Here is a 144179-nt window from a genome sequence, read left to right as displayed (position 1 = left end):
GTTAGTTCTAACTGTGATAGGAGTGTTAAAGAAGGCCAGTTAATTATGTTGAGAAATACGTGTATAAAGCCATGTACAACTGTTGAAATATTCATTGAGAAAATTCCCAAAACTTAGTGCATAACTGACTGCTTCATTTCCTCTCTCTGAAACTAGCTCCCTTTCGATCTGCATGTGTTAGGACTCACAGAGATTGTGAGCCATGAGCTGAGAATTGATTTTCTTCACATGGTATCAGAGCCCCAGCGTACATTAATGTGGACGAATTCTTCAATTGAAGCTTGATTACACATAGAGTTTGTGAGAAACATGGCGACGGAGATAGACAATGAAGTACCGGAGAAATTGAGCCATAATCATCCTCTTTTCCGCAATTCTATCGACAATTCAGGGACGGTGTTGATATCTCTACAACTGACAGGATCAAAAAACTACTCAGTGTGGAGCTGTGCGATGAGAATTGCAATCCTAGGTCGTAACAAGCTAGGATTCATCGACGGAACATGCAGGAAGGAGAAGTTTGCTCTGAATCTGACTGATCTTTGGGAGAGATGCAATGCAATTGTGTTGTCGTGGATAATAAATTGTGTTTCAAGTCAATTGCTCAGTGGAATAGTGTATTCATCAAGAGTGCAATTTGGAGTGATTTGAAGGAGAGATTCGACAAAATTGATGGACCTTGAATATTCCAGTTTCATAAACAAATTGCGAATGTGACTCAAGAACCAGTAGTGTTGCTGCTTATTTTTTAAAATTAAGCTTGTTGTTGGATGAGTTTGATGCCCTAGCTCCATCTCCATGCGATTGCCCTAGATCTCGTGCTTATGTGGAGTTCATGAAGAGGCAGAATTTACTGCAATTTCTAATGGGATTGAATGAATCGTATGAGTAAGCTCGTAGCCAAATCTTGATGATGGTGTTGGCTCCAAGGTTTCACGTATTAATTTTGATGATAACAAACCAAAATAATTATTAATCAAAGAACATTTACTTGTGGTAATCTTATTCTTGTACAGGAAACAAAATGCTGGTAAAGATCCAAGCAAATATGGAAAAGAAAATATCTTGTGAAGAATTTATCAAGGAAGATTATTTTCAGAGATTTAATCTAGAAGGAATAATATTTGAAAGTAAAATTTCAAATATTGAATGGCTTACTACAATATCAAAAGAAGAATCTATGGAAATTATGGATGGAACGTTTTTCAATATCTTGAAAGGAAAGTTGCTAAAATCATGAAGAAGATCTATTATTTTGTGGAAGACAAATTCTATATGGAAAAGATACTACAAGGACAAGGAAGAAAATATTTTCTATGGAACGAAAATATATGATGGATGTAGTACAATTTATATTATGGAAAGATATTATTTTCCAAGACCAAGAAAGGAATATTTTCAATATAATGGGAGAAGAATATATTTTCTATGGAAAGAAAATATATTATGGGTATAATACAATCTATTTTATGAAAAGAGATTATTTTTCAATACCTACTAAAGGAACATTGGAGAATTATGGAAGAATGCTTCCTAAAGTGTTGGACAAGATCTACTACGTATGGAATGTTCTTACTATAATATTATAGTAAGAAATTATATCTCCAAGAACAAGGAAGAGAATCACCAAGCTCTTTCAAGGAAGAAAAATTCAATATATACTGGTGCATGGTTGACAACACTTCAAATGGAAAGATCTCATTTTATGGATACACAATAATATTGTCTACTTCACAAGGAAGAAATCGAATGAGCTTAAGACATGGAGTCCAGAATATCAGCAAACTAGAAATATATTTTGAGTCCATTAGCAAGACACATCATCAATTAATAGGTACAAGATATAAGGAATAAATTCCAATAAATTAGTGATTGGTGGAAGGATTTCAAATCAGTTTGAAGGTGCAAATGAAATTGAGAAAAGGAATTAATAGGAAGCCACTCAATCAACGGAGAAAATATTCTGATTGAATATTATCGAAATCAAGGGGTCAGCAAAATCAAGCCCAACGGTCAGAAGCTATTGAAGACTATAAAAACGAGAGACTGGAAAGAAGAAAGCACATAGCCTTCTATACAATTGTCGATCCAACTACAAGTTCTTTATTCTACTCTTAACAAGCATTGTAATTCACTTTAGTAGATTTACTGTGTACCCAAAAGAGAGAAGAGAGACAGAAAAATATTGGAGAGGCAGTGTGTCCTAGAGGTTGTGTCATTGTTCATTTCTTTGGTGAGCGAGTAAAAACCAAAGAGTCGTTGTTGGTGAGCGAGTGAAAACCAACCCTGTCAACATTGGTGGTGATCGCTGAAAATTACAAAGGCTGTACTCAATTCAATTTACAAAGATCTCTAAAAGACAACACTCTTGCAACCCAAGAAGACTGGATTAGGATACCACATTGGTTCCGAACCAGTATAAAATTCCTGGTGTCATTTACTTTATCGATCTCATATTATATTCTGTTCCCTTACTATTTATTGTGATTAACACTTGTTTAAATCGAAAGGACTAATAGTTCTGTGCAGTCTATTTCCGCATAAGTCGACTATATCTAAAGAGTAGTCGACTAGAAATTTAAAAAGGCTACAATTCACCCCCCTCTTGTACTTTCAATTGGTATCAGAGCAGGTCTCACATCTTTATTTTTTTTGCTTAACACATCAAGTGAGAAAAGATCCATTGCAGGTCATCAAATTATTGGAACAGTACTCAAGAGGGATACTCAACAAGAAGGCTACCGTACTTCAATAGTCAATACTATGACCATTGGAAAGAAAGAATGAAGGTTTATGTCCAATCGATAGATTATCGAGCCTGGCTAGTTATTCAGAATGGACCAAGGCCTATTCCGAATAACAATGATGGAAAGAAGCTTGTAAAAAAGGAATCCATATTTGACTACACAAAAAACAGTTGGATATTATGCAAACAAATGCTAGAGCAATCAACATGCTCTATTGTGCGATTAGTGAAGAAGAATATGAGAAAATATCTACCTGTGAGAATGCTAAAGATATATGGGACAGATTGGAAAATATCTACGGGGAGGCCAATAAAGTTAAGGAAATTGAATCCACCTCAACTCTTGAAGAATCCGAAAATGGTGAAAAGCGAGAAGACTTGGCCGTGATACCTAGGACGAAAAAAAGGAAGAGTAGAAAGAAGCAGAATAGAAAATCTCAATCCATCCAGAATCATCAGAAGAATCATAAGAATAGGTTCAACAACAAGAAAATATATGCTGCTATAGATGTGGTAAACTTGGACATATGAAATTAAAATGTCCCAGCCCCAAGAAGAAAAATCATAGAATCTCAACTTGGAGCGACGAGGATGATCGAGAAGAAATGACAAACATATGTCTCAAGAAAAGAGAAGAAATTGACGAGGCGTGCTTTAATGCTATTTTGGATTGTGATCTCAAGAAAAAGAATCACAAATCTTGGAGCGACGAGGATGAATCTGAAGAAGAAAACAATCACGAAAGAATGGAGAATCAATGTTTTATGGCAATGGTATAAATTAACTAGGTATGCCCCACTCCTATTACGTATTGCGATAAATATGATGAATTGCAGGCTGATATCGAATTGGTTCTCAATGACTTTAAAAAATTTCTAAATGAATATACTAAGTTGAGGAAAGAGAAGAAGAATTGGGAGATCCAACTTGAAGAATATAAGAAGTTGACGCATGAGAAGAAAGATTGGGAGATCCAACTCGAAAAATATAACAAGTTGAGAAATGAAAAAGAACGAGTGGGATACTCAACTTAAAGATTATCTGGTGGAGAACAACTTGCTTCAAGAAGAAAATTTTGAACTTCGCAAACAAATAAGCAGCTTGTACAAATCCCCCAGTCACTATTTTGATCGATCAAAGTCGTCTCCTTGGCTTAACAGCTATAAGTCGACTGAAAAGGGATCTACTGGTAAACGTCCTACTTTGAACAAGTTGACTGAGGAAAGCTCCAAGTCAACTAATAAGGAAACTGCAGGTAAACACTCTTCTTCTCATATTACATGCCACTATTATGACAATTGTGGACATAAAGTATTTGCATGTAATTATGCCAAAAGTTATGTTAGATCAAAATATATTTGGAGACCAAAACAATTACATGCATCTCGAATTATTAAATCTACTAACCATGAAGGACCCAAAAAGATTTGGGTACCAAAAATAAATTAATCTGTTTTGCAGGAATTCTAAGTCCAGCCATAAAAAGGGATAAATGAAATTTGCATAATGACTGGTCAAGGCACATATTTAAAGATGCTTCAAAGTTCATACATTCTCTATAAATGAGGAAGGAACTATTACACATGATGGTAAAGCTTAAGTGATTGATATGACTAAAGGTTATTCAAGTTCCTTCGGATGCTTTATAAGGTGATACGTATCTAGTAATATTTTTTGGTTAAATATAATATGATATGTACAACTACATATTGCTTGAGTCGACTTGCTGCAACATTCTACTATTATGTTTGATGTTAATATTTTCCTTGACCTAGAGATTTTGAATGAACGAATTTATATTTTGCATGAACCATACATTTTGTATAAGCATTAGGATAAGCAAGCATTCATGCATACATTCCTTTCATGTAGTTGTGAGCTTAAGATAATTTGTGAAGAGAATTAATTCTTATATCCATCTCTTAGTGAAAGTTTCAATATTTCACTCAAATCTGAGAAGGTTGTTTAACCTTGATGCCTCGATAACTTGTGCATGTGGAGATACTCTACTGTTTCTAAGACTCAAAATTTTGGGAGGTACATATATATATATATATGCTTCTATTGATGATTATACTTACTTTTGCATATGTCATATTTTTTAATAAGAAAATAACGCATTTGCAGTGATCATCGATGTGTGTCTTAATAGTATCTATTTGACATTTTCTTGCAACAAACAGGATCTTTCACATTTTTAGTTTGGCGCCTCAATTGAAAGCAGACTTGAAAAGAAAGCATCAGTTTTGCATAAATTGTCATCATTAGCTTATATGTGCTTTAATATTTACATTGGATCGTATCTTGAATGAAATTTTGTCTGAGCTATAGGAAGGAAGAAAAATCAATTTTTTTGGTTATCTTATTTCCTTTGGTTGCAACTGTCTTGGTAATACTATTGGCATATTTCTTATTCATTAGTTGTAGAGAAATCTCATCATGCGCGTTTTTCTTATACTAATATTTTTCTAAGCAATTTGTGAATAAGGATGGAGAATTACAGTGGATAACTTGAAATAAATTGCTAGTGACACATCTATACTAGTTGAACTAAACAGTCATGAAAAAGCATTAAACGATGAATGCTAGATTCTAGTAATACAAGATTTGTTGAGTGAAGCTGAAAGAATCAACAGTATGGAAATCCACCAAGCAAATGAGCTGCAATCATGGATATCTAAAGCGGATAAGACTGGTAAGGTTGTAAAAATTATGTGTAGCCCAAGGTTTCACAACAAGAAGGTCTGTTTCGTCCTTGAGAGTTTTGTTAGAATAACATTTTTCATGTGCTTATTACATTAAAGTATTTTTATGGATGTTGAAATATTTTTTAAATGGTTTAAAAACTCCATAACATTATTCTCTTGCCTCTCTCTGGAATTGAAAGTTTTTTTAATATCATTCATGTGACTAAGACTAGTTACCATTGGAAACAAATTCATGTTTATCATCTGACGATTATTCTTTCCAAAGATGTATTTACAATAGCATATTTTTTTTTAATACTAACCGAAAACATGTCAAGCATTTTTAAGCCTCTGGTAGATGATCGAGTTGGAAATGAGTATAATGGAGAATTTACCTTATCTTCACATTCCAAATAATGGGAAGCAAGGAGAAAATTAGTAGGTCCAACGATCGATTAAAGTACCAAGGTATGGCCGGTTCTCTATTGCATTTTTATGACAAATATTTTGGTATACCTAATCCCATAATATCTCTTTATAATGCCACAAAATATCTTTGGTTGATTCTAAATTATGGATTACTATATGCAAGAACTAATTGCTTTGATCGAGTAAAATATTTTCAGATGCAAACCTTGCAGGCAACAAAGTGGAATGAAATAAAAATGGGATGAAGATTTTTAATATTCTCATGTCATAAAAAGGATAACGACTTTCATGAGAATGATCCCATATCCTTCTTTTTTGGTGATATGAATATATGACTATTTCTTGACTCTTGTATGCATTAATATATTGTAATCTTTCTAAGAGTCTTAAGTCTTTGCTCAAATTTTTCTTGAAAGTTTATCATGTGAGTATATCAAAAGTTTCTTAATCTTTTTAATTCATCGAGCGTTTTTCAAGTGACTATGTGCGATTACACCGTCTTATATGCTAAATGATGTTTTGGAAAAATCAAGTATTCTGTGAGTTTTTTTTCTCTGCTAAACTTTCAATCATGTGAAACGATGTTCTTCTGTGGTCTAGAATTCTTTTTGTCGACCTACAATGATAGTTCATATTTTTTTAGCTTTGGGTTAATACTTTGGATATTTTGGTCAGATTAAAAGCTGTTAACTAGCTTAAAATTTTGATAGATTTTTCTTTCTGCTTACGGCTCTTAAAGGGAATTATTACTATATGTTTTTTATAACTCCCTGGATGATTATAAGTTATAGTTATACTTTACTTGCATATTCCCTACAAGTTACTTCACCCTTTTGATGATTCCAAAAGGGGGAGAAAATAATGTGTACAAAAGTTCGAAAAAGGTAGAATATACGGAGACATGGGGAGCATGACGAAGGAACGCTTAGAGTAAGGGGGAGCCTTTACGTGGCATGACGTCTATGAATACAAGAGAAAGCTCACATTTCAGGGAAGTAATCTAATGGGTTTTCAATGTCTTAGCCTTATGCTTCCTATGTTTTAATGATCTAACAAACTTATTGTAAAGAATCAGATAGAAAATCTGTTCCACATGATACATTTCATATGAACTTGTCAACAAATGGACGAACAACCACAGAGAGAAACAAAATAGAGACCTGGTGACCTGGTCCCTTAGGGTTCTCTGATAGAAGTATAGGTCAAGTGCACAGCTGGAACGTAGCAGAAGAAAGTGACCATCGGGCAACTATTACAGAAGAGGAACACAACCAGGACCTGGTCCGTTGGTGTGTCCTGAAAGAAGTACAAAGTCCACTATCCAGCTGGAACGAACTGCTCAGAAGTGGATGTGCAGACAGTGCAACAGTCACTTCTCACTGGGAAGAAGTACACCAAGAGTTGACATCACTATATATTGTGATATCTTTTATGATAAAACAACCTTGTGCAAGACACACCATCACTTGTGCATTCAGTGATATTCTCTCAAGAAGAAAAAACATTCATCCGGCATTGAAGTCACTGGTGTGTCAAGAACAAGAAGATAACTCCACTAAGGATCAGTTTCTAAACAAGTCTTATGTACATCCATAGTTGAGTTGTAATCTTGTTAATTGTTCTACATTGTAATTCCTAGTTTGCTTTCTCAGAAGCGCTGTCTTAGGGACAAAATAAATTAGTAAACTTTAGAGTTTATGTTGTGACTAGGAATAGTCATAAGTTAAATCCTCTGTAACTAGGAGAGTTAGAGAGTAGCTTGTGGTGGTTGCATCATAAGTTAGTTTGAAGTCTTTGCAATAGGGTGTTTGCAAAGTGGCTTGTAATAGGTAGATTATAAGTTAGTTGAGTTAAAAGCCTACAAGAGTAGGTCGTGGTTTTTTGATCCCATTGTGTGGGATTTTTCCACGTAGAAAATCTCTTGCCTTCTTTACATTCAGTCTTTATTGCATTCTACGTATCAGTCTCATAGAGGACCAGATACTCTATAGTTTGGTGGACTCATATAAGCTATCAATTGGTATCAGAGCGGGTTCCTCCTATCAGGCTAACACCTAGGAAAGATCCTAAATGGCTGCTCCACCAAACCTTGAAGAAGGACAATCAACCTATAGACCTCCCAAATTCAATGGTCAATACTACGGTTGGTGGAAGACTCCGATGCATGATTTCATGATTGCCGAAGATTCAGAGCCGTGGGACATTATTTGTGATGATCCTCATGTTCCCATGCAGAAACCTGAAGAAACAGGACCATTGGTGCCCAAAGGGAGAAGAGAGTACAGTGACATTGACAGAAAAGCTGTAGAAAAGAACTATCGTGCCAAGAAAATCTTGATGTGTGGCATAGGACCTGATGAGTACAACAGAGTATCAGCTTGTGATACTGCCAAAGAAATATGGGAAGCCTTATAAACTGCACACGAAGGAACCACTCAGGTCAAACAATCCAAGATAGATATGCTCACCACTGAATATGAGCTCTTCAGGATGAAGGATGATGAGTCCATACAAGATATGCACACCAAATTCACCTCCATCATAAATGAGCTTCACTCACTTGGAGATGTCATTCCTAGAAACAAGCTTGTAAGGAAAATTCTCAATGTTCTACCTGGGTCTTGGAAAAGTAAGGTAAATGCCATCACTGAAGCTAAAAATCTACAGACTCTGACCATGGATGAGTTGATTGGTAATCTGAAAACATACGAGATGAAAAGAAAGAAAGATAGTGAAAGAAGAGAGCCTAAGAAGGAAAAGAACCTGGTGCTTAAGGCTGAAAGGAGTGATTCAAGTGATGAACATAGTGGCATGGCCTATCTTACTAAGATATTTCAAAAAATGGTTCGAAGAAATGGTGGCATACCAAAGTGGGGCAGTTCAAGTAAAACAAGGAACAACGATCTCTGTCACAGATGTGGAAAGTCAGGGCATTTCATCAACGCGCGAAACAGGAGCAGTACAAGCAAAATCCTGACAAATCAGGAAAAAAGAACCTGGTTCCAGATAAAAGGTTCAATCGAAAAAGTGCTGCAGACAATATCGTTAAGCAGGCTCTTGCTACTTGGGGAGACTCCTCAAGTGAATCTGAAAGGGAATCAGATGCAGAAAATAGCTCCATGATGGCAGTAGAAACTGAAGCAATGAAGTACGATTCATTGTTCACGCTGATGGCTCAGTCAGATGGTGATGATGATGAAGAAGATGAAGACGATGAGGGAAACTTCAGGGATGTTTAATGAAATCTGAAATCCTATTCTTCTAAGAAGCTAAGATCTTTATCAAATGTCCTAATTGATGCTTATTATAGTCTCGTAAATAATAAGGAGATCCTGACCATAGAACTAGGAGAGGCCGAACAATCTAGAGATGATCTAATGGTCTGTGTAGTGGACTTAAATGAGACCATAACTAATCTTGAACAAGAGAAGGAGGCCCTGAATGAAAAAATAACTAGTGTGAAAAATGAGAGAGACGATCTAATGGTAGTAGTTGTTGATCTAAAATAAACAATACAAGGTCTTAACAATGAGAAACACACTTTAGAAGAAAAAGTTGCATCTACTGAAGAGGAAAGGGATGACCTACTAGTTATATGCACTGATCTAGAGGAAACCATTGAGGGACTCAATAGAGAACATAGGAATGTAAGTCTTGGGAAAGGGAAAGAAGTATCCAGTGAGTCACACATCTTGCTCGAAAAAGAGTTAACTGTTGTAAAAACCAGTCTCTGCAGTGAACTCGAGAGGAATCAACAACTCCAAACTGAATCGGAAAAAGTAAGAAATGATCTTGAGAAATCCCTGAAGTGGACCTGGTCCTCAGATGTCGTCACTGCCATGTATCTCAACAATAGTGGGAACAAACAGGGCATCAGGTTCCAAAGGGAGAAAACTCCCTACAACCCACACAACAAGTATGTCACTGTACCTGATAACTGGCTATGTACCCACTGTGGAAATAGCGGACATTTAAAGAAAATTACCAGGCCAGGGTTCAGTCTGATCAAAAGAACAAAGCGTTTGCTGATACAGTGACTACTCGCAAAGGACCAGGTACCACTCACAAAAAGCGGATGCTGCCTACGTGGACTAGGATATCCCTCATTCATCCTTTTTATAGTAACAAAGGACCCAAACTAGTTTAGGTTCCTAAATCTAACCCTTGATGTGCATGTGCAGGGAGCAGTGAGAGGAAGTAGGCTACGATGGACTATGGATAGTGGATGCCTAAAGCATACAACTGAAAACATCATGAATTGCTTCTCACTGAAAGCCCTGCTGGAAGGGAATGTATCCTTGAGAAGAAAGTAAAGGGTACATTCTCAGTGAATAAAAAGGCAGAAAGGTTCCTTTGGCACTCGAGTGGAATGAGCACTATGTGAATGGCCTAAAAAGGGTGCAGTCACCAATCTGATAACTCTCCAAGTAGTCTCAGTGAACGAGGGTAACAAGAATAGTCACTCCTGCTAGTCATTAATCTCTACAAGCTGGCGGTATGAGATGAGTGAAGTCACAACCATGGCATGAAGGATTAGTATATGCAAACTTCTCACCTGCAAGACCTGGTCATCGGTCTGCCAAACTCAAGCCTCACCTGGACATGAGTTCACAAAAATGATGAAGGAGGGGGAGAAGGGATCACTCATAATTACACCAAGGACTCCACAACAACATGGCGTAGCTGAAGGAAAGAACGGAATTGGAAAATACTGCATGGATTGTGCTCATCGCCTATGGAATCACCAAGAAATTCTGGGCAAAAGGAATGAATACTGCTCTCTACTTTGAGAATATGTGTCGAACCAGGTCCCTCCCAAATTAATAAAAAACTCACCAGGAACTGCCAATTGGAAAAAAATGCCTTGTTCCTGACAGCAGGAATGATAAACTTGGGAAACGCAATGCAAAAAGGTGAGTGAAGGAATCCTTCTGGGGAACAACCCACAAAAGAAGGCCACAAGATCTCCAACAAAGGAAGCACTAAATGGCAGGAGATGCTCATGGGGTATTCAACAAGACACTCTCCCTTGCCAAGAAAGAAACCGTGAGGACTAATATGATGAACCAATCCTATCTCTGGGAAATATCTGAGGCTTCAAATCAAGAGGATGATAAAGTAAGCAAGATGAAGGAAACTGGCAAAAGACAACACAACGTCATCCTCCATTTCTCACAAAGAACCGGGTGTGTCACTTGCTACCATTGAAGCTGAAGGAAGAAGTAAAGATGCAGCTCATGGCACTACACAAGCAGCAGAACACAAAGTGTGAGGAAATCAAATTAACCTCCATATTTCTCTCTTCAACCAACTTCTGTCTCAAATTGGAAAACCAAAGTGCACCTATCATGATGCATACCTCATCTTTCGGGAGACAATGAAGCAAAACGAAATGACCTCATCAACACCTGGAGAGAAATTGCAAACATATTGAAGGGTGAGATCTTCTTCTGAGGGCCAATATGAAGAAGGGATTTATTGGTGGAAAGGATTGCAGAACAGAAGACCAAACTCCAGATATCTGCATCAAAGCCTAAAGTAGAGAATATTTTGGATAAATCAAGGTGAAGACGGGGACACAAGAAACTAATGAAGAACCTGATCCTCCATCTGTTGACTGTGTAAGACACCATCAAGTAAAGGTAGCTAAAGTGTTTTCTGACCAAGCCTAACTCACATCAATACCGTTGTAGGTAAACACGCATGACGATCATAGAAGCTAAAGGTACAGTTATGAACTACAAGAGGGGATTTGCTAAAACTTTGTTCAAAAGATTGCTCTAGCATCAGGTTACTGCATCTCAGGTTAGTAGTAATGTGCTTAATTTTGTATGCCATTTCTAAACAAAAAAGATATAAATACTTTGTAATTCAGCTGCCACTTCATCCTACTTTTCAACGTCTGTGTGTCATGTCTTGTCCGTCAAATCCTTTCATCCCCTCTGCACGGTAACACTTTCCCACAAACCTACCACCGTTTTCAGAACTATTCAGAACCTGTTTCGCTCTCCACTCATCATTAGTTCTTCTTCCAATAAAACTTTCTTTCTCTCTCATGGCAAGTCATGAACCTTCATCTCCCGTGTATAGCTAGGATCCTCTTCCTATTTATCTCTTTCTCTTTCTACTCGTCTACTAAGTACTCATCTAATGGAGATCGAATAATATTCTCATTCCCTCGCCATTAACACTGTTCCCACTTCTTCATTATCCTTGAAATCATTCCCTCAACATCATTATTTCACACCTTCTACCACCGTACACACTTCTGGTTCCTCCTCTACCCCTACAGTTTTTCCATTTCTGATAAACCCTGTTTATCACTATTTTGAGAATCATATGTCTAGTCAATCCTACGATCTCATCAAAGACCACACAGGAGGTCTTACTCCTCGAGTATTAGAAGCCCCTGAGGATGATCTTGACTAGTACCTTAACACCTCCATGTTGAATTCAGTGATTCTCAAGGAGTCACCAGAAAAGGAAGCAACTCATAACATTATGGCTATATCTGCTAAGAGTCTGATGAATGAATGAGCATATCTCTCTTTTGAGTATCAGGGGAAGACATGCCATTCCTAGGGGATGTAAGAACCACAACACTCTTCGAGTCCTTGGTTCATGAGATATTCTCAGAAAAACCTTCTGATGAACCTAATTCACTTCCATGCAAACTCACTGCTGCACCTCCTGTTCATTCCAAGCTCTTGGAGTCTTCTTCTAAATCACCCATCACCAGGTCCCTACAGCAAGAGAATTTTGAATCCTCATTGCAGAAAAGTAAGAGAAGTGTCAAGACAAGGAGAAAGAGGAAAATGAATCCAGAGGATTTAATCAAGAGTGTGTCAGTAAACCAGATAGACAAAGATGCTTCTAGGGAACCTGGTTCCTTAGTGCAACAGTTTATGACAATTAAGGAAACTGTTGAGGAACAGAAAGGGTCATCCATGAAGTACAACAACAAGTCTAAACGGAGTAAAGCAGAGCTAACCGTGTCTGAGAACAATACTGTAGGGGTAGCAAGCTAGAAAGGAAAGTCTGCCGAAGGGACTAACAAACAAAAAGGGGAAACTATTAAGGAACCTGGTTCAACAAGGTCCTTGACCTGTGATGGTGTTCTATGGCAGCAGAGATTAAGAACTCAAAAAGTGTTGTGGGGACGGATATTTGATCCAGCAATTTCGGAGATGGCAGGCATGAGACAAATTCTGGATATTATGAAATTTCAACAATGGGAACACCTGTTTGAAGGGAGCATGCCTCTGGTGTACGAAGATGCAGTGCAAACCTTCTACGCATCTCTCTTCACTGTTGAGGGGGATCACATCTGTGCGCTTGTAAATGGGGTGGATATCGTACTCGACGCTTCAACATTGGGAAAAATTCTTAGAATTCCGTGTGAAGGTGTGTCCTCAGTCAAGGACGTCTATGGAATAAACTTTCGGAGAGCCGTCATGAAAGAGCAAACTATTTAATAAGGGGAACAGGTCCATAAGAAGGTATTGTTTCCTGATACCAGCTTCTCTTTGAATTGGTTAATAAAGTACTCTTACCCCGCTCTGAGAGACATTCCATTGCTACAAAATCAGATTTGGTCCTAATGGAAGCGCTTGATGAGTTTGTACCAATCAATTTGCCTGCAATCATGATAGATCATATGCAGAAGGTGACAAATTTTAAGGGTGGAAATCATGGGTTACCTTATGGCTTTCTCCTCACTCAAGTGTTCAGATTCTATAAGGTTCCCTTGGGAAATCCCAGAGTGGGCACACGTAAACAGACCTTCTCTAATACCACTCTAGAAGAATGTGAATGTATAAATAAAGTTGGTGGAAGCATCTCGACCATTTCTCAGCTGATAAACGCTCAAAATATAGCATTTGAGGAAATAAGAAAGCTGAGGGCTCGAAATGCCATACTGGAAACTCAACTTAGCCAAGTAGCTAAGGGACCTGATTCTGTACATGAGGAGGTTGCCCGACTAAGAAAGGAAAACGAGAGACTTCGAGGTCAACTACTTGAAGAACAACTGGCTGCAAATGCTAGACTGGACCTGGTTCTCAAAACCATTGGTGTCTCTTCCTCCAAACCTCCTTCCTTTAGTGCTCCCTAGGATCCTCCCTAATGTCAAGCTATTTTTGCTCCAACTTCCTGTGGTTGTTGTTTTACTTGTGTTTACTTGTTTTTGTGATGGAGCTTAACTATTACTGCTCCTGTATTGCTCAGTCCAATGTAAACATTAATAAAACAGCTCCCCTTTCTTTGCGTGTACAATATTGTGCTCCTTCGGCTTCTCTTTTCTGTCATGTTGTGTGTACATATGTGGCATGAGCTAGCTATGTTAGACTTCTTTATGCTTATTATCTACTTGTGCACTTCGACACACTTGTTCTTTTTAATGATGACAAAAGGGGAAAAAAGAAGTGAATGCTATTGTTGGGGGGTAATATTATGCCTGTGATAAAAAAAAGGGGGGTCTGAGATTGAGGGGGAACTAAAAATGACAAGGAGGGAGATCTAAGATTAAGGGGGAACTGGTATCTCACCTGGTTAATTCTGATCCAAACAACTGCTTTCCATGCCTAAGTTTGTCATCATCAAGAAGGGGGAAATTGATGGGTTTTCAATGTCTTAGCCTTATGCTTCCTATATTTTGATGATCTAAAAAACTTATTCTGAAGAACCAGATAGAGAATATGTTCCACAGGATACATTTCATATGAACTTGTCAGCAAATGGACGAACGACCATAGAGAGAAACACAACAAGGACCTATTGACCTGGTCCCTTAGGGTTCTCTGACAGAAGTACAGGTCAAGTGCACAGCTAGAACGTAGCAGAAGAAAGCGACCATCTGGCAACTGTTACAGAAGAGGAACACAACTAAGACCTGGTCAGTTGGTGTGTCCTAACAGAAGTACAAAGTCCACTATCCAGCTGGAACGCAACTGCCCAGAAGTGGCTGTGCAGACAGTGCAACAGTCACTTCTCACTGGGAAGAAGTACACCAAGAGTTGGCATCACTATCTATTGTGATATCTTTTGTGATAAATCAACCTGGTGCAAGACACACCATCACTTGTGTATTCAGTGATATTCTCTCAAGAAGAAAAAGCATTCATCCGCCATTGAAGTCACTGGTGTATCAAGAACAAGAAGATAACTCCACTAAGGATCAGTTTCTAAACAAGGCTTATGTACATCCATAGTTGAGTTGTAATCTTGTTAATTGTTCTACATTGTAATTCCTAGTTTGCTTTCTCAGAAGCGCTGTCTTAGGAACAAACCAAATTCGTAAACTTTAGAGTCTATGTTGTGACTAGGAATAGTCATAAGTTAAATCTTCTATAACTAGGAGAGTTAGAGAGTGGCTTGTGGTAGTTGCATCATAAGTTAGTTTGAAGTCTTTGCAATAGGGTATTTGCAAAGTGGCTTGTAATAAGTAGATTACAAGTTAGTTGAGTTAAAAGCCTACAAGAGTAGGTCGTGATTTTTTGATCCCCTTGTGTGGGATTTTTCCACATAGAAAATCTCTTTCCTTCTTTACATTCAGTTTTTACTGCATTCTACGTATCAGTTTCATAGAGGACCAAGTACTCTACTGTTTGGTGGACTCATATAAGCTATCATAATCTTTACTGTACTTCAATTAAGTCTTTGATTAAATTTTCTTATTTTGTACTCAAAGGTTTGCCATCATCAAAAATGGGGAGATTGTTAGCTCCAAGGTTTCACGTATTAATTTTGATGATAACAAACCAAAATAATTGTTAATCAAAGAACATTTACTTGTGTTAATCTTATTCTTGTACATGAAAGAAAATGCTGGTAAAGATCCAAACAAATATGAGAAAGAAAATATCTTGTGAAGAATTTATCAAGGAAGACTATTTTCAGAGATTTAATCTAGAAGGAATAATATTTGAAAGTGAAATTTCAAATACTGAATGACTTACTACAATATCAAAAGAAGAATCTATGGAAATTATGGATGGAAAGTTTTTCAACATCTTGTAAGGAAAGTTAAAATTATGGAGAAGATCTATTATTTTGTGGAAGGAAGATACTATATGGAAAAGATACTACAAGGACAAGGAAGAATATATTTTCTATGGAAAGAAAATATATTATGGATGTAGTAAAATTTATATTATGGAAAGATATTTTTTTCCAAGATCAAGAAAAGAACATTTTCAATATAATGGGAGAAGAATATATTTTCTATGGAAAGAAAATAAATTATGGGTATAGCACAATCTATTTTATGGAAAGAGATTATTTTTCAAGACCTACTAAAGGAACATTGGAGAATTATGGAAGAATGCTTCCTAAAGTGCTGGACAAGATCTACTACGTATGGAATATTCTTACTAAAATATTATAGTAAGAAATTATATCTCCAAGAACAAGGCAGAGAATCACCAAGCTCTTTCAAGGAAGGAAAATTCAATATATACTGGTGCATGGTTGACAACACTTCAAATGGAGAGATCTCATTTTATGGATACACAATAATATTGTCTACTTCACAAGGAAAGAAATCGAATGAGCTTAAGACATGGAGTCCAAGATATCAGCAAACTGGAGGTATATTTTGATCCATTAGCAAGACACATCATCAATCAATAGGTACAAGATATAAGGAATAGGAGAAAATCTTCTGATTGAATATTATCGAAATCAAGGGGTCAGTAAAATCAAGCCCAATGGTCAGAAGCTATTGAAGACTATAAAAACGAGAGACTGGAAAGAATAAAGCACGCAACCTTCTATACAATTGTTTATCCAACTACAAGTACTTTATTCTACTCTTAACAAGCATTCTAATTCACTTTAGTAGATTTACTGTGCACCCAAAAGAGAGAAGAGAGACAGAAAAATATTGTAGAGGCAGAGTGTCCTAGAGGTTGTATCATTGTTCGTTTCTTTGGTGAGTGAGTGAAAATCAAAGGGTCTTTATTGGTGAGCGAGTGAAAACCAACCATGTCAGCGTTGGTGGTGATTGCTGAAAATCACAAAGGATGCACTCAATTCAATTTACAAAGATCTCTAAAAGACAACACTCTTATAACCCAAGAGGACTGTATTAGGATACCACATTGGTTCCGAACTAGTATAAAATTCCTGGTGTCATTTACTTTATCACTTTCATATTATATTCTGTTCCCTTACTATTTATTGTGATTAACACTTGTTTAAATCAAAAGGACTAACAGTTCTGTGCAGGCTGTTTCCGTATAAGTTGACTAGATCTAAAGAGTAGTCGACTAGAAATTTAAAAAGGCTACAATTCACCCCCTCTTGTACTTCCAAATGATTCCCATACAAACAGTGAACAAGGCTTACTCGATGCTGATTGAGAGAGAGAGAGAGAGAGAGAGAGAGAGAGATAGCCAGCAGAGCGTGACAAACACCATGGTAGCAATAGATAATGTAGAAATGAATGCATTGATGATAACTAAGTGAAGGAATATGAAACAGGGCAAGAGGAACTACAATGTTCAATTTGACTTTTGCAAGATGAAAGGACATACTCGTGTCGAATTCTACAAAATAATTGGATATCTTGTTGAATTTAAACCTAAGAAAAGGTATGGAGGAACTACAACTAACAATGTGTTATGAATGATAATGGGAATCAAGATGTACAGGGCAGCTATTATGCTAATACAACAGAAAAGAGTATGAACTCTGAAGGTATTAGAGCAGGTAATGATGCTAGATGCCCTACTTTACACCAGAGCAGTATGATCAAATTCTGAAGCTGCTTGGCATGAAAATGTAGAAAACTCATTCAATTCAATCAACATGGCAGGTAATGATGCTATTACCGTTTTCTTAGTAGAATCAGAAAACAAAGAATGAATTGTAGACATTGGAGCGATAAATCATATAACCTTTGACTTGAGTCTGTTGGAAAACATAGTTAAAGTAGGAAATTCAAAAGAAAAAAAAGTTAATCCACCTAATGGAACCTTCACGCATGTGATTCATTTAGGGACTTGTAGATTGATAGATAAGGAAGTAGTGAGCAAGGTACTGTACATCCCTGATTTTAAGTATAATCTACTATCACTGTCAAAGCTCACAAGAGAATTAAGACGCTCAACTTTGTTTTTTCCTGAATTCTATGTGTTCCAGGACCTTTGCAGTGGGAAGGTCAGGGGGATTGGTAAGGAAAGAGGAGAACTATATCTGCTTACACAAGCGCCTACTAAAGATAGTTCAAATCAGTTAGTTATCTTGGTTGCAAGCAAGGAAAAACAAGATGTTAAGCTTTGGCATAATAGATTAGGTCTTTCCTCTTTGAAGTCATTGAGTCAAATTTTTTATTTTTCTCAATATAATTGTAGAAGTCAGTTGAAAAAAAGTTACACCCCAAGTTTTCATACGTGAGAGTACGTCGTAAGTCATTGATGTAAGGTCGGAAATGAGATTATATTTGGAAGAAAATAAAGTAAGTTAATCATGTTACCTTGGAGGTTACAAATATTTAAGATCATGAATAACGAGTACCAAGAGGATTGGAAATCTTAGAAGCTAAACCAATTGAAGAAAATAAGTTTCGTCGAAAGTTGACAAGTTTCGAATGTTATAACATGTACTTTGGGGTGAGACTAGGGTTATTAACATGATAAGGAGGTTATTCTATGAGTTATTTTAGTCGTATGATATTCATTTTCTACATTTTGAAGGCAAGCAAGTTGTGGAACAAGAGTTGGCAAAGGTCATCACAAGTTACATTCATAAATTTGCTGAAATTTAGGTCAAATGTATCTGAGAATTTCTCCAAATATACTTGGAATAATGGGGTGTTCTACCTACCAAATTGAAGGTCTACGAGTCTAGTTTCTAACGCATTAAACCGTTTGTCAATACGACATCGGAGTAGAGAGATATTCGTATTTTCGCGAGACCGCGCAAGCAGATCCCAATGGGACCCACTTAGGCGGTGGTTGACCTACTTCAATTTATAAACGATTTGGACGCCTATTTTTGCTCATTTTTCAACTAATATTCGTCTCCAAACTTCTCCTAACCCTCCTAAACATATACCACAAGGGTTTGAAGTGATTCCAAAGTGATTACACCATATTTCAACATCAAAACTTAGTTCTAGTGAAGAACAACACCTCTTTGAGGTTGTGTTGTCATTGAGGATTGTTGTGGGCTGTATTTGGATGAAATTCCAAGTTGTTGCTGCTGTCTAAGGTGAGTATAACAGCCTACTAATTGTGCTTAATCTTGCTTGTATGTTGGTTAAGTTGTTAGGATGATAAACTACAAGATAATACTTGGATTAGCTTAAGTCACTTCTATGGTGTTGTATTGCTATTAAGGGTTGTTGTAAAATGAATATAACTTGGATTTTGACTTGAAGTTACTGTAGGAGGTATGTATATTGTGTTCTTGCTTGTGCCTAAGGTTATCTTGATATTGATTAAGTTAAATGGATGGGCTAGACATGAACTAGTGAATAAAGTTGCTAGTTGGGGATAGTTGAAGTTGTGGATTATTTTCGTTGTTATAAATATATGGTATAAGGCTGGAATCATTGATTAATGACTTCATTATCATGTTAATGATACTTTTATGTTGAAGTAAGAAGTCTATAAGGATTGATAAGGGGTATACGGATTCCAATCGGAGCTTGCCGCTCGTCGTAATGTAGTTGTGACTTGTTGTTGTTATATGGTGTCTTGATATTGATAATTATGTATTGATGGATTGCTCTGGTAATTGTTGTTGGTATATGGTATTGGAGGAGGCCCTTGTTACAAGGGAGATGCTGCCCAAATTTACGTAAACGAGCTACTAGCTTAAGTTATAGACTTAGCCTTTGCTCAGCACTGATTTTGAATCTCCTTATACTATGATAGATTGAGTTGACTTGTTTGAAGAGTTGCTTGGAAGTGATTAGGGACTCAGCAGGTTTAAGGTATGTTAAGGCACTTTCTTCTTTCTTTTGGCATGATCTAAAATGAAATGAACATAAACGATACGCTATTTCATAATGACTCTACTCCTAGCAACTAAGGTTGTCCATGTTGTTCTTTCCTTATAAAATTATTCTAAACAAGTGTGTATGATCCTTAAATCCTACTAAGGTTCATATTGATGGTAGGGATGTCCATAATGTTCTTAAGTCACTCCAAAAGGTTTAGAAGATGATTCCATGAGTCTAGCATGCATTATATATAGTATCTATTTTACTCTACCGAGCCGCGCTATAGTCGGCCGGGTACGGCACCTATTGTGCAACCACTGATCAGTTGGGTTTACCGAGCTCCACGTGGCCGGGTACGATTCTACCGAACCTTATGATGGTCGGGTACGCTTTTACCGAGTCCTCTTTGAGGCCGGGTACGATATGATGATGATGATGCCCACAGAGGCGAATGTTTTAAAAAGTTTATGTATATATATGTATTATGCATTTCATATCAGTAACCCCCAGAGGCACTCTGATGTTACAGGTTGTATCTCCTCTATCTCTCTCTTTACATTACTGTTCTTGTTTATGCTTTCCTGCCTAACATACTCGGTACTTTATTCGTACTGACGTCCCTTTTGCCTGGGGACGCTGCATTTCATGCCCGCAGGTCCCGATTGATAGGTTGACAGTCCTCCTAGTAGGCTATCAGCTCAGCGAAGGTGTTGGTGCACTCCACTTGCTCCGGAGTTGCCTATTTGGTCAGTATGCTTTGGATATGTATTGATTGATATGGCGGGGCCCTGTCCCGACCTTTATGATTTTATGTACTCTTAGAGGCTTGTAGACATATGTCAGGTGTATGGATAATTGTATGGCCTTGTCGGCCTATGTTTCGAGTTTACTAATGGTCATGTCGGCCTTATAGGCCCGTATGTCACATATATTAGTTTGTATATCATGTTGGGTCTTCATATGTTGAGTATTACCTTATGTTTTATTCTTGTTATCTCATGACGGGTTTTCTAGCTCATTTACTCATGATAACAGGATAAGAAAGATATGTTACGTTGGTACTCGGTTGAGTAAGGCACCGGGTGCCCGTCGCGACCCTTCGGTTTGGGTCGTGACAGAAAATGTGTTGTGTACCCGTTAGCTAGACACACTAAATTGCCTTTCCCAGACAGTACAAGTAGAACTTGTGAAGTTTTCAACTTGTTGCACATTGATATATGAGGGCCTTACAGTGTACAAACCTTTGATGTCAATAAACTCTTTCTTACTATAGTAGATGATCACTCTAGAATGACTTAGTTGTACTTGTTAAAACTGAAAAGTGATGTGGTGGTTGTGCTGAGAAACTTCATTAAATTGATACTAAATAAGTTTAACATGATAATCAAGGTAATTAGATCATATAATGGAGGAGAATTCTTAAATAATGAGTGTAGTGTTCTCCTACAGCTACATGGAATTGTGCATCAGAAGACTTGTGTCTATACTCCTCAGCTGTATGGAATAGCTGAGAGGAAGCATAGACACATATTAGAAGTAGCAAGAGCCTTGGGATTTTAAGGAGGAATTCCCTTGAGGTACTGGGGCACTATGTTCTGACTGCACTTTACATCATTAATAGACTGTCATTAGTCGCTATGAATGGTAAAAGTCCATATGAAATGTTCAATAAACACAAAGCCAACTTGCAGTATTTAAGGACATTTGGATGTCTTTGCTATGCCAAGAAATTGAACAACCATGATAAGTTTGATACAAAAGCTATAGCATCTGTTCTAATGGGGAATTCCGAAGTGACTAAAAGCTATGTGTTACTTGATTTAACTAATCAGAAGTTCATTGTAAATAGGGATGTTATTTTCAAGGAAACAGTCTTTCCTTTCAAAAACAGGAGGCAATCACAATACCATCCATTTCTTGAACCAAATGACTCTTATCATGATGCATTTCTTGGTGTAGAAACTCCTGTTGCAACAGAATCAGATGAGGAATCTTCTCCTCTTGAGGATGTGAAAGTGACAGATCAACCTGCTACCCCACATGTGTAGAATATTGACATTTGCCACGAGGACCAGCTGAATCAACTCCCTACTTTAAATGAATAGGACATTAGTTATGAGAACCACCTCAACCATGAGTTTAGGAGTCCATAGTGCCTTCATCTACACAACCTGTTGTTCCATATGTGGAGCCTTTGAGAAGATCGGATAGAGATAAAAGGAATCCTGCATAGATAAGTGACTACATTACAGCTACAACAATACTGGACCCCAACATCCCACATGCTATGCAGAACTATATTAGTTATGCTAAGCTGAAGTCACCCTATCAACACTACCTCATAGATTTAACATCAATCACTGAGCCAAGAACTTAGTCAGAAGTTTCACAAGACCCACGCTAGGTGGAAGCAATGAAGGTAGAGATTTAGGCCCTTGAAGAGAACAAAACATGAGAGATTGTTCAACCGCCACCAGGGAAGTCTCCTATAGGTTGCAAATGGGTCTTCAAGGTTAAGTATCAAGCCAATGGTGCTGTAGAAACAGTTAAAGCAAGGCTAGTGGCAAAAGGGTACAATCAACAGGAAGGACTTGACTATTAAGAAACCTTCTCACCAGTGGTGAAAATAGTAACTGTTAGAGCACTGATTTCCATGGCAGCTGCTCAAGGTTGGCATCTTCAGCAAATGGATGTTTACAATGCCTTTCTCCTAGGTGACCTCTATGAAGAGGTTTACATGTAGCTCCAAGAAGGTTTTGCAAGCTAGGTGGAGAATAAAGGAGCACTTTGTAGGCTTGTCAAATCCTTATATGGACTCAATCAAGGTAACATGCAGTGGAATGTGAAGCTAACTGAAGCACTGATAAAGCAAGGTTTTGTACAAAGTAATTTGGACTATTCCTTATTCACAAAGAAGTACGAGAGCAACATTGTGATCATCCTAGTATATGTGGACGATATGTTAGTGACAGAAAACAACTTAGCGCTAATTCTTGCTACAAAAAGGAATTTACAGGAAACCTTCAAAATAAAAGACCTTGATGAGCTAAACAAGGAATCTTGATGAATTAGAGAAAATATTCTTTAGAACTCATTTAAGATGTGGGATTGAGTGCCTCCAAAGCAGTAAACACACCTCTTGACAGTAATCAGAAATTCACCAGCAAAGAATCAGATGATGTTGTAAGTGAAAACACTGATGAGCGGTTTGAAGATAGAGAGCAATACCAAAGGCTAATTGGTAAACTGTTGTACCTGATATTAACCATGCTTGATAATTCTTTTGATGTGCAGACACTTAGCCAATTCATGCAACAACCTAAAAGGTCTCATTGGGAGGCATCATTAAGAATTGTAAAGTACATTAAAAAGGAACCTGGAATGGGAGTATTGATGGGTAGCAGAAAGTGTAACAAAATTACTGCATATTTTGATGCAGACTGGGCATCATGACCAAATACCAAAACGTTAGTCGCATGATTTATAGTGAAGCATGGTGATTCACTTATTTCTTGGTAATCAAAGAAACAAAACATTGTGTCAAGGAGCTCAACAGAGTCTGAGTATAGAAGTATGACTTCTACTATGTCAGAATTAGTTTGGGTGATTGGATTGGTCAAGGAACTTGGAGCTGAAATTGAAATGCATGTTGAGTTATATTGTGACAGCAAGGCAGCACTACAGATAGCTGCAAATCCAATGTATCATGAAAGAGCAAAGCATATCGAGATAGACTGCCACTTTATTTGAGAAAAGATTCAACAAGGAATGATAAAACTGTTCATATCTGTACAAGGGATCAGCTGGCATAAATTCTTACAAAGTCTTTAGGAAGACCACAACACGAGTACCTGATGTCCAAGCTGGGAGTGCTCAATGTTTTTGTACTTACCAGCTTGAGGGGGAGTATTGAGAGTGGGATTGGTGAAGTAACTATGGTGCAGTAACTGTAGTTAGTAGCACTAACAGATTAACTGTAGTTAGTACTATTAACTGAGGTTAGATAGTTAGCTATAACTATAATTAGAAGTGCTAAAGAAGTTCGGTTAGTTATGTTGAGAAACACATGTATAAAGCCATGTACAACTGTTGAAATATTCATTGAGAAAATTCCCAAAACTTAGTGCATAACTGACTGCTTCATTTCCTCTCTCTGAAACTAGCTCCCTTCCGATCTGCATGTGTTAGGACTCACAGAGATTATGAGCCATGAGCTGAGAATTGATTTTTTTCCACATGGTATCAGAGCCCTAGCGTCCATTAATGTGGACGAATTCTTCAATTGAAGCTTGATTACACACATAGTTTATGAGAAACATGGTGACAGAGATAGACAATGAAGTACCGGAGAAATTGAGCCATAATCATCCTTTTTTTCGCAATTCTATCGACAACTCAGGGACTGTGTTGATCTCTCTACAACTAACATGATCAGAAAACTACTCAGTGTGGAGTTGTGTAATGAGAATTGCAATCCTAGGTCGTAACAAGCTAGGGTTCATCGACGGAACATGCAAGAAGGAGAAGTTTGCTATGAATCTGACTGATCTTTGGGAGAAATGCAATGCGATTGTATTGTCGTGGATAATAAATTGCATTTCAAGTTAATTGCTCAGTGGAATAGTATATTCATCAAGAGTGCAGTTTGGAGTGATTTGAAGGAGAGATTCGACAAAATTGATAGACCTTGAATATTCCAGTTTCACAAACAAATTGCGAATGTGACTCAGGGAACCAGTAGTGTTGCTGCTTATTTTTCAAAATTACGCTTGTCGTGGGATGAGTTTGATGCCCTAGCTCCATATCCATGTGATTGACCTAGATCTCTTGATTATGTCGAATTCATGAAGAGGAAGAATTTACTGCAATTTCTAATGGGATTGAATGAATCATATGAGCAAGCTCGTAGCCAAATCCTGATGATAGTTCCCATACTAACTGTGAACAAGGCTTACTCGATGCTGATTGAGAGAGAGAGAGCCAGCAGAGCATGGCAAACACCATGGCAGTAGTAGATAATGTAGAAATGAATGCATTGATGATCATTAAGGGAAGGAATATGCAATAAGGCAAGAGGAACTACACTGTTCAATTTGACTTTTGCAAGATGAAAGGATATACTCGTGCCGAATTCTAAAAAATAATTGGATATCCTGCTGACTTTAAACCTAAGAAAAGGTATGGAGGAACTACGACTAACAATGTTGTTATGAATGATAATAGGAATCAAGATGTACAGGGCTGCTATTATGCTAATACATCAGAAAAGAGTATGAACTCTGAAGGCATTAGAGCAAGTAATGATGCTAGAGGCCCTACTTTACACCAGAGCAATATGATCAAATTCTTAAGCTGCTTGACATGGAAATGTAGTAGAAAACTCATTCAATTCAGTCAACATGGCAGGTAATGATGCTATTACTGTTTTCATAGTAGAATAAGAAAACAAAGAGTGAATTGTAGACACTGGAGCGACAAATCATATAACCTTTGACTTGAGTCTGTTGGAAAGCACAGTTAAAGTAGGAAATTCAAAAGAAAAAAGAGTTAATCCACCTAATGGATCCTTCACGCATGTGATTCATTCAGGGACATGTAGATTGATAGATAAGGAAGTAGGAGAAAGGTACTGTACATCCCTGATTTTAAGTATAATCTACTATCACAGTCAAAGCTCACAAGAGAATTAAGACGCTCAGCTTTGTTTTTTCCTGAATTCTGTGTGTTCCAGGACCTTTGCAGTGGGAAGGTCAGGGGGATTGGTAAGGAAAGAGGAGGACTGTATCTGCTTACACAAGCGCCTACTAAAGATAGTTCAAATCAGTTGGTTAGCTTGGTTGCAAGCAAGGAAAAACAAGATGTTAAGCTTTTGCATAATAGATTAGGTCATTCCTCTTTGAAGTCATTGAGTCAAAATTTTTATTTTTCTCAAAATAATTGTATAAGTCAGTTGAAAAAATGTGTTGTGTGCCCGTTGGCTAGACACACTAGATTGCCTTTCCCAGACAATACTAGTAGAGCTTGTGAAGTTTTCAACTTGTTGCACATTGATGTATGAGGGCCTTACAATGTGTTGATACCCAATTTTTTCCTATAAATTTTTAATATGCAAAATACTTTTAAAATAGCATATATATGTATGTATAAGTATGTTCAAAATATTTTATCATTTTTTCTTAATTTTTTAAAGATTTTTAAACCAATATATTTCCCTATTTTATTCATAAATACCAATAATAGTTCCCAAATTTATCATTTTGGCGATTCATTTATTAGATTCTCAAATTTATACTAAAATATAGCTAAGATATTATTTGCATATTTTTATAAATTGATTTAGTATTTTTAAAGCTAAATTGCATATAATTGCAATTTTAGTCTCTTTTAGATTTAATTGTGTTTATATCTATAAAAATTAAGTACTATATTTTTAATTTGATAGCTATATACTATAAATCATTTTAGTACATTTAATTTATTTACAGAAATTATTTTATAATTTTTATAAATAAAAGAGAAAATATTGGCTATTTAAATGTTAGCTCCATTTTATTTCAAATATAGCCTGATTTGAACCCCAAATAAACCCAATTTGAAGCCCAATTACTCCGACCCAATTGCAATATGAACCGACCCAAACCCTATTCTATTAAACTGCCCCACTTACCCGTTCAATCCAGGTCGTTGATCAAAATGATCAACAGCCACCAGACCCCCTTACCTTAATTAATCCAAACGACCCCCTAAACCCTATCATTCCTCACAACACGCCGCCTCTGAATCCCCCTCCTCTTTCAAATCCTCTCTACAACACCCTCAAACCCTAGCTGCCGCCACCCTAATCCGCCCTAACCCATGGCCTTCCAAGGTCATCAGAGACTTGTATCAGCCTCCCATGGCTTCTACGTGTTTGTTTCTATGGTCTCATGACCAGATCATGAATGGGGCTTGGTCCAGACTTTGCTCGATGACTGTTCTCCGGTCGTCTCTGATCTTTCTCTGACCAGTCATGGCCATTCAAGTCGGACCTTTGACTCTCCTTCTTAGATCAATGGCTTTTGAGGCCTTCCTCGTCACTTGGGGTTCTTCTGAAACCCTAATTTCTAAGGTTCTTTCGATTTCTTTTAGATCTGCTTCAGATCTATATTTGCTCTGAACTTCTAAGCATTTTTCTCAAAGTTTCTTTTAAAACTCTGCTTCCAAAAGTCTTTATCTTTTTCGATAATGGTTTTCTTGTTAAGTTATTTCAAAACTTTCTCTGATTTTGACATGTTTTACTATGTTTGCTTGTATTGTTCTCCTCTCTGAGTTTGCATGATAAAACCCCTAATTTCTTCTGAGGTTTCTGGGTCTATTTGTTAGTTTTGTTTGATTTACTTATTTATCATCTCTAGACTCGATTGGTGTTGAAAACCCTAATTTTTGGGTCTATTCGAGTTCCTGAGATATTTGTTTGTTTGATTTATTTGTTTATCATCTCTAGACTCGATTGGTGTTGAAAAATCCTAATTTCTTTTGGGTTCATGTGAGTCTCTAAGTATTTGTGTAATCTGTTTGCTCATCATCTTTAAACTCGATTGGTTTCAAAACCCTAATTTCTTTGGGGTCTATTCGAGTTTCTGAAATTACTTGTGCAATACATCTGTTTGAAGTTGCTCGACTTAATTTGAAATTCCTTTGTTTCAGCATCTCTTTTCTTTATGTGATTCTGGGTTCTTACTATCTTTGAAAATCGACTATGTCTTTAGAAGGGTTTTTCACTTGACCCTTTACATGCTTCTGATATTCTATCTTTTTCTCTACCACTAAGTCACTGAAGCTTGACCTACGCGACTATCATGTTTCGAATGTTTGATATCTACTATTATTCGTACTGTTTCCTTTTGCCAATAGTTTGGCCTCGCATGTCCAGTGTTTGTGCACTCTATTTATATGCTGAGTTTCTTTCTTTGATTGATCTTCAATTGTGTAACTGATTTCAAACTTTTCTTTTGTGAAGATCTGATTTCACTTGCCTGTTAAGGTTAATTGATTTCTTTCCTTGTTTTCACTTACTGAATCCTTTCCAAAACAAGTATATTCTTGTACTTAGACTTAATCACTTACTCAATTGTTTTACTACTTCTTTTATGGCAATAATTAGTCTGCCTATAAATTGATTTCTTTCCTTATTTTGAATCTGTCACTGCCTGTTAAGCAAGTGATCCCTTAATTAAAGGCAATCATGTGTGTAATTGATTCTGAAAGTGATTGTTTCCATGTTTGTGGCTTATTACTTCTCTTTCATTCATTTTCAAAAGCTATAAATACTTTGTACTTCTCTTCTTTCAAACACACGAACACAAGACATAAATACTTGAATTCAGACACACGCTCCACTAAGAATCTCTCTCTTTTCTCTGTTGCTACTTGTACTGCTGCCTTACCTAGCTGGCTGAAAGCCAAGGCTAGGTTGTGGGAAGCTTGCTTATTTTTCTCTGCATTCGCATCTTTACTGGTATGTTCTAATTTAGCATCTGCATCAACAACAACATGATTCTTTACTGTTTCTTGCATCCTTGTTTGTCTCCTGTTTGTATCTAACTAAGTTCTATTATTAAGCATGCTGTAATCTGCCCTTTCCCGATTCTGAATTAATGTTTTGCCATTACTTATCATGACTTGTGAATCCTAAATCCCCACCCCAATGTGTTCAATACATATGGTTGGTTTGGGGCATGACAATATTGGACATTGCTGTGCATGACCAAGCCTGATTCCCCTGGGGTCATAACCTCAATGTTTCTCCTAGATATTGTGTATTCTGATTGGTTTGTAAGCATGCCATCACCTTCTATTGATGGGCATGCCCAAAACTGATTCATGCTTAAGTGCATGGGCTCCTTGCAATGGATTCCCAACCCTTGACCCCCTGTATATGAAGTTATTAACTCTATGTGTTAATTACTGTCCCCCTATCACCCTTTCCCCTCTCCTTTATTCCCTCAGTTTTAAAACTTTGTTCCTGCACTTTCACTATCTTCTTAGAACTTAAGTTTTGTCCCCCATGTGTGAGCCTTGCCTTGGGACCCATGAGCTCCCTCTGAACTTGGACACATAAGAGCTGGCACTCCCACACTGCACTCATCTCTATTCTGGTTATGAAACTTGGGTGTGAGCAATGCCCGGGATCCTATTGAGACCCTTAGGGAACTTTGACACACTCAAGTCTGAGAAAGGCTTGGAATCAATGGCATTTGAGGTGGTTTATTCCATAACTCAGAGAGGAAGTCAAGAATCAGGATTCCACTGGTTGTAACTTTTCTTTGTACTTTTCTGATGTAATTCATTACTTCTGGTCTGTTATAATTTGTAATAAACACTTGGGGCTGGCTAGTGAAGGGGTTGGCTAATCATGTATGCTTATGGGTAGAAATCATGCCTATAGGACTGTTTTTTTTTATTCTGCGTGTTCAATTCTGCATTTTAGACACCATGTCTATAGGGTTTATCTTAATCTCTTCATGATCAATTTCACATCTAGATAACCTGCCTATAGGATTTATTTAAAATTCTGCATGCCACTTAGATATCTTACTTTAGGTTCTAAACGGCTATAAGTAAGTATCATGTTCAAAATTTTGAAATCAGTAATACATATTAGATATCATGCCTATAGGGATTAAAATCAGCAATATTAGATATCATCGCCTAGAGAATCTGGAGTTAGTCTAACTTAAATCAGTCTATTCTGAACCGGTTTTAAATAACCTAATTCCCTTATTTAACGAGGTTTAGCAAGCATGCCTATAGGATTTCAAACCATTCGTCTTGAGTTATTACTGTTTCGCCACATTCTGAATCAATTAGATATCATGTCTATAGGACCTCATCTAAACACTTAGGCAAGCCTTAGAGTAATAACCATAAAACTGAATTCGCTTTGTTAATTGCTACAACCAGCAGGTAGGCCTGATTTGGACTTCTTATCTGAGTTATGTAATAAACTGATCTGCCTCGATAATTAACTCCCCTCGTCTTTAGTATTTTAATTATACCTAAGAAGTATGTGCAAGTCATGTTATTTATGTGTTTTCGTTTGAGGGGGTGTACGCGGGCCTTTATCTGTTTATATGCTTCCCCTAACATGCAGTATATGTGTTTTGTATGTCGCTTTAGATTTTTACCTTTTGAAACCAAAATCAGCCTAATATCCTCCCCTTTAGGAATAGTAGTTCTAAGTTCCTCCAGGACTGATAGGAATGGGACGGGTAATAGCATGCAATAGTGATCGAGACCAATCTGTGCTTTAAATACCTTAACGGGGTGGGAAGGATAGATATGGATATGATGAACTGTGCGCTAATACCACGTGTATCCCCTCTTCCGAGGAGTGTCATACCGGGTATCGCCTTGATATGATCCATATTAAATATAAACCTAGGACCCCTTTCCCTTTATTTGCAAACTTCTTTTTAAAAAACTCTTTTAATTATCCTGTCGCATATGTGTTTAATCTAAATCCCCTAATATTTGATCCTATACTTGCCTACTTGCTAATTGCACAAATTCACAATAAACTGTCTGGCCGGGAACCATACTAGTGGATCCTGAGGGGTGCCTAACACCTTCCCCTTAGGATAATTTCAAGCCTTTACCCAATCTATGGTTATTCAAATGAACTTAGAAACCCTATTGGTGTCCTAATGCACCCTAAATCATTAGGTGACGACTCTTCAAAAATGCAAAACCCTGTTCCCAAAAGGAATGAGTTGTCCCAACCAAATGTCATAAACTAGATTTCGTGAGAAAAAGGGGGCGCGACAGCATGGCGACTCTACTGGGATATTTAGGCTTTTACCATTTCAGACTGTTATTGTGAATTCATACCTCTTTATGTGCAATTACTTGTTTAATTCCTTTAAGCATTCAATTTTCTTTTCAATAGCAAAACTGACTTGTCTCTTTGTCTCTTTCCTTTATTAATGCTTTAAAGTAGGAAACTGTTGTGTTTACTACTTTCTTAACGTGCAAATATGTGCCAGCATGCTTTTAATTATTGCATAATCATACTCAACATCATACTTCACTTTTGCCAAACAAATGCCATAACAATGCTTATAATGAGTGGTTGCGCTCTTCCTATATTATTACCCCTAAATTCGGAAAGACATATTTGCGGTAAAACCAGTCGATCAATGGTGTTGTTGACGGTTCCATGCCTTCCCCCTTGAGTTGTCCGCTCAAGGGTACCAGTCTAAAACCCCATAGAAACTTTACTCTGTTCAAGTTGTGCATGCATCATGGTCAAACCTAGTCGGGTCAGTTATGTTGTCTACATAATGACTCTTTAAGATAGCCTTGACCAAAGTCCACTAAGTTTTCTAAACCCAAACGGACACTACCACGTTCTGTGCATTTATGTGGAGAACTAAATGCTTCATGCTAATTGTTGATATTAAATAGTCGAGTCCAGTGGGGGTATGGTCTTAACCCTTTTGTTTTGCAGAAAAATAAAGAATGAGGTCCCTAGCTTCGGTATGGTTAGCACACCCTCGCTCTTGCTAGACTGGTGGAAGAGTCTTCCATAGAATGACCAAATCAATGATGGGGAAGGAAAGGGCCGCCAAAGCTAGCGAAAAATTGGAATATCTGGAATACAGTCTGCTGGAGTTGGACGGAAAAGTGAGGAAGAGAGTCACTGACTGCCAAAACACTGATGGAAATGAAGGAGAACACCTGGCAAAGGCATTTTTACTGGTGAACCTACGGGAACTGGAGGATTTGATTAACGAGGGAATTCAATCTAAGGAAGGTACTTCTGGGACCAAATAGATAGGAGTTTATCTTTTCACTTTATAAATTGTAATAAGGCCAATGGCCATTAATGATTTTCATTTCCTGTTTATTTAGGGTCAATTTGGGATTCGTCTACTTTTTACCAATGAAATGAGGCATTTAGCATCCTAAGTTCTCCAAATCAATTTGTCGCTAGGCCTACCTTGGGCACAAAGAGGTTCCCAAATTAGGACACGATTTACATTCCTGCACTATGTGTTTAAATATCGCAACACTTTTTATAATCCTCACTAACTTGTTACCTTTTTGTTTTTTCTTTTGTTCATTACTCCCCTCCCCAAAGGTTAGTTCGTGCACTCTGACAACATCATCCTATTCCACGAGATGCAGGGGCCCTCCACCCACTCCTCCTCTTAGTCCTGTCAAAAACAAGAACAAAGGGAAGATGGAAGATTTGAATAACGTCAGAAAAGAGAACTCAACCGAACGGGTAGAGGTCACTCATGGTCATGGTACTCAGGTTCCTAAAGAAAATGCATCCCAACTCGAACAAAAGCTACTGAAATTCCAAGAAGAACTTAATCAGGTTTGGAATCTGGCAAATCTGTCATTTTCCCTCACCACTCCGGATATCAATTTCCCAAATGCTCAGAACCCTACACCCCCACAGAATATCCCAAAGAATCATAACTATCCCGCTCCTCACCACCACTACAACACCTGCCATACCTCAAACAACACCCCGCTGCTCATTCCAGAACTCCAAAACTCCACAAATGACAACTTTCACACCCACCATAATACCCCCATTTACGTGGAGACTGTGCCACACTTCACCTAACCCATCTCAAGCACACCCGAGTCTAATGATAAAGACTTGCTCATCAGGAATCTGGCTGAAGAACTTAAGAAATTGACTAGCCGGATTCAAGGCATATAAGAAGCAAGGGAATTGAGGGGCTGAACTATGAAAATCTTTGCATACAGCCCGATGTCGAGCTGCCCAAAGGGTACAAACCTCCTAAGTGAGAGTTGTTTGATGGTAAAGGGGATCCAAGGGTCCATTTGAGAATGTACTGCGACAAGCTGGTCGGAGTAGGGAAAGACAAGAGAATCCGTATGAAGCTTTTCATGAGGAGCTTGAAGGGAGATGCTTTGTCTTGGTACATTAGCCAAGGTCCGAAGAAGTGGTCAAACTGGGTAGGCATGGCGTTCGACTTTATGGGAAGGTTCAGGTTTAATACAGAGAATGCACCAGATGTGTTCTATATTCAGAATCTAAAGAACAAGCCTATGGAAACATTCCTCGAGTATGCTACTCGTTGGAGGTCTGAAGCTGCTAAGGTCAGACCTACCTTAGAGGAGGAATAAATGAACAAATTCTTTGTCCGGGCTCAAGACCCGTAGTATTATGAACAACTAATGATGATCGATAGCCACAAATGTTTCGACATTATCAAACTGGGTGAAAGGATTGAAGAAGGTATCAAAAGCAGTATGGTTACGAACTTCGAGGTCTTGCAAACTACAAATAAGGCTTTACAATCAGGTGGAGTGTCCAAGAAAAGGGACGTAGGAGCCGTCATGGTTGCACAGAGTTCCAAATCCCCCATCAAATACCAAACCTACCCAATGCCTACACTCACATATCATCCTACTCCGAACTACCAAACACCCTCACCCTCTTACCAAACTCCACCACCCACTTATCAATCACATCCACCTCCCACATATCAGCCTACTTCACCCAGATATTCCCAACCTGCACATGTCTACCGAGCCTACAACACTCAACCATCCCACTATCAATCACCTCCTGCATGCCAAAACTTCTCTAGACCTCGGCTGAATTTTGATCGCAGACCTCCGAAACAATATACAGCCATTGCTGAACCTATTGACCAGTTGTACGAGAGACTCAAAGCTACTGGATATGTCACCCACATCCCTGCTGCAACTCTTGAGAACCCTTCTTAGTGGGTTAACCCAAACAAATCCTGTGCATACCATTCCGGCATGAAGGGACACACCATCGACGAATGTCGTTCTCTGAAAGACAAGATCCTGACGTTAATTGATAACAAGATTATTGTGGCAAAGGAACCTACTCCAAATGTCTGCAACAACCCTCTACCAGACCATAAGGGTGGACGTATCCACGTGATTGAAATAGAGGATGATTGGGATCCCGAGGGATCAATCGGGTTGATCGCAGAAGGTGATGACCCAAAGAAGCCAACAGTTATTCTCAATCCGATCGTAGTCTAGATTCATCCCTCTGGGAAGGTTAACATGTCTGTGCCACTTGAGTTTAAAGCAACGTCATCTGCAAAAACACCAGAGCCAATTGAGGTCAAATTCGTGTCTCCAGCAAACGCACCCACACCATTTGAAGTTGCAGTTTTACCACCCAAAGCACATGCTCCGTTCAGAGTAAGGACAACCACGCCAATCCCAGTGGCGATGTCGACCATGACATCGTTCTATACAAAGGCTATACCATGGGACTACACGGCTGAGGCAAGGAGGAAAGGCAAGGTTAGGTTCGAAGAAAACATAGGGTATGACAAGAACTGGTAGAGTCTATACCCCTGAACATCTAGCTGAGTCAAGCAAGCAGGCCTCCAATCAATCACCCATCATTAAGACAGGTCCAGATGATATTTGGAGAAAGATATAGGCCAAGGAATACTCCGTCATCGACCAGCTGAACAAAACAATGGCACAAATCTCCATACTTGCTTTGCTACAAAATTTTGAGGCGCACAAGAACGCTCTATTGAAGGTGTTAAGTGAAGCATACGTGCCAAGCAACATAACTGGCAGGGAAATGGCTAACATGGTAGGACAGGTATTTGGAAAGTCATAAATTACATTTCATAAGGATGAGCTGCCACTTGAAGGGTTGGGTCACAACAAGGCACTACACATTACCGTGTAATGCGAGGACTATTTTATCACCAGAATCCTGATTGATGGGGGTTCCAGTCTCAACATCTATCCACTGGTAACACTCAAGAAGTTGGGTAAAGGACAACACGAGATAAAGGACGAAGCTATCAATGCGAAAGCCTTCGACGGCTCCCAGAGGTCCACTATTGGGGAAATTAGTCTATGCTTGCATATGGGGCCAACCTAGTTCGATGTTGATTTCCAGGTAATAGATATGCCAGCATCTTACAATCTGCTATTGGGACGGCCATGGATCCATTCCACTAGAGCCGTAGAATCAACACTGCATCAGGTTTAAAATTCGAATGGAATCATCAAGAGGTGATCATTCATGGCGACAGGAGCAACCCTATATACAGTCGCCAGACCATTCCGTCAATCAAAGGAAGGAGGAAGCTGGGTGGAGAGACTTACCATTACATTGAACGGGTAAATGCTGTGGACAAAGACAAATGGTGGGATAACAAGATCGAGTGTATACTGAATTGGAGTGGGTACGAACCTGGCAAGGGACTCGGAAAGAACCTTCAAGGAATCACTAAGCCCATAAAGCTTAAGAAACATGGCACCACTTTCGGTCTGGGATATGAGTACACCTGGTAAGAATTCAACAACTCGTAGCCACCACGGTGCGGTCCTTACTATCCGCTGGAGAAGCCAATACCATATTTGGAGCAGACTTTCCAACCGGCCGATATTATTTATGGGTCAGATGAAGAAGAAGCACTGGCAGTGGCGAAAAACTTGTTCTTAGAAGATAATGACATGGACTGATGTGTTGTTCTCAAGGAGGAGGGGGAGGATGACCCTTCCATACAAGCTGTAAGTGGAGGGGCACGCCTCAATAACTGGACCAACAGGACAACCAGAGCCCGATGAGCCTCGGGGTAGTAAGGCTAAAACAAGCATCATGCACTATTTTATTTACTAAATGATTTTCTTATTGCATTTTAATTCCCGCAATAAGATCTCTAATGTTCCAAAACAGTTGTGTAATTTATCAAAGCATTTTAACTTTTCTTATGATTCGACGCTCATTATTATTTTTCTCTCATTACTTTACTTATACAACATTACTATTACTTATCTTGATGAACCAATGACTGTGACATGCAACGAGACAACATAACAAACGGACATAGATTCAGAGGAAGATGACATACCAGAAGAGATTGTTAAAGAAGTTGAGAATTTTGAAAACAGACCGAAGTCCAACCAGGACGAGACTGAGATTGTCAACCTGGGAGATGCAGAAAACGTCAAAGAAACCTGGGAGATTCGTCTGGTCGTATGATGACATAACTTGTTTGAGTACATCTACTGTCGCTCACAAACTACCAAGCGATCCAACATGTCCACCGGTATAGCAAAAGCTCAAAAATTTCAAGCTTGCTATGAGTATGAAAATCAAGGAGGAACTCACTAAGCAGGTCAAAGCTAAAGTTCTTAGGGTATTAGAATACCCGACATGGTTAGCCAACATCGTGCTTGTATCGAAGAAAGACGGGAAGGTCAGAGTTTGTGTCGACAACCGGGATCTCAACCGGGCCAGTTCGAAAGACGAATTCCCTTTGCCAAACATGCACATCCTGATTTACAATTGCGCCAAGCACGAGGTGCAATCATTTATAGATTGTTTTGCTGGTTATCATCAGATCTGGATGGACAAAGAAGATGTTGAGAAAACGGCTTTCATTACGCCGTAGGGAGTGTACTATTACAAGATGATGTTGTTTGGGCTAAAGAATGTTGGGGCCACCTACATGAGGGCCATGACTACCATTTTCCATGATATGATACACAAGGAGATAGATATGTACGTAGATGATGTTATCATCAAGTCCAAGAAGTCCACTGATCACATGGAAGATTTGAGGAAGTTCTTCAATAAACTGCGAAGGTACAACTTGAAACTGAATTCCGCGAAGTGTGCATTTGGGGTTCCTGCTGGAAAATTACTTGGGTTTATTGTGAGTCACCGAGGAATAGAACCGGATCCATCAAAAGTCAAAGCTATTCAAGAATTGCCACCGCCAAAGAACAAGAAGGAAGTGATGAGTTTCTTGGGAAGGCTTAACTACATCAGTTGGTTCAAAGCATAGTCTACAGTCATCTATGAGCCAATCTTTAAGATGTTGAAGAAGGACGTTGCTACCAAATGGACTGATGACTGCCAAAAGGCCTTCGACATAATCAAGGAATACCTGTCAACACCACCAGTCTTAGTCCCACCTGATCCAGGTAGACCTTTATTACTCTACCTTGCAGTATTGGATGGAGCTTTCGGTTGCGTTCTGGGGCAGCATGATGAAACGGGGAGGAAGGAGCAGGCCATTTATTACCTCAGTAAGAAGTTCACCCCATACGAGGCTCGGTATTCTCTGTGAGCACACCTGTTGTGCTTTGACTTGGGTAGCTCAGAAGTTGAGGAACTACTTCTATGCATATACTACATATCTTATATCAAGGATGGATCGTTTGAAGTACATCTTCCAGAAGCCCATGCCCACTGGCAAGCTAGCCGAGTGGAAAATCCTGTTGAGTGAGTTTGACATTGTCTACGTGACTCAGAAAACAATCAAGAGACAGGAACTATCAAATCACCTTGCTGAAAATCCCGTAGATGAAAAATACGAACCCCTGAAAACGTATTTTCTTGACGAAGAGGTATATCATTCATAGGAGAAGACATCGCAGAATCCTACGATGGTTGGAGAATGTTTTTCGATGTAGCAAAAAAATTTAAAGGAGTTGGTATAGGAGCAGTCCTAGTAACTGAAACCGGTCTGTATTATCCGGTGTCTGCCAAACTCAGGTTCCTATGCACCAACAACATGGCTGAATATGAAGTTTGCATCTTAGGGCTTAAAATGGCCATCGACATGAACATTCAAGAGTTGCTAGTGATAGGAGATTCAGACTTGCTTATACATCAGGTATGAGAAGAATGGGCAACAAATAACTCAAAGATACTCCCGTATCTGCATCATGTACAAGAATTAAGGAAAAGGTTCACGAAGACGGAGTTCCAACACGTTCCTAAAGTCCAGAATGAGTTCGCCGATGCATTGGCCACCCTATCATCTATGATGCAGCACCCAGACAAGAATTTCATTGACCCCATTCTAGTGAAAATCCATGATCAACCAGCTTATTGTGCCCATGTTGAAGAAGAAGCAGACAGAAAGCCTTGGTTTCATGACATCAAGGAATATTTGGCAAAAGAAGAATACCCAGAGCTTGCAAATCCTACTCAGAAATGCACACTTCGAAGGTTGTCCAATAATTTCTTTCACAATGGAGGAATCCTGTATAGGAGGACTCCTGATTTGGGATTATTAAGGTGTGTTGTCGACGCAAAGGAAGCATCCAGGATACTAGAGGAAATTCACGCCGGGACCTGCGGTTCACATATGAACGGTTTTGTCTTAGCAAAGAAGATACTCTGAGCTAGTTACTTTTGGATGACTATGGAAACAGACTGCATCCAGTATGTCCGAAAATGCCACCGTTGTCAGATACATACAGACATGATAAAGGTACCTCCAAATGTGCTTAATGCAACAAGCTCACTATGGCCGTTCGCCGCTTGAGGGATGGATGTTATTGGACCAATCGAGCCCGCCGCCTCTAATGGACACAGGTTTATCCTAGTAGCAATTGATTATTTCACCAAATGGGTCGAAGCAGCATCTTTCAGAGCAATAACCAAGAAAGTTGTGGTGGACTTTGTCCGCGACCGTATCATTTGTCGATTCAGGATTCCAGAGTCAATCATTACTGATAATGGCTCCAACCTCAACAGTGACTTGATGAAAGCTATGTGTGAAACTTTCAAGATCAAACACAAGAATTCTACAGCCTACAGACCTCAGATGACCGGAACCATAGAAGCCGCCAACAAGAATATCAAGAAGATATTGAGGAAAATGATAGAGAAGCATAAGCAGTGGCACGAGAAGTTATCATTTGCTTTACTGGGATATCGCACCTCAGTCCTCATGTCAACAGGGGCAATCCCCTACATGTTGGTTTATGGTACAGAAGCCGTCATTCCCGCTGAGGTAGAAATTCCTTCCTTAAGGATCATACAAAAAGCTGAGCTCGACGACGCAAAATGGGTGAAAAGTCGTTATGAACAACTAGCCCTTATAGACGGAAAAAGAATGAATGCAGTTTGTCATGGTCAATTTTATCAGAACAGAATGTCCAGAGCTTTCAACAAAAGAGTCAAGCCGAGACAGTTCACACCAGGGCAGCTGGCAGGAGGAGCCCTCACTTGCAGAAATGGACGGAGAAGTCTGTCCAAAACCTATCAACTCAGATGCAGTCAAGTGTTACTATGTGTAATCTTTATGCTTTCTTATATGATGTAAATTGAACTATGTCTGACCTAATTCCCGTTTAAGAGGGGATACATAGGCAGCCCTATGGTTTCGGTCATAATTCAATAAAATTTTCATTTCCCCTGCAATTGGAAACTGGAACAGAATTTTGAGGAGGACCCTCAAAATTCCAAAGTGATTTCAGCCAATCATCACAAGCAATGGTCAGAAACATCAACCCATTAAACTGGGGCAGAATTTTGAGGAGGACCCTCAAAATTCTGTAGCAAGAAAGGTTGCAATGTCTTGAACCACGTCGTAGTCGTCGGTTCACCTAAAAGTTGTTTTTTAATTATATATACTTATGATATTTTTTTACGAAATCATGCATGTTTATTACTAAAATTTCCTTGTTTAGCAACGGTACCCCAATGATGCAAATAGTATCACCAGATCAAAGCCGAGCAGGTCAAGTAGAGCCAGCAGGGATACGAATTAACCTTCCCTTCTTACAAAACTCACGATTTTTCTTTGAACGCAGGCACTTGGATTACGAAAGCATCAGACGTACTATACACCCACGAGACAAACATCTTTCAAGAATACAACTCTCAGAACTGTCACACTTATTCACATTTTCCATCCATACACACCGGTGACGTTCTGTGTGACACAATGTTCCCGGTAGTCACAATATCGCAATCTACTATCAGCTAAGAAAGCTCTGTTACCACTTGCCACTTTATTTCTTGCATAAGGGTACCATTCTATCTTTCGAGACTAAATGTTGTCTTCATCTACATTTCTGCATTTCATAAGGCTACCATTCTGCCTTCCGAGACTAAACATTGTCTCCATTTGCATTTCTGCATTGCATAAGGCTTTCATTCTGCCTTCCGAGACTAAACGCTATCTCTATCTGCATTTTTGCATTGCATAAGGCTACCATTCTGCCTTCTGAGACTAAACGATGCCTCCATCTGCATTTTTTTGCATTGCACAAGGCTACCATTCTGCCTTCCGAGGTTAAGCTCTACCTCCATCTACATTTGCATGGCTGAAAGATCGCAACCTACTATATTTGCATGGCTAAAAGATCGCCACCTTATCTACATTTGCATGGCTGAAAGATCACCACCTACTGCATTGCATGGCTGAAAGATCGCCACTTCATCTACATTTGCCTAGCTAGAAGATCGCCACCTACAACATTTTGCATGGCTGAAAGATCGCCACCTTATCTATATTTTCCTGGCTGAAAGATCGCCACCTACTGCATTTGCATGGCTAAAAGATCGCCACCTACTACATTGCATGGCTGAAAGATCGCCACTTCATCTACATTTGCATGGTTAAAAGATCGCCACCTTATCACATGGTTGAAAGATCGCCACCTACTGCATTTGCATGGGCTGAAAGATTGCCAAACACTGCACCTCATGGGCTGAAAGATCGCCAAATTATCCAAAGGCATCATAGTTCGGAGGCATCATCCTCATATCCCGAGAATACCATGTCATGGCCTGAGGACCTCTTTTAATATTTTGCATATCATTATTCAAAGGCATCATGGTTCGGAGGCATCATCCTCATAGCCCGAGAGCATCATTTCATGGCCGGCGAATCCTTTATTATACGCTTCATGGCCCAGGACATCATGGTCTAAGGACGTCATGCTAACCGTCCAAAGAAAATCTTCATGGTCCGATGGGAAATTGCATCATGTTTAAATTTACGCACAATATATGCTTGTATTGCTTATTTGTAGGTAAACCGGCGAGCAACGGCCATCTCGGCAGGAGCGATCTCGCTCCAGTTCCCGCAGCCCTATCAGACCTTAACCATTTCCCCGTCCTGGATATTGCGTCCGTTGTCGAGAGTCTCCGCGGTCTAAACCTCTTCGAACCATTTCGCTCGGTCAAAATTGGCCATCATATCTTTACCCGACAACTCTTTCATCCTTCCCAGGTAAAAAGGGGCAGCTGTTGATACACATTTTTTTCCTATATATTTTTAATATGAAAAATACTTTCAAAATAGCATATATATATATATATATATATATGTATGTATGTATAAGTATTTTCAAATGTTTATCATTTTTCTTAATTTTTTAAAGATTTTTAAACCAATATATTCCCCTATTTTATTCATAAAAACCAATAATAATTCCCAAAGTTATCATTTTAGTGATTCATTTATTGGATTCTCGTATTTATACTAAAATATAGCTAAGATATTTTTTGCATATTTTTATAAACTGATTTAGTATTTTTATAGCTAAATTGCATATAATTGCAATTTTAGCATCTTTTAGATTTAATTGCGTTTATATCTATAAAACTTAAGTCCAGTATTTTTAATTTGATAGATATATACTATAAATAAATTTGGTACCTTTAATTTATTTACAGAAATTATTTTATTACTTTTTATAAATCAAATAGGAAAAATTGGCTATTTAAATGTTAGCCCCATTTTATTTCAATCATGGCCTGATTTTGAACCCCAATTTGAAGCCCAATTACTCCTACCCAATTGCAATCTGAACCGACCCAAACCTTATTCTATTAAACCGCCCCACTTACCCGTTCAATCCAGGCCGTTGATCAAAATGATCAACGACCACCAGACCCTCTTACCTTAATTAATCCCAAACAACCCCCTAAACCCGATCATTCCTCACAACACGCAGCCTCTGAATCCCCCTCCTCTTTCAAATCCTCTCTACAACACCCTCAAACCCTAGTCGTCGCCACCTTAATCCGCCCTAACCCATGGCCTTCTAAGGTCATCGGAGACCTGTATCAGCCTCTCATGGCTTCTACGTATTTGTTTCTATGGTCTCATGACCGGATCATGAATGGGGCTTGGTCCAGACTTTGCTCGATGACTGTTCTCCGGTCGTCTCTGATCTTTCTCTGACCAGTCATGGCCATTCAAGTCGGACCTTTGACTCTCCTTCTTAGATCAATGGCTTTCGAGGTCTTCCTCGTCACTTGGGGTTCTTCTGAAACCCCAATTTTTAAGGTTCTTTCGATTTCTTTTAGATTTGCTTCAGATCTATATTTGCTCTGAACTTCTAAGTGTTTTTCTCAAAGTTTCTTTTAAAACTCTGCTTCCAAAACTCTTTATCTTTTCCGATTAGGGTTTTCTTGTTAAGTTATTTCAAAACTTTCTCTAATTTTTGACATGTTTTGCTATGTTTGCTCGTATTGTTCTCCTCTCTAAGTTTTCATGATAAAAACCCTAATTTCTTCTGAGGTTTCTGGGTCTATTTGCGAGTTTTGTTTGATTTACTTGTTTATCATCTCTAGACTCGATTGGTGTTGAAAACCCTAAATTTTGGGTCTATTCGAGTTCTTGAGATATTTGTTTGTTTAATTTACTTGTTTATCATCTCTAGACTCAATTGGTGATGAAAACCCCTAATTTCTTTTGGGTTCATTCGAGTCTCTAAGTATTTGTATAATCTGTTTGCTCATCATCTTTAAACTCGATTAGTTTCAAAACCCTAATTTCGTTGGGGTCTATTCATGTTTCTAATACTGCTTGTGAAATACATCTGTTTGAAGTTGCTCGACTTAATTTGAAATTCCTTTGTTTCAGCATCTCTTTTCTTTATGTGATTATGGGTTCTTACTATCTTTAAAAATCGACTATGTCTTTAGAAGGGTTTTTCACTTGACCCTTTACATGCTTCTGATATTCTATGTTTTTCTCTACCACTAAGTCACTGAAACTTGACCTACGTGACTATCATGTTTCGAATGTTTGATATCTATTATTATTGCATACTGTTTCCTTTTGCCAATAGTTTGGCCTCGCATGTCCAGTGTTTGTGCACTCAATTTATATGTTGAGTTTCTTTCTTTGATTGATCTTCAATTGTGTAACTGATTTCAAACTTTTCTTTTGTGAAAATCTGATTTCACTTGCCTGTTAAGGTTAATTGATTTCTTTCCTTGTTTTCACTTACTGAATCCTTTCCAAAACAAGTATATTCTTGTACTTAGACTTAATCACTTACTCAATTGTTTTACTACTTCTTTTATGGCAATAATTAGTCTGCCTATAAATTGATTTCTTTCCTTATTTTGAATCTGTCACTGCCTGTTAAGCAAGTGATCCCTTAATTAAAGGCAATCATGTGTGTAATTGATTCTGAAAGTGATTGTTTCCATGTTTGTGGCTTATTACTTCTCTTTCATTCATTTTCAAAAGCTATAAATACTTTGTACTTCTCTTCTTTCAAACACACGAACACAAGACATAAATACTTGAATTCAGACACACGCTCCACTAAGAATCTCTCTCTTTTCTCTGTTGCTACTTGTACTGCTGCCTTACCTAGCTGGCTGAAAGCCAAGGCTAGGTTGTGGGAAGCTTGCTTATTTTTCTCTGCATTCGCATCTTTACTGGTATGTTCTAATTTAGCATCTGCATCAACAACAACATGCTTCTTTACTGTTTCTTGCATCCTTGTTTGTCTCCTGTTTGTATCTAACTAAGTTCCATTATTAAGCATGCTGTAATCTGCCCTTTCCCGATTCTGAATTAATGTTTTGCCATTACTTATCATGACTTGTGAATCCTAAATCCCCACCCCAATGTGTTCAATACACATGGTTGGTTTGGGGCATGACAATATTGGACATTGCTGTGCATGACCCAAGCCTGATTCCCCTGGGGTCATAACCTCAATATTTCTCCTAGATATTGTGTATTCTGATTGGTTTGTAAGCATGCCAGCACCTTCTATTGATGGGCATGCCCAAAACTGATTCATGCCTAAGTGCATGGGCTCCTTGCAATGGATTCCCAACCCTTGACCCCCTGTATATGAAGTTATTAACTTTATGTGTTAATTACTGTCCCCCTATCACCCTTTCCCCTCTCCTTTATTCCCTTAGTTTAAAACTCTGTTCCTGCACTTTCACTATCTTCTTAGAACTTAAGTTCTACCCCCCTTGTGTGAGCCTTGCCTTGGGACCCATGAGCTCCCTCTGAACTTGGACACATAAGGGCTGGCACTCCCACACTGCACTCATCTCTATTCTGGTTATGAAACTTGGGTGTGAGCAATGTCCGGGATCCTATTGAGACCCTTAGGGAACTTTAACACACTCAAGTCTGAGAAAGGCTTGGAATCAATGACATTTGAGGTGGTTTATTCCATAACTCAGAGAGGAAGTCAAGAATTAGGCTTCCTCCAGTTGTAACTTTTCTTTATACTTTTCTTATGTAATTCATTACTTCTGGTCTGTGATAATTTGTAATAAACACTTGGGGCTAGCTAGTGAAGGGGTTGGGTAATCATGTACGCTCAAGGGTAGAAAGCATGCCTATAGAACTGTTTTTTTTATTATGTGTGTTCAATTCTACATTTTAGACACCATGTCTATAGGGTATCTTAATCTCTTCATGATCAATTTCACATCTAGATAACCTGCCTATAGGATTTATTAAAAAATTTCATGCCACTTAGATATCATGCTTTAGGTTCTAAACGGCTATAAGTAAGTATCATGTTCAAAATGTTGAAATCAGTAATACATATTAGATATCATGCCTATAGGGATTAAAATCAGCAATATTAGATACCATCGCCTAGAGAATCAGGAGTTAGTCTAACTTAAATTAGTCTATTCTAAACCGGTTTTAAATAACTTAATTCCCTTATTTAACGAGGTTTAGCAAGCATGCCTATAGGATTTCAAACCATTCGTTTAAAGTTATTATTGTTTCGCCATATTCTGAATCAATTAGATATCATGTCTATAGGACCTCATCTAAACACTTAGGCAAGCCTTAAAGTAATAACCATAAAACTGAATCCGCTTTGTTAATTGCTACAACCAGCACGCAGGCCTGATTCGGACTTCTTATCCGAGTTATGTAATAAACTGATCTGCCTCGATAACTAACTCCCCTCGTCTTTAGTATTTTAATCAGACCTAAGAAGTATGTGCAAGTCATGCTATTTATGTGTTTTCGTTTGAGGGGGTGTACGTGAGCCTTTATTTGTTTATATGCTTCCCCCAACACACAGTATATGTTTTTTGTATGTCGCTTTAGATTTTTACCTTTTGAAACCAAAATCAACCAAATATCCCTCCCCTTTAGGAATAGTAGTCCTAAGCTCCTCCAGGACTGATAGGAATGAGACGAGTAATAGCATGCAATAGTGATCGAGACCAATCCGTGCTTTAAATACCTTAACGGGGTAGGAAGGGTAGATATGGATATAATGACCGGTGCGCTAATAATACGTGTATCCCCTCTTCCTAGGAGTGTTATACCGAGTATCGCATTGATGTGATCCATATTAAATATAAACCTAGGACCCCTTTCCCTTTATTTGCAAACTTCTTTTTAAAAAATTCTTCTTTTAATTATCCCTTCTCTTATGTGTTTAATCTAAATCCCCTAATATTTGAGCTCATACTTGCCTACTTGCTAATTGCACAAATTCACAATAAACTGTCTAGCCGGGAACCACACTAGTGGATCTTGAGGGGTGCCTAACACCTTCCCCTTAGGATAATTTCAAGCCCTTACCCAATCTCTGGTTATTCAAATGAACTTAGAATTGAACCCTATTGGTGTCCTAATGCACCCTAAATCATTAGGTGGCGACTCTTCAAAAATGCAAAATTCAGTTCCCATAAGGAACGAGTTGTCCCAACCAAATGTCATAAACTCGATTTCGCGAGAAAAAAGGGGGCGCGACACAATGTACAAACCTTTGATGGAAATAAACTCTTTCTTACTATAGTAGATGATCACTCTAGAATGACTTGGTTGTACTTGTTAAAACTGAAAAGTGATGTGGTGGTTGTGCTGAGAAATTTCATTAAATTGATACTGAATCAGTTTAACAGGATAATCAAGGTAATTAGATCAGATAATGAAGGATAATTCTTAAACAATGAGTGTAGTGATCTCTTACAACATCATGGAATTATGCATCAGAAGACTTGTGTCTATACTCCTCAACTGGATGGAATAGCTGAGAGGAAACATAGACACATATTAGAAGTAGCAAGAGCCTTGAGATTTTAAGGAGGAATTCCCTTGAGGTACTGGGGCTAAGAGTGTATTCTGGGCCGGGCCCGGGCCTTCGTGGGCCAAACGGGCCGGGCTTCGTGGGCCTGGGCTCTGGCAGTCCCGAGCTTGGTGGTCCCGGGCTTCGTGGGCTCACTGGGTGGAACAGGCCCGTGACGGGCCTAAGCTCATGTGGTCCTGGGCTAAACGGGCCGGGCTCGTGGGCTTCGCAGACCTAGCGGTTTTTTTTTTTTGTAAGGAAATTTATTGTAGTATCATGGCTATATTAAAAATATATATGTAGTATATATGTAGAAATATAATTATTAAAGTGCTTGACGAAAAAAAATAACAAAACAATAATAAAACACTAAATTGTCATGCATAATAAATTAATAACAAAGTACAACATGAAGCATATTAATATATATATATATATATATATATATATATATAGTATACTAGTATAGAATGTTATGTATATATATTTCATTGTATATTGTCTTGTAGTATATATTGTATGTTATGTATATATATATCCCCTTATATATTTTCTTGTAGTATATATTGTATGATATGTATATATATTCTCTTATATATTTTCTTGTAGTATATATATATTGTATCTTATGTATATATATTATAACTTATTACTTATATATTTTGTTGTAGTATATATTGTATGTTATGTATATATATTCTCTTGTATATTGTCTTGTAGTATATATTGTATGTTATGTATATATATATATCCTCTTATATATTTTCTTGTAGTATATATTGTATGTTATGTGTATATATATTCTCTTGTATATTGTCTTGTAGTATATATATTGTATCTTATGTATATATATTATAACTTATTACTTATGTGTATATATTACCTTATATATTTTCTTGTAGTATATATATTGTATCTTATAAATATATATATTTTAACTTATTACTTATATATTTTGTTGTAGTATATATTGTATGTTATGTATATATATTCTCTTGTATATTGTCTTGTAGTATATATTGTATGTTATGTATATATATATCCTCTTATATATTTTCTTGTAGTATATATTGTATGTTATGTGTATATATATTCTCTTGGATATTGTCTTGTAGTATATATTGTACGTTATGTATATATATATCCTCTTATGTTATGTGTATATATTACCTTATATATTTTCTTGTAGTATATATTGTATGTTATGTGTATATATTATAGCTTATAAATAATTGCAAGTTAAAGACCCAAAAAATATTGCATAAATATATTCAAGGGCATGTCTTATAATTTTTATTACCAAAAATGGCATATCTTTCTTAGTCTTCCTCCCCCCAATGGAATGATCACAACAAGGTACTAATACCACCATTAAAAGGAAAAAAAAACTAAAAGAAGATATGCCAAAGTACAAGGTACACCATAATCTACATTGTATCTCTAACAAATTTCATAAATCCTTCAAGGTTCGGAGGAGGTTGCGTTGGTGGTGGTGGAAAAGAAGCTTGTTCATCACCACTTCCGGGCGAAGCAGCATCCTCCGCAATTTCCGCCATCATTTCTTCATAAGCTTCATCTATCGCCGGTTGTGATTCTGCAATTCCAAAGTTCCTTCTTTCCGAGCGGATCCAATCTCTAAACAGTACAGATTTTTCCAAGCTCTCCCTTATTGACGCTCTATGATCACTTATTTGCAGTCTTGATTGACTGAAAGCGCTCTCTGATGCAACAGTTGAAGCTTGAATTGATAAAATATCCCGAGCCATCCTTGCAAGAACCGGAAAATGCTTTTCCCTTGCCTTCCACCATTCCAAAAGATCAAAAGAGTCGTTTGGATTCTCCTTTTCAAGTCCCTGAGACAAATAAACTTGAAGCTCATTTAGATGTGAAGTTTCATCATAATTATCACCTTGAGAACCCCTGAACTCCGTCCAAGATTTAAGAGCTTTTAAGCCCGCAGCTCTTTTAGACAATTGTGAGCTAGACGAAGTAGGGGTTGGAATAGTTGGCCTAGCATGCTCTAAGGCAAGTTGATAAGCATTATAAACTGTTTGAGCATTAATTTTAATTGAGGCTTTTGCATCTGCAAGTGTAGCAACTTCCTCATTTGAAAGATCTAAAGCCTTATAAATATTTGAATACCAAAAATGAGGACCTCCCAATTTCATTGTAGGATTTAACATTGCAGCAAGACCATAAATAGGAGGGATAAGAAAAAAATATTTTTTAAACTTTTGTTTCATTTCATTTATAGCAAGTTCATAAATGTCCCCACCCTCACCAAATTCAACAAACAAATCAGATAGTGCTGCAATATAAACTAAACAGTTTGAAATAGTAGGATAATATTGCCCAGAAAATGCATTTGTAGCAATTTGAAAATGTTCTAAAAAATCTAAAAGAATTTTAACATTCGTCCAATCTTGAGTAGTAAGCATTTCATCATCATCCTCACCACCTACCCGAGAATTAAACGTTGCATTAATTGGGTTTCTATATTCATATGCAACTACTAAACTTTCGTACATACAATTCCATCTAGTCGGGCAAGGTTTAGGAACCTTTCTTTCTCTAAGGCCATATTCATCACATTTTTTAAAATACTCTCTAAGTCTACTTCTACGGTTTGAATAAAAAAGCCAATTAAGAGCCATTCTAACCTTTTCAATTTCTATGTTTAAAATTCGCATACCATCACCGACAATTAAATGATAAATATGACAAATACATCTAACATGGAAAATATTAGTAAATGCAGGATTTAGTGTTGTTGTAAGCATGCCTATAGCACTAGTGTTACTAGAAGCATTATCCATAGAAATTGCCATTATTTTATCGCTAAAGCAAAAATATCTACAAATATCTGCAACAGTGTTAGCTATAAACTTACCTGTGTGACGCGAATTAATTATTCTATATGCAATTATGCGTTTTTGCATTGTCCATTCCTCATCTATCCAATGACTTGTAACAGTTAGATAATCACAATCATTACCACTTCTACCAATATCAGTAGTAATAGAAATCCGATTAGGTATATGAGTAAATAAATACCGCAAATATTGTTCATATTCATGTTTGAATTTATAAATATCACTCTTAACTGTTGCGCGAGGCCAACCTTTATAAGTAGGATTAAAAACTCTTCTAATATAATGAACCCAATTAGGATTAGAAGCAAAAGTATAAGGTAAGCACATAACAGTAATCATCTTTGCTAATTCTTCACGATCTCTATTTGGATCGTAATATAAAATACCTCCGGTGACAGTGTTAATTCCTGGTTGAACTAGATTTGAACCTGTACTAGGGTTAACCGCAGAATCTACACTTGTCCCCTCTAGTTGCGCTTTCATTTGAAAAAATCTAGCCTTATCTCTAGGGTGTGTTTTTATGTGCCTAGTCAAACTACCCGTGCCGCTACGGTCTCCAGTATATTTATGCACCATTAATTTCCCACAAGTTTTACACTTAGCCTTATTTTGTTCTCTTACTTGAGTAAAACAATTCCAAACTAATGATGTTTCTAGGCGTTTAGCAGGTTCTCTATTAAAAGTAGGAGTTTCTACAGGTAGGTCGGCCGGTGCATCAGTTGGGTTATTAAGAGGACTAGTAGGTGTATCATCTAAATCCGGTGCTTGGGTTTCATCATCATCCTCATTTTCCTCATTATTTTCTAAAATAGTTTCATTAGGATAAAGAGCATTCATAATTTCATCATCTAATCTTTCACCTGGTGCAACATTATGGTAAAATTCACTATCGGTAAATTGAAAACAAGGGTGATCACTATCAAGAATTACGGAAGGAGGAGGACGTCTAGGTTGGCGACTACTTTCAACTTGCTTATCTTTTCTAGGTCGGGGAGCCGGGGGAAGGGTAGTTGGTTGGCCACTACTTTCACCGGTTTTATCTTTTCCTTTACCAAACATTTTTTTCAAAGTAAATGCCATATTAATTATAATTATGCAAACTAAACCACACAAAAATATATTCTTAAAACGTAAGAGTTGAAACGAGTTTACCGGATTGCCGAACAACTTCTTGAAAATTGAAAATCGTTGAACACTTGAAAACTTCAATTCAACAACTTCACAATTTTTCACGAAATTTCAACAATAAATTAAGTAATTGTAGTAGAGAGATTGAGAGATATTGATGAATTGGTGAATAAAAATGAAAGAATGAGGGGGTATTTATAGTTGAGAAATGGGGAAAAGTGTAATTATATAAAGTTTTGGGGCCAAATGGCCATTTTCTAAACTACCAAACGGTCAAAAAAAGCCCCAAACGGCTACTTTTTAAATATGGCCGTTGGGCTGTTTTTTTTAAAAAAAAATTAAAAATTATAGCCGTTAGGCCCGCTAGGCCCGCTGGTCCCGGACCAGGCCCGCCAGCCGGTCCCGGGCTAAACGGTCCCGGGCTCATGGGCTTACCAAAGAAGACCAGCCCACCTCTGGCTTTAAGAGACCGCTAGGACCGGCCCACCAGGCCCGTGAGGCCCGTTAAGACCGCGGGCCCGGTCCGGTTCGGGACCGGCCCACAGTGCAGCATTAACTGGGGCACTATGTTCTCACTACAGTTTACATCATTAATAGACTGCCATTAGTGGCTATGAATGGTAAAAGTCCATATGAAATGTTCAATAAACACAAAGCCAACTTGCAACATTTAAGGACATTTGGATGTCTTTGCTATGCCAAGAAACTGAACAACCATGATAAGTTTGATTTAAGAGCTATAACAGCTATTCTAATGGGGTATTCAGAAGTGACTAAAAGCTATGTGTTACTTGATTTAACTAATCAAAAGTTCATTGTAAATAGGGATGTTATTTTCAAGGAAACAGTCTTTCCTTTCAAAACCAGGAGGCAATCACAATACCATCTATTTCTTGAACCAGATGACTCTTATCATGATGCATTTCTTGGTGTAGAAACTCTTGTTGCAGCAGAATCAAATGAGGAATCTTCTCCTCTTGAGGATGTGCAAGTGACAGATCAACCAGCTTCCCCACATGTGCTGAATATTGATATTAGCCATGAGGACCAGCTGAATCAACTCCCTACTTTAAATGAACAGGACATTAGTTATGAGAACCACCTCAACCATGAGTTTAGGAGTCCATAGTGCCTTCCTCTACACAACCTGTTGTTCCAGATGTGGAGCCTTTGAGAAGATCGGATAGAGATAAAAGGAATCCTGCATAGATGACTGACTACATTACAACTACAACAATACTGGACCCCAACATCCCACATGCTATGCAGAACTATATTAGTTATGCTAAGCTGAAGTCACCCTATCAACACTACCTCATAGCTTTAACATCAATCACTGAGCCAAGAACTTAGTCAGAAGCTTTACAAGACCCACGCTAGGTGGAAGCAATGAAGGTAGAGATTCAGGCCCTTGAAGAGAACAAAACATGGGAGATTGTTCAACCGCTACCAAGGAAGTCTACTATAGGTTGCAAATGGGTCTTCAAGGTTAAGTATCAATCCAATGATGTTGTAGAAAGAGTTAAAGCAAGGCTCGTGGAAAAAGGGTACAATCAACAAGAAGGACTTGACTATTAAGAAACCTTCTCACCAGTGGTGAAAATAGTAACTGTTAGAGCACTTATTTCCATGGAAGCTGCTCAAGGTTGGCATCTACATCAAATGGATGTTTACAATGCTTTTCTCCTATGCAACCTCTATGAAGAGGTTTACATGTAGCTCCCAGAAGGTTTTGCAAGCTAGGGAGAGAATAAAGGAGCACTTTGTAGGCTTGTCAAATCCTTGTATGGACTCAATCAAGGTAACAGACAGTGGAATGTGAAGCTAACTGAAGCACTAATAAAGCAAGGTTTTGTACAAAGTAATTTGGACTATTCCTTGTTCACAAAGAAGTAGGGGAGCAACATTGTGATCATCCTAGTATATGTGGACGATATGTTAGTGACAGAAAACAACTTAGCGCTAATTCTTTCTACAAAAAGGGGTTTACAGGAAGCCTTCAAAATAAAAGACCTTGGTGAGCTAAAGTACTTATTGGGGATTGAATTCAACAGGTCACAACAAGGAATCTTGATGAATCAGAGAAAATATTCGTTAGAACTCATTTCAGATGTGGGATTGAGTGCCTCCAAAGCAGTAAACACACCTCTTGACAGTAATCAGAAATTCACCAGCAAAGAATCAGATGATGTTGCAGGGGAAAACACTGACGAGCAGTTTGAAGATAGAGAGCAATACCAAAGGCTGATTGGTAAACTGTTGTGCCTGATATTAACCAGGCTTGATAATTCTTTTGATGTGCAGACACTTAGCCAATTCATGCAACAGCCTAAAATGTTTCATTGGGAGGTAGCATTAAGAATTGTAAAGCACATTAAAAAGGAACCAGGAATGGGAGTATTGATGGGTAGCAGAAAGTGTAACAAAATTACTGCATATTCTGATGCAGACTGGGCATCATGTCCAAATACCAGAAAGCCAGTCACAGGATTTATAGTGAAGCATGGTGATTCACTTATTTCTTGGAAATCAAAGAAACAAAACATTGTGTCAAGGAGCTCAATAGAGTCTGAGTATAGAAGTATGGCTTCTACTGTGTCAGAATTAGTTTGGGTGATTGGATTGTTCCGGGAAATTGGAGCTGAAATTGAAATGCATATGGAGCTATATTGTGACAGCAAAGCAGCACTACAGATAGCTGCAAATCCAGTGTATCACGAAAGAACAAAGCATATCGAGATAGACTGCCACTTCATTTGAGAAAAGATTCAACAAGGAATGATAAAGACTATTCATATCAGTACAAGGAATGATCAGCTGGCATATATTCTTACAAAGGATTTAGGAAGACCACAACACGAGTACCTGATGTCCAAGCTAGGAGTGCTCAATATTTTTGCACTTACCAGCTTGAGGGGGAGTATTGAGAGTGGGATTGGTTAAGTAACTATGGTGCAGTAACTGTAGTTAGTAGCACTAACAAATTAACTATAGTTAGTAGTGTTAACTGAGGTTAGATAGTTAGTTATAACTATAATTAGGAGTGTTAAAGAAGTTCGGTTAATTATGTTGAGAAACACATGTATAAATGTTGAAATATTTATTGAGAAAATTCCCAAAACTTAGTGCATAGCTGACTGCTTCATTTCCTTTCTCTAAAACTAGCTCCCTTTCGATCTGCATGTGTTAGGACTCACAGAGATTGTGAGCCATGAGCTGAGAATTGATTTTCTTCACACATAGATGAGCATCGTAATTGTGTTTGTAAGGTCCATATGCTATATTGGTTACCTAATGGGAAAGAAAGAAAACATGGTAAGAATTTTTTGAAACAAGTGATAGTTACAGACTTACAGTAGAAAAAGAGACAAAGAAAGAACTACTGGCAAGTTTGCATATTTCTACCTTAATTGATAAAGGATTCTTCAATTAAATTCAAAAAGGTTGCATACTTGTCCAACGAAAAGTTAACTAGCCTATAGAACGATCATATCATGTTGGAAATACATAGATTTGGATTTTCATACATTCTGTAAAAGTAATGTCCTCATTATTATTCACCGCATACAAATCCTGCATTATAATTTCTGCATAACTATAACATGAACCAAATGACCCTAAAGAGTATATCTCTCTGTTAAATGGCTTCTGTGTTAGTGTGGGGAGGACGATGAGAGTGTTTTGCTGGTTGGCCATATGGAGCTGCTTGAGATATAATTAGGTTGAAACGGATGGACAAAAGAGAAGACAAGTTGGAAGGGAATTGAGCTTCTTAATTAATCGAAAAAATTTGAAATTGGGTTCTGTTGTACTCTCTGCACCCTTTCTATTTTAAATGAGGCTGGATTACCCTGAGAGTTCAGCTGTCGTGCAATTTCATATGTTCTTTTTTCTGCGAGAGAGTGAACATTTAAAAGCTTCCGAAGGAAGATATATCCTATGCCAGGAATCAGCAAAATATTAATAATACATCCAGCAAGTTGGAAGAGAAAGATCAACTAATATCTTATGCCAATTAAAATATTACAGAAGAAGAATTTAGAAGGAGAAGGATGTATAGGAGGGAAGGAAGATAGACGAATTTCTTTTTCTTGCAAATGATTAGCTTTTTTTGGTGTTTGGATGATGGAAGAATGATGGCCTAATCATGGCGGTATATAGGCCTAAGGAAAGATTCTGCACAAGACAAGTGTTTTACTTATTTGTCAAATTTCCTTCGTGCAAGATGACAACACACTCCATGCAAAATGACACTTGGCTTAGCATTAGAAGATCAAGACACATACCATTTATGTAGCCACTTGTCCACAAAACTATTAAAATACTACCACACATTTTGCAGTAAAATACAAGAAAGAGCTTAGATACAATTCCATGAATTAATTGAAATATACGCAAACTAGAATTAGAACTCTTCGGTTGGTAAAACACCTCGACCATCAACTGATAAGTCCCGGATTCAAGTAATGCGTGGGTAAGTGAGAACCAATGTTGACCCCTAAGGATGGCAGGAAAAAGAAGAGAAGACATAAATTTACTAGGACTATATATAGTTTATTGAAAATTTGGAAGGGAGACTTTGTATTCAAGTCTTTTAAATAAGGGGTGGGATGACATATACCTTTGTATAAGGAGGAGTAAGATAGGACACTTCCTGTTATGGAAGGACAAGTGAGCATACACCGCCTCAACAGAAGCGGATCCAGAATTTTAGTTCTGTGGGTTCAACATTTATTATTTTTTGGCGTTGAACCCATTATATTTTTAAAGTGATATGTTCGTATCTACTATTTATTGTAGGTTTAATAGATTTTTGCCCATAAATTTATAGTACTGCATATAAAACGTATTGGGTTCAGATAAATCCGTTGTCCGAAGGCTGCATCCGCCCCTGCACCTCAATAAATTCAACAGACAAAGACTCAACACCTCGCAGTACTGAATTCACCAAACCACTCCAGCAACAATTGACCCGCTAAATTCTTGAAATCTTTAGAGCACTTACGGTAGCTTTTACGAGGACAATACAGGTTCAAGCATTTTTAAATTTGCAGAGTAAAGCAAGGGGCCCCATTATTTGTATAGGCACTTAGGTCAAATATTTGACTTTGACATACATTGTGTTACCAGGGCAGGATTGGCTCAACGGGGAGACTTAGGACCGCCAAAATAAATTTGAGTTTTATTTGGCAAACACAACACATGTTTGTCCATAGATTTTGCCTATATTTTGCCTAAATCCCAAACTGGTTTTGGGCCAAATCGATAATAATACATATGTTTTTTCAAAATAAATTTGGAAAATATATTTTGAAAACATATGTCCAAACACATTTTCATCTTTAAACCAAACTTCATCCAAATCAGATTTTTCAAAACAAATTTGGGAATCTATGGCCAAACGCTAGCTTAGTAAAGCTTTTGTTTTTGGGCCCCAAAAAATTTTAATAGATTTTTTCATGTTATTTGGCTTAGACAATATTAAAATTTGTGGAGAAAAAAATACAAAATCTTTATTAAGAAAGATAATGTTACACCCCATGCTTTCGTATATGAAAGTATGCCATAAGTAAATTGATATAAGCTCGAAAATGAGATGTTACATTTCGCATTTTCGTATGTTAACATTTGGTCGTAAGTTAATCGACGTAAGTTCGGGAATGAGATTATTTTGGGATTATAAGTATTACGCTATTCTAAACAAGTGATAAGTAAATTCGTGAAGGTCAGAGGGTAAGTGAATCGAAGAAAATGAGTTTCGTCGAAGTATGGCATTTTGGGATAAATACGGTTTGAGCTATAATACCGTTATGGACTAATCTCATTCAAGGTACCACATGAACATGATAGTAGGGTACATAAAGTGTGTCAAGTGAGTAGTATTTTAAGTAATTTAAGATAATTCTCAATTATGTGAATAATTGGTTAATTATTGGATTAGTGAGGGATTAATAAATTAATTAAGAAAAAATGGTAAAATTTTGGATAAGTTTAAGGGGGCTTAACGTGGCAGCCCCCAAATTTCATAATGTTGACTCTTAAATTATGATGAAAGGTGGCTAATTTAGGTAGATTATGGGGCTTAGTCACCTAGCATGTGGGGGCCACACCATTTAAAGTATAAACCTCTCTAAAGAGAGTTGCTTATATCAAAATTGGTAGGCAATTTGCCTTAGTAATGTGACATTCTGTTTCAACAATAATTCAAGCAAGAATTCAAGGATTCAAGCTAAAATTCCTTAAGCATTTTAGCAATGTGATATTTTTGTAATTCTAACAAAGCCTGGTATAATCTTTATCAAGAATATCATACGAATTTTTCTCCTACTCCGATCTTGCCGTCACGTGATTTGTCGCAATTGACGTGTGTTAGAGGGATCGTCAAGAGAATCGACTCAGGTATGTTAAGGCTATCCCTTCTTTATTTTTGGCATGATCCATATGATACAAATGAAATGAGCAAAATACGCAACTTTATCTATTCATAGAAATACTAGGGGTATCTATATTCTTGATTCCCCATGTGTCATATTATTCTATCATTGTTCATGGGTCTCAGAAAAATACAAAAGGTGAAAAGAGTTTACTTTATGATATTACTCAAAGGCAAAATGGTCTTATGACATTCCGAAAGATTTTATTAACGCACTTTTCATGCATTGCATTCATGTACATTGGCCATGACCAGATGACGTTATATACGCGTATATGTGTGTGTGTGTATATATATATATATATATACATATATACATATATATATATGGGATATGGGAAAGGTTATGGAGTTATATACGTACCACCACCTGATCAGCTAGTATACGTTGATGATATTTGCCCACAACGGCCAAGATGATATGATGGGATGCTCTCAGAGGCTGATGGTGTTATAAACATGTACCTATGCACGACATAACATTCATAAGCATATGCATGATACTATAATTAATTAATGATTTACAAAGTTATTCAGACTTACAGGTGAAGTCATTTACTCTATATTTCATCCATGTTTGTTATGTACTTATTTATATGCCTTACATACTCAGTACATTATTCGTACTGACGTCCCTTTTTGCATGGGGACACTGCGTTTCATGCCCGCAGGTCCCGATAGACAAGTCGAGAGCCATCCAAGTAGGCTATCAGCTCAGCGGAAGATATTGGTGCGTTCTATTTGCTTCGGAGTTGCTTGTTTGGTTAATATGAGTTAGATGTGTATTGTTTGGTATGGCGGGACTCTGTCCCGACCTTTATGAAAATTATATATTCTTAGAGGCTTGTAGATAGATGTCATGTACGTAAAATATTGTATGGCCTTGTCGGCCTATGTTTAGTGTTCAAGTGGTTATTATGGTCTTAGAGGCTCATATGTCTTATGTATAAGTTGGCATTACCTGTTGTATTCTACCTATTTCATGGCAGCCTCTCTGGCTCAGTTATTTATGATAGTATGACATGAAAAAATATATTATGATTGGTACTCGGTTGAGTAAGGTACCGGGTTCCCGTCGCGACCCATCAGTTTGGATCGTGACATAAGTGGTATTAGAGTAGTTCTGTTTTAGGGACTCTACAAGCCGTGTCTAGTAGAGTCTTGTTTATGAGTGTGTCGTGCATCACACTTATAAGCAAGAGGCTACAGGGCATTTAGGATTCTCACTCTTTCTTCTTACTCTGTGGCAGAGCTCACTTATAAGAATTTAAATTCCTAATTTCTATTTTATTCGTAATAAGACGATACCTACATCCAGAAAGACGGTTGGTAAGAGACATGGCTATGGAAGAGTTGAGTTAGAGGAAATCGACTTTGAATCATGCTTATGATAAGTAAATGTGAGGTCTTCTGCAGATCATGTGCGTACTGAAAGGTGTAAGTCTCTTGATAAGGAGTCTTGAGGCAAGAATACCTTTCCACCTTAATGGTGAAAGACAATGAGAGATTCAGAAGATAAATACAAGTTTCAACAAGTAAAGGAAGTAAGATGAAGAAGAGTACGAGGCGCCTAGTTAATGAAGGTTAACAATGTTTATAATTAAGGCAGAGGAATATGAGCTTTTTGAGTTATATTCAACAGTAACAGAAGTATGTATAATTTATTGTACTCATCTCAGTTATGCCATATGGGGGCTAATAGGTGTAGTTTAAGAAAAGGACAAAACATTAGAACCTAGCAGGGGTTAGAGTAACCCAAAATGGTGAATGGATTGTTTGGGTTAGTTGACATTTTCGAAGGATATTACAGGTGTCCTAATAGATCTTCTTATGAGACACCCAGATGGTGCACTCTAGAATATTACAATTAGATGTGAATACTAGCATGATCAAAAAAAACTTCAGAAAATAAGCGTTGAACGCTGGAAGGGACAAATATTACCTTAGTGTGACTCTCGTCCCTAGTAGAGCAAGGACGTTGAGCAACCTGAAGAACTGTTGAATGAAGCAAGGGGAGAAAAAAGTAAAAGAATGTCTTGCTGAAGTTCTCATAAGAAAGGGATAGGCAGAAATATTAGCATAGCAATGGGAAGAGAGATAAGGAAGAATTATGAGTAAGATGCGATACATGGATGACAACGGTAGATTAAAAAAAAGATGACATTATTACCGGGTCCATAGTCAGGTAAAGGAAGAGACGAGAGGTGATAGGCCTCAAGAAAACAAGAGAGTATAGGCCATGAGGTCATATCCTCATTTCAAGAAGTAAGTTCACGACTCTAATGTGATTACCAATAGGAAAAGCTAGACCCTAGAATAATAGAGATCAGTATGGGCTGGTGAACAAGATAAAGTAAACATGGATTAGGGATTTAGTGATTTGATAATGGTCAACATCATGAAAATTTCAGATTTCGTACCGGCAATAATAGAATGGACAATAGAAGAAGAATCATGAGAAATTCAGAGAATGGTCATTCAGGAAGACGCTTCTTTAAAGTAAGTAATGTGAGCAAAATTAAGCTTAAGACATTGTATGTGCCAGTTATAGTAATTGTCACCTAGTGAGTAAGGAATTTTGTTATCCTTAGTACAGAAGGATTACCGCAAGGAAAGTAAGGGTCATCGATGATGTAAAAGGACGCAAAAAATGAAGAAGTAGAACATCTATAGGCAGATTGTTGTAGCTCCAACTCTTAGTACTCCCCTAAAGGGGGAATATGGATGACATGATATTATATCAGAATTAAGTGGTTCTTGTAACTATGGAATAGTAAAGGAAGAATGCAATAAAAATGAGAAAGGAATGAGATTGCACTTATCCAAATCCTACAAATATGCTACAATTCTAGAACATTATGCAAGCACGACGTCAAGGAAAAGAAGTAAGGGATGCTATGGATAAATAAGGACCTAGTGCGAGAGATAAGTCAAGACAAACAAAATAACCCAAGAAAGATTACGTGGAGTATTGATATGAGAGTGGGACAACGCGTAGTTAGTAGTAGATTCAGGAAGAACCTAGTTATGGCTAACCAAGAGGATACAGACAAATCAACAGGTCGTGCAAGATAAATATAGTAAAACCCAGATAGTTAATTCAGCCGTGCAGTTATGACATTGTAATACTTGAGAAATATTCAAATAGGAATCGGGTAATTAAAGGTACCATATGAGTGTTACAAAAATAAAAGAGAGTGCCAATGGGAAAATGGTCAAAATATCAAGTTCAGAAGCAACCCTACAAGCACAAGGGCATGGAAGTAAGTAACTATGGAAATTATAGGTGAGGAAGGACATCAAAAATTTTATTGGATATGCGATGTGATAAGCTCGCAGCTTTACAAGAGTCAGAGGATCCTCCCTAAGTACTACAACGAAAGACTAGCTGAGGAAATAAGGAAGAAGGCTTCAACTTAAGCACAACGACCTAAAGAGGAAATGGTCGTGTAACAACAGTCTCACAACAACAATATAAGCACTCCAAAGGAAAGTGGCACATACCATGACTAATAAATGGGAAGTAATATTCGAGATCATATGAGTTACACGAAAACTCTGGCAAGTGTGGGCACTAAGATAAGCTAAGTATAGACGCAACAAAGGGGCAGAAAGCCCAGGAAAAGTAATAGCTTACATTGAAAGAAAGCTAAAATGGAATGAAAGAAATGATTCGATCAATGATACAGAGTTGGTTACGTTATGAACTCACTTAAGGGTTCAAAGTTTTATACATGCAGCATATACAGCCATAGAAGATTCTGGTATACGTTAAAAGAAAGAATTGAGCCCAGGTCATAAATGAAGGATTAAACTATTAAAAGGTTGTATCATGCATATTTATCAAGCCCATGAAAGGCTAAACAGGATAACTAATACCATGAACCACAGATCGGAAGATAGCTTAAGCCTACATAAAGGTTGATCAGAGGGAAGAGAAAACTAAAGAGCGACATCAACTAAGTAATCAGGAGTCTGATTATTGGACCTAGAAAATTAGAAACATCGTGATCGAGAACATTGTAGTATATCCCTTAAAAATCAGAGGTACGAGAGAGATAGTACAACAACCATCGTCTATAACGGCTCTACGATAAAGCAGTAATAAGAAGTCAGTATGAAGCTCCCACCGGATTGTAGTATTATAATAGAGCTTCAAATTATGGTGTGAATCATACCTATGTGGAAGGGTGGTTATGAAAGAGATAGAAGATATGATATGATATTTTAAGGTAAGTAAAGTAAAGGTGAACAACGTACGAGATACCAAAGTGCAGAAGGTTGTGAATAGTCCATACTTCAGATAGAAGGCAAGAAGTACTGAGATTCAGTATTGATAGCGGCATCGTCAGTGGCATATCTTCCAGTCGATGATTTCTAGGTATCGAGAAGTCCAATTAAGAGAGTAAAGAAAATTTAGAGACGATGTGATGTCTCGCTTGATGTTCAAGAATAACACACGAAAATCTAGAGTGCAAGCAAGTTGAAGGAAGGTTAGGGGTAATATAAATAGATATGTGTAGGTCGTAAGTTAAAGAGACAAGGTTTTAGGAAGACATGAGTAAGAATAAGGAAAGACAAGTGAGAAGGTGACGAGAATGGATAAGTCCTCGGGATTAAGCCCATGAAAACAAGAGAGCTAATGGTTTCTCTAAGTTATAGAGAGCTAAATATAGCCTGAACAAACTCAAATAAGTCTAAGACCAGTAGCATTTAGAAGAGATGGAATGTTGCCCTGAGCGTACAATGAGGATGTAATTGTGATAGATAAAAGATGACGTTTGGGCCTTCGATTGAGTAATGATTTGAAGAGGATTTCTTGAATTATACGGGATTAAAATACCTACTTAAATGAATCATATTGGGATGCTATAAAATACGGTATTGAAGTACAATATAGCTGCTAAGTGGATCAGGAAAATCACTTCAAATATTCCTCGATGAAACATAAGCCTTAGTGGCAAGGTATTACGTAAGAAGTTTCAAGTTATCGGTGGTATATTGTAGATAAATATTGAGGTGAATCAACAATGGATGAACAAAAGTCACAAAGTATGAGTTGAGATTAAGTCGTCATTCTTAAGATGAACAATAATGAGGAAGCACTAAAAGACTTACATTTATACATATAAGATAACCAACAAGAGTAAGCTAGAATTTGGTAGCAGACCTCAACAACGATAAATTGAAGTAAGAATTATGGTATAGTATGACCTACCTAGATGCAGTAAAATCATGCGAATAGATAACCGGGTCTATGAAACAAGATATAGTAATATTCGTAAGTTCAACAAAGTACCGAGCAAAGAACTTCAATGTACCTATGGATGCCCAGAGGGATATCTTGTCAAGCTCTGTATATGTTCACAAAGTGAGAACTAGAGATTGGCTAAAAGCTGCAGAAAAAGGGGAGAAGAGTCACATATGCGCACATATAAGGTCAGTATCGTACAGGCTGCATGATAGAAGGTAGCAAAAGTTACGAGATTGGAAGGATTTCGACCACAAGTCAAGATGTGAGAAAGAGGCCTAAAGGGGGAATGCACTAGCCTTTGGATTTATTCACACAGTAGTTGCCTAGATGGCAAGGAGAGTACTAAAATATTCGGAAGACATAAGTTACGAAAATGATAAGTGCATCAGTCAACATTCGAGGACGAATGTTCCAAAGGGGGGAATAATATTACACCCCATATTTTCGTACGTGAAAGTATTCCATAAGTAAATTGATATAAGCTCGAAAATGAGATGTCACATCCCGCATTTTCATACATTAACGCTTCGTCGTAAGTTAATCGACATAAATTCGGGAATGAGATTATTTTGGGATTATAAGTATTACGCTATTCCAGACAAGTGATAAGTAAATTCGTAAAGGTCAGATGGTAAGCGAATCGAAGGAAATGAGTTTCGTCAAAGTTTGATATTTTGGGATAAATACGATCCGAGTTATAATACCTGGTATTTATGGGCTAATCACATTCAAGGTACCATATGAACATGATAGTAGGGTACATAAAGTGTGTCAAGTGAGTAGTATTTTAAGTAATTTGAAATAATTCTCAATTATGTGAATAATTGGTTAATTATTGGATTAGTGGAGGATTAATAAATTAATTAAGGAAAAAGGGTAAAAATTTGGATAAGTTTAAGGGGGCTTAACGTGGCAGCCCCCCAAATTTCAGAATGTTGACTCTTAAATTATGATGAAAGGTGGCTAATTTAGGTAGATTATGGGGCTTAGTAACCTAGCATGTGGGGGGCACACCATTTAAAGCATAAACATCTCTAAAGAGAGTTGCTTATGTTAAAATTGGTAGGCAATTTGACTTAGTAATGTGATATTCTGTTTCAACAATAATTCAAGCAAGAATTCAAGGATTCAAGCTAAAATTCCTTAAGCATTTTAGCAATGTGACATTTTTGTAATTCTAACGAAGCCTAGTATAATCTTTATCAAGAATATCATACGGATTTTTCTCCTACTCCGATCTTGTCGTCACGTGATTTGTCACAATTAACGTATGTTAGAGGGATTGTCAAGAGAATCGACTCAGGTATGTTAAGGCTATCTGATAGGTTACAAGTACCTTGGGCATAAGTACTTTACTTTATGTTTTGATGATCTAACAAACTTACCATCCAGAACCAGATACGGAACCTGTTACACATCTACAAGACCATGAGATCACAAAAGTTTCAGGTTGGGATCCAGCATGGGATATAACTTAACTCTTCAGAGAGGAAGGAACAGTTGAGGAAACATGTCCCTACCAGTTCCCGAGGAGACTGTATGAAGTCAACTCTCCAGTAGGAAAGTTACTGCCTGCACACGCTAATGCACAGGAACAGTGCAGCAGTCAACTTTCTATGGAAGGCTTTTTACCTACCTTGCTTACATCATTGTAAGTGATGTCACACACGTATAAATACCATCAAGGAAGGTAAAACAACTTACTTCATGAGAGAACCAGATAAAGGACCTAAAGCATGCCTGGTACAATCATTCATGTTAATCGACTCAAGATAATCTGGGCAGTGTGCTTTAGATTCACAGGAACCAGATTATGGACCTGATACCTTGGTGTTCCCTTGACATAAGTATAATCAACAGTACAGCTAGAAAGCAAATGCAGAAAGTGACTGTCTGTAATTATACACACAACAGTGCAGCAGACAATGCATCAGTCACTTCCCATTAAGAAGGGGCATGTACTAACCAAGATTGGACATCACCATTGTGAATTGACATCACTAAGGTGATGTATTTTGTAATATAAACCTGGTGCAAGACACAAGGCACTTCTCTCTAAGACTTGCAAAATCAGAAACGAAAATATTCTCTCAAGTGCAAGAACAAAGTTGTTTCAACCTCAAGGACCGGATCCAAGATTGAAGATGTCTTAAGTCCTTAGGTTTGTTGAGTCTTTGTTATTTGTTATTCAATTGTAACTCCTATCTTTCTTTCTTAGAAGCTATTTTAGGAAACCCAAAATCACAAACCCTCCAAGTTTATGTCTTGGCTAGAGTTAGTCGAGTTGTAAAGCCTTTGTAATAGAGTTATTACAAAGTGTCTTGTAATAGGGTTATTACAAGTTAGAGTGCTTAAAGCCTTTGTCACTAGAGAGTGACAAAGTGACTTGTGGTGAGAGTATCACAAGTTAGTCAAAGTCTTTGTAACTAGAGAGTCACAAAGTGGCTTGTGGTGAGAGTGCCACAAGTTAGTTGAGTTGAATCCTTTGTAATAGAGGTATTACAAAGTGGCTTGTAATAGGTGTTTACAAGTTAGTGAAGTTGAAAGCCTACAAGTGTAGGTCGTGGTTTTTGTCCCCTTGAGTTGGAATATTTCCACGTAAACATCCTCTGTGTTCTTTACTTACTGCTGAGCTATTGTGGTAACAATTAGAGAACCTGATTCCCTGTACTGATCGGTTGCATAGTCTATTGCCTACAGTAGGAACTACTAGAGAATGTGATTCTCTATACAGTGGGAACATATCATGTGTCTCATCTACATACGGGTTCCGCAGTTAGCACTATACCAAACTGATATAGGACCGGATCGCTATACAGTTTGGTTCCTCAGTATTTTTAGTGGAAACTCATAGAGAACCCGATTCTCTATACATTCTGGTGGATGCTCAGTTTCTAACACTATCCCTTCTTTCTTTTGGCATGATCCATATGATACAAATGAAACGAGCAAAATACGCAATTTTCATAAATGACTCTATTCATAGTAAATACTAGGGGTGCCCATATTCTTGATTCCCCATGTGTCATATTATTCTATCATTTGTTTATGGGTCTCAGAAAAATACGAAAGTTGAAAAGAGTTTACTTTATGATATTACTCAAAGGCAAAATGGTCTTATGACATTCCGAAAGATTTTATTAATGCACTTTTTATGCATTGTATTCATGTACATTGACTCGTGACCAGATGGCATTATATATATATATATATATATATATATATATATATATATATATATATATATATATATATATATATATATGGGATATGGGAAAGGTTATGGTGTTATATACGTATCACCACCTGATCAGCTGGTATACGTTGATGATATTTGCCCACCGTGACCAAGATGATATGGTGGATGCTCTCAGAAGCTGATGATGTTATAAACATGTACCTATGCACGACATGACATTCATACGCTTATGCATGATACTATAATTATTTCATGATTTATAAAGTTATTCAGACTTATAGGTGGAGTCATTACTCTATATTTCCTCCATGTTTGTTATGTACTTATTTATGTGTCTTACATACTCAGTACATTATTCGTATTGACGTCCCTTTTTACCTAGGGACGCTGCATTTCATGCCTGCAGGTCCCGATAGACAGGTCGAGAGACCTCCAAGTAGGCTATCAGCTCAGCGGAAGATGTTGGTGTGATCCATTTGCTTCGGAGCTTCTTATTTGGTTAGTATGAGTTAGATGTGTATAGTTGGTATGGTGAAACTCTGTCCCCACCTTTATAAAAATTATGTATTCTTAGAGGCTTGTAGACAGATGTCATGTACGTAAAAGATTGTATGGCCTTATCGGCCTATGTTCAGTGTTCAAGTGGTTATTTTGGTCTTAGAGGCTCATATGTCTTATGTATAAGTTGGCATTACCTGTTGTATTTTACCTATTTCACGGCTGCCTCTCTGGCTCAGTTATTTATGATAATATGACATGAAAAAATACATTATGATTGGTACTCGGTTGAGTAAGGTACCGGGTGCCCATCGCGGCCCATCGATTTGGGTCGTGACAGATAAAAATATGGATACTTTTTAATAGTAAAAATATTTAGAACTTTGAATAAAATTACTCAAAATTTAATATTAGTAAATAATATTTTTTACAACAAGATCCAAAATAACATATTGCAAGCATATAGCTTACATATTATTACCTTGATTAACCCTTCGTAATATAAATTTACAATTACTATCATATGTTTGTTGTGAATTTAAAGTCTTTATAACTTGTAAAAGTACTGCCTTATAAAAAAAGGCCTTTTATTTAAATTTAGATTTAGCCTCTAATTTTGTGTGAACCGCCATTGAGAGTAGGGTCTAGTTTTCTGTCCAGCATAACGGTTTCTTGTTATAAAGTGCAGTACCAATCACAAGTGGAGATACCATTCACAAAACTACAGCAATCAATAGCAAAACCGAATATTAAACATATTTTTGTAAAATAAAAGCACTACAAGCTTCAGAACCGTTCACAAAACCACATACCCAGTGATTAACCGCCACAACAAATAGCAAGACTCGACAAAAAAGGACAGATGACATAATTGTTTCTTGTTATAAAGTTGTCAATTATCTTCAAACCTCCAAAATACGTCGCCTTCAATCACCGAAAAACGGGACACTATGTTACGACGGACACAGATGTAACCATTCATCCAACTATCAACAGTCCAACTGCACTTCCCAATGTAATAAGGTGTGCCCTCTACGTCTACGCCATACTCGGTAAGGAGAAGAGCATGGCGTGCACCCTCAGCCCGAAGTGGGCGCTCATCTGGCCCAGGGGCCCAAACAGCCATTCCTCGATGGGTTATCAAGAATGGATATCTTTTTGATAGTTTAGTCATCCTTATGGAACTTTTTGTATCAAGAAATATAGGATTTGATCGGAAATGGAATCCGGCAACTCGTGTGATATTCCTTAATGTCCATCTGTGAAACAACAATAAATATTGATTTTTAAGGATTGAAATTTGCAAGAAAATTGTGAGAATTAAATTTACTAATTATTATACTGGTATGAACAAGATAAAGAAGTAGACAGAAAATATTGAATTTAATTTTACTAAAACATTAATACTATATAAATCATGCGTTAATTCCATTAGAAAAGAAGAAGTAAAGAGTGAACAAAATTTATCCCAAAAAATATGAGCATTCAATCCAAAATATTAAAGCAACAAATAAAATATAAATTTCCTTAGAACCAATCGAACAAGATAAAGAAGTAGACAGAAAAATATGGAAATTAAATTTACTAAATGTAATATTGTATGTATGAAATGAATAGGCTTACCAAAGCTAAATTAAGTTTCAGAAACTAACACAAAGTTGATCTGCTTCCACAATAAAATGCAGTTTCAAGAACTCGATGTGAAGAATCTAAAGGACTTTAAAAGTTTTAGGGAGGTTCAAAGTTGTTTACTCCAAAACAATCCTAATATATGGAGCAATAACTACCTTTTAAAAATTGGCGGCGCGTTTGTTTAATAATGTTCAAGGTATTAACATCAGCAACGACTTTGCTTTTAAGATGGGATGAAATTTTGTTCTGAAGATGAATCATATGAAGCTTACAATTTCTATGCTGTAGCAAAAGGTTTTGGTGTTGGAAAAGGTGCAAAAACTTACAATAGAAAGAAAGAATTAACTAGGCATTTATTTCTTTATTCTTGCGAAGGACAATCCCTGTTATGTTCGGATTATCAAAAAAATAAATGTCAAAGGTTAGAATATAGATGTGGTTGCATAGCTCGCATAAAGTTTAAGATTTCAAATGGGATATACGAAGTTTTTGAATTTTTTATGAGCATAACCATCCGATAGTAAAGAAAAATTTGAGGCATTTCATGTCGTCTGGCCAAAGACTTACAGATGCTACTAAAGATATTCTTAGTTCTATGGTAAATGCTGGTATTCGCATTGAAAAAGTTGTTCGATACCTTCAAAATGAAGCAGGTGGTATTGAATGTTGGATTCATTGAACAAGATGCTCAAAATTTTATACTAGCACGTAAAAGAAGTATAATTAATTGTGGAAATGCTCAAACTCTTTTGAATCATTTTATATATATGCAATCAGAGGACTCAAACTTTTTTTTACTCTTTTCAAGTAGATGAAGATGGACGAATGTGCAATTTTTCCAAAGAGATAGTATATCTAAGTTGTACTATAAGTGTTTTGGTGATGTGATAATTTTTGACACTACATATGGTACAATAAATATGGCATGATTTGTGCTCCATTTGTGGGTGTGTGAATAATCACCGGAAAAAATATCTTTTTTGGATGTGCATTCTTAAGTGATGAAACAACTAGTTCTTTTGTTTTGCTATTCTACACATTTTTTAAGGTAATGGGAGGGAAAGCACCAAAAACTATATTTACCGATCAAGCTCCTGCAATTGCATCTGCCATTAAGGAAGTTTTTTCAAGTACTTGTCACCGCCTATGTGAATGGCATACTGACAAAAATGTTCAAAAAAATATACCTCAACTTTATTGGAAATCAGGATTTAGGAAAAAATATTTTGATAAGCTCTTATATATGGAGGTGCAAGTCAGAGTCAGAGTTTGAGTCAGTATGGAAAGAAATGACAGAAGATGAGAATGTGAGAGAAATAGTTGGCTTCAAAGATTGCATGATTTGAGGGAAAAGTGGTGGCCTACATTTAGTCGTTCCACTTTCTCTGCAGACATTAAATCAACTCAAAGGAGTGAGAGCACTAATAGGGTCTTTATTGAAATGGCTTGCAAAACAATGACTTTAACTGAATTTGTTAATTATTATGAGCAAAGGGAAACTGAAATGCGTGATATTAAGGTGACGAAGGATTTTAAATGCCGAGGAACACCCAAACTTGCTATAGAAAATTGTGGACATTAAAGCATGCTGCGAATATTTACACAAGAACCATATTTACAACATTTCAACATGAATTTTTGCATGGAACATCCAAGAAGGTGACCAAATTTGAAAATAATGGCATTTGCCACACATATACAGTTCCTAGAAGGGAAGGAGGACAAATTGACGTCGTTCAATTCAATTTATTTGATAATTCTATAAGTTGTAGTTGTCTTATGTTTGAATTTTTGGGTTGGTTATGTTGCCATGCACTAAAAGTATTATTCTGTGAGTTAGATTTTTCTTATATCACTGTGCAATATATTCTGAAAAGATGGACAAAGAATACTATACAAGGGAATGGATTTGATGAGTACAACAATAGGAAGAAATCACCAACTTCATCTGTGGCCATTCGCTTAAATGATTTGATGAAAGAATCATTTGTTGTTATGACTTTAGCTGCAAATACGATGTCGAGTCTGAAAAAATTGCTAGAAAGTGTTTGTATCAAGCAAAGATTGAGATTACTAAACTCCAAAGTGAGTTATATGCAGAAGGTACTCATAAGAGCTATCCCAAATTTAGTACATCTGCTAGTCCTTTAGGAACTAATGATCGAGTTTTCGATCCAATTAAGAAGAAGGATAAAGGAAGTGGATATGGAAGATTGAAACTAAAACTTGAGCAAAAAAGAAGAGGGCACCACAAAAGACTTTAAAAGCTAGAGCAATACAACAACATGAGCAATGATTCTTGGGCTCAAGTCTTGAGGTTCAATCTCTAAACAATCAAATTTTAATTTTATGGTGGTCTTTATATTTTAATTTATTTATTGGTATTGATTTGTTTTCTTTTCCGTTAAATTCATTGATGTCGTTATAAGAAGGTTCCAATACTAGTTTTACACAACTATTGACTCAGGCTTCTGCTAACTAGTTCGGAGGTTGTATTGAGAACCAAAATTCATGCATCACCGGAAGAAATATTTATTTTAATGGTTCAGAGAATTAGTTTTGTATCCTAATTAGTAATTGAGTTGGGACTGATGGTGATTGTATATTGCAACGATGGAGTTATTGGCTCCACGGGTGGATTGAAATTATATTGTTTGAAAGAAGCTTGAAGAATACTAGCAAATAACAATTTGAGAAGTTACTAAGCATTAATCATTTTATATTATTTTTCTTATCTTACAATTATGCAATTGTTCATCTCTATTATACTAATGGAAGTTACTTTTCTAAACAAGTAATAATAACTTTTCTTACTTTTTGACATATTTAATTATCATTAAGCATATCAAGATGATTATTTTTTCAAGCTCTTGTCAACTGATTTGGAGATTATTGTTAAACAAAGTTTGTTCCTTTGGAGACATCCGATTAGCAAAGTCCTTGCGGAAGAATGACACGCACAAATCGATAAATGGTCTAAAAAATTTCTAGAAAAAATTGTTAAACAAAGTTCTGTCTTCATACCCAAAAAAATAATTATAAGTTAGCATATTTTTCCAATTCAAGTATATGTTTTAGCTTCTGTAATATATGTGCCGATCGGAAGGATCAGAAGGCTTAGCTTTTTAAATGCATATATTTTCTTACCATTTTGATTAGTATGTTAATACTTATTTTGGTTCTTAGTTAGGCATATTAAATAACTTTTAAATTATTTGTTCTAATTTTATCTTCAAAGTAAATAAATGAGACTCATGAATTCACTTGTCAGTAATCAAGGGTCTTACATAAGAATTATGTGGAATGTGAGACACAACATAAAATTTCTCGTTTTTTTATTGAGGTTTCACCCGAAGGGCAGCTAAATATGGAAGAGTGAGGACAGTAAATGAAATTAAAAATTTGCACCTAATATAAACAGTGTAATTTAAAATTGCAACCTTTAGACTAATTCAATTACCGAGGTGTCATTTCAATTTGATAAGCACCTATCTGACATTCTCCAATTTGAGAGGTTCACAAAAGTTCCATTAATGCCTTATCTGGCCTTTTTCTTTCTTTTTCAATTGACACAAATTGAACTGTTTGTCCAATGTCCACACTATAATTCCCAAGACATTTAACCTTTAAAGTCCTTAGTTTTAATTAAAAAAACAAAAAAAATCTTCGACCGTTCAATTTACATTGCGTTCCTCAATCCTTCTACTTGAATGAAACTCAAACATTAAGCTTTTCGAGGCCTCAATCTTGCCACTTTACGGCTTGTTTGGAGGATTGTTACGCATCGTTCCATAATGTATCGTATCGTACTGTATTGTATTGTACTGTATCGTTTGCTCAATACAATGTTTGGATAGATTGTATCGTTTGCCATCGTTTCATGATATCATGCACCAGCAATATGAAGAATAAACTTGCAATATTATAAAAAAAAAATTATGATACAACGTAAAATTACAATATAAAAAGATAGGGTAAATGATAAAACAAAATAATTTAATAATAATAAATGGTGAGATTGAGAGAAAAAGACAAGATAACGACGCGACCACATCAAATCAGTCGTTACATAAAGTGGCACATTTCGTCGTTATGTAACGACGGATTTAACGATACGATACAATAAAATTTAAGTAACAATCAAAACAAACATTGTATTTAAAGTAACAATGCGATACGATACAATGGGTAACAACCATCCAAACAAGCTGTTAGTTTAGGGCTTTTTCACTTTTAGCTCGCGCCAGAAACTATTATATTTAGTAGCCGAAAAAGTATATAAAATTTATATAATTTTTGTATCTCCATTTTTCCGGCTATTATTTTGAGAGCGGTTAACAATGTCATTTTCTCATATTTTAGCTAGACCTTCTTGGCACTTCTTTTGATTAGTATATTGGTAACTTTCGTGGGATTTAGAATCCATGGTTGTCCGTAGAATCTCCACTAATTAAATCTTTTTCTTAATTATGAAACATGTCTCTTTACGGTCATGAGAGATGGGTAAGATATGCGTACATATTACCCTCCCCAAACCCCATTTGTAGGATTACACTGGATTTGTGGTTGTTGTTTGTTGCCTCTGCATGTCTGCTCATGAAAGAGGGAGCAGTGAAATGAAATTGCTTTTGATTTAAGCATATCTTTAGCAGAAAGCCACTATAATATGCCGTTTCTAGCAGCGTACTGACTAATTAGCTTAAGAATCTTCTACAAATGATGTACACATAATCTAATGTACTATATTCTTTTATTACAATTAGCTTTGTGGTACAAATAAGCTTCCCTATATATTGTAAAGGGTTGACAGGGAAGGGACAAGGCAGAACCAGAAACCTCTAAGTGAGAGAAAACCAATACTGATATCAAATAACTAATCACCACTGGTGGGTTGACGTGCCATCCCACCAGCATTTCAAACCTATTAGGCAGCTGCACAATTGCCATTGAAATCTAGTCTCTATCGAAAAAGAAGGATCTAAAGCAGAGAGCCACACAACTAATCACCACTAGCTTGTCTATGGTAATAAACTAAGCATTTAGAGTATGTTCTCCAAAAAAAAGAAAAGAAACGCTACATCAATCTCTTACCATTGTTATCTTCAGCCATTGCTTCTTTAACATCAAGAGTAAAACTATATTCCTGATCACAGGCCAGAAAATAAGAGTCGCAGACAAAATAGAGTGTGTAGGTCCTCGTTCCAGCTTCTGCAGGCGCAGCAAACTCCAGCTTGACACTACACTTCCTTTGGAGGGACGTAACTCTCTTAATGGCCAGTAATTGGTTGCTCTTTGTATCGCCAACAACAAGCCACCATCCTTCTTCCTTGGCTTTAGCATATCTGGGTGCAAAAACAGGCCCAACCTCTGTTCTACCCTTAATATCTCGCTCAAGGGTTACCTGCACACTTACATGGTCTCCAGCCCTCACATTATCACTCTCCAGCACATCATATGTCAAATCAATGTCTGGAAACCGATTACAGAACCGTTCAATATCCATAAGCTCTAAGTCCGACATTTGAAAGAGCTCACGCTTCTCGTCAACTTTCATCTGCACTAAATCAAACACTGTCTCTATACTCTTTCCTGGATTTTCTAGGCACTTGCTAGCCAATTCCTCTGTGAAGTGTGGAACCTGGAGAAGCACAGAATCACGTACCCACATTCCCTGTGTCACCATCTGGCTTACCTCCATTGCTAGAATTGCTAGACTAAACCATCCATTGCTGGAAATAACATCAACCATTGCTTGAAGCAGCCTAGTAGCAGAAACAAGCACCTCTTGCTGGTCAGAAACGAGATTGCCACCCACCACTTGCCTAGAGAAATGGGCTTGCAAAAGAGCATTAGCCTTTATGTGAGGATCTGTGTATATCGGATTCTCAAAAGAGAAACGCTGGTGATGAATCAACCTTCTTATCAACTCCTCCTCACCTGGTCGTATAGGCAACTGTTCATATTCCGAAGCTGAAGCCAATATTTCCAGCATGCCCTTCAACTTCGTTTTGGAGGTCAAAGAAGAGTTAAAACGCTCTATTGTCGTGTAACTGATATAATAATATGACGCTATCCTGCCAAGATTCATAGGTGAAAGCAAAAAGTCATCCTCAACGGCGACACATTTGCTTGCCTCCAAGTCACTGATAGCATTCTCCACCAGCTGCGAGAGGTGGTCAGAGAGATGCCTGTGACCAACACCCAGCAGATTGTAGTAATTTGGATTCTGTGTCAGCCTTCTGTACATGAAGGTCCATGTTAGGTAATTCACAGCATCCTGCTTGTTCTGAATAACTCCAGTAACCACCTCAGCATTCAAATTGTCATGGAGATAGTGCTGCAGATGGCTTTCAACTGGGAATGCTTCATACAAGAACTTCTTATAGTAGTCCTTCCGTGGTGCATGGCAGAGGATGATACACTTCCCAGAGCTATCTACAAGAGGACGACTAGCATGACCCATCATCTGCAACAAATCAGTAACCGGATAATCAGTGTACTGTGCATTTTCCCTACCATCATAGTATTGAGTTCCCATGACCACCACCAAATGTGCAGATACTGCTACTCCCCAACACATTGTACTGTTCATTACACACACTTGAATCCATCCAGTTTCAAACAATGTTTTCACTATAGCCTGATCATTGCCACTCAATCCCTCATGCAAGTAGCCCACGCCATATTTGAGTGTCTCCTTCAGCATAGATTCATTGATCCTGTTGACAAAAGGCTCCAACTCGTCTGCAGATCGTAGCAGAAATATAGGTGTGTCTTCGCTGTCCATGCTTGAATAAGTCATCAGATCTAGGGCAGTCAAGCGTGCATGCTTCCTTGTAGGAACATACACGATTGCAGGTTTTCCTTTCCTTGCATGTCGGACTATTGCAGTATATGTGGGCTTTGTCATGGCTTGCATCCTAGCTTCAAAGTTAGCAATATCAATACCCTGAATGTGTATTTCCAGTGGCACAGGCCTGACAGTAGGAGGAAAGTTGAAGAGCCCATGAGATGTAGCCCCAATCCATTCTCCCAAATCCTTGGCATTAGCTAGGGAAGTTGACAAAGCGATGATCCGGATCTTGTTCTCAACCTGGCTTGAGATATATCTCATCCGAGAGACGATTACCTCCAGGATTGGGCCACCTTGACCACCAATCAGATGCAACTCATCGATTATGAAAAGACTGACTTGCTGAACATGCTTACGCTGTTTCCAACGACGAGATAAAGCATCCCATTTCTCAGGCGTGCTGATAATTAATTGACCCTTCTCCAACAGCTTCAGATCACTGGTTGTCTCCCCAGTTAATTCAACAACTCTCATCCCCAGAGAGTCTCCAAATTTCTTCTTCCAATCACTGAATCGCTCCTTGGCAAGAGCCACTAGTGGAGCTATATATACAGCACGCATGGCACTATCAGGTCCTTTCTGATGATTCCTCAATATGGCAAATTCAGCACAAATGGTCTTCCCACTACCAGTTGGAGCTGCAACCAAAACATTGTCATCTGAATTGTACAACACTGTGAAAACCTGAGTCTGAACCGGATTGAAATGCTTAAAATCTTGACAAAGTGCTTCATATGCTGGATTCCTCAATGCAGTTATTGGCAGAGGTTGTAAGTCTAGTAACTCGGTGGGAGGAGGATATTTTTCAGGCAAAATCAGGTGTCGGAAAGAGACTGGCAAAACAGTTTCGGACCCTAGCCATCTGTCTGAGACAACGCGAATGAAATATTGAGGGGGCAATGGCTCATATATTGGGACTGTGAAGTTCAAAGTATGGTCTTCATCAATATACTGCTTCTTCAGCATGAAATATTCATAGTGAAGAATATATTCTCCATCATCATCTTCAACAATCACCCAGAAAGGTTCTACAAAACCATGAACCTTGTCGTCCCATCGGAAATCTGGTGTAATAGTCAATTCTACCCTCAAAACTGACCGGGTAATTGGTTGAACATGTGCTGTGAGGTTCAGCTTTGGGAACTGATGAATAAACTTGTGTAACGTCCTTCCCATCTTTGGGGACCGGATAAGCTCTCCCAATTCTTGTGATGAAAGATCATAATAACGCTCCCAAGCCAAATCTTTCTTCTCCAACTTCATCAAGATCTCATTTGGTATGCCATGGAATTGGCGAAGTGGTGTCTGTACACTCCACATCCTTTTGCTTATCATTTTGCACCATTTCAAGGCCTTCTCAGCTAACTGAGCCCATCCTCTTTTCAGAACTATCTCAAAAAGAGCTCGCATGAGACGTGCAGCACTCTGAGTTATATAAACCATGTCCGATGACAAAGACAACCCTTCGAGCTTCAGCTGCGAAATATATGCCTGCAGTAGAACATTGATCTTGGCACTGGGCTCCTCAAGACTCTCTCTGATAGGAATGGGAACACGATCCAGAAGCTTTGCCAATTCCATCTTCTCATCTTGTCTTACCGTTGCATATTTGAACTCCTCACTGAGAGAGAAGAGTCTACAAAGCTCAATATCACCCATCGTCGGTTTCAAGTGCTCATTGTATGTGGAAATTGTCCCATGAGTTATGTAGTAATAGCTAGCAATGCGACCCAAGTCAGTCACCTGAAAATATCCACTTTTTCTATCATACTTAATCAGGTTGTTTTTGTCCAGTAATGTAGCTGCAGAATGAACCAAGTCAGCACACCTTTCCTCCAAAGCAAAGTCAGTTTTGAGACCATAAAGAGTGGGATTTCGTAGCATTCGAACACAGAGGTAAGTATAGAGGAGCCACTTGCATGCCTCTTTGGCATTCTGCACCGTCCCAAGGACAATCTCTGCGTTCAATTGATCAGGCAACTTAGATATTAGTTGACTTTCAATAGGAAGCTGCTGATTCATTAAAGAAAGATAATATTGCAATTGTGTGTGTCCAGTTATGATGATTCCTTCACCATAAGTGTCATATTGAGGCCTTCCCGCACGGCCAAGCATCTGCATAACATCAAGGGGACTGAGTTCAGTCCAGGCTCCTTTTTCAGGATTGTATATCTGAGTGCCCTTTATAATGACAGTATGTGCAGGTAAATTGACACCCCAAGCTAAGGTTGCTGTTGAAACCAAAACTTGCACATGGCCAGCAGCAAAAAGCTCCTCCACAAGTTGCCGATCAGTTCTAGCCAACCCCGCATGGTGAATCGCAAAACCATATGGTAGAACATCTTTGAGGTCATTGCTCTTGATAAGCTCAGTTTGAGACTGTAGAATTTCCCAAGTTAAACTATCCTCCTTCAAAAACTTACCAAGGGTGTCATTAGCAAGTGCAGTATCCCGTATTGCCCGAGCTGTTTTAGCTGTTTCTTTCCTTGAATGGACAAAAATAAGCACCTGATGCTTTCCTGCAACACTAATCACCTTCTCATAGCAAACATCATTCATCAACTGGAATCTCTGCAGTGGCTTCTTAACAGTAATACCAATATACTGTTGAGCCAACGGTACAGGTCTATAGCTATTGTCAAAATGAAAGAGTCCTTTGTTCCGATCAACTTGCAAAAACACAGCCACGTCCTCATAATTTGGAAGAGTTGCTGATAATCCAACAAGCCGAATATGCTCTTTTGTGGTTTCAATCTGTCTAACAGTTCTCGCAATGATACTCTCCAGGACAGGCCCTCGATTGTCATGAAGGAGATGTATCTCATCAATAATAACAAGTTTAACAAGCTGCATATACGTGCGATCGCCTGACTTTCTTGTTATAATATCCCACTTCTCTGGGGTAGTCACAATAATTTGAGTCTCTTCAATCTGTTGACGAGTTAATGTTTGATCACCGCTCAACTCTTTCACCTTGACACCATAATGTTCCAACCGCTTGGAGAGATTACCAACCACTTCCGCAACAAGGGCTTTCATGGGTGCCACATATACAATCTTATAATTGTTGTGGTTGAATGATCCATCTTCGTTGCTGTTTAGTGCAATTTGCTGAAGTATAGTAAACATAGCTACATTGGTCTTCCCAGCACCAGTCGGAGCACAGAGCAAAATGTTCTCTGGGGTAAAGAGGGCAGTTTCATATACTTTACTCTGCACCTTGTTCAATTGGGTCATCCCGCTAAACACTGGTTGAGCCCACTCTGGAATGGACGATATCTTCACAAGCTCTTGGCCAGGGGCTAGTGGCTTGGACTTCAATGCTGGTACATGAACTTCCTCATAGCCCTTCTTATGACTCCTATAAGACCCCGCTGGAAGCTCTAATGTCTTATTTGACATCAATAAACCACCTTGATGAAATGTAAGGCTGTCAAGATCAAGCAACTCATGCTGTCCACCATTATCAACATCTCTATCTATAAGTGCCTTACTATCCCCGTTACCATCAACACCACCAGTCTCATCTTTAAGAGACCGAGCCTCTTCCCTAATGTTTTTTTCCAACTTCTTCTGCCTCTCTTTTGCTGTAACCCTAGTCGCGCGCAACTGCTCTAATATGGCAGCATGATCTTGCCCCAAAGCCAACATCTCTTCTTCAATTCTCTTCCTTTTCTCTTGGTCTTCAGCCCTTGCAAGACGGGTACACCATACTACCTTAAGCCGGTTCCCTAGAAGATATTTGATGAGACTGAACTTGTCAAATTGGAGATGAACCAGTAGCTTGGTTTCTACTTGGCGATCATCATCCCTTTCAGCAAGAATTTTAAGAACTTCTTCAGCAAGCTTTTGGCTCTGTTGCGGATCCATCTGCTGCTGGTAAGCTTGAGAAATCTTTCTTTGAAGCCAATAAGCATCTATGTCCTGAACATTCAAAGCCATTCCTTCATCCGACTCCTGCATCTCATCTTCATCAATGCCACTGCCCATTTGCATTGAGCCAGAACCATTGGCTTCCAGCACAACATCATCATCCTCTTCATCATCAATCTCGCTTTCTTCATCTTCTTCTTCGTCTTCATTCTCCTCAAACTCAACTGCCACACCAACATCATAATCAAGAGCTTCATCACTATCAACGTGGCCATCTAACTGGTAGTCAGTGATGAGTTGCCCAATCGACACCAACTTATCAAACACCTGGTCCGAAATAGGGTTTAACAGCTTATGAATTTCCAATTTCTTTTCAGGGTTCTTAAAGTTGCCGTCTTTTAACACGGCCAATATCTCATCAGCAGCCCCACTCACAACACTAAAGGGCTGCCCGCCAATTTGCTGCTGAATAAGGCTGAGCATGGCTTCATAAGCAGCCCTAGTTTCCATAGTTTTAGGCTGGTAAACTCCACCTTCCTCATCAGTTAAATTAAGAACACTTTCTTCCTGAAGAAGTCGTCGTCTTTTAGGCTCAGAGGCAAGTGTGTCCCATTGCCGCTCCTTTTTCTTCCTATCCTTCTCAGATGGTCTACCTCTGTAAGCTCGATCACCAAATGTTTTGGGGTCTATTCTGCCATAAAGAGACTCAGGTTCACCGGTCAGTTCATGAATATCACGAGGACGACGAGAATCGGTGGTTAGGGTAAGATTTGAGTTTGCTCGGTATTCATACTGTTTCATACGTGCATGTGCCTCTGCACCACCACCCGAATCGGCCATCTGAAAAAAAAATCAAGTACGACGAAGAGATTCTAAAGTGAAAGCAATATACGATGAAGCGGACGATAACAGATCCTATATATATAGTTGACAGAATCCCAATTGGGGTTGGACTAGAAAAGTTCAGTTTTGGAACCGCCCCGATTGTATCCCAATTAGGATTTTCCTGATTGGATTGAAAAAGTATGAGTTTTACTAGTTGAAAACCGCCTAGCTATTGGGATTGGATTTTAAATGTGTAGTTTCTTTTTTTTGTTGGTCAAATTATAAACATAACAAACTCTTTTATCTTATGGTATAATATAAAAAAAAAAGTAATATAAGAGAAATTTAGAGAGAGATAATTAATAAACTTTTATTGATAATCTAACACAAATGAGTAGAGAAGTCTCTATTTATAATAAAAAAATTGCTTGGTGACCAAGTAACTGATCTTGATGGTCAAGTAACAAATATTGGTGACCAACTAACCAATCTCGGTGACCAAGTAATTAGACTAGGTCATGGCTAACTAATTTACTCCCAAATAATTTTATAATACATGAACATTCAGTTTTAATATTATTAGTCTCGCGTTGTGCGTGTACCCTGTATTGATGAATATAATTTTTTGAAATTATGCAATTTTTATTAATTAATGTGTTTGAGTTATTAAATATTATTAAAATAAGATAGATAGATTTATGTACATTTTATAGTTATAGATAAAAATAATATAAAAACAGTTGTTATTATTATTATTAAACAAATATCTAATGTGATTTGATCTTAGTCCTTTTTATTTAAAAAGTATAGCTTTTAACTTGTGACTTTGAATAATGTTGATACAGGGTTTTAATTTTATGAGTTAGGCAACTATCCTTTCTAGTAATAACACGGAACGAAAGTCTAAGAGCCCATGATTTGAAGTAGCTGATACGTATTAGGTGTTGAAAAGCACTTTTAAGTGATGAAATTGACTTAATAAATAAGCAGTTACGTGTTTGGATACAAGTGCTGAAATTGATAATAAGTTGTTGCAGTATTTGAGAAAAAAGTGTTGATAAACTCTTTTTCTGTTAAAATGACTTAAATAAACTTAGAACTGTTTACACTTATAAGGGCATAATTTCTTCAAAATTTTAGATTTCGGATCTATTCAAATACAAAATATTTTATTTGTCATTTTATTTTAAATACAATTGTGCTTAGATAAGAAAATTTTTATGATAAATAAATTTTATTTTATGATAAGCACATAATCATAAGTTATAATAATTAATAAATTGATAAAAGTTTCTAAGTAAAAAATAAATCTAAGTAAATATTTGAAGAGAAACAAACATTGTCTTCATCACCACAACACTTAGAAAGCAATGCACCAAAAATTTGATATGTCATCATTTATTACATACAGTTCAAAGAGTAATACACAATCACATAGATATAAATATGCAAAGAAATAGAGAATTTGCTTATCTTAAATAGTCAATGAGAATTGCAGACTTGAAGAGGCATGGGGAGGGGTTGTTCTAAAAAGGAATATTTTAAGGATAAAATAATAAAAAACTTAGATAAACTTAAAGTGTTTGTCTATATCTATATCTATCTATACTATATTAAAAGCACGAAAGCCCTTAGCGAAATGTCGTTCGCCTTTTTTACCCTTTAAAACTAGAGTTCAGACTAGACAAAATAGTCTTTTAAATATTATCCTAATATTTAAAAATATTTATTTAATTATATCCCTAATATTTAGGAATTGACATTTAATTGTTTCCTTTATATTTAGGAATAATCATTTAATTATTTTCTTAATATTTAGGACTTCGAAATTAATTAAAATTTTAGATATTAAATCACTCCTTATTCAAACTATATACAAACTTCTATAATCGAAGAACTTAAAATAAAGAAAAAATTTAGCTTTATAAATTCTTTCCTTTTAAAATTCATTATTTCTAACACCAAAGATTTAAGCAATAACTCTTAGCTAAATATTAAAAACGATTTTACTTAAATATTCTCTTACCAAATATTTGGAAGTTTGACCCTAGATGTCGTATCAATTTAAAATCTAAGAACTAAAATAAATTCAATTTAAGGAATTTATTTAATAACAAGACAATACTTTAGAATGGAAAAGAATGATTTTCTTAACATAATTTTCTATTATATTTTGATTAAATTAAGTAATATGATATCTTATTTATTAAATGCAAACTGAGATATATTATTCTTAATTTCTTAAGGATTATACAAAGTTCAACCAAGATATTATCATAGTTGGGTAAATACTTACTCACACCATGTGTTTACACCAAACTATATTAACTCACTATGGTTAATTAATTTAATTAGATGAGAATGAATATAATTTACTATGGTTAAATGATTGAAATCCATATGCAAGAGACATGCCATGTATCTATTGGTTAGGTGTAAACATCTAGTGCGAGTAATAATAATATATTTTTAATTCTTTTATTACTTTCATATTAAATTAAAATTAAGAAATACAAATTATGAGGAATAATTGGGGTCATTACTTATTTTCCTGAGTAAAATATATGACTAATTGGGGTCTCAAATTAATAAAAATTTATTTATTAGATTTTTTTCTCACTTAAACTATGTAGGAAATTATTTATCTATCTATACTATATTAAAAGCACGAAATCCCTATTGAAATATCTTTTTTACTATTTAAAAGCTAATTTTACTCTAGATAAAATAGTCATTTAATTATTTTCCTAATTTAGGACTTCAAATCAACTAGAATTTTACTTACGAAGATCCTAACAATTAGGACTTCAAATTGAATTAAATTTTAACTTATTAAATCATTCCTTATTTGATCAGTTTTTTATAAATATTCTTTTGGAGTTTAGTACATTCCATTAAAGTTATTTTAATTCTTAGCCTATGAGGTATATAATAGTATGTTTCTCTCTCTAAATTATCAATAATTGATTGCCTAAAATATGAAACATCCATCAACAATGCATGTTCGCCTTTTTCCTGTTAACATTTAAGAGTTTTGATTATCTCAACTTTAAATTTCTAGAAGATTGAACTAAAATGATGTTAATTTAGAAATAAATTAAGCTACAGTCATACTATGCGAATTTGTAACTACATTTCATTTTTTAAACTTAAGATAAAGTAATGCATTTGGAACTCTTGAAATAGCTATATATTTGTCATCCTCCCCCCATAGTGCATTTAGAGTGAGTTTAGGATAGTATTAACTTTTATTTGGTGTTGGATAAACGTGCAAAGTAGGGAATTTAGACTTAGATCAATAAGAATCTAGATAATTTGTTTACACAAGAAGAGGTTCATTTGGCTTGTCTATAATTTTGATTAACTTTGAATGAACAATTATTTTTTTGTATAATAACATTATGAACGTAGAGTTTACAAAGAGTTGTTAGATGAAATAACAACCTATCATATTTGTATCTTATATAATTAAATATTTATAATTATAAATACTATAGAACTAATTACATTAAATTCTTTCAGAAATGTTGAATTCAACTATATATTGCATCAATGTACTAATATTTATTTTCATCATTTAAACATATATTGCATTGAATTTAACCTCCATCGCTATGTTTCTATAATTCATATATATTTTATATTGACTAACGTGATGCACACGTGAAACGCACGTACACTAAAACTATACTATATTAAAAGCACGAAGCCCCTTAGCGAAATGTCGTTCACCTTTTTTATCCTTTAAAAATAGATTATATATTGGACAAAATAGTAATTAAATAATTTTTTTTGATTTTTAAGGTTTTGAAATCAACTAAAATTCTCTTTCCTTACTTGAATTAGGTAGAAACTACTAATATTTAAGACTTTTAACTCAACTAAATTTTACTTAATAATTCCTTCCTTATTTGAAATTACCCATATTTCCTAGAACGTCCAACAAAGTAAATGTTGATTAGTTAGGATTCTAAAGTTTTAGAAGTGATTTAAACCACTTTTTTATTTGTCCTCATTGAAATTAATAACTAAATTTTTATAAACAGTTATAATGCAAAAATCCTATCAACTCAATCAAAATTATCGAAGTCATTATGTAGAGCTCCTTTTTATTTATTTTTTATATAATTTTTTAAGGAGTATTTGTTCTAAAGTTCACCTTTAGCTATTGCCTTTTGCTTTCACATAACAAATATTTGTTTGCAAGAAACTATTTTGTCATCTATCATAATATGTTGATGAACTCTATTTATTTTCAACCTTTGTATATGTTTAAATTTCTTCTTCTGTTAAATTTCGAGCATCCAGATATTTATTGGGGTTCTTTGAATAAAATTTTATATTGGATAAAATTATAATCTAAGTTATTCTTTTTAATATTTAGAACTTTATAATCAACCGAGATTTTCTTACTAAATTATTTCTTACCTGAACTAACATAACCTTAATAAAAGAATGTTACTATATTAGTTTATGGTGCACGTTACAAATTTAGTGATAATATTGCTTCTCTTCATGTTTTCTCCATGCACACGTTGTGTTTTATCTATATTTTCTTTTTCAGTAGTTTTAATTAATTACTTTAGACTAAATTAGATTAAAATAAATTTGTTGGTGATAAATATATATACAATTATAAGAAACAAATATATCAGCATAAATATGCATTGCATAGATATAATTATAATTTTCATTAATATTTTAAATGTTTGATATTACAATTTATTTTTAAATATTGAATTAGCTAATATTTTTATTCTATGTATTTTAATTATCTTAGTAAAAAAAAAGACTAAGTACGAACTATAACTAAAGCTGATAATTCGTTGCCACTCCTTCTCAATTAAAAATTTATAACTGGTAATACAATTAAAATCAATTAATTTTATATGACTTAATTATCTTAGCAAAAATAAAAAATAAAAAGAAAGAAAGACTATTTATGAAAAAGCATGTTTGATCCTCAGGTTATATAATAGTATGTCCATTGCCTTTTAATCAAATCTATAAATTTTATGTACTAAAATTTAAATACACATTCTAATAGATATTATTATTTGATATAAATTATTTCAATATCCATAATTATCATACTCTTTAATTCAATATAAAATTCTAAAAATATTTTGGAAATGATACTTAACAATTGTACATAGTTTAATAATTTTTATATGATTAGTAAAGTTTTATACTAATTAATATGAGATATATGCGCAAAGTACAAAGCCCTTTAGTGAAATTGTCTTTTTTATCCTTTAAAAATAGATTTCACGTTAGATAACTTTATAATTTTAAGTTTCTTTTCTAATTTTTAGGTAGAAAATCCCAATATCTAACACATTAAATTTGTTTAACTTTTTACCATATATGAATTTCCTTATTTGAAGTCCCTTATTATTAAAGCTATCTTAAACTATACGATTTTCTTACTTTTAGAAACTTTAGAAATTATGCATTTAGCAAAATTTTGTAGGAGTCAAAAGCATAATGATTCCTGAAGCACAACAATTCAAAATTGACATACTATTTAACTATTTGAAAGTAGAATTTTTATTGAATAAAATTATAATTATAATAAGTATTTAAATTTGGGATGAGCAAATTCAAAATATTGAGAACAAATAATTAAGTCGTTAAATTAACTGATTAGCAAAAGAATTCGATGTAACTATTTTTAAATTCATCGTATAAGTAAAAAAATTTCAAGTTGATAAAATTCTTAAGGTACATAAATTAATGGTGAAAAAAGTAAAAAAAAAAATTGATTATAATATTAAACTAAGAGTCAAATTGATAACAATGCAAATTTAAAGCAATAAGGACGAAATAGTAGAGGATAAAATGTATTAAAAATGAGTTACCATTTGTTTTTTTCCTTTCTTAAATTCAGTCCAATAGGTGACATATATATATATATATTATAATACATATATATATATATATATATATATATATATATTATAATACATTTTATCCTCTATTTCTTATATATACTAAATATGAGTAATTTATTATAAAATATTATTCAAAATTAGTTATTCTTTAAACCTTACATTATCACTATCAATTTTTAGGAGGCATAGCGCCAATTTTTTCATCCTAAATTTCTAGAAGACCAAAAGATTGAATTTTAATTTTGAAATTCTGATAAGTCCTTTTTAAATGACAAATAAGGCATCTGGAAACTTTTGTAGTATATGGCATCTTTATTTATTGATCTATCTAACTGGGAATAATATTTGTCATTTTCAATTTTTTTTTAACTTTTAGTTTATATTTTTACGGAATTCTTAAAAAATTATATATTCGTTGATACGGGTACACGCGCAAAGCGCGTACCCTAAGACTAGTAAGCTAAAAATTCATAAGCTGGGGGTGACCAGCTTATGGCTTTTAGCTTATTTTTGACTTATAAGTACTTTTAATTTTACCAAACGCGTAGACATGGGCAGATCTAAAGGTGTGAGGATGGGTTTCCGGGAACCCAGTAGCTTTTGGCTAGATCCCGTATTTGTATTAAGAAAATCATTCAATGTATAAGAATATTTAGTTGGGAACCCAGTTATTTAGTCTGGTTATTATAATATATTAATTTAAAATCGATGTAGGAACCCATAAACTAAAAATCCTAGATCCGCCTCTGCGCGTAGATAAGCCGAAAAGTGCTTATAAGCTAGTTTGACCAGCTTATAAGCTTAGCCAAACACACTCTAAATCATCAAGTAAAAAAGGCAATAACTTTTCTTTTCTACTTTTCCCTTTTATGTCAAATATCAATAAAATTTGTTGTCTTCAAATATTAAAAAGTACAATTCCACCAACCAGAACTTAATTAGTTTTGCTAATAAATTTTGTGAGTTTATTGATTAGTGTAACTTCGGTACTAATAAATTTGTAATTGTAGTCGTCTTTTGGAGTCCTTCTATAATGTAGTCATTCATAGGTGCAAAGTAGTTATTTACTATTCTAAGTGGATAATTGCAATAGATACACTTGGTTTTCTTTACTGTAAGTGCGAATAAATCAGGTATGCAAGATAGACCTCAATTACAAGCCAATGAGTTGAATGAATTAAGAACTGCAATCATATACTGAGTTTGGTGATACTTTTGTTGGAATATGCAATCAAAATTAGACTATAAATCTTTCTGTTTTACGATAGTAATATTCGGGACAGTTTGTGCACACTCGAGCATAAGTATCGAGCAACTTTGACAACCAAGGATTAGACAATTGGGAAGAAATACTTAGTTTTTTTAATTTTGTCTCTGCATTGATATATATCACTTAAAATTTTGTCTCCACCTCAGGACTCAAAGTTATTGAATTTTAATAAAGTAAAAATTAAATGGTTTATTGTGCTTGCAGGAAGACAAGAATTTGGTTAGGCACATTTGAGACAGCAATCAGCAGAAGATGCAGCAAGAGCGCATATGATAAAGCAACAAGGCTTATGTGTGGTCCAAGGGCTAGAACCAATTTTCCATACAATTCAAACATGCCACAGACATCTTCCTCAAAGCTTCTCAGCTACTTTGACAGCCAAGTTGCACAAATGTTACATGGCTTCACTTCAAATAGCCAAAACCTCAGCACAACAACATAGAATCCAATCTTCACATGTTGATGTACTAAAAAATGCACCCATTCAAGAACATATTGTCCATGATATGAAACAACAATTGGTAGTTGCAAAGCCATCAGTATTGACACATGATGTGGAGAGCATACCACAATTTGTGAAGCCACTTGAAGATGATCACATAGAACAAATGATTGAAGAACTGCTTGATTATGAGTCCATTGAGCTTTCCTCTAATGTTACTTCTCAGTAAAGAAAAAATCATAAAGCAATGTGCCGGGCAAGCATACCTCGACTATTCCACCGGATACTTGCCGAAGTTCCTCCTCAGTGATTGTCTCCTCTCAGGCCTACATTGTGTCTGAACTAGAAAGCTATCCAATTTGCTAATTTAACGCCATTGGTACAAGTACAAGTTTTTTCATGAGCCTCTCTGTCTAAAATTTATACATCATTAGTAGGTAGCCCTTCTCTTTGGTTCCTAGAGTTGTTGCTTTAAGAGAACCTTCTATTAGTTGTAAATGATGTATATTCAGTGTACTCCAATATTTCTTTAGCTCATAGTTTGTGCTCTATTCAACGCCACTGTTATCGTAGTACTGTAGTATTATCATAAGCATTACATATATATTCCAGAGCACTTCTTTTTTTTATTACGGCATATTACATTTATGAAAAATTTCGACTAAATACTGATGCTACCTCCTAAACTTACCCGTTTGTTTCATTTTGACACAAGAATGTGGACTTGTTCCTATTAATTTAAAAAAATATACCTATTATACACTTTCTATGGGAGGAAACTACACAAGATGCCTACGTTGGCCATTTATATTACCCGTTTCTACCCATTTTTAAAATAATTACATAAACTGTCTAAACAATCAGAACAAATTACCCGCCTACTCACAACCCATCCCTTAAGCCACGAGACCCATTTACAAATATTTAATGGGTTATTTAATTCTCTTGTCCGCTTGTTTGTTATTAAATTCCAAGGATCCATAGTTAAATCCTTATAGCCACCAACTGCCACGTAACTTTTCTTGACTTCAATCCCTTTCCGTTTGCTAATGAACCTTTTCCTTTTTTTTTGGTAATTAATATTTTCATTTCTCAACAAATATTACATACTGCAATCAAACTTAATCTGGACATACGCCTCAGAATTTAGCTCCATTCCCTGGCCTCATTTACTAGAACCTTTTCTTTTATTTACATGTAGGTTAGGTCCTTCACTCATCAACTTGTAACTTAATATATCCCAAGGTTATTTAATTTGTTACACTCATGTAATGCCATATATCTCAGATTTAGCTATATTATATTCTTAAATTAAAATTAGCATAAAATAATTATAAAAATTTGCGAGGCAGACAAGTCTGATTTCAATAAAATATCAAGACAAAGGTAACATCAGGGAGTATACTCTTACAATTAGGCCCTTTTAGAATTTTTTTGAAATTTTTAATGACAACTAATATTATTTCAGTTTAATAATTGAATTAAAAAAGAATTAAACTCTTTGTGTATAATTGTATACCCTGTTGGTATAGCTATATACTGTACTAGTATCATATCTTAGTTGGAACATTTTTTGGTTGTATTAGCTACATTTAATTGGTACACTATTTGATTTTTCTTTAGTAATAGTAGAACAATACAGTATCTTGAATTTTTTCAATTTTCCTTTATGCATGTGTATGTAATCATTTTGATTTTGATTTTTTCTTTATGCGTTTTTTTATATAATAGTATTATAGCACAATATCTTGAAATACATTATTATATTAATATGTGGTACATTATTTTTTAATTTTTCTCTTTATGCAGGTGTATTTTGTAATAGTAGTATAGTCATATATAGTTGCCTAGAATTAATTAGTAGAACTGTATACCCTATTGGTATAATTATATGTCATATTGGTATCATATGATAGTTGGAATAGTTTTTGGTTGTTTTAGCTGCATTTTTAAGCGAATTTTATTCTGAAATGATTTATATGATCATGTTTTGTTGCGTTGGATTTTCTTGTACCTATGGACATAGATTTTGTGCATTATGTAATAGTTTTTATATTTATATGCAGTTGTTGAAATGACCCCGTACAACTATATACCCTATTAGTATAGCGATATACTATATTGGTATCATATGCTAGTTGAATCATTTTTTGATTGTATTAGCTGCATTTAATTGGTATACTATTTAATTTTTATTTAATAATAGTAATATAGTATAATATTTTAAAATACTTTATTATATTAATATGTGGTACACTATTTTTTTATTTTTCTCTTTATACATGTGTGTTATGTAATAGTAGTGTAGTCATATAGTTGCCGGAAATTAACCAGTAAAATTGTATACCATGTTGGTATAGTTATATGCCATATTGGTATTATATGGTAGTTTGAATATTTTTTTGGTTGTTTTAGCTGCATTTTTAAGTGAATTCTATTATGAAATTATTTATATGAACATGATTTGTAGTGCTGGAATTTTTTTGTGCTGATGGACAGATTATGTGCATTATGTAATAGGTTTTATAATTAGAGGCGGAACGACCTCATACAACTATATACCCTATTAGTATACGGAATGAGCAAGTTGTTTTGCGAATATTTAGCTTGCAATACGAACATGTAATTTTCTCATACTTTTATTGTATCCTTTAATATTTTGGTACAGTATTATAGTCGCAGATAGTTGTAGCAATATTTCTAGAGCAATCATATAGTCTGTTGGTATATATGTATACCATATTGGTATCATATAGTACTAGAAGTCATTTTTGCTACTTATATTTTTATTGCATTTTTCAATATTCTATTATCATTTCTATTCTAACTAGTATATTTGGAGATTTGGTGGCCGTAGATTATGTTTTCTTGCTCCATAACTAGTTGTGTTATTGCTAATGGTAGAGTGTGTACTGATATTTTTAGGGAAAGAGATCAAGGTTTTCATGCAATCACGTGGAATTAGAAAAGGAACAAGAAATAAAGAAAAAAAAGGAGTCAAATTTGAGTGTGAAATAAGTTACGGTAAAAATAACAATAATACAATTTGGGTAAAAATAAATGAATAAAAGAGAAAAAAGAAAAAATAAGAAGAAAACGAGAAAAAAGAAAAGGAGAAAAGAAAGAAAAAAAGGAAAAAAGAAAAGAAACATAGAAATAAAAAAGAATTGGAGAAAAAAGAGAAAATTTCTCACAAAAACTACTATGGATAGAAAATGTAATTAGTTTGATAGGTAGAAAAATAAATGAATAGATAAAGATAAATAATTTTATTTTTGTGGGTAACCGTGTCATTCTCCCTTTTTATTGACATGGTATGGTGTGTACAATACACCCAAAACTTCTGCCACTAGTCAACAATGACAAACCTAGCCCACTTTTGTAACGCTAAACCTCAACTATTAACATATGACAAATTTGATTCATTTTGCAAAGTTCAAACATACTTGGACCTTTCTTAATAAAAGAAAATTTACCTGAGAGGTCTTAGAATATAACTTATAACCTATGAGGAGAAAAATGCAACGCCATCAAACTAGAAGGAGGCTTTTGTAATACCCAAAAACATGAATAGGCGCCCTTATAATTCCATCTAAATACCCTAAAACCCCTCAAAACCTCTTCAAAATTTCAGTTAGGATTCTCTGTTCATGGCGGCATTTCTTCGAGCATCTCGTAGATCACTTCTTTCGTTTCAATTTTCTCACGGCCAACACTCCTCTCTCCATTGTAGCAAATTCATCTCTCAATTTTCCAGGACTCACGCAGCAGAGGTGATTCAAAAATCACCATTTGAATCAAACATACTCAGAATCCTTCGCAATGAAGTCAATTATCAGTTGGATTACGCCCCTCCCCGCCCGGTAATTCTTCAACCTCGCAGTTTATCTATGGTTCTTTTCTGGAATATTTAGGCTAATTTTAGACTAAGTATCCTAAATTTTTGGGTTTCCTAGTTATGCAACAATATTCTTAAAACAACATTTTGGGAACATTTACGTTAGGTTTGCAAGGGTACTTAAGTTTGGTTGGAGATTATAGGAGAGTATAGTGAGGTTAAAATACCAGTGGAGGCAAAAATACTAGGAGATTTTTTCTCATTTTTCCAAGCCTCGGTGGCAAAGTTACGTGATACCTATGTTGGTGGGAGGTAGCAGATACCCGGTGGAATTAATTGAGGTGCACAAGCCGGTCCGGACACCATCATCATAAAAAAAATTGTAGGAGAGAGTAGTGATAAGTGTGAGACTTAAAGGATCCCCTTGTCCTGAAGACAAAAAATTGAATGGATGAATGGTACCGGTCAAAATGGAGCGAAACAGACATAGAGGATTCAATATAAGAAGAAAAAGAGAGAAATGAAGGAGTTGTTCTTACTTCTTACTTGAGAATAAGACTTGCATGTACAAAAGGCTTAGAACAGCACCAGACTTGCAAATGCAGCTACAGGGGTAGAATGGCCACTTTGACGTGCTTTTGGTTCTATAAGCTTGTCTATTTATGTGTTACCAATGTCTTCAGATAGGTGCATTATCTTTGATATGTCTAAGCTGCTTCAATCATCTGTGTGCTTGGATGTATGTCACGAGTCATGATAATGCAGATACAATTCACTAATCCTTATAGGCGAAATAAACTAGTATAACTGACTAGTCTTTTCTATGGTGTACTTGCCTGCTTCTTTAGTTGAATTGTTTATCAAGAAAACAGAAAGATTCCTTTAATATCAAATACTGCAGATCCTAATTTTTTCATCTTTTTGTTTATTGTAATCCAAAGAGAAATGATAATGAGAACTAGAGAATTCATGTATTCCTTTTGAACCAATTTGCTTTTGCTATTTTGCAGTGGTTAGTTATGCTTTAAGAATCTCTATTAGCTTACCTGTCTGTCGTTCTGTAGTTTGGATAGGCAAGTGTAGGATAGCTCTGAAGTCCTTTTAAATGTTCGACTATGATGATATTTGCACCTTATTGTTTCTCACATTTATGTTGGCTTTCTCCAGCCTGTTACAAAGTTTAATACATTTATGGTGGAAGATCGTCCAGGCGAGCAGTGGATTACCTTGAGGAGAAAATTTGGCAATGATGAACATATCAAAATCGAGGCAACGATGTTTGATGGATCAATTACTGTTCCAAAAACAAGTGATGAAAATATTGGGGAAGATGTGCGGCTTCACATAAGTGTGCTTGTTGACATATGGAAGGGTGAAGGTAGTGAGTTCTTGGAGTTTGTCTGTTCATCCTGGCCAAATTCCTTAGAAATTCAGAAAGTATACATACTCAGGAGCGATAGTTCTCCAGCTCAGCCTTATATGGGGCACAATGTTAGGTATGATACATCTTCTTACTTTATTATATAGTGTATGTGCTATGTTCAGACTGATCCATTTCACTCATTTAAAAAGAGAAAATCCCAAAAAAAGGGAAGAAAAAGAGTTGAAATCTCTTTCTCTTTTCTTGTTAGAGTTATTTTCTATCTAAATTTCTGCTTGCAAGGCCTTAAACATTCTGTTTCATGTTTATGGACAGCTATCAACTCTCTTGAATCAGATCATCCTAGTAGCCTGCTACACTCTTCTTTAGAAAATAAAATAAAAAGGGAAAGCTGTTTCTAAAGTTATTTTGGGTAACTGCTCTAGTATGAGAAGTGTGGACTATGTTGAACATCATATTGTTGCACTTTTCTCTGGACATCCTCTACCTATCTATGTCGATCAAAATTAGTAGTAGAACTTCATTCTAATAAATTGTCTCTGTTAATTATTTTGTTGCAGTTTCTTATGGTTGTGCATGTCTTTTTGTTATTTTTATATATCTCTTTTGTGTTATTTCAGGGATTTGAACAGTGGCTTCCGAGATGGCCTAAATGAATTCCTAAAGACAAGAGGCATAAATGATGAACTTTCTGCATTCCTACACGAGTTTATGATGAATAAGGATAGAACTGAAGCAATTGAATGGTTGAGAAAAATCCAGTCTTTTATCGAAAATTAGACACGTCTCTGCCCTCTTAAATTCTCAATAAAATTGATGTATTGTAACTTATGATTAGCTTTTCTATATTTTTTGCATGAGATTTCTAGTCTTCGCCTGGCTTTCGTATTTACATGTGCATCAGTTAGAAATTTTTAGGCATAAACGATGGGGTTATGACTAGGTAATAAAGAAGATGAAAAAAGATGGACTCGAGGTTTTTCCCTCCATTGAGTCCAATGTGATTAGTTTAAAATAGGCAAAATACCTTACCACCCCATAAACTTGACACGAATTATTAGTTACTAATTTTAAATTATTCGTGGTCTTAATTATCCCCCTCAACTTGACCTTTTGAGAGCCATTACCGCCCTGGACGCTGATGTGGCAAAAAATGTGGGTGCACTCGTTTGCCACGTGAAATTTTCTGTATATGTGGCATATTTTTACCTTTATAAATATGTTTCTTTTTTAGATAATTTTTTTCGAATACAATTTATAATAAAACTTGGATAGAACTACATTATTTATGCTAAATTTTTTTATTTGGCTAAAAATAATAAAGTTTTAGTTAGTTTTTTTAATTTGACCTGAAAATAAAGATTTATACAATTGAAATAAATAGTCAAGGCATCTAAAAAGTAATAAATATACATAGTTTGAAATTAATTATTTTGGCTATAATTTTTTTATATAGCTTTAAATTACGTTGCTCTAAAAATTTTTTTTTTTACAGATTTTATCTGAAACAAGTAAAAATACACAGTCATTGCACCAAAAGAAGAAATAAAAAGAGTGTACAATTGCAAAAAAAAGTGTTTTTGAAGAGAAGCAAAAGCAATTTTGGAGAAGCAGAAAAAAGTAACTTATCTCCAAAAGTACTTTTCTGAGAAGCACTTTTAAGAAAAATACACTTAGAAGCACTTTTCAAAATCTTGGCCAAACACTAATTACTGCTCAAAAGTGCTTTTCTAATTAATTAGCCAAACACAAACTACTTCTCCCCAAAAGCACTTTTTTAAAAGTACTTTTGAGAAAAATACTTCTCAAAATAAGCTGATTTAAGAAGCTTGATCAAACGGGCTATTATTCGCGACCACTCTTCAATTCCACTATTTCTACACTTAATATTTATTGCATTTGCTGATTTGATCCTTTCTTTACATTAAGCAAATCCCAAATAAACTGGTCTTCATTATCAATTACATGAACTACTCTATGCTGCTACAAAATATCCTCACTTTCACTCCCCAAAAAACGACAGACTGAAAACCATTTGACACTTAGAATTGGGAAAGTGTACACGAGCAACCCCATGCATACAAAACCAATTCAATACCATCTTACACGTATAAAAATGAAACATTACAAAATTTAGGTGTGAATATACAATAGATACAGAAAGAGCAAGTCCAAAATTATTGTTTTCATTTCGTCATCCAGTAAACCAAAATGAGAAACATGCATACCGAGGCAACTAATGAAAGAATGATAGTATCCATAGACTTTTTCTTCTTTATTGCAGAAAGAATATGATTAACCTGCACAATAGTAGCAGAGCAAATATGAAAAAGATGAGATCAATTCCATCTGTAACAGAAGTTTCTGCAGATATTTAACAATATGATGCACCGACACTAATCAAGAGGTGCTTGTGCTGTGACAGCTTTGTAAAGAAGTGTTTCTAAAAGAAAAAGCTCTTCAGTTTAGCGAAAACATACGTTGCTTACAAAATTACTTGTCTAACAAGTAATCCTAGAACTTGCGGAAGTCTAGAAGTACTTCAAACACTACTTGCTAAAGATTCAAAAGTACTTCACGTCGAAGATCACATTCCTCTTTTTTTATCTTATTTTATTTTATTTTTAAGGTGGTAATATCTGGCAACTTGTGCGCGCTTTGATTAATTCACTGGGGGAGCTATTACTGTAACAGCAGAGACTCAAACTGAGTATTGTACCTGGGATCTCCAGGTTGTTGCTCATAAGCCTCGACTACCAAGCAAAAGGAGATGTGACTTATCTGAATCAGATCAATGAAGCAGCTCGTGGCAAATGCTATCACTATTTAGAATGAGAATTTTAAGCTCTCCTACTTCTGGTCACCTCTAGATATTCATGAAATGCATAAACGGGTGTCAAAAAGACATAGTTTACTTACCGTTGGAAGGCGACTGCTGACATTGCTCAACTTTGAATTAATGCCACCAAATGTTGATCTTTGAAACATAAGTGTCTTTATTGTTTCTTGAGCTTGAGAAATCACGCCATCCATCTGTATCAAGAAGTCAGTAATTGAGCACAGCAATATGCACATCTACCATAACACTTATGAAAACTTTTTCTTTGGACGACAACAGGGAAAATTAGCCACCATCATCATATCAAATTTACCTGTCCAGTACTCCTATGGAGGGAAGCACGTTCATTAAGGAGTGCTTGCTCATGAGACCCACTACCATCTTCCAGATCAAACCTGGTCCGATCAAACTCCCTAAAGTCTTCAAGCAATGACGCATGCTCTTTCTTAGCTCTGTAACTTGAACGGAGCCGATTAAACTCCTACAATCCAACAAGAGAAGCTCTTTTAACTATCAATTACCTTATTTAATAAGAGGAAGTTTTAACAATCATGCTATTAGACATCAGATTGTCCATCGAGGAATGCAAACAAGCTGCTACTAGACAATACAGTGAATTGTCCTTTGAATACTGCATCTCTATAAGACACATGATTCCACGATCAGATATTTCACTGATTCCCAATACCATGTTTGCAGACATTAAAATTTTCAACGTGCAAGTTACCTGGTTTTGTTTGACAATGAAATCATTGTTCAACTTAATTTCCTTTCAATTGTGCTTATTGATTTAACTATTCAACAACTAACCAAAGAAGTTACGTGCTGTAAGTACCCATCTGTGTGTGAATGTGTGTATCGTAAGTTTAACTTACCAATGTATCAAAAGCTTTTGCATTCTTGTTTCGCTGTATTACACATGTTTTGCTTACATGGTGATATTATGCTTTCTTTCTTTAAACTCATAATATCATGATTTTATTACATCATTTTGCATGTAGGAAAAGAAAGAATCAGTATGGTTATTTCATGTGTACACAAAGAAGAATATCTGCCATCAAAGCATTTGAGAGTTGAGACAAGGAGATGCCCAGGGCTACACTTGAAGAGCAGACTTTTGGTATGTCAAAAGTTAAACCTACTTCTGGATCAATCACCATCTACTCGCGGACCTGTCTGTTAGTTTCAGCAGTTCTGCAACAGCATTACAAATCAAGAAGTTAGTCCATTCTGAATCATCATTTACCCAACTAAATATTTTCTCCGTTCTCATAGTCAACTTGCTGCAACTAGAAGTTGCCAAGAGAGTGTTCTAAGAGCATAACTCATTCTTCCCCTTAGTTCTCGCCATGACATGAAACTGCTTCTCAACATCAGCTTACGACATTCCTTTCAATTTTGTATCCCATCAAATAGTCTTACCATTTTCAGCAAATTTATACCATATCATCCAAGTTCATCTTGGAATTATTTGGCCCTTCAGATTGTTCAACTGCAATACACCATTAGCCCATACTCTATATCCAAGATGGTTGTATGCGGATTTGATAGCCATGAGAATACAGGCAAGGACCACTGTCAGTGTTCCAAGAAAAAATATTAAGTGAAAAAGGCCCCGCTACATATTACATTAATTTTCAAGAGCATGTTTGTCTTGGGAACTCCAAATATCTAGCTTCCCAACTTACCATAAAAAAATCCAGCTTCCTAACTTGTGCTGAGCTTCTAACAAGGCATCAACCTTTTTTATGACTGAAAAATCCATTCTTTCAGCTTCAAACTCGGGGATAGTGGGCCAACCCTTATACCTTACCATTCAAATGCCAGACTTAGTGCAACAGGATGGTTTCAGACTCGTAACATGAGTCTATCATACATTATGCATTTTATTGCCTTTGAACCAAATGCATGAAGCAAGAAGACATTAACACTTTGCTTGGCACATAATTCCACTACCACACAATTTGCATGGCTTGTCGTTTCAGTATCTCTATATAGTACACCAGGATCTATTAGGGGAAAAGAAGTTAAAGTACCTGAAAAAGATCTTGAAGAATTTCTTGATGCCGAGTCAGCGTATGAGAAAAGATCTCAGATCCTCCTGATGAAACCCATGCTTGCATTTGTGAATTTACTTGTTGAAGCTGCTTGAGCAGTTGATCTATATTGGGTTCAAGATCATTATCATTAGCATTACCAGTTTTGTTTGAAACGAACTTACGATATATATGCATCTGCTCATCCAGCTGAGCTTCAAGCTTCCTTGCCTAGTTGGATGTGTAAACCAGTATAAGAAAATTTTATTTATTAAAATATATGAAAAAAAAGAAACAATTACAGATGAGATTTCAAGAAAAACTTCACCACATGACCAACAAGTCAATTTTCCTATGTGAACCTAAGCTGAATCAAGCAAATTGAAAGAGGATCAACTAAAATTTACCCCTGCCACATGCAAACAATTTGTCATGACTCTCGCCATTTCCACACCCTTAGAGAACTCTCAGGTAATCTTATCATAAGTTCAAATGAACAACTATGCTTAGACCAAGAGAGAATATTGGTTTCCAGGCTCCTCCATTAGCACCAAGATCTGAGGTGAGATCACTTAAACCTAGCACAAACTTTAGATACCCCCCCCCCCCCCACACACACACACAAAAAAATGAAAAAAAAAATGAGCAAAGGGGAAAACTGAGCTTTATGCATGCTAACAGTTTCCCATCAAAACTGCTTATATTCAGTATTCTTCACGTGATCTAGCCACCTAATGGCTTGCAGGAATGCTAATATAAGTTGGCAAACTCAGGACTTCACAGACCACCCTCATCCTTGAGCCTTTTCTAGACTATGTAACCTCCAAAAACAAGTTAATCTTATCCCTTCACAATTCCTTTAACTACCATGTCCCTGATAACTAAATAAAACCGTTTTGGCATATAGAATAATCCAAATTTGCACAGGGAGAGGGGAGGAGAAAGGAACAATAAAAATGCCTAAATAATGAAGAATTGATTTCAAGACATTGATAATAGCCACTTGATAGATCATTTTCTTTTTTGCATATAATTTTTGTCAAGTATTTTATCTATTGGAGCTAATAATTCTTTATGCCTAGGGATATCTCAATGCAGATTTTTGAGTTTCGTTGAAAATAATAATATGAGAGTCAGAGTGTGACAAAACGAAACTTCACTATGAGATCTCAGCATTTGAAGATTTGTATCACTGGATGCAATAACATTGAGGTTGGCATTGAAGCATATATTAAAGGTATACTTGGCACTGTGCAAAAATGGTCATCTTTTCTGTGATACGGTCTTAAAAGTAGAATATGGGGACAGCTTCTTGTGCAGACTGTTGAAAAAGCTATATTGTAGTTCTAGAATCACAAAAACTTGAGTTGTACCTTCTCATTCCCTTTTAATATGCGATTTTTATGCCGTTGGTAGCGTGGAGACAGAAGAAAATCAATCAAATTTCAGTCAAAACCACTTATATAACCATTAAGATACATGTACAACGACATCTCCAAGTATGAATAAAAGAAGTAGTCCAGATCGTAAACAAACAAAAAAAGCAAACAATTAGTATCACTCTTTTAGGTTCAAATATAATGGAAAGCAAGACAGGAAACCATTTATGAATATCTTCTAAATTCACCCACAGAAGTAAAAGAAACATGATCTGTAACCATTATATTTGACCACACTATCCCCCTGATGCTTCTCTAGCAAAACTAATGCAATAAAAAAGTAATTACATCTACGAGGAAATTAAAACACCAGCTGGACCAATAAGCCTATGCATAGCATCACTTTCATCATGATAAACAATAAGAGACAACAATTCAGTTATCCTACACCAATTCATTGATATATCCTAACCAACAATCTAATGAAATCCAACAACTTAAAAACTAAAATCTAAGCCTACTAATATTGCTTTCTAGAATGGTTCCAGTGGCTATATTTATGTTAATTCTGGTTTCTCCAGTCATGGTACATCTTGATTCTGCTATGGTATTGTCAGATCTGGTCCAATTATCCGAGTAGTTCTACCTCTCAATTGGATTAAAAAAAACCAGGACAAACTGAGAGATCCATTCAATATCATCACTCAAATTCATATATCAGCATCTCAAAGTTTCAAAAATTGCATACCAACACTATATTTACAATATATTTTCCAAATAGCCAAAATCAATACGAGAAATCTGATACATTTGGAAATACAATTGGAACTATACAGAGAAGATTGATATAGTATAGCACAAAAAGAGAATTGTCCGATTTTTTATTACATAGTTTTATACGAAAATAGAAAATCAATATGAAGGAATGTAGCTACCTGCTTTCGCAAGGAATCCCAAGAGGTAGGAGGATCCATGAGAAAGCGAGCAAGGAGGATCGAAGATTGTCGAGTGGAAGATACTGGAATCCCTTTGTTTTTACACAATATGAGAATTGAGAGAGAATAAATTTGGAGGAAACTTTAGCCAATAGGTACTGTTTGGTGGGTGGGAGATTATTTTATGATCAATTAAACCGAGTCATATGATTAAAATTATTTTACACTAACGGTCTGTTTGGTAGTTGGCTTAAGTGTTTTTTAAAATATTTTTCTCATAAATTCATTTTATTTCAATTGAAAAAAAATATTTTTCCTTTTCCAAAACTCTTTTTAAATCTTCCCCACCTTATTTTCTATCCTCACTCACCCCACCACCCATCCACCGCCAACCTTCTTTTCATATTATAAATAGAATACTTTTTTTTTTCATTTCAACAAATGAGTATTTTTCTTTTCATGATATAAAAAAAATTATTGTTTTAACAAATAAGAAAAGTACTTTATTTTCATTATTTAAAAAAAATAATTTCATTCATTTCAACAAAATGTAGTAAAAAGTATTTTATTTATTTCAACAAAAAAAGTTTTTCTCATGATGTAGAAAAAGTATTTTCTTTTCTTGATGTAAAAAAAATATTTTCTTTCATTTCAACAAAATAAGTACTTTATTTTCATGTTGTAGAAAGAATACTTTATTTATTTAACCAAAAAAAGAGTATTTTCTTTTTTAGTTATAGAGCACAAATTTCAACGTTATTTTTGCGTAAAAAAGTAATGCAACACATTAGTTCCTTTGGGTTTGTGTAAATTTTTAGAAGAATAATAAATTTTAGAAGAAGTGGACAAATTAATAGAGGAGTCGGCTACTACAGTGGAGATCCGTTAGGGCTAGGTATTTTAGTAACGGTAGGGATGGATTTGAACGAAAAGTATAACGAGGGATAAATATAAACTATATAACATAGTATAGGGGAAAATTCAGACCTTTTCCCTAAAAACAAAGGTTATCTATATGGAAAAAAAATCACAAATTTATATGAAGTTACCTAATACATAAGATAAATACTAGAGTAACATATTAAGTAGCTCACCTCAACTCAATTATCACTTAAGTAGGATTCGAACCTACGACCAATCGGTTAACAGCCGACCGCTCTACCACTGAGCTACTGAGGAACAACGGACTTAATGTTGGAAGCCTAATACCTTCTCGAGACTATCGAACCTGAAATCCACTTTCCATCGCTCTTTTTAGGTTGGCATAATATAGAAAGAGAGTGCCAAGAAACAACACATACCTATCACTTTTGGAAGCCCTTTAGAAAGAAAGACATAATATAATAATGAATTAATTAATATTAATTAATAAATAAAAAAAAAGAAGAGGCTATCGTTTATATTTGCTTCTCCAAGTAACTATAAACAATAATTGCACTTCCACCATACTAGATAATTTTGTATAATCGGGTATTATTGATCCTTATTTCATTATCAAGAAAGATGATTGGGACAGCCCAATGCACAAAGCATCACGTGTTCACGCGGAAAAGGATTACATATAAGCAATCTACATTAATGCAAGATGGTTGTAATAGCTTTTATGTCATCGTTGCTCAGCAATGAATAATTTCTTTGTCATGAATTAGTTTACAACTATTGTATACTGTTCTGTCAACTTAATTTTATACTTCTCATAATTTGCATCGAGAAACAAAAGAAAATTTTGTATTTAAAAGAAAACAATCTATTAGAAAGAGTTCAAGTGACTAGGCTTGTGCACTCATTTGAATGTAATACTCTATGCAGTAGCTTCACTGATGAATGTGGTTATAGATGTCAAGATCAAGAAATCAAGCTAAGTTTTTTTTTTCAAGTCCGAAATTTTCAGTCAAATGTAGTATTGCTAAAATAATGTATATAATATATGAAACTGACTCGCATTACATGTAAGGTTAATACTTAAGTTACAATATTACAACATGTCCGTTTATACATGGGATGCTGACAATTCAATCCTTTCATAATCAAACAATTAAAGAGGCTAATCTCTGTTGTTTGGACCAGCAAGTATCTTCGCGTTTAAAAGTGAGTTCTTGACCAGTGGGACAAACAATTTTTTTTTTTAAAAAAAAAAAAAAAAAGGAAAACAGTCATTTCCCCTCGGTCATCATTCTATGATTGTTAATGAGAAGCTTGTTAGTTTCCCTATATAATTTACTTTCACTTAATGAATGAAACACCTCGAAAACCTGTTTCATTCTGTTATATCCATGGCAACATTGGTGGTGCTAACATCAGTATCATCCTGCTGATCCACCATATTTATATCAGTGTCTCCATTTGGTATACTGCAGTGTTTTATCTCCCCTGAAGGAATAACATTGCGGAGCATATTGCTTTCTGTTATGCTTGGAGCTCTTAAATTGCTAGTACTCACTGGACTGGGTTTTCCACCTTCAGGTTTCCAATCTTCTTGAAGTTCTCTCCTTTCAAAAATAGAAGGATTCTGATGTTTCGAAGAAAGAACTCGATTCATCTCTTGAAAAAAGCCCTCCAGTGGGAGGAGGTTCTTTCTCATCTCCAAACTAGCTGGCTGACCTGCTACATATGTATTAAATGAATCTTGGCCATTTTCAGAAAGTACCTTGCACATCTGCAAAACAAATAAAAAGGCATAAAATATCTATGAAACCCTTGCTACAAAAATATGTTCTATTGACTTACTCTCGCAAATACGCATCAAATTATGCACGAGTTGAAGTCCTAAAATATGTTCGGCAGCAGAATACTCACCTTGTTGTAAAGCTGAGCAACACTCAAACGGTCCGCTTCACCATCACAAGCAACTTCAGAGATTCCCTGTGGAGCTGCATTCAGAATACATAATGGGATGCTAGTCAGTACCTTTACTACTACACACAGTAGAGAAGCTTCAAACACCGACTGGCTATACTTACAAATTGCAATAAGTTTTGGGAAATTATCATTCGTTCCAGTATCAGCTGCATCAACACTCCGACTTGGTTCGTCTACCGTCTTGGTTTCACACTCTATCTCTTTCCCAGGCAATTCACGCGGCTTTCCATAACCCTGAAGAAAGCGCATGGATCTAAATAAACCACATGAAATCCCCAAAATGATCAAATCAACCAATGGAGCTGCAAACCCAAGCTCTTAAAACATAAAACACATAGGAACAGAATGAGAAACAACAATCAGAAGACATGAAAATGAGCAAGTCAAATCAGAACAAAGGGCAAAAGCTGTCCCCAACGAGAAAACAAAGACTAAGTAACATATGACATTCTATCAGTGTAAGCTCACTAAGAAAGTCCACAGACTGTAACTTCTGAACACGACAAAGGTTCTTTCTCGAGAGAACAACAATTTCCCCAAGCTCTATTAATCATAGAGAACCCTCGCCTTCTATACAGTTCAAAACACCACAAGGTTACACAATCAATGGTCAATAACTAGCATGAACATGAAGTTCCATACAAGGCTAACCTGCTAACATGGCATGACAACAGAAATACACCTAGAGACTACAGGACCCCACTCAAACCAGGCTCATAGTTCTATGGCTCTTAAGGAGCGTAACACTAGATCTGCAATTCTCAGCTTTTCTTCTGAGATGACTTGACATCAGGAGGAGGAAAAAAGAGAAAGAAGAAGAGAAGAAGTCGGGTTCTCTATTACCCTCTTTGGAAACACATTCATGCCCGATGGACTCCCAAATATAATCTAATGAACTCCAACATCACATATTTTTGAACATTTAAAGATGACTTACAACAACTTCCCTCTGATACTCAGCATTAATTGCATTCTCGAGAAGCATCACCCGTTTCCTTATAAATTCAACTTGTCTTCTCTGCATTTCTCTAAAATGATATAACAAAGAAGAATCTTGGTGAAGTTGTGTTCTGTTTGAAGGATCGCTTGTGCCATGTGAGACTTCATGGGTACTCCCATCAGCATCCTTCACCTGATTCCCAACCGTTCCAGCATTAGCTGTATTTACACCATTTGGTGCTTGATAGATTCCTGGAGCAGAAACTTGTGAAACCCCTGAAGCGGGAAGCGCTTGAGAAGCTCCAGGAGCAGGAGGAACTTGTGGCTGAGAAGTTCCAGGCACGGGTAAACTTATAGAAGGAAGATTCAGCTCTTTACAGACAACTTCTTGGATTCTCAACTCTTTGTCATCAATAATAGCTTGCCATCTTCCATAACCATGCCTAAAAAACATAGAGCCAAGATTAAAAACCTCCAGAAGTAAGCAATTTGTGCACAGTAATAGAACTAATATTTGGGCTACTGCCCTGGAAATTTCAAGGAAAGGCACAATGAAAAACTGCCGCCACACTGCTTACACAAACAACTTGCACTTCAAGGAAAAAGGTTCAGGGTAATGGTTGATATACTGATAACACACAACAACGGCATATGAACTAGACGAACAAACAACGAACATGGCAACATAAGATTCCAGTCATAAAGAGAGACATTGTAGCAATCTCTTATTGTTTTGGCAACTTTCCACGTGGAGTATAAGTAGATTACAGGAAATTCTTTTCACTTAGAGCGGCCAGTATTAGGATCATGTTAATTGATTACCGATACTGCACCTAGCCTTGTCCTCATTAGAGTTCTTCCTGGGAAATTCTAGGTAAAGTTTGCTTGACAAGGAAGCTTGAACAACCAACCATATTGGAATTAGTGATAACTGTGTTTGAAATAGTTGAAAACATGTGAAAATCCAAACATAATATTTGAAAAGGCATCAAACCAATATGCTATGGTACTTCCTCTGTCCTAAATTCAGCACCAAACATTAATTTTCTGCGCGCCTCAAATGTCCAGTTTCTTAGGAACAAAAAATTCAACTCTCGTGATCCAAAACTGATGGTGGATCGAGGGTATCGCACATACTCACTTACTTTTATACAGCCAATAAGTTTGAGAAGGGTAATTTAGTTGAGGAAAAAAAGTGTCACAAGTTTCTTTTTGTTGACATTATAAATGACAAAGACAGATTGTCATAGTAAAAACTAAAAACTTAAAGTCACATAAATTTGGGAAACAGGCCCCAGTCTTCTAGTGACTCGTGGAAATGGGAGTTGAGGAGTGATGGATTGTTCACAGTCAAGTCCTTGTACCAGAGGTTGTTGGTGAGGGAGGAGGCTCTTTTCCCACACTCATCGATCTGGATTCCTAGGGCACCTACGAAGGTGTGCTTTTTTGCATGGTTGGCAGCGAGGGGAGCGATTTTTACAGTTGACAACCTGAGGAGGAGAGGTATCACACACATTAGCTGGTGATATATGTGCAAATGCACGGGGGAAGAAGTTGATCATTTTTTGTTGCATTGTTCTGTGTCATCGGGCTTGTGGAGGGTAATCCTGAATTTTTTTGGTGTTCAATGGGTGATGCCAAGCACCGTTAGACACATAATACATAGTTGGGCCGGCTTTCGTAGGAGAAAAAGACAAAAGGCTTGGAAGTTTGCTCCGTTAGCACTCATGTGGTTCATTTGCGGGGAAAGAAATAGGAGAGCGTTTGAGGGGATTGAAAATAATTTTGCACATTTAAGGAATAGTCTTTTATCTTTGATTTCTTTTTGGTGCACCCATGTAGCCCCTACTTGCATAGAAGATTGGGTGTCTTTTGTCATGTTTTGATGTAGTTTCTCTACCTTTTGGTATATCTCTTGTATACGGGAGTTTTCCCTTTTATTAATACCATTTACCTTATAAAAAATAAATAAATTTGGGAAATACAAGACATTGACAACCTTTTCTCTTGGTAAAGAATATTATTCCTTGATGGATAAGAAAAGTAACACTTCAATTTAGGATAAAATAAAATAAAATGACGACAAAATAGTTTACAGTGCAAAAGGAGATAGAAACCATATTTTCACCCTTTTGGACATTTTTCTCTTTTTAGTTCCAAAAAATCAAAGGAGTAAAGTATGACTTCAAATGTTCACTCAGTAGGTATCAATTAGTAATACATATTTTACATCTTAAAATTTTCATTTAAGTCAAATATCAACATTCAACTTAGATTGGAAGTAGTAGTAGTAGTAGTAGTAGTAGTAGTATTCTACAATTAATTAGAATTTAGTGCAAATATTAGCATGTAGAGAAAGGGGTCAGGTAGTTGGGATAGATGAACGGAGGTCAATTAAGATGTATAAACTCAATCGAGGAGAGATCCATCATCTACTACAAGTTCTCAGCTTTTCATGTCAATCTGGAATTACATCTCCTGTTTATGGGTTCATGGTCAACCACTACCTGCAAAAGGGTGACTAACCCATGTGCTTGCTTTTCTTTCTAAAGGACAACTGCACATCTAAATGGTGCATCAATTTCTTACTCATTACGTAAATCAGAGAAAAAAAAGATATGAAAAAAAGACTACATACTTTAGTACTGCTCGTAGTAGCAACAAATCATGCTCTTCCTTCCAAACTCGTCCGCCTTTTAATGCAGGAAACCAAGATACAATGTCCTTGGCAAAAAGAGGACCATTTGTCTCTTCCGAGGAAGCCTTCACCTGAAACAACAGAAATTATTGGTGAAATTTTAATGACTAGCCTACATTTAGAACTGTGGCTTATGGAAGTATACTTTTGTCATTGACGAGGGTATCAGAGATCACTGGAAAAAGTTAGTAGTAGCAAAACTATATATGAAATCCATGCATAAACTGCATATATAACTAGTTTACCAATACAAGACATTATGGGTATACTTCATTACTATACAAGTGGTACCACTTTCTTGTTGCAAACAGTTTGCCTTTACCTATTAAAAAACTTCTCTCAAATGCATGCCGCATCTTAAAATTTACCGCAAAAATAAGCCCGTAATCCACATTAATATAGTCCTATCATAGAACAAATGAAGCACCAGGAAAGTAGGGACAGTTTGCAAAGTTAGACTGCAATAAAAGTTGTTCACAGCTGAAACAGCATCTACCAACAGCCACCAACCTTGAATTCCAGCAAGTTATCTGATTTAAAATTTTACCTTGTCCCTTATAAGAAGCAAAACTGCAATCCGCAGAAGCACATCTTGTATTCTTAGTCCTTCTTTTGGAACCCCATCTGCAATCGAAATGTTTTTACCCAATTGGTGAGCAGAAAGAGGGAGAGAGAAACTAAAGCAGTAAAGCAGATAAATAAGAGCTTCACAAAGCAAGACGTTAAGAATAAGTCTTTCACCTGTAAATGTTGGTGATTCGGTGATATCTTCAGCTATGTGAGACAAAAACAGATTTCCATAACTGTACGACAGATGTTAGTTTCAATGAATTGTTCTCCATTCCACATAAATCAAGTGCAGCTACTAAATCAATCTAAAGTGGGGGGAAATACAACAGTAAGAATTTGTCAAATAATACCATATGATCAACCACAATATATGAGAAGTCGTCAGCTGCAACTAACAGAGAATCAAATTTAAGTTCATTTGGCACCAATATCTTGCAATAACAGAAATAGCATCGCTGTGCACAACACCTTGGTGATTCAGTAGGCACGGTCAATACAAGAGGAGACCAGGAAGATCAGTGAAGAGCCACTTTTATGAAAGTCCTGAGATCTCCTCTTTCATTTTATAAATTTTTGCAATCATGATTACGAGGCATGTGATGTATTCTCTAAAAACCCTTTTAGCAGAGACATAGCTACGGAAACAATTTAGTTAACACATTAACGGCAGTCCATTTCTTTTATCAGGATGCCAGCAGCCAATGATAGAGAATTGAAGAATATACAATATCAAAGTTGATATCTCTACGTACTCTCTTATTTCTTCATAAGTTTTCTGCTTAAGTCGTGGTGTGAATTCTGCCCAGTCATAGTCACCAACTCCAAATCTGTAAAGATGATATAGTATTTCAATACATTCATGTTTTTGAGTGCACAACAGAGAAATAACAAAGAACTGAAAGGAAGATAGCAAGATGAGACCTCACCTCATTAAAATTTTGACAAATGCAGCCCTTTGGCTTTGATTAAATCCCAGTACTCTAAATGATTTTCCTTCTCCTTCCATCAAAGGAAGTGTTACTGAAGAGTCCACTGCAAGAATAAAGAACTTTTACTTAGATACTATCAAGTATCCTAATTGAGACATTTTTAATAAGTCGAGTTGAATTGTGAAATGAGATCAAGTGTTCATATTTCACCGCGGGATCTCTTTCTGTAAGGCCTTCTCACAACTGGCGCTCCAGGTAAAGCTGTCTCACCATCACTCAGATCAGCTTCATAGTTATCATCCTCACCGTCAGATGTCACCTCTTCCAGGCCAGCGAGATCATCGTCTTCAACAGACACCATCTGGGAGGAGAACGAAAAGTGTCATGACAAAAGGTAAGTATCAACTATCAACTTCTGCGAATTGACCACAAAAAGTAAATACTAAACATATAAATTACAGAAGGCAAACTCGAGAGAATAACTAGATTAACGTGGTCAAATAAAGTAGAGATTAATGCTCTGCCAACTCATTCAATAGAAGAAAATTTGAATAAATTTGAAAATGTAATGGACTCTTGTGAATGGCATGCCACACCTGTTTACGACTTCTCTTTCCCTTGCCCATACCATTTAATTCTTCAACTTTATGAATTTCATATCTATCTCGTAACAATTCTTCCCAGTAGGTTGCTCTCTCAGAATTGTTTACTGTTGCTTTGTTCTCCAAGGGAGGAGTTGAGGTATCTTCTTCTGGTGTTGCTTCTGCTTCTTCTATATACTCAAAATTAGCTACCTGAAACATTGAGCAGCTTTAGCTTGTCCAAGATCAGGGAACCAAATACAAAGCTCGAATGCAACCAGGGAAAAGAAAAAGCTCCAATGGGAAAAAAAAAGTTTAGGAGGACGATACTTTCACAACTAAACTAATATATTGATAGTAAGAACATAAAAGTTGTCTTCACATATGACTTTACTTTCTACTAATTCAGAGCTAATAGCTTCAAAACAACTTCAAATATACAAGGCCTGCAGATTTCCTTATTCTTGCAGAGAAAGGTTTTCTTTCCATAAGGTTATTCTTGCTGGAAAATCTTAGAGAAAACCAGTCGAAGTGTTTCTTGTTTAGGAGGTACTTAATAATCATGGGTAATGCCAAGAACCAAGCATATCAAGATGACCAGGAATACCTTTACACCTGAGAACACTTCTAGTATGAAGCTCTGGATTTTAAGTACCGAAATATCAAGCTCACATTTTCTTGGTGTTATCGTTAAATCAACTATTTATGAAGGTCATTCACTAATTTATTACAGCGGAAACAAAATAAAAGTGTATTCAAGGTGCAACAAGGTAGAGACGCATGGCAATATGGTTATTGATAAAAGATCCTCCTATTCCACATCATCCACTTCTATTTTATTCACAGAGTTCCTCCTCTTATTAGCATTAGCAATCTTGTGGAAAACTTCCGTATACCATCTTTTCCTTCAACCCTTATCGTTAAATCACATTAAATTAGCCTTTTACAAGTTCATTTTGATGAAGTAAAGAAATTTCATTAAGGTGATATTTAAATTAGCGTTTTACAAATTTGATAAATTAAAGTATAACAATAGATTGATTTATTACCAAGGTGACATGTATTATTCATAATGAATATATATATATATATATATATATATATATATAAGGTATTTATTATATCCAATGTTAAAGTGAGCAACTAACACCTTGCATATGCAACTGGTTACGTTATGAGTAGAAAGGGACATAAGTACATTCACTCAAGACATGAGCAATCATACTACAGTAGAAGTGTCTCCTTCTATATAAGACATTAGTTCTTCAAACTTTACATAAGAGATTTTTATTCAACTTATACTGGTATAGCACTTCAGGGGAACTAAACAAATGTATTCTGTTCCTCCTCTTTTATGTCAAGTGCAAGTATAACCTAATATTTTAACAGATTCAATTCAAGCACTGGGAAGGCCATCAAACAATCAGCTTATAATTAAGCATTTCAGAGGAGCTAAATGTGCGCTTCATATTCCTCTTTTTTCACGTCAAGTGCAAGTACAACCTAATATCTAACAGATTCACTTAGCACCGAGGAGGACGCTATACGATCCCTAAGAGCCAGTATAAGAAGCCTAAATTTCATTGATAGAGAAGTGATATCATTGTTAAGAAGTTGAAGCTTGGCAAGAGCTTAAACCTTGGGAGAAGTTGGATTTAGGAGACATGAATGTGATTGTAAAACCCGGTGCTTCTTAAGCTTAAGAGCTCCATCTATCCCCAAGAAAATAAAAACATGAGAGAGAGAGAGAGAGAGACTTTAAGGAGCTCATAGGAAACAAGGAAGCTAATATGACCAAAAGGCAAGAATCTTAACTTTGATTCAGTCAGGGTATCAATCCTGATGTTTGTCTATACCTTTTGAATGATTTAGAGCGCACAGGAAAATATCAATTATACACTGAAAATTCAATGAAATAAGCAAAGGATAGATTGTAAGATCAAAATATTATTGCAATGCATCTACATAGGACTCAACATGATTACAAAAGTTAGTTTTTTTTTATAACCAAGAAATCCTCGAGAGTCAATGGCGCACGGTTTGAAACTCGGTGGATAATAAGCCCGGCCTTGTACCATTCTCCACTTAAAAATCAGGCTTTTGTATGAGGCAAGGTTCGAACTTGTGACAAGCGCCTAGCCCACACTCACAAGTTGCCTCTTTACTAGACCAAATCTCTGGGGGCTATAAATGTCAATATTATTACCAAGAGATAACAAAATTTTGTAGGTCCTTGTAGCTCAAAAGAAAAGAATCATGTTTAACCATTTTCTGGATGTCACTGTTCACCTAAATTAACTGAAGAAATCAGCTCATGATGCTAGTTGACTATGCCAATTTGGGCTTGCATGGCATTTAACGTTGGCATGTGAGCAGCTTGGACATAGTAAAGCTGACAGGATAAGTTGATAGAGGAGGAAGAGCCTTTAACCTACGGTGCAGAGGGACAAAGTATGCCTAAATAATGGAAGTTTATTGCAATAATCCCCTTCCAGGCAGAAAAAATAAGTACAAGGCGGTGCTGGAAAAGAGAACAGAAGGATATGAATGTGTTACCACAAGCTTCAAAACACCAGATGCTGGAAAGTTATAAACATGGGAAAGGTAAACTTTTTTAGACAGAACCGAACAGTATTAAATGCATTCTAAGTAGTGCTTGCATAAAGAGATTGTAGTTATGTAGGATGACTCTTGAACCTATGGAAATGGAACAGTGTGATATCGGAGTCAGATATAAGGTCCGGCATATAGAGGACATGACCTATACCCAACAGATTGGCAAGGGACCATGCATGACCAAAACGTGAGCTTTTGACACTGAAGGACACATGGTATAATTCAGCTAACTCCTTACCATAGAGATGTTGGGGGAAGATAGGTAAAATTCATTATCACTGCAAAATCACTTTCAATCATAAAAGTGTTATAGAGGAGATATAAACCTTAAAGGCCTTCAAAAATGAATCCTCTTCTTCATCGTCCAATACAGCATCCTCATCTCCAAATTGCTCGCGATTGAGCAATCTGAGAAAAGAAAGTAGAAAATCTTTCATTCACGTGATATAAACCAATACCAACTCTAAACGAGAACTAAAGAAAAAAGAGAGAAACTGCACCTGACCTAAAGAAAACTCACCTATCTATTGCAGCATCATCGTAATGAATTTGCCGCAATTTTCCAGCCTCATCATTCTCATCAGCAAATAACTCTTTTGAGCCATACCTTATAATATCATCCAGTTCTTCCTGCATTAAGATCGTATAAGCCACCTACCACTTTAGCATCATACATCTAAATGGCAGTTCTTTTGCAACAGCCAATAATGATGAGAGTCCACAGAATGTTTTGAATGTTGATCAATGTAAGACCAACGTGTAATAACCCATACTTTAAGAGTAAATTCTTAAGTTATTTTCTTAATTATACTTTAGAAATTTTAACGGATTACATATCGAAGCGGATATTATTATATCTATGTAATATATATGTGCATATGTAATTAATCTTTGGAATATTAATTACATAGATAAAGTATGAAGCAGAGAAATAATTATTTAGTGAATTAATTTTATACTACATACTACTAGTTGTCACCGAAGGATTATTTAATAGTAAAATAAATGGGCCAAGACTATATCTTTTTACTTTGAGATGTCCTCGCGTGAGGTTGCATGGAAAGGGGGCTACTGGTACATTAGGGTTTAGATATATAAGGTATTGATACCAACTCTTAAATGCGAATTCGAACAAATACTCCTGACGGCTACAATCAAGAATGGAGTGAGGTTAATTGTTTGGAGTTGCTACAGTGGTTTAAAAAAAAAAGATTATAAAAGAATGGTAAATCATCACAGGATCGGATAAGGAGATTGGCAGCGATTCTTTTTGGAGAAAACGAAATTGATTTGTAGTGTTCTTTGCGTTTACGCACAAGGTATTATAACTCCTACATTGTTATTTTCATACTTTTGGACATGGATATTAATATATATGAATTATATACTGAATAATAAGCTGTAATGCAATATTGGGATGTGGTTTTACTTTAAAACATATGGTTTAAGGCGTAGATTATTGAGATTTAGCTTTAAGCTTGAGATATAAGAAAAACTATGAAATGAACGACAATTATAATTGATATTGTAATCAATATTTTGCATAGATTAAGACCATTGGAGACTGTTTGGTTGGTGCTCTAGACGTTGCAAGGTTGGAAAACATGTGGTTAATGAGGTAAGTGAGACTTTAAACTTTGATACTTGCTTTTCTAAAACCCGTTTTGAAAGTGTGTTTTCTCTGCCTGGTCCATGTGTTGGGACAAGCGTGCGCTTGGCAGAGTCGGTGGTCTTAGACAAGCCGCAAATATATTATTTTATGAAAAAAAAAATTATTTTATAAGTTGTTTGATAGTGTGATTCGGTTGTGCGCCATGATGTTGAGTTTGATACGGCTGTGCGCCATGATGTTGAGTTTGATACGGCTGTGCGCCATGATGTTGAGTTTGATACGGTTGTGCGCCATGATGTTGGGGCATTGTGTATGCCTTTGTACATCACCCGAGCATTGTGTATGCTCTGTTACATATTTGAGGCATTGTGGTGCTGTTGTGGACTCGTAATTGTGTTGGTAAATTTCTTTCACTGCAATTATGATAAGTCCTTAGTGGGTATCCTTGTTGGTTAATTCTTAATAACTCTGTTGATACACATATATTGAGTTATTGTATAATTATCATATTTACTATATTATTCGTGTTGCAGTGTGTTTGTATTTTCTAACACTTGTTCTAGAGGTATTTAAAGTGACGGGTCGAGGATCTTACTAGGTTATATTTACGTATAACTCACTCCTTAACTGCATCTCTATGCAGATACCGTTGCGGGAGATAGAGCTAGTGGCTAATGAGTTTGTTCAAGTGGATCCTATTGCTGAGTTGACCCACTGCATTGTTCGTGGATGCTTTCGTTTCAGATTTACCTAGTCCGTGTTAGTTATTTCTTTCTTTTTTTTTTTTTGGGGGGGGGGGGGGTTTGCAAACCCGTCGATAAACCTCATATTACTCTGTTAGATACTCCATGGTCTTAGTGTGGGATTTGGGCTAGAGTTTTATTAATTGAGTTATTGTTGGTTTTTCTATCAATTGACTAGGGTATTGGCGATAATCGTTTCCTCTTTAATTATTAATAATACTATTAGGTCTGTATTTTTTTCCCCAGTGTTTGTGTAAATGGTTAAACGTTAAAGAAAGGGGTTCGCCTGGCAGGTGGTGTTAGCTGGTGTCAGTCACGTCTAGGGGGTAGTTTGGGATGTGACACAAAGTTCTTTTTTTTTTGTGTGGGGGGGGGGGGGGGAGGTAAAACTGAATAAAATTTGCACTTGTTCGATTGTTCCTTCAATAATTATGATTAGGTATTGAAATCAGCCATTAGACTCGGAAGTACATCAACTAAGGACACTTATACTTTTCAGTACAGTACAGTTGCACTGACCAAACATCACTAATTCCGCCTGGCCATCTATCTAACCAACCAAAGGAAATTAGTAGGAGACCATGTACTAGGTAATATCTTGGTCTCTGTAACAGAGAGAGGAGGGACACAATCACAAGCATATATATCAAGAAATACACAATATTTTGTTCAAAAGCACAAAAGAATTATATTAAAGCAAGATTCGATAGGACGATTTACTGATTGAGAGACACAAAAGAATAAAAATTCTTTTTGGGAATTCCTTACAGTGAGATCTACATGATCACTTTTACAAAGCTAACAAGTCCCTCTATAAGAATTTGGAAGTCCCAAAGTTTCATTTACTTACTTTCACCTTATGAGTTTTCCCTCACAATGGAAGTTAAATCACTTCGGTTCAAAATCAACAATTACTATTATCTGACATTGTTATTGGTGCATCAAAGATTAAAGCAGTACTATGATAGAGAAATAGCAGTGTGAGTTCAACGAAATTCAAGATTTTTAAGTTGCACGGATCTAAAGTCTCCATTCAACAAGAGTATACAAAATTGTAGCTAAGTGATTTCGTTGAACTCACGCTGCTATTTCTCTATCATGGTACTGCTTTAACCCTTGATGCACCTACAACAATGTCAGCTTTTTTTTCTTCTTTCCCATACCAGTAGTATTAGTGCATATTCTCGTATGGTCTTATTCTTAGATTTCTATTACTACTTGTTGTTTATTTCGCTTCGGCCATCTTAGTATCTAACTGTTGTTACTGTTTCTTTTTCATGGCTTCTACACTACCGTATTTTTTTTCATTACTGTTGTGCTCATGCTTTCCTTGGGCGAGGGTCTATTGGAACAGTCTCTCTACCTCCACAAGCTAGGGGTAAGATCTCCGTACACAATACCTTCACCAGACCCACATACACTGGTATGTTGTTATTGTCTAAGCCTTGATGGGCGAAGTTACCTAGTACATATGCTCGTGGGATGTAGCAAGTACATATTATCTGGTCGGATAGTCAAGGTGCGCCAAGCTGGCGTAGACGCCACCATTATATGATGCACACAAAATTGTAGTGTCTTCAACGACTTGTACACACTCAATGCAAGAATAATTTAATTGTCTAATGCATAACATTTCATCCTCTATTGAACACCCAGTATCCTCAGAACAATGTTGTCGCCTTGCGTCGACCAAACAAGACAGTATAGTACAAAGGAACTTAAGGGATCACAATAGTTAATTCGGAAAGATGACAATTATTGAAGACTAATATAAATAATCAAAAGTGTCCCTATTAGACAACTTAAACTTTTAAACGAGACAATTCATATAATTCAACATGCTTTAAGAGCATGCATAAGCCCTAAATTTTGAATCGCACTGCTAATTAAAAAAATTGCAAGTACTTTCTCCCCGTAAAAATACATTTTATAAATCTTAGACAAAGAAGTAACTGAAATTCAACATAGTATAAGAACAAGAACAGGTCCTAGGTTTGAGTCTCACCTTCCCCCATCTCAAAACATTTCCATGTGCTAGTGATGCATTGAAAGCCTAAACAAGTATTAAAAGTTTTCCCATCTCTACCAGTTTAATTTTTTGGATCAGATGGTTCACACTTCACAGAATGCAACTAGAATAAAAAATGACCTCAGAGTTATGGATATCTAACCATTAACATTAAAAATGACCTTAGAATTTAGGATATATGTAAAATCGAGCAGTACATCACATTTAGTCTTAACTCAAAGATTGTGAATAAGTTACCTGGTTGATATTTTGTGCTTTAAGCCTTCCAACAACTAGATGTTCCAAAATCATTTTCTTCTTAGTCATTTGCATCATTCTTTCCTCAATGGTTCCTCTTGTTATGAGTCGAAAGATCATTACCTGCAAAATCAAAAATGAAAAACACCTATTAAAACCTCATATCCAGGCCAAGAAAACACTGTCAACATAACTATCTCTTCTTTTGCCATGATGTCAAGGCTAATGGATATCAAATTTTTTTGGGGGCCAAGTACACTAGAACGAAAGAAATTGTAACCTTATTTGTTTGTCCAAGCCGATGAGCTCTAGCCATTGCTTGTAGGTCAGCATGGGGATTCCAATCACTGAGAGATAGACACTAAAGAGATAAGCAAGAGGAACCACATGCACATACAAGAACAACAACAACAACTAAGTCTCAGTCCCAAACAAGTTGAGGTCCGCTATACAAATCCTACTGACCATGTTACTCCATATAAACTCATCTCTGGCCATTATTATTTATAAGAAAAAAAAGGGGGGGGGGGGGGCAAGGCATCCGGCGTTCACCCAAAGTCCAAGGAAAAGGAAGGGACGCACCCCAAGGGGCGTGATGTAGACAGCCTACCCTAATGCAAGCATTAGTGGCTGCTTCCACGGTTCGAACCCGTGACCTATAGGCCACACGGAGACAACTTTAACGTTGCTCCAAAGCTCCCCTTCAATATTATACAAAATAATAATAAGAAGAAGAAAAATAGAAAGTACTAGAAATTCTTTACAATTTTTACTGACCTAGAGAGATTCCTTTCATGGTCGTCGGAGAAAAAAGGAATTCAAAATAAACATATAAATGCCATAAAGGATATGTATGAAGGAGTTGTCACTAGCATCTAACAAAAAATGCTTTCGGTCAAGGAGGCAAACTTTTTATGCTTTTTGAAGAGCAAATTAGGGTATTGACTCAAAAAATGTGGATATGAATATTTTGACCTATTAGGATTTGACGGAAGTCTTTACAAGATTGTGGCCATGGTAATTGATTAGTGGCATACTTTCATTCAAGGATCAAATTCTTGATGCTTTGGGATAGCAAACTAGAGTATTGATCCAAGAATTACAGTAATCTCCCAGAGTGCTAAGCAAGTTGAGACGGCACCCATTTGTATGGAGAGAGAGAGAGAGAGAGAGAGAGAAAGAGCATTCTGGAATATTATATTACCTATCATATATAATTACTGTGTCAGCAGTTGCAAGATTAATTCCTAAACCCCCAGCCCTAGTGGAAAGCAGAAAACAGAATCTTGAAGAATTCTTTGCATTAAATCTGTCAATTCGGATTTGTCTTTCTGCACCGGGAACTTTTCCATCAATCCGCTCATATTGCCATTTCTGCAAACATTTACAGGTAAGTGCATCAAATTTTCCGATAATAAAGATGAGCATGAGACCAGGTTTTAAAATAATATAAAAAACTAGTACCTTTACCTTATAGTTACAGTAGTCTTCTAGCAAGTTGAGCATATGCTGAAATTGTGAATATATAAGAACTCTGTGACCTTGGTCTTTAAGCTTAACCATCATCTTGTCCAGAAGTTGTAATTTGCCAGAAGATTCCAACAGCTGCCTGCCCAATCAAATCGATCCACAGTGCAGAGAAACCATAAGTTGATAGAAAGAGCTCAATAATGTACATTTTCTACTAAAAAGAAGCTCCGGTGGTACACCCTTCTTGCAGGCAAGATCATCAACGATCTCAGTAGGCAACATTATTGCTTAGGCAATACATAACACTCCAGCTTCTAAAAGAAGGATTTTTGCACTTTAGGACCCAATTATTATATGAAACTCCTATGACCACCTATATTTAGCAGATTAAAACAGTATCTTTCGTCCAAATTAAATGGTATCATCAAAAAGAAAATAGAAGAGTCACACTATTCCTTTTAGGGAAATTGGCACTCTGACGTGGAGACATTAAAAAAAAAAGTTGAAAAAGGAACGAAACACTACTTTCTTAACAAGAATAGACTGCTCTGACACAAACAGGAAAGCGAGAAGAGAACCCCATCTCATTTAACCTATTGCACCCCGTCCAACAATAGTGTCCCTACTCAGAGCAGCCACAACTATCACCTTCCCCTAGCCCTTGTCATCCTCTCACAACCGCCACCCCCTTATCACTTTGCCCATACAATTTTTTTCCCTTCCCATTGGCTTGGTCACAACCCTCACTACCACATCTCTTCGTCCCACAATATGCTGCTCTTCTACCTGCTCAAGCTGCTGACATTCGTCTGTTTTTCAATATTGGAAAGCCTAGAAACCACCCTCCTTTCCCTGTTCCTACCCGTTCACAGGAAACAACACCCCCGCCCCAATTGAACCCCACATTCCCTTCATAAATGACATATCTCCGACTCCAGCCCCAACACAGATGATTCCCCCTAACCTTCTGCCTGTTATATTCCTTTGTTAAAAGATAAAAATAGATAGAGTTTGAAAAGAGTTCCAACTTACCTTATAAGTTATAACACCTTTTCTAGATTTTCATTAACTGTCCATTAAGTGCCATTTTGAAAAATTATAGGCCGGACCTATGACCAGAATAATGGAGGCCGGTTACAGTTTAGCAAAATCAGAAGTGCCACAAAATTCCTTTAGAAAACTACAACAACAAACTTGATCTTCTGCACAGAAGAGATTAATACAGTGGATTATAAGATAAGATATATACTTGGTAAACTCATTATTATCCTCTGGTTCAACGCCTTCTAACATAAATGGATGACAGCAGAGCTTCCGCAGTTCCATAACCACATTTATGAGGGAAATCTGATAGACAAGTATAAACCAAGGTCAGGATTCCTGTTATAAAGCAAGAAGGATATATCAAACAGAAGAAGCTGGGCGCACCTGAGCACCTCCCTTGCGAGTCAGTATCTGGAAGTTACGTGTCAGAATTGCTTTGTAATATTCTTTCTGCTTGCTACTCAATTCCACACGTAAAATGAGCTCCTTTTTTGGAGGTAGCTCCTTCATGACATCTTTCTTGACCCCTGCAGCCGACAAAACACACATACACCCATTGCTCAAGCACATTCCATAAAAACGAACAAAGATGATGTATCTTGAAGCACTGTCCCATCCCATGACACTTTTCTGAACTTAACTATCAGCCCACTCTGGAACTGTAAGTACTTGTACATTGAGCTAATCTCTAACTTTTCAGAAAGGCTGCAAAATCTACAGAAGCTTAATCCACTTGTCCCTATGCAGCATTATACTCTATACCAATGAGTTTTTCAGGAGTAAGCATGCATGTGGGGCTCCATGAGAATAGCAGACTACAGTCATCTAATGATGTTGTGGCGGATTTGAGAGGAGGCTAGTGACAGGCAACATAGAATTTCCAATGACAAATGATGGTAACGAGCACTTGGCATCTAATTCTTAGTTGTTGGACCCACTACAATTTGGAAGTTCTTACACCACCCAGTTATTATAAAGAATGACAATTTAGGATTTAATATGCAAAGATTTGTGAGTAGTATGTTGGAACACCCTGATAATACATACTTTCACAAATCAATGTAAACTATAAACAACTAATGTACATCCATGACAAATCATGAAAACAGTTTGAGATTTATACTTCTGAGCAGATGGGGTGCCAGCATTTTATGAAGTCTTGAAATCTGTTCTTCTTGACTAATATCCTCAAATTCCTGTTGGAATTCCTCCAAGCTTCCAAACTGCAATCAAGTTCCATATAGATATCACATCACAATAAACCAACAAGCAAATTGGTTAGATACAAGCTGATTCTAGAAACCTGTCAGGGCACTAACCTTTCCAGCATCAAGGAAGTGCATAAGCATAAAAAGTTCATCCAGATTGTTCTGAAAGACAGCAAGAAATAAGGTGAGTGTCATAACTAACTCGATACAAGTTAGTTTTGCATTTCAAACATTAGGAGTAGATAATAGATGAGGGCAATGAGATGACAATGATACTCATAATAACAGTTATTATTAATATTATAATTGAAGGGGAACCTTGGAGTAATGTTAAAGTTGTCTCCGTGTGACCTATAGGTCACGGGTTCAAGCAGTGGAAGCAACCACTAATGCTTGCATTAGGGTAGGTTGTCTACGTCACACCCCTTGGGTGCGGCCCTTCCCCGGACCTTGCGGAATGAGGGATGCTTTGTGCACCGGGCTGCCCTTTTTTCTTTACTAATATTATAATGACTAGTTCTACCACTAGTATATTGTTTCTATTTTTATTATTTTTTATTTTTTTTATTATTATTATTACTACTACTATCATTGGCATTATTATCATTATTATTACTATTATTCTAATCATCGCCATTGTTGTTATAGCTGTTGTAATTCTATAAACATGAGAAGTGCTGGAAATGAGTTACATGCCCAGATGCATGACAAAATTCTATGGATTGTTCCAAATATCAGATATCACCGAGAGGATGATGACTGACAAAATTCTCTTTGGAGAGAAGCAAAAGACACAATAATCCTCCATCGGCACCACCAACAACAAGCTGGTAACAAGCTATGATTGAGCAAATGCCTGTTTTACACTCTAGTGATACTCGGGAGATTGTTCATCTACCTCCGGATAAATCAATTGTTCGATGGGTATGCATGATGAAGATTGGCCCTAATGACAGATTGGTCGGCTAAAGGCATGATCGATTGCCAACGTTTATACACATATTTTTCGACTCAATTACGGTGATACATTTTCTCCCATGGCTAAATTACTTTAGTCTGTCTCTTTCCATCTATGGTTTTCGTTCTTCATTGGCGTCTTTACCAGTTGGACATTAAAATGCATTTGTTCGTGGGAATTTAGAAGTTGAAGTATATATGGAGCAACCACCAGGTTTTGTTTGCTTAAGAAGTCTCTGGTAATATGGTGTCCAGGCTACGACAATCACTCTCTGGCCTGAAGCAGCCCCAGGAACATGGTTTGACAAATTCAGCAACGTTATTCAGGAATTTGGCATGACTTGCAGTGAAGTGCTTCATTCTGTGTCTATCGACACTCTGCTCCTGATCAGTGCATGTGGTGGTTTATGCTAATGATAAAGTCATTAAGGTAATGAGAAGGAGGGAATTACCAAAGTGAAGCACCATCTTTTACAACACGTTAGGACCATGGACCTTTAATTTGTTGAGGTACTACTTAAAGTACTCAGGTTTGAGGCTGTCCATTTTAATTCAAAAAGAAGTATTGAGGTTGTTCTATCCAGATCAGGTTGTTATTTAACAGAGGAAGTATCCCGAGATATTCTTAAAGAGACAAGAATGACAGCTTGTACTTGATAATTCCATGAATCCGAATGTTAAGCTTCTACCTGGTAGTTATGGGAGGTTGGTTGGCAAGTTAAGTTATCTCACTGTGACACTGACTTGACATTATCTCGCTGTGACACTAACTTGACCTGACATTGCTTTCATAGTGAGTCCTGTTAGTCAGTCCCGATATTTTTCTCCTTGTGATAGTCATTGGAATGTGTGATTCGTATCTTTTGATAATAAAATTTGCTCCAGGGAAAGGACTACTTTATGAAGATCTAGGACATGGCAGATTGGACAGTGTCACCCTCGGACAAACGATCAACCTATAGATACTTTGTTCTAGTTGGGGGAAATTTAGTATCTTGGAAAAGCAAGAAAAAAATGTAGTTGCAAAATCAAGTGGAGAAACAGAATATCGGGCTATAACAGTGGCAACCCGTGAACTCATATGAATCAAGCAACTATTAAAAGGTTTAAAACTTGGAGAGATTAATCAAATGAAACTTGTGTGTGATAATCAGGTTGCGCTTCACATAGCATCAGACCCAGTGTTTCAAAGGATCAAGTACATTGACGAACTTATTTCCCAGCTTGCCCTTCACCAATGGTGTTCCTTCTACAAAAATGTTAGGAATATGAACATAGCAGTAGAATTACATTTCAGAGAAAGTTTGCGTTGTTTGGTTAATGCAATATAAGACTTCAAATAGTATGAATAACAGGATATCTAAGAGAGAAAAAAAAGACAAACACCTATATAGATTGCAAACTACGAACAAACCTGAAGAGGAGTTCCAGTCAAAAGAGTACGATGTCTACTAGAGTACTGCTTCAATGAAGAAAACAACTTCGAATCCTTGTTTTTGAGACGGTGACCTTCATCAACAATCTAAATACAAATGTCAGCAACCTTGGAGGCAAAGCAAACAATGCACTCCCACTGTCTGACCAGATATAAACAGAAAACAACACACTTGAGAATTAAAGTAATTACCATGCACTCCCACTTTATCGGCTTTAGAGAGGCAGAGTCCAAGTTGATCATTTCATATGATGTCAGGAGGACATCAAATTTTGTTAGTTCTTTCTTACTTTCACCAACTGTCTGACCAGATTTCTTTTTCTTGTGCTTGAGAGAATTTTTAGGAAAGAAAAATTCATATTCCCTAATAACAGCACGAGCTTGTGCAGAACCAACGTACATAACCTACAGTATCACTTCTCTTTAGAAGAACTATATCAAATATTCATGATACGGAAGTCGAAAGAAATCCCAACTTACCACATTCATTTGAGGAGCCCAAGTGGCGAACTCCCGCTCCCAATTTCTCAATGTTGAAAGAGGAGCAACTACTAAATGAGGAGAGATATCCTCCTCAAAAAGAGAGGCTAGGAAAGCAATACTCTGTATTGTTTTGCCTGCAAGCCTTACAAAGCATCAGAAAAGAACAAAGCCACAGTGTAATAGAAAAAACTATATCAAAAAAGCTGAATTGAAACAGTAATTCACCTAGAAGTCACATCGAAGTAATCATATAAGAAAAGGATACAAAAGGACTAGAACAGTGGAAGAACAGAATAAACTCACCAAGCCCCATCTCATCTGCAAGTATCACATGTGTTTGTTTAGACCAAGCAAAACGTAGGAAATTAAGCCCTTCCAGCTGATACGGATGCAGCGAGCCTTTATTTCAACCATGAATGAAGATTAATAGGACTCTTTTAGATGAATAGAATGGCATTTAATGAAGGAAAATCGAGGATACCTCCAGAAAGAAATTCGGGACTGCTTTCATACTGTTGAAATTCTCTGGGTTTTGGTTTTGATTCAGTGCTCTCGGTTGGCCCACTTTTTTGTTTACTGGAAGAAACTTTGTCATATCGAGACTGAACTCTATGATATCTTTCAATTTCTAGCTGAAAAGAAGAAATGTCCGATTCAAATTCCCAGTAGCACTCATCATAAGGAAGCTCCTTCCACTTTACAAGATACTCTTTCTCTTCACCTTCTCCCCTGTAAGTACAATAGCATAGTTACTCGGTGCAATTAACCTGAAACTTACACTAAATTCTAAATAATACACCAAAGGCCACATGCACATGAACTATTTAAGAAAAATAAAACTAAAGAAAATAGGTGCTATAACAGCCTCTGCAAAAAAATTATATATTGATTATTTGATCTTTCTGCAGCACAAAAGGGGGAGGGGAATTTTTTTGATGAAAAGGTAGGGATTTTATTAATGAGTACCATTGAGGTACAAAAAGAGAAAGAAGAAAGAGTAAGGTTCAAAAGAGGGGAAAAAATTGTCTTTGCACAAAAATAAACCGCGAGCATCAAATGTACTATCTTTCCCAGAGAAACTTTCTAAAAGAAACCCTGTATGGATATGTTGTAAGGTCAGAAAATCTTCACATAGGTGAACATCGTCACTCCATGTCTGTTTATGAGAACTGATTCTAGCACATTTGGCCACTTAGTAACTTATATTTCATCAACATTCCACTAGCACCAACATCCTTAATGCAATGATTGAAGTAGTCTCTACATAAGAGCTATCTAAAACCTTCTAAGAATTTACAACAAATACAAGTACCTATGTTGGTGGGAGGTACCAGGTACTCAATGGAATAGCCGAGGTGTGCAAGCTAACCCAGACACCACCGTCATCAAAAAGAGCATATAAATTAACCATTGAAAGAAAAAAATTCAGACGGATCTAGCTCAATTGAAATCTACTATGCTACTCTTTAAACAAGACCTGCAAGCAAGAATTCGGTCAACTGTAGTCCACTCTGATCGAATAGCAACATAGTCCTCTTCAGAGTTAGTCACTGATGACATTTGACGATGGAAATTATTCACTTTAGTCTTTAAACGTGGATGCAGCTTGTAAGCTTTCAGAAACTCTTTTTCAGGCACCCTGCAACAGTGATAGGAGAATATAACTTCAACAACATCAATACGCATTGTTTCAAAAGGTTTAGGAGACGAAACCAAAATGGGGACAAGAAAAATTGGTAACAAGGAGCAACAAAAATCTATTAGCCAGATAAATTACAAAATCTAGCACTAGTATGGGAAAAGGTCAATTGGCTAAATTTTTTATTAAAAATAAAGGAAAACAAGACTCCTATGAAGCAAAGCACTATTGAAGGTACTAAAAGAAGCTCCCATATGATAGTAAATTGTCACCAGTGCGGATAGAATAGAGAGCAAATAAAGAAGTAGCAGAGAAAGGATTGCTACAAAGAGATACCATATGCAGTGAAGATAGGACAATCCTTTCCACTTAACAAGATACTGTTTAACAAATACTTGCTTCGACCCTGTCTTGGAAGCATCACTATCATCAGCAACAGTTGGGCGCATTTCACAATCCAATATCTTGTCAATATCATTTAGGGGGCTCACCTACAAATACATGGTATATCATAGTGAAAAAGAAAGATTCTGATAGTACGGATGGACTTTCAAACTTTACGGAGGAAGGGAACATACACATTCAGGACACCTCCAGCTGCTAGGAAGAGGAGCTTTTAGTGGTGGAAGTAAACACTTAGGATGGTAAGCATAATTACACGATTCACAGTACAAAAGATCGCCCTCTCCTCCACAAGCTTGACAGGATTCATCTTTCTATAATAGAAGTTCACTTTCATCATTTTCTCCAATGTAAGTAAAATTAATAAAGATCAGTAACGTGCAACAAAAAAGGGGGATGCAAAGAATCTAAATTAGACCAGGATACAAGTATGTACAGCAAAGAAATAGCATAGAAAAGCAATAATCAAGAGCAATTTACCGCGTCAGGACGGATAGTTTTCTCAAATATTTCCTGGCTAGGCTGAGACTTCTTATCAACTTCATCATCAGAGTCATCAAATAAGCTGTAAATGGGTCTTCGATCTGTTCGCACGCGAAGCCTCTCCACTAGGCTCGACATTTTCTGCAATTAAACTAAGAATTAAACAAGGCACGCAAGTTAAATACGAAAGCACCCCCAAAAAAATCACAAAATCAGTTGAACCCAAATTAAAACCAGAAACGTTTAGTCCGAATTTAGTTTTTCAGCTGAAACGGAGATAATTGCACAACTTTTTGGCTCCAATTTATACTAAGTAGGAACTAAACTGTAAATAACTTAAAATCCTGGATCAGCCACTTGGAATTCAATATCAAGTAATATTCAGATAAATTTAGGTGAAATGAGACGAGGAATAGGGTTAAGGCAGAATCTTTTGGTGTTGAGCTGAATCACCTGCTATGTGTTTGTGAATGTGCCCAGGAGAAGCAATGCTGCTGAGAGTGAGCGAAAAGGACAGTTGGAGTACTCAGATTTGCTGAATTTATCGTTGTAGGAACGACAGAGATAGGAACTAGTTCATCTGAGGTTGTACCAGACAACTACCGACTTGTTCCCACAACGACAGAGGGTGTCCCCGTCTTTGTTCTTTTCTTCCCTTTTTTTTCTTGGGATATAATTTCACAAAGCCTACCCTTAAGTTTCAGCTTATGATACATGTTTTCCTATAGTTCCGAATATTGCACAATTTCCCTTTCAGCAAAAAGTATTTTTTTTTTTTTTTTTGTGTAACACAGAAGTACAAGTTTTGGTTCACATGTTAATTACGGGGGAATTATAATATATATATATATATATATTATATGTATTTATTTAGGCAATACAACAAATGATGAAATATGTGTTGCAGGAGAAGCCCAAGGAAGCCAAGAATAAGAAGTAAATCTCGATAATATTGAAGAATACTTACACACATTCAAAGAAAGTTTAGAAGAATCTTCTACAACGAAAAAAGACAAGGAAAAAACAATCATGAAATGACTCAGAGGACTCGGCAACAATAAAACAAAGACCCCGGTTTAATAATGTGACTAGAGAGTCCCTCATCAATAATTGAAGGAATCAACTTTATAAAAGTTGTTTGTCTAATTTTTGGCCATTATAAAGTTGTAGGCTGGAGTTTTCCTTTTTTTATCGGCCATAATTTTAAAAGAAAAAAGGTTTGTCGGCCATTTTACTATTAGAGTTTGTTTTCTTGGAGGATCCATTATAAAAGGATCATTTATCAAACCAAAAGGCATAACATTTCATTCAAATTGGCCTATTAGAACATTAAAGCAGTCTTATACTTATATATTTGTATCTGCCAATTTCAGAACAAATTTTGAAAATATAATAGCATCATGTAGTCTATTTAACAAAAAAAGTTTTATTAGGATCGTATATGTAATCCATTTTAGGACTTTATTTAGATGCTTATAATTAATAACTAATATTGGAACACCACGTTCCGGCGCGGCATGTTTATTAGCATAAAGGTTCTAACGGGCCAAATTGAATGGAATGTTATGCCTTTTGGTTTGAAAAATGCCCCTTCTCAATTTCAAAAAATTATGAATGATATTTTCATATGCTACATTGATTTTATAATAGTGCATATTGATGATACTCTTGTATTTTCTAAAAACTTAGAAATACATTTTAGACATCTAGATCTTTTTAAAAAATTGTTATACAAAACGGTTTAGTAATTTCTAAACCTAAGATGTCTCTCTTCCAAACTAAAATAAGATTTTTAGGTCATAATATTGAGAAAGGGAAAATAATTCCTATCCAAAGAAGTATTGAATTTGCTTTTAAATTTTCCGATGTTATAACTGATAAAACCCAGCTTCGGGGATTTTTAGGAAGCTTAAACTATATTTCTCCTTTTATAAAGAATTTGACCAAGGATACTTCTATTCTATATGATAGATTAAGGAAGAATCCAAAAGCATGGACGGATGATCATAGTTAGTCCGTTAGAGTTAATAAACAGAAGGTTAATAACCTTCCTTTTATCACACTTGCTGATCCAACTTGGGCAAAAGTTGTGGAAACTGATACCTCATATATTGGGGATGGAGGAATATTAATACAATATTCCCTCATATAAACAAGAATATCTTGTTCAATTCTATTAGGAAAAATAGAATAATTCCCAAAAGAATTTTGCTAGTAGCAAAGGAAATCCTTACTATAGTAAAATGTGTGTTGAAGTTCCAATCTCATTTATATAATCAGAAGTTTCTAATGAAAATTGATTGCCAAGAAGCAAAGTTTATCTTTAATAAAGATCGTAAGTATGATGTTTCTAAACAGATATTTGCAAGATGGCAAGCTTTATTAGCTCCATTTGATTTTGAAATAATATACAAAAAGAGATCTGATAATAGTCTCCCTGATTTTAATTTCTTACTAGAGATTTCCTCAGCTCATAATTTTTTGAATTATACATGACGTGAGGCTGAATTTTAGAATCTCTTGAGAGAGGGGACGAGGAAGGAAATTAGAATATTCCTATGGCAGAGGAAATATCCTAGCCCAGATAGGAAATCGGCAGCTAATAGCTGCTAATATTGCAGGAACATCTGGTTCTAAAACAGACAATCCGATGTATAAGGAATTTTTGGATTTTATGAAATTAAAACAAAATAGGGATAATAACCCACCACCATACTCTTTAGCTTTGGCAGATGATTGCCACGATAACCTTGAGGTTTATAACTAGAAGGAAACAAGGGAATTACTAATCCTCTTAGAATAATTCGGCCTAAAGTTAAAGGATAATCCCTAGCAAATCATAACCAGGTATTTTGATACAACATCATATGTGTAAAGCCCCGGAAAATTTTGCCAAGTAATTTAAGATTTCGTGGTGCCAAGGTAGGCTAATTATTTTATTTTGTGTGCAAATGAGGATTCATGATATAATGGATATCAATTGGATATGTTAATAAGCGTAGAAGTCATATTATAAGTGAATTGGGGTCTAAGGAGAGGCCTAAGTCTAAGCCAAGTTGGAAAATTTCATAATAAACTAAAGTTGTAAATGAGTACGCACAATACCTCACTTTGGACAATCATATATTCAGTTATATAAGGAGTTGTGTGATGCACAACCTATCAAATTAAAGTCCTTTGAGTCTAGTTTCCAACGCATCAAACCGTTCATCATTTGAGGTGTATACAGAAAGTTACGACCATTTTACTGGGTATGTGTCATTAGCGCGGCCTTAGCGCGGCCGCGCATATTGCGAAGTATTCTGCCTCGTTCGCGCGGCCTTAGCGCGGGAGCGCTAGTGGCATACCTCTAAATACACCTAAGGACAGGAAATTAGAGGATTTAAGTCATTTTTCAAGACTAGGGCATCCTCTCCATCCCCAATCCGACCAAGGCATCCAATTGCACACCTAAGGTGAGTTTTTAAGTGTGTTTTCATGGTGATTTCACTTCTCAATCACTAGTTACAACATGATTTTGATTGGATTTCATAGGATTTCTTCAAAATCTCAAGAACACCCCAAAGTTGTCTTTCAAGATTTGGTCTACAAGAGGTAAACTTTTACCCTTAGACTTACATATATGGAGTTATTATGGAATTATGAGTATGAATCAAGTATTACAACTTATGGTATGGTGATTGGAAGCCATAAATTCCCAATTTAAATACATGACCATGGTAGGGATTTAAAGGTGATTACTTGATGGAATTTTGTTGGTTGGGTGTGAATGGTTGATCACACATGTGGTGTTAGGAGTATAAATTGTTAAAGAATAATGGTGGGATGAATTGTTGGTTAATGGTGATAGTTGGATGAACAAATACTATAGTTATGAGGTGTAAATATCTATACCTACAAGGTGTTTGATAATATGCCTAAATGGCTTAAGTTATGGAATTTATTACTAATATTGGCCCTATTGAATGTTGTATTGTAGATTGAAGTTACTTAAGTGTATTGGATCATTGTAGTATCATTAAGGGGCAAATTTCAGGTATGTATGACTAAAACTCCCTTTTATTAGAAATTGAGCTCCGTTGGCGTTTACGAAAGTATGGTAAGATTTGAATGGTTAATGTATTGATTGTTATTGCACATTAATAGATTTGCAATTAACTACACATATACATGAAGGATGTGTCTCAATGTGAGTAACGTACCATTCTTGATAATTAGAGAAGTATGAAGAATACAATTATGTGTTGAAATGCTTAGGCTATAAGCCAAGATAGAAACTGAGAATTATTCATGCTAACTATGTGCCCACTTACCTAAATTGCAACTTGAATTACTTTTGTATATGCTTATTATCACAACCTGCAAGATGAATACTGAAAATGGAAAACGATGTAATAATGGTGGCCCTGAGTACCAAGGAATTGATATGATATATATGAAATAAAGATTCAGATGTGATGACTAATGAGAAAGGAACAACGCCTAGATAAGGCGGCATAGCCGATCGGGTTGTGATCGGACATCATGCCGCACACATGGTGGTAATGTGCTGATATTGAATTCTAGATAAGGGAAATGAAATGGTGATTGAGATATGTGCCTCCAATGAGGCAACCTAGCCGGTCGGGTCGTGATCGGACTCCGCTCAAGATAGCGGTGGTATTGACAACAATGATGAAGATATGAAAGGAATGCCCCAAACTAAGTTTTGGAAATTATATGAAGGATTGAATGAATTGCATATTTGATTTACTCATGTGATTTACTTGTACTTGCTTGATAGTTCTTTCTAGTAAAATGGTGTTTAGTTATACATATTAGTGCTATTCGATGGCACTAACGTCCCTTTTGCCGGGGGCGCTACATTTTTTTTTATGATGTAGGTGGCTCCATTGCAGATAGTGCCGATCGCGCATAGCGGAGTACCTTCTTCTCAAAGTCTTGGTGAGCCCCTTTCTCCTTCAAGGAGTTATATTGTACATCTTCTTATTTTGGACTTTCACTTTTGAGGTATAGCCGGGGCCTTGTTACCGGCATTGTTATCACGTCTTTTGTATCCTTAGAAGCTCCGTAGACGTTTGTGTGGGTTATGTATGAGTATTGGATAGGTCAATGGACCATGTTGTAACCTTGTACAATTGCTTTCTTCTACACTATAACTTGTATGGAACCTTGGAAGTTTAACCACGTTTTAAATGTTGTGATATAAAATGAACTAAGATGTTGAATGTACTATCTTTCCTAGTTTAAATAAAGGTAAGCATGGCTTTCTTATTCCTATCGAGTTGGGTAGATAGCGGTTGATAAGGCTTGCTCAGTTGGGTTCACTCGATTGAGCGCCGATCGTGCCTCCCAAAGTTGGGGCGTGACAAACTTGGTATCAGAGCCTAAGGTTTTAAAGTGTCCTAGGATGTCTCAGAGCCGTGTCTAGTAGATTCCTTCTTATCGGTGTGTTGTCGACCACATCTATAAGTTGGAGGCTACTTGGGCATTTAGGAATAACACCCTTCTTTAATATTCTTGATCATACGGTGAAACTGTTTTCTTCCTAATCAGTGCGTTGTTCTACCTTTCAGTAAATGGCACCTAAGAAGAAAGCGAGAATTAGTCAAGAAGCCAATGTCACCCTAGGAGTGGTTGATGATTCACTGCTTGATATTGCGGGTGAGGGTAGTCGCCCTGCTATTACTCTGTCGGATCCTTCTATTCCAGAGCAGACTATCCCAGTTCCTACACCTACGGAGGGTACCACTATCCCTCCCGTTGATACTTATGTCCCACCTCCAGCCCCAACCTCAGGTTATGGTATTTTTGATGGGGATCTTAGGGGAGCTATTTAGATGCTGACCCAATTAGTGGCCTCTCAAGCCCAAAGATCAAATGTTGCGCCCAGTTCATCCAGCCAGCAAGGGGATTCTACTAGTTCCAGGGTAAACAGATTCCTTCAGTTAGACCCTCCGGTATTTACGGGTGCCAATCCAGAAAAAGACCCCCAAGATTTTATTGATGAGATGCACAAGACCCTCAGGGTGATGCGTGCAACTGAGATAGAGGGGGTGGAGTTGGCTACCTACCGCCTGAAAGGGGCGGCCTATTCGTGGTTTGAGTTATGGGAGGATTCCCGTGAGGAAGGGCATCCTCCGGCGAGATGGAGTGAGTTTGCAGACGCCTTTATAGATCATTTCCTGCCCACCGAGACAAGGGTAACCCGGGTAGCGGAGTTTGAAAACTTGAGGCAAGGTAATAGGAGTGTGTGGGAGTACCACATGGAGTTTGCTCGCTTGTCAAAATATGCCATTCATATGTTGCCCACAATGGAGGCCAAGGTGCGCCGGTTTGTCCAGGGGCTTAATTATTTGACCATTAATGAGGCTTCTATGGCTGCATTGAATTTGGATATGAATTATGGGAAGATGGTAGCTTTTGCTCAGGCTACAGAGAACCGCAAGTTGAAGAACAAAATAGAGAGAGAGGGAAACAGCAAGGCCAGGTCCACGGGCAATATAGGAGAGTCACTAGGTGGGGGAAGATTAGCTTTCAAGGGAGGATCATCATGGCCTTCCCAGTCTGTTGCACAGTCTTCAGCTAGTGCACCGCCATGAGGGCCCAGCCAGTAGTAGTGGAGTCATTTCAGGCCCGGTCAGGGCAACAAAGGATCCCATCAGTGGGGTCGGTCAGGAGAGAGGTTCCAGCAGTAGTAGAGGTCCCCGTGCCCCAGGTTCGGGAAGATGCACTTGGGAAATTGCTATATGGAGTTACATATATGTTATGGATGTGGGATGAGGGGTCATATTTAGAGACATTGTCGTGTGTCTCGCCAGGGAGCAGGTAGGGGCGCAGCTCAGCCCACCAGTCCAGCAACTGCTACATCTTCAGCCCCCTCTCCAGCTCGAGGTACCCCAGCACCCGCAGGGCGTGGTGTAGCTAGGGGTGGTGCGCAGAGTTCAGAAGGACCCTGCCGATTCTATGCTATGAGAGGTCGCCAGACTGCAAAGGCTTCTCCAGATGTTGTTACAGGCATTTTAACTGTCCAATCTCATGATGTGTATGCACTTATTGACCCCGGTTCCACCTTATCCTATGTTACCCATTTTGTTGCTATGGAATTCGGGATAGAACCAGAACAACTTCATGAACCATTCTTAGTATCTACCCCGGTTGGAGAGTCAATTTTGGCTGCTCGAGTCTATAGAGGGTGTATTGTCACGGTGCGGGGTAGGGATACCCGGCCGATCTTGTTGAGTTAGGGATGGTCGACTTTGATGTAATAATGGGGATGGATTAGCTTTATTCATGCTTTGCTAAACTTGACTGTCAAACTAGAACTATTAGGCTTGAATTCCCTGATGAGCCCGTTATTGAATGGAAGGGTGATAATGTAGTGTCTAGAGGTCGGTTTATTTCCTACATTAAGGCCGCGAAGATGATCAAGAAAGGGTGTATCTATCATCTAGTTCGGGTTACAGATGTCGATGCCGAGGCGCTTAGCCTTGAGTCTGTACCGGTTGTGAAAGAATTCCTGGACGTCTTTCCAGATGAGCTCCCTGGGATTCCCCCAGATAGGGAGATTGACTTTGGTATCGATGTGATGCTTGACACACAACCTATATCAATTCCACCTTATAGAATGTCACCGACAGAATTGAAAGAGCTAAAGAAGCAATTGAAGGATTTATTAGAGAAAGGTTTCATCCGGCCAAGTGTGTGCCATGGGGCGCACCAGTCTTGTTTGTGAGAAAGAAAGACGGATCGCTGCGGATGTGTATTGACTATCGGCAACTCAACAAAATCACAATCAAAAACAAATATCCTCTGCCAAGAATTGATGACTTTTTTTATCAATTGCAGGATGCTACGTGTTTCTCAAAGATTGACTTGCAGTCCGGGTATCACCAATTGAAGATAAGGGAGTAGGATATTCCAAAAACAACCTTCAGAACTCGGTATGGGCACTTCGAATTTATGGTGATGTCTTTTGGGCTAACAAATGCCCCCGCAATTTTCATGGACCTTATGAATCGAGTCTTCAAGCCCTTTCTAGACTCCTTTGTGATAGTGTTCATTGATGACATTCTGGTATATTCCCAAAGTCGGGAGGACCATGTTGACCATCTCAGGGCAGTTTTGCAGACTCTTCAGCAACATCAACTGTATGCAAAATTTTCAAAATGTGAATTTTGGCTTGAATCTGTCGCGTTCTTGGGTCATGTCGTTTCCAGGGAAGGAATTATGGTTGATCCTCAGAAGGTTGCAGCATTAAAGAATTGGCCTAGACCTACCACTCCAACCGAGATCCGCAGTTTCTTGGGTTTAACTAGATACTACAGGAGGTTTGTGGAGGGGTTTTCTACTCTTGCCTCTCCATTGACTAAATTGACGCAGAAAGCAGTTAAATTCCAATGGTCCGATGCTTGTGAAAAGAGTTTCCAAGAATGAAATCAAGGTTGACAACAACACCGGTATTAGCTCTGCCAGAGGGTACAGAGGGATTTGTGGTGTATTGCGATGCTTCAAGGATCGGGCTCGGGTTTGTGTTGATGCAACACGGCAAGGTTATAGCCTACGCTTCTAGGAAACTCAAGAATCATGAGAAGAACTATCCAACCTATGACCTAGAGCTGGCAGCTGTGGTGTTTGCGCTGAAGATTTGGCGACATTATTTGTATGGGGTCCATGTGGATGTATTTACGGATCATAAGAGCCTTCAATATATTTTCAAGCAGAAAGAGTTGAATCTGAGGCAAAGAAGATGGCTAGAGTTACTCAAGGACTATGACATCGACATTCTCTATCACCCGGGAAAGGCTAATGTCGTGGCAGATGCACTTAGTCGAAAATCTATGGGGAGTTTGGCTCATTTGGGGGAATATCAGAGGCCGTTAGCCATGGAGGTTTACCAGTTGGCCAGTTTGGGAGTTCGCCTTGCGGACTCTAGTGAAGGAGGGGTAATTATACAGAATAGGGCCGAATCATTGCTTGTAGCAGAGGTGAAGGAAAAGCAATTCAGCGATCCATTGTTAGCATAATTGAAAGAGAGGATTCACAAACACAATACCACAACTTTTTTCCTTTGGTATGAATGATGGTACTCTATGGTACCAAGACCGCCTATGTTTTCCTGATATCGACGGTCTTCGGGAATGGATCATGGCAGAAGCTCACACATCCAGGTATTCCGTGCACCTCGGTTATACAAAAATGTATCATGATCTCAAGGAAATTTATTGGTGGAACAACATAAAGAGGGATGTGGCAGATTTTGTAGCAAAATGTCCAAATTGTCAACAAGTGAAGGTCGAACATCAAAGGCCCGGTGGATTGACTCAAAGCATAGAAATTCCAATGTGGAAATGGGAGATGATCAATATGGATTTTGTAGTAGGTCTTCCGCGCACTCTGCGCAGGTTTGACTCAATTTGGGTGATTGTTGACCGACTCACAAAATCAGCGCACTTCTTGCTAGTTAAATCTACTGACACAGCGGAACAGTATGCTTAGTTGTATATCAAAGAAATAGTCAGGTTGCATGGCACTCCAGTCTCAATCATTTCAAATCGAGGGGCTCAGTTCACGGCCAACTTTTGGAAGAAATTTCAGCAAGGTTTGGGTATACGGGTAAACCTTAGCACAACTTTTCATCCACAAACCGATGGGCAAGCAGAGCGGACTATTCAGACACTTGAAGACATGTTGCGTGCTTGTACTATTGATTTCAAGGGTAGTTGGGATGACCATTTGTCACTCATAGAATTTGCTTACAACAACAGCTTCCATGCTAATATCCAGATGACATCATTCTAGGCATTGTATGGTAGGAGATGCAGGTCTCCCATTGGGTGGTTTGGGGTTGGAGAAGCAGAATTGATAGGACCGGACCTCGTGTATTAGGCCATAGAGAAAATCAAGATTATTAAGGAGAGATTGAAAACTGCTCAGAGTCGCCAAAAGTCTTATTCGGACATTCGTCGTAGAGATTTGGAGTTCAAAGAAGAAGATTGGGTATTTTTGAAGGTTTCCCCCATGAATGGCATCATGCAATTCGGGAAGAAAGGAAAATTAAGTCCGAGGTATGTGGGACCGTACAGAATCATTCAGAGGATCGGTCAGGTGGCATATAAGCTCGAGTTGCCACCCGAGATGTCGTTGGTACATCCAGTTTTCCATGTGTCTATGTTGAAGAGGGTAGTGGGAGATTCGTCCGTTATTATGTCAATTGAAGCTATTGAGGTTAATGAAGAACTATCTTATGAAGAAATTCCAGTTGCCATTCTTGATAGGCAAGTCCGAAAATTGAGAAATAAGGAAATTGCCTCTGTAAAAGTGTTATGGCGGAACCAGCAGGTTGAGGAAGCCACTTGGGAAGCTGAGAAAGAAGTACCCAAATTTGTTTGAATAGTTATGTAATAGCTTTTATGCATTTGGTTCCTATGAACTCTTATCTTTTGATTTGATCTATGCTAAACTAATTCATTTTGGTAATATATGTTGCCTATGCAACCATGGTTGGTGTTGTATAAGTTATGTTATGCCTATGGACATGTATATGTTGTTAGGATATGTATCTGGGGCCTTCTAACAAGTGAATAGTCCTAGTTACAAGGGAAACTCTACCGAAATTTTTGAAAAATTTGGGAGTTAAAGATGTGTGAGAAAGGAGATAAGTTATACTAATTATTTGCGGATTTACTCCAATTATCATTCGAGGACGAATGATCCTAAGCGGGGGAGAATGTAAAGCCCCGAAAAATTTTGCCAAGTAATTTAAGATTTCATTAAGCCAAGGTATGCTAATTATTTTATTTTGTGTGCAAATGAGGATTCATGATATAATGGATATCAATTGGATATGTTAATAAGCGTATAAGTCATATTATAAGTGAATTGGGGTCTAAGGAGAGGCCTAAGTCTAAGCCAAGTTGGAAAATTTTGTAATAGACTAAAGTTGTAAATGAGTGCGCACAAGACCTCACTTTGAACAATCATATATCCAGTTATATAAGAAGTTGTGTTATGCACAACCTATTAAATTAAAGACCTTTGAGTCTAGTTTCCAAGTCATCAAACCGTTCATCATTTGGAGGTGTATACAGAAAGTTATATTTTACTAGGCATGTGTCATTAGCGCGGCCGCGCATATTGCGAAGTATTCAGCCTCGTTAGCGCGGCCTTAGCACGGGCGCGCTAGTGGCAGACCTCTAAATATCCCTAAGGACAGGAAATTAGAGGATTTAAGTCATTTTTCAAGACTAGGGCATCCTCTCCATCCCCAATCCGACCAAGGCATCCAATTGCACACCTAAGGTGAGTTTTTAAGTGTGTTTTCATGGTGATTTCACTTCTCAATCACTAGTTACAACATGATTTTGATTGGATTCATAGGATTTCTTCAAAATCTCAAGAATACCCCAAAGTTGTCTTTCAAGATTTGGTCTACAAGAGGTAAACCTTTACCCTTAGACTTACATATATGGAGTTATTATGAAATTATGAGTATGAATCAAGTATTACAACTTATGGTATGGTGATTGGAAGCCATAAATTCCCAATTTAAATACATGACCATGGTAGGGTTTTAAAGATGATTACTTGATGGAATTTTGTTGGTTGGGTGTGAATGGTTGATCAGACATATGATGTTAGGAGTATAAATTGTTAAAGAATAATGGAGGGGTGAATTGTTGGTTAATGGTGATAGTTGGATGAACCAATACTATAGTTATGAGGTGTAAATATCTATACCTACAAGGTGTTTGATATTATGCCTAAATGGCTTAAGTTATGGAATTTATTACTAATATTGCCCATATTGAATGTTGTATTGTAGATTGAAGTTACTTAAGTGTATTGGATCATTGTAGTATCATTATGGGGCAAATTTCAGGTATGTGTGATCACGTGATTTTTGCCTCACACGAATTACTCCAAAAGAATTCCTAAAATTAGGTCTTTTCTTTAATTGTCGCTATTTGGAGGTTCTTTGATCGCTGACGAGGTTCCGCTGCGTTCTCTGCTCAAGCTTACATTACCGGCCAAATTTCTGTTTTTTTGCGAGAGTTACGGGTTGAATTTTAATGAAAACGATGTCACATTAACCACGTTACAGGTGAGAATTTTATCTTTCGAATTTGATGCCTTTTGTTGCGTTAATTGGTGATTTTCTGCATGCCTGTGTATATCTTAGTTTCTTGGTTGACTTTGAAACTTGGAATTCCAATTTGATCACTTTTATGATAATTAATGGTAACAGTAATGCATTCGGGTCTTAAAGACTTGGTATTGTAAAATTTGTTTCCTTTATCAATATAATCTGAGCAAATTCAGTTAGTTCCCATTGCGCTAGTATACTCTAGGCGCGTATTAACCAATCAACCATCGTGATTGTGTACACGTTTGCGTGACATATCGCGCAACTTAGGCTAAATTTTTCTTAATAATAATAAAGCATTATTAATTGTGGACACGTTCGCGTGACATGATTTTTCACGCGCCAACAAACGGGTACACGTACGCGTGACTCGTTTCAAGATAATATTCTTAATTTAAAGCGGTTAATAGATAAAAGCACATAGGATCGAAAGTCAGTAATTAAACAATTGTGATAGGCCAAGTATGATCAAAGCGACCGTGCTAGAACCACGGAACTCGGGAATGCCTAACACCTTCTCCCGGGTTAACAGAATTCCTTACTCGGATTTCTGATTCGCGGACTATAATACAGAGTTAAGTTTCCTCGATTCGGGATTCAATCGGTGACTTGGGACACCATAAATCTCCCAAGTGGCGACTCTAAATCTTTATAATAAATCACATTTCGATTGTCCTTTAATTGGAAAAACTCATTTATACACCCTTTACGGGGGTATAGGAAAAAGGAGGTGTGACATCTTTGCGACTCTGCTGGGGATCGAACCCAGAATCTCTGGTTCAGGGTTCAAGAATTTGAGCTTAGAATAATTGTTATATTTGGCTTTATTTTTATCTAGTTTTATTCACATGTTTGTGCTTAATATGCGAAATTTTACTTTTTACCGCTTTGATATTATCTGAACTGTATATATAAACTGTTACGAAACCCTTATTTTTTCTGAGTCTTCTGAATTTATGGTGCACACGTGTGCGTGGCCCACCTTTCTATTAGAAGTCATACCAAATAGAGCGAAGTTGGGTCAAGTAACTAGGCCGGATAGACTTTCGTGCTCCCGGTACGTTGCCCCCACTTCGGCTCAAGCTGTCTGCTTGGGTAAGCCAGGTCTAAAACAGTATACCCCAGGTTTTACACTTAGAATAACTCAGCTTCATGCCGGATCCCTAGTAGGAACGTTTGTTTGCATCATGTGCATTTGACTTCGGAGACTCAACACAGGGGTTGGGTCTGTCTAGGACAGATGTACCCGAAATGAAAAGACCATCCTGATGCATCTTACTTGCTACTTGTGCATTCATTTGTTTCGGATTTGCATGTTGACCAACTTATAGGAAAAAGTTAGAAAAGGAAAATCAATGTGAGAACCGAGAAAGAAAATTGGTTGTTTTCGAAAAAAAAAACAATTTCCAAAATATTTTGAAATTCTGTCGAAATTTTGAAAAGAAAAGGAAATGTTGTGTTTCTTTTAAAAATAGTTTTATTATTACGAACTACGTAAGTTTGATTCTCGCTGGATGTGAGATAAGTAGGCAACCCACATCGGGCCCAACTATTTTAAAAAAAAATATAAAAAAAATAAATAGATAATAAATAAATAATAAAATATGGGTACATAAATGTCATTGTGTTAAGTAAGGTGATGTAATTCTTGTCCAAAATATGCCGAGTGTCCCCAAAAGGGCGCCGGAAGGCTATCTTTTGCAAGAACAGCCGCTTTTGGTCGTTCTTTTTTTCTTTCAAATTTTTTTTTTGCCTGCTAGTAAACACGGCCTTTAAATCTTCTTCATCGAAGTGTTTTTTTATACGAATATTTTTTAATAGTAATGATTTTTTTCAAAATGAGTCTTGATTTTGTTTTTTTTTAAAATTAAAATCACTCACAGGTACAAAATGAGCACCATCCAAAACCCACCATTCACAGATGTAGATGAGTTTCTATTTCGGCTTCAAATGTGGTGGCATGAGTTAGGAGGAGATGGTCAGAAATGGGTCATTAAGTATTTGGGAGCTCTCACAGATATTATGAAAGTTAAACCACGCGATGATTTGATTACAGCGCTAGTGACTTTTTGGGACCCTGTTTACAATGTCTTTCACTTCTCTGATTTCGAGCTTACTCCCACATTAGAAGAAATAGCTGGATATTCCGGTTTTGACGGAGATTTGAGAAACCAGAATCTTATATTCCCAAAGGCTCCCTCAGTACACCGATTCTTTGGTCTTCTAAATATCAGTAATCAAATCAGAAAAAGCAATGTTGTCAAAGGGTGTTGCTCCTTCAACTTCCTATATTCAAGGTTCGGAAGGCCAGATGGATTTGAAATTCATTAAAAGGGCCTCACTAACAAACAAAACAAGGACACCTGGCAGATTCACCGTCGCTTCGCTTTCATGGTGGCTTTTCTGGGAATCATGGTCTTCCCAAGCAAAGAGCGAACGATTGATATTCGCATAACCAGAGTCGTACAAGTCATCACTACCAAAGAACATCACACTCTTGCCCCGATCATTCTCTCAGACATTTATCGGGCGTTGACTTTGTGTAAATCTGGGGAATAATTCTTCGAAGGTTGCAGTATTTTGTTGCAAATGTGGTTGACTGAACATCTCCGACATCACCCCAAGTTCATGCAGTATGGTCCAAGCAAGGACAATTTCATCGAGAGTTATGAAGAAAGAATAAAAGATTATAAATCTCCAGAAGGGGTGGAAGCCTGGATATCCCACTTAAGATCTTTAATGGCTGTGAGCACGTGATTTTTGTTTTGCGCGACAGTCGCTCCAAAAGAATAAAATTGGTCATGTTGTACAATTTTTGGATTTCTGTGCGGCACCTTGTTGATTTATTTGTGACTTCGGCCCATTTTTATTTATTTACTTTATTAAAACAAAATTCAAAAAAAATGTGTGACGTGTCATGCATAATCTGAACCGTAACATGGTTTAAATAGAAAAGTATAAAACAGGCACCTTTTTCCGTGATTTTGTTTTGTTTAATTTTACTTATTTTGAAATATTTTAGTGCGTGTGCAAATAATTGTATTGAGTGTGTATTTAATTTTATTTTGATTTTTTTAGTTTTGTTTTAAAATAAATAAGAAAAAGGAAATAAATAAAAAGAAATAATAATAAAAAAATAATATAAGGATCCCTTCCGGACTTGGGCCAATTTTAACAAAATTGGCCCAAACAAACAGCCCAAAACCCAGGCCTGCCCGGTCCAACACCACCTGATACCCAGGACATCCAAACGACGACGTTTTAGCCCAGTATGATCTGGGCCGTTGATCTCAGATTGATCAACGGCCAAGATCAATCCCCCGTAACCCACCAACAAACCCGACCCGTCTCACCCGGACCGACCCCAAACCTTTATCCTTGAAACGACGTCGTCCCTGTTTAGCCAAAGGATCCTGGCCCTTCATCTCATCTCATCCAACGGCCAGGATCCATTTGCTCACTAACTATATAAACTCCTAACACTACCCTGCCCCCCTATCCAAACCCCAGCCTTCATCGTCTTCACCAAACCCACAAACCCTAGAGCCGCCCCTGCACTCTTCACCATGAAAACCGGCGGCATGAACGCCGGTGACCTCGCCATGAACACCATAGAACCCCCTCACCACCCTGAACATAGACCTGTTAACCGTTTGGTTCGAATCACCCCCCAGGTCCTCGAATCTTCATTTGAAGATTCGAGTCAAAACTCGATCTACACCAACCAACCCCAGCTTCATACCAGACACTCCCCGGACCCTCCTCGTGACCAAACCATACTTGGTTTGGTCCGAATCTAACCAGGGAAGCACGAATATTAGATCTGAGTTTTGAAACCACAAGGTCCCTCGTCACTGGTTCAAACCGGTTCAAACCAAAGAGGTTAAGGTCTGATGGACTTTAATCAAAGTGTTTCTCATTTGAGAAACACTTCGATTAAAGTCCGTTCAGCCTTAAGAAAGTTTGTCCGAGTCCGAGTTTGAGGTTTTGATTTTTCAAGATTTAAGGTGAGTTTCTTTCTCTTCTTTATTTGTTTTGGCCCATTTGATTGTGTTAAAGTCTGTTCATGCTTTGATTTTGTGTCTTTGAATTTTGTCAACTGTGTCCCGTCCATTTGCCTGAACTTCTGTTTGTTTGAATGAGTCTTTCCATTTGCTCTGATAATGTGTATATAAATGTTGTGCAAGTAGCTGATTTTCAAGTTTGGACTGATTAGTTGACTCCTCGAGTGTATTTCTGCTTAGTCAGTATAATTCGAACCATGTATCGACACTGTTTAAATGTCTGATTTTTGGCTACGATTGTGTATGTTAATGCTAATATAGTCGAGTCGACATGTGTCGTCAATTAGTTTCAACTGTCTGAATAAAGTAAATCGATTTGCTTCTGATGAACATTTGCCCTGAGCCAATTAAGAACCAGTTTTGCTTACTTATAGATTGTTTGAATTGATCAGTTAATGTAAAAAGGATTGTTTATGTTTAAATTCTGAATTGGAAGGCATGTGCACTCGTGCACAGCATGTGCATTGGTGCACCTCATGTGCCTTGTGCACAGCCTGTTTTTCTGCATTAAGAAGGCTTTTAAGTTTTAAACAATTTGACAGCATATGCTGTCAGATACATCCTATGTCCATACTTTGCTTTAGTTTAAAGAAGTATTTAAACCTTGTAAAAGTTAAATCTGTCAGGGAATGTTGATGGGGTTTTTATACCTAATTAACTAAAGTGGAACTGAAAAAGGTTAAAGGCACATGGGAGGGTACTGGGACACTCTAAAAACAGGCTGTTAAAAGGGTTAAGGAAGGCATATAAAAAGGAGGAGGAGATCTGATTAAAAGGAGGGGAGGGAAAGATTGGAAAAAGGGGACTGAACCTTGAGGGCTGTAAAAGAAAATATACACACACAGTGAAGAGTTTTGAAAGAGAGAACTGGAAAGACATACAAAGAGATACTAAGAGGGAACACCTGAGAGTTCAATTTTTTGAAAACAGAAAACTAGAAAAGAATTTTTGTCTGATAACTCAGACAAAACAAAACCAGAAGTTGCTTCCTTCCCTTTTGTTCCTGACTTCACTAAATCTGGACCTGTTCTGTGCAACATTGCTTTCTCACAACTGAGTCTGCTTTGTTTGTTGTTTGTTCTACTCGAAAGTTTGGTTTAGTTGGGGTTGATCTCACTCCAATTGTTTTGTGAGTTGTGGTTGCTACTCTACTGTTTCTTGTTGCTGTTGCTATTCTGCTCACTATTGTTGCTGCCCTGTCCTGCTGCTATTACTAGTCCTGTTTCTTTCTGCTGCTGATTTCCACATCTTCTTCTTCTTCTCCTTTGCATTTTCAGCATTTCCAGGTACACATTTCAAGTCCCATATTGATGTAATTAAAACAGTTGGAAAGCATGAAATGAAAAAAAAGGGTTGAAGAAGTTCAAGTATTTGTTGTAATATTCATAGTACATTAACAGGCCTGTGAAAATTGATTTAGTTTATGATTCAACAGTTCGAGAGTATGTGTTGATATTTGACTGAGTTTACCCTGTTGTATTTTAACTCTGTAGTTGTTTGTCAGTAGGAGCATGTATATTTCGACCTTATACAATACTGTTCTTGCTTCATTTAGTTTTTGTTTAGTTAAGACTAGTCCACATAAGTTTAGTTAAGTTCAACTCGAGAAGTGTTCGGATTAAGTGTTGTATTTCGTTTAGCTCGTACATGATTCCTTGCCAAACTAAAGTATTTTACTTTGCCAATTATCCTTTAATCTAGTCCAAATAAGTTCAGTTAAGTTTAACTCAAGAAATGTTCGGATTAGGTATTGCATTTTATCAATCTCATATGTAGTCTTTTTGTTCGACTGAAACATCCTCGCAAGGCATGACGTTTTTACTTTATAAGTAGTTAATCAGAAACTGACAAAAATCCGGATTAGGCAAAAGCCTATAATTGAATTAGCATGTACCTTTTCTTCTAGTTTTAGAGACAAATGCATTAGAAATGTAGCCATTTTAGGATATCCTTTTCTAAAATAGAGATGAGCCTCGCCAAATAAAGATGCAAAATTGCGGGGCCCTCAATAAATAACCATGATAATTATTTAGAATTCAAGATAGGCCATTTAATAAATTTCATGGCCTTATACAAAGATAATAACGCGTTAGACTCTGTAGGCGCGGCTTAATTAAATCACATTCTTAAATTCGGGTGCACATTGATGTGACCCAAATCCGAATCTCAACGAAGTCCAAATGTGTCGACGATCACGGGTGCATTGATTGTGACGTGGTTCGAGATGCATTTTCACGACGTTGCAATTCTATAAAAAATAAGTGATAATAATAAAAGCGGTTTAAACTTAATAAAAGCACATAAGTCACAACATGTATTTAAATCAGATATTTAGCCATTATAACAATTTAAGCGACCGTGCTAGAACCACGGGATTCGAGGGTGCCTAACACCTTCCCTCGGGTCAACAGAATTCCTTACTTAGAATTTCTGGTTCGCAGACTTCATTTGGAAAAGTCGAAAATTTCCTCGATTTGGGATTCAAGATAAACCGGTGACTTGGGACACCAAAAGCCAAACCTTTCCCAAGTGGCGACTCTGAATTAAATAAATAATCTCATTTCGAATATTGTCACTTAAATTGGAAAAACTCCACCCGCGCATCTTTACCCTTCGGGGCTGGGCGCGCAAAAAGGAAGTGTGACAGCTCTGGCAACTCTGCTGGGGAGTATGACCCAGAACCACTGGTTCAGGGTCCAAGAATTCGAGCTTAGAATAATTGTTATATTTGGCTTTATTATCTGATCTTTATTACATGTTTTGCATAAAAGTGCTAAATGTTGTCTTTTACCGCTTTTGATATTATCTGAACTGTATATAAACTGTGCCGAAACCCTTCTTTTCTTACCTCCGGGGAGAAGCTCGCTGGTCGAGACTCCCTATTCTGTTAGTGTCAATACCTGAAATAAGAAAGAGGTCGGACAAGTTACAAAGCCGGACGATCTCGCGGGTCCCCGGTACGTAGCCCCCTCCTCGACTCGAGTTGTCCGCTCGGGTACACAGTCTAGAACAAATACCAAGGTTTAAACCTAGTATAACGAAACTTCATGCCGGATCCCTAGTAGGAACGCTTATTTGCATCATATTGCATTTGACTTAGGGGACTCAACACAGGGGTTGGGTCCGTCTAGGACAGGCAACCTGAAATGGAAAAGACCATCATGCTGCATTCCTATCTGTGTTGTGCATTTATTTGCTTCGGTTCCGCATGTCGACCGGTTCCTAAAAAAAGGGGAAAATAGCAGCGTAGGGGAGATAATTACTTATTTTTGGAAAATAAAACCAATGTCCAAGTAGTGTCAAAACCTCGCCGGAATTTTTCTAAAAAAAAAAAAAAACTGTCTTGTTTATTGAGAGTTATTAAAAAAATATAAAAATTTTCTTTTATCACTTTCAAAATCAAAAAAAAAAGGTATTTATTTTAAAAGTAAAAAAAATCGAAAATTCATAATTCAAAAAATGTGTTGTTTCTTTCGTAGTACCCCTTTTATGAATTCCAGACTAATAGTCCAAATTTTTCCTAAAAAAAATATAATATAAAAAAAAATAGTTTTTTTAATCTTTATCTCTTTTCAAAAAAAAATGTAAAAAAATAAAAATAAAAATAAAATACGCATTCCTGATTTCTAGGTTTATTCGATTTTTCCTATTTTACGATATCCCGAACTACGCCGGTTTGATTCTCACCGGATGTGAGATACGTAGGCAACCCTCGTCGGGTTCAACCCCATTTTTCTAAATAGCCAAAAGTCAGTAAATAAATAAATAAAAGATGTGTCAAATTTTTAAAGGAGTCGTAAATAAGTCAGGTGACGTTGTTTTATCATAAATAGCCGAATGTTCCCGAAAGGGACGCCGGAAGGCTGACTTTGCATAAACAGCCACCTTTGGGTCTTGTTTAGCATTTTTGTCTAGTTGACCCGCACAACCATAAACTCTTCACCCCCGAAGTGTTTAAAGGCCGTGTTCAAAACTTGATCCCCTCCGTTTAAAATATTTTGAGTCAAGTCGTTTTGTTAAAATCACCTTAATAAATGTGCAGGATGAGCACGATGCAAAATGAACATTTTTCAATAATGACCAAAATCCCTGTCAAGTTACGGCTATGGTGGAATGATCTAGGTGTTGAAGGACAAAATGAGGTTAAGAAATATCTGAAAGGTCTTGTGGGTCTGTTGGAAATCCAGCCTCGGGGAGATATCATAAGAGCTTTGGTTACCTATTGGGACCCGGCGCACAATGTTTTCCATTTCTCTGATTTTGAGCTCACCCCAACTTTGGAAGAAATGGCCGGATACATCGGGAATACTGAACTTCCGTTGAGGGAAAAATACTTGGTCGCCCCAAGAGTCGTCACGGTACATCGGTTCCTGGATTCATTGAAAATACCTAGAACAGTCCACAACCCGGATCTAGCAGCCGGATTCTGTACTCCATGCTTCATATATGATAGATACGGTCACAAGGGGGGATTCAATAATCCAATCAACAAACTGTGCAGCAAAGGAGTTCGTCAGAAGTGGGACGAGCACAGACGGGTA

General features: G+C 36.7%; 5 protein-coding genes, 1 long non-coding RNA gene and 1 pseudogene across 6 annotated transcripts; 3 read left to right on the top strand and 4 right to left on the bottom strand.

Annotated features, from left to right (window-relative positions):
• The first annotated feature begins 7932 nt into the window (after positions 1 to 7932).
• Positions 7933 to 8277, top strand: LOC138871716 (uncharacterized). Its single transcript, XM_070149613.1, has one exon. It carries the CDS (start codon positions 7933 to 7935, stop codon positions 8275 to 8277), a length of 345 nt encoding a protein of 114 aa, XP_070005714.1.
• A 63653-nt stretch (positions 8278 to 71930) lies between these two features.
• LOC104222178 (DExH-box ATP-dependent RNA helicase DExH12-like) lies at positions 71931 to 78694 on the bottom strand. Its single transcript, XM_070147647.1, has one exon. It carries the CDS (start codon positions 78494 to 78496, stop codon positions 72005 to 72007), a length of 6492 nt encoding a protein of 2163 aa, XP_070003748.1. The 5' UTR covers positions 78497 to 78694; the 3' UTR covers positions 71931 to 72004.
• A 7135-nt stretch (positions 78695 to 85829) lies between these two features.
• Positions 85830 to 86316, top strand: LOC138871715 (ethylene-responsive transcription factor ERF003-like; annotated as a pseudogene).
• A 3372-nt stretch (positions 86317 to 89688) lies between these two features.
• Positions 89689 to 92168, top strand: LOC104222180 (uncharacterized protein At2g39795, mitochondrial). Its single transcript, XM_009773369.2, has 3 exons — positions 89689 to 89950; positions 91093 to 91421; positions 91927 to 92168. Exons 1-3 carry the CDS (start codon positions 89738 to 89740, stop codon positions 92084 to 92086), a joined length of 702 nt encoding a protein of 233 aa, XP_009771671.1. The 5' UTR covers positions 89689 to 89737; the 3' UTR covers positions 92087 to 92168.
• Positions 92169 to 93328: 1160 nt separating this feature from the next.
• On the bottom strand, positions 93329 to 98685 carry LOC104222181 (Golgi SNAP receptor complex member 1-1-like). The gene is made up of 5 exons (XM_009773370.2): positions 98496 to 98685; positions 96182 to 96412; positions 94459 to 94626; positions 94226 to 94339; positions 93329 to 93606 (listed from the first exon to the last, which is right to left on the bottom strand). The coding sequence occupies exons 1-5, from the start codon at positions 98532 to 98534 to the stop codon at positions 93493 to 93495; spliced, it is 666 nt and encodes a 221-aa protein (XP_009771672.1). The 5' UTR covers positions 98535 to 98685; the 3' UTR covers positions 93329 to 93492.
• LOC138870081 (uncharacterized) lies at positions 95542 to 95945 on the bottom strand. The gene is made up of 2 exons (XR_011400317.1): positions 95834 to 95945; positions 95542 to 95720 (listed from the first exon to the last, which is right to left on the bottom strand). It is a non-coding gene; the product is annotated as an uncharacterized lncRNA (long non-coding RNA).
• Positions 98686 to 100396: 1711 nt separating the features above from the next.
• On the bottom strand, positions 100397 to 124021 carry LOC104222182 (CHD3-type chromatin-remodeling factor PICKLE). The gene is made up of 31 exons (XM_009773373.2): positions 123883 to 124021; positions 123427 to 123581; positions 123123 to 123260; positions 122881 to 123035; positions 122383 to 122544; positions 121387 to 121634; positions 121209 to 121304; positions 120903 to 121039; positions 120615 to 120827; positions 120402 to 120509; positions 118142 to 118192; positions 117946 to 118045; positions 117207 to 117349; positions 117028 to 117125; positions 115779 to 115917; positions 115513 to 115682; positions 114589 to 114655; positions 114309 to 114431; positions 110208 to 110317; positions 110014 to 110095; positions 107087 to 107284; positions 106701 to 106851; positions 106488 to 106593; positions 106314 to 106388; positions 105733 to 105794; positions 105539 to 105615; positions 104932 to 105062; positions 102292 to 102736; positions 101456 to 101588; positions 101292 to 101365; positions 100397 to 101151 (listed from the first exon to the last, which is right to left on the bottom strand). The coding sequence occupies exons 2-31, from the start codon at positions 123565 to 123567 to the stop codon at positions 100753 to 100755; spliced, it is 4332 nt and encodes a 1443-aa protein (XP_009771675.1). The 5' UTR covers positions 123568 to 123581; positions 123883 to 124021; the 3' UTR covers positions 100397 to 100752.
• Positions 124022 to 144179: the final 20158 nt, after the last annotated feature.

Source organism: Nicotiana sylvestris, chromosome 6 (genome assembly GCF_000393655.2).
Source record: "Nicotiana sylvestris chromosome 6, ASM39365v2, whole genome shotgun sequence".
In the NCBI taxonomy this organism is placed as follows: Eukaryota; Viridiplantae; Streptophyta; class Magnoliopsida; order Solanales; family Solanaceae; genus Nicotiana; species Nicotiana sylvestris.
This window is presented reverse-complemented; position numbering and strand designations above follow the sequence as displayed.

Excerpts from the sequence above, each read along its gene's own strand:
- LOC138871716 (XM_070149613.1), top strand. The coding sequence starts at position 7,933 with ATGGCTGCTCCACCAAACCTTGAAGAAGGACAATCAACCTATAGACCT.
- LOC104222178 (XM_070147647.1), bottom strand. The coding sequence starts at position 78,496 with ATGGCCGATTCGGGTGGTGGTGCAGAGGCACATGCACGTATGAAACAG.
- LOC104222180 (XM_009773369.2), top strand. The coding sequence starts at position 89,738 with ATGGCGGCATTTCTTCGAGCATCTCGTAGATCACTTCTTTCGTTTCAA. Across the intron at positions 89,951-91,092 it reads ATTACGCCCCTCCCCGCCCG|CCTGTTACAAAGTTTAATAC; the intron begins GTAATTCTTCAA and ends GGCTTTCTCCAG. Across the intron at positions 91,422-91,926 it reads TATATGGGGCACAATGTTAG|GGATTTGAACAGTGGCTTCC; the intron begins GTATGATACATC and ends GTGTTATTTCAG.
- LOC104222181 (XM_009773370.2), bottom strand. The coding sequence starts at position 98,534 with ATGGATCCTCCTACCTCTTGGGATTCCTTGCGAAAGCAG. Across the intron at positions 94,627-96,181 it reads TTCTTCAAGATCTTTTTCAG|GAGTTTAATCGGCTCCGTTC; the intron begins GTACTTTAACTT and ends GTTGGATTGTAG. Across the intron at positions 94,340-94,458 it reads TCCATAGGAGTACTGGACAG|ATGGATGGCGTGATTTCTCA; the intron begins GTAAATTTGATA and ends TTCTTGATACAG.
- LOC104222182 (XM_009773373.2), bottom strand. The coding sequence starts at position 123,567 with ATGTCGAGCCTAGTGGAGAGGCTTCGCGTGCGAACAGATCGAAGACCC. Across the intron at positions 123,036-123,122 it reads GCTGGAGGTGTCCTGAATGT|GTGAGCCCCCTAAATGATAT; the intron begins GTATGTTCCCTT and ends ATGTATTTGTAG. Across the intron at positions 107,285-110,013 it reads CATTTTTGAAGGCCTTTAAG|GTAGCTAATTTTGAGTATAT; the intron begins GTTTATATCTCC and ends TCAATGTTTCAG.